The sequence below is a fragment of the Miniopterus natalensis genome, chromosome 3, assembly GCF_054644295.1.
Source record: "Miniopterus natalensis isolate mMinNat1 chromosome 3, mMinNat1.hap1, whole genome shotgun sequence".
Taxonomy (NCBI): Eukaryota; Metazoa; Chordata; class Mammalia; order Chiroptera; family Miniopteridae; genus Miniopterus; species Miniopterus natalensis.
The window spans coordinates 85,950,105-86,094,283 of NC_142083.1; the positions used below are offsets into that span (position 1 = coordinate 85,950,105).

The window sequence follows — 144,179 nt, forward strand, 5'->3', positions numbered from 1 at the left end:
CTTTTTAATCTTCTCACATTGAGGTCATTTAGATCCACTTCATTTTTTTTCTTGCAGCTCACTTTTCCCATATCCTTCCTCTTCACTTTTGTTTTCGATCTATAATATTTTTCTAGGGACTTTTGCCTTCCCAAATGGATTCTTTTAAAATATATATATATATATTTATTGATTTCTTTAGAGAGAGGAAGGGAGAGAAAGAGAGAGATAGAAACATCAATGATGCAAGTCATTGATCAGCCACCTCCTGCACGCCCGCCACCGGGCCCTGACCGAGAATCGAACCGTGACCTCCTGGTTCATAGGTTGACCTTCAACCACTGAGCCATGCCGGCCGGGCTTCCAAAATGGATTCTTAGTATGAATGGCATTTGTCTATAAAACTAACAGTTCCTCACTATTTTAACACTATTTTACATCACAGCCTTGAAAAATTTACTCAATTGCCTCATGACGCAAGAGTTTCTCAGAGCAGCTACTTTTTTAATTGTGGCAAAAAAGCACCTAACACAAATTTTACCATCAGAAGTGCTGCTTTTGTTTGTAAACCCATTGAACTTGGTTTAGCTTCCACTTCCTAGTAGGACAGTTTGCTCCCTGGCTGCTCACATCTTATTGTTTACTCTTCCTTCCTTGTCTTTGCATTTTGCTCCCTGGCCTTTCCTCTGATCTTATCAGTCTTCGCTTTGTTTCCTTGTGGGCTGATCACGTCTTTCCCACTGACATCTCAATCACCACAGATATACTGATATTCAATAATTGCTCTCTTTTCATAACTAAATATAAAATGTCACATGCATTCTCTTTGACTTGCGTATCTTCCAAGAGCCTTCATGCTACGCAGAAATCTTTCAGGATGGCCTTTTAAATTCCCTCTGGAATCTCTGTGTTGCAGACCAGTGGCCATGAAGGAGCACATATTCATAAACAACTTCTTCCCGTCCACCACCAGCCCTCTGGTCTGCTACACTTTGGATTAATTTCTCAGTCGTAAGCTCTATTTTTAGAGAGTATTTACTGTAGTGGAAAACTTTTCTCAGTAAATAGCTATACATCAATGAATACTAATGTAGTCAACAAAACATGTATTGAATAACTGTGTTCCATTCCCTTTGGAATACAATGTTGAGGAAAGAGAAATACAGCCTCTGTCTTTATGGAGCATACAGTCCAGTGAGAGAGACAACCTTGAATAGAAAAATATACAGACAATGCGACCTGGTACTTGGGTCCAGTTCTTAGAGGAGGTAAGCCATTGACTGAATGTCTCTACTGGGCAGACTTCACCTACTCAAGAAAAGTAGAGAAGGTTTCCCTAAGAAAGTGCCACATAGGGAAGGGCGAAGCCTTGAGTTCAATTCTTGACATGTTGTAATGGAAATGCTCCTGAGATATCAAAAAAGAGGTGCTAAGTAGGCAGTTGAACATACAGGTTTGGGGCTCAGAGGATTGATCTGGGCCAGAGACATACGTGTAAGAGCCATCAGTGGAAAAGTGACAGTGGAAGCCAGAAATGTCAATGAGGTTGAACAGGAGAGGACCTACAGCAGTCACCGTTTCGGACATATATGTGCCATTCACTTGTAATTTTCTTCAGGTACCAGCGCTTTTCCTTGGAAGAACCAGCCATAAATGAAGGACCTGCCTGGGAATGGAAAGCAGAGTTGACTGATGGAGGACAACTGGGTTGTAATGACATTGAGGCCAACTTTACCTGGATGATTAAGTTATATGAGCTCATAAATTTCTTTCTGTCTTAGCCTAGTTTAAATAAGGCTTGCCCGGCTGGCACGGCTCAGCGGTTAAGCATCAACCTAGGATCCAGGAGATCTCAGTTCCATTCCTGGTCAGGGCACATGCCTGGGTTTCGGCCTTGATCCCTAGCAGGGGGCATGCAGGAGGCAGCGGATCAATGACTCTCTCTCATCATTGATGTTTCTGTCTCTTTCCCTCTCTCTTCCTCTCTCTGAAATCAAGAAAATATTTAAAATAAATAAATAAATAAATAAATAAATAAATAAATAGGGCTCACTACTTAAAGATCACTTGCACCTAAAAAATTCTTGACATGCCTATTCTTGAACCCCATTTTTAAAAATACCAGTGGCCCTAGCTGGTTTGGCTCAGTGGCTAGAGCGTCAGCCTGCAGACCACGGTTGCAGGCTCGATGCCCAGCCCTGGTCAGGGCTTGTTTGGGGGGCAACCAATAGATGCGTCTCTCTCTCTTTCTTCCACTCTCTCTGAAAAGCAATGGAAAAAATATCCTCAGGTGTGGATTAAAAACAAATAAAATTTAAAAAACCAGTTACATGCTTCAATCACTAAGATACAGGTACTCTGAGTAGAGGGACTACATTGCTAGATTTTCATGTCCTCCTGTTAAAAAAAAAAAAAAAAGGTGCTAATCCACTGTAATGGATAAAATTTCCTGATCAAAGCTGAAGAAAAGTGATGTAGACTTCACTGATAGTATAGATGAGATGGAGAAAATTAACATTTATTTAATTTTTATCTAACTGCTTTTATTTTTATTTGTTTATTTATATTTTTCTTTCTTTTGAAAATTTATCTTTACTGTTGAAAGTACCACAGATGTCCCCTAAACACCAATCAGAAAAAATATATACACCCCAGTGTTCATAGCAGTGCTATTTACAATAGCTAAGATCTGGAAATAGCCCAAGTGCCCACCAGTAGATGAGTGGATAAAAAGCTGTGGGACATTTACACCATGGAACACTATGCAGCTGTGATAAAGAAGGATCTTTTACCTTTTGAGACAGCATGGAGGGACCTGGAGAGTATTATGCTAAGCGAAATAAGCCAGTCAGAGAAAGACAAGCATTGTATATTAACAGTTAAATTGAGAAGCATAGAAAGCTCTTACAAAGACAGAATGTCTAAAACCTAGTTAGATGTGTTTATTCTGGAAAAGAAACAGGAGATTTAAGTCTATTCTGTAATAAATTTATGCAAAATATATGAAAATTTTGATTGAATTTTTTTTCCTTCAAAGGATCACACACACACACACACACACACACACACACATTTGGTTCTCTCCACATATGCACCTGTAGCAGTGCATACTTCCAGAAACATCTCTTCTAATGAAGACACATGCCTTAAATATCAGGCTGGAAGGATTAAATGCTAAAAGTTAGGGAGCAGAGCTGGCTTAGGTTTTTACATTACTATTTAAATTTATAGTACAAGCACATTACCATGATTTAGATTTAGAATCTATTCACATTTATTCCTTTTTGCAAATGTCTTTAAAATATGTGGATTTAAAATTTTGCTATAAATAAGTCTAGAGAAGCAGACGTAGATTTGTGCTAAGTACATTTTATAACAAGTTCACAGAAGGGAAAATGGCTTTGGATATATTTTTGGAAATATACATGTGGTTGTTCAAGGGAGGACATGTGCATTTTTTATATTTATGGTTTCGGCAAATTTCCTAATAAGCCTTGGCACCCTGCCAAAGGATATAAAAGGCTGTAAAATTTATGATACTTCATCATGTGTTTTTTTAAAAAACACACACGTTAGCACTCAATTATCGATTCGTTGAATTAAAGGAAGTCTGACAGCAGTTTTCTTTAATTGAAGTATCTTTAAAACTGCAGTGTCAGAGATGAGTTTCATTCTGATTTCATGTTAATTCTCACTTACACATGTCCCAACAACTTCACGTTAAAAGAGAAAGATCTTGAACCTTCCATCCCAACAGGTCAAGCTCCCTTAATCTGTGTTTTTCCTTAATCACAGGCTCCTTTCTGTTCTATAGCCCGTTTTCCAAACTTCCATCTTGGGGGATCTTGAAACAGCACGTTTAATATTAAGTATCTTGAGTGTAGGAACCAGGACTGGTAGATTCTGGGATGCAGCAAACTGCCCTGAATATAGTTGGCACTCATATCTGTTGAACAGATGAATGGAGCTCCCCGACTTCCATCCACGATTCCGGAAAGACCAATTCCAGATGGCTTAAATTCCACAGGCTGGAGGCAGTAGGAATTATGTTCAGGATTAACTCCATAATGAGAGGGTAGGGAGGAAGGATCTGCTGGAAATAGGTTTGGAGTAGAAGACAGAACACATTCCCAACTTTAGGGCAGAAAGAAGTAGGTGAAAGAATTGGGCCTGGGTCTGGGAAGGAAGTGCTCCTGATTTCCCATGTCCCTTCATTTCCAGAAGCTACTTGACTTGGACTAATTCTTTTTCTGATTATTAAAGGTATCTTCCCAAATATAAGCAGGGAATGGCGGGACACATTGTGGCATTAAATTTTGTATTAAATCCAGGCTGAAAACCAAAGGACCTCACTTTAGAAGTAAAGATTTGCTTTCCTGCTAGTGTGCAGGGTATCCTTCAGGAGAGCTCCTAAGAATTACTGGGGGGAAATGCAGGCAAGTAAAATACAAAGTCTGCTTTATAATCTCCTGAATTATTTATGTATCCACTCCTTTTTTTTTTTTTTTTTCATCTTGGAAAATTAGGGCTCTCTTGCCTTATACAATATTTAGGAGCCAGCTTGCATGTAGCTACACATTTAAATTGCTGTCCAGGAAACAAGCCCATAGGTCAAGTTTTTAGCAAGCCATTTTCCAAAGCTCAAGAGCATACAATAAATACCAAGAGAGAGTGGAGAGGAGCCTACAAAGCCAAATAAAGGAATCCAGTCAATATTTTTAACCTATCTCATACTTCAGTGTTTCATCAAAGCATACTTTGGAAGAAGTATAGTCCAGGTCACTCGCAGTGTATTAATATTATTAGAAGAAATATATTAATATTAAACTTTTTCACGCTGCACATTTAGGTTCCAGCATAGGTTCCTGTGTGAGTACTGACAAAATTCAATGTATGTGGCTTATCAAAGTATTATGTGTTCATTTGGCCAACAGATAGCTGACATCTTTCACGTTCCAAGTGCTGTAAAATAGGTTTCCCTTTTCTTCTATAGGTATGTCATATTTGCAAACAGATCGTTTTTATTATTCTTTCTTATTTGAGGTTGCCCCTGTTGTCAAGCCATTTTTGTAGGCAACACTATGAGCCCCAAAATTGAGGGTTTCTCTCCTAGGCTCCATTTTTTAGGCCAGTGACTCTCAAGCATTTTTTCCACCTCAGTGCACCTAAGCAATCTGTCACCTTCTCACCATGCCCCTCAAGAACAGTTTCTCCAAGGGCCGTGATTCCCTGAGGGACTGGGAGCATGCCTCACAATCTCTGGGGGGGTGCAAGTGTAATTCCTCACTCCAAAGATTATGCTGGAAAGCTTAATCCATTCACTAGTCAAAATTCCTAGGGACAGGTTACAGCTAGTAATTGACCGGCCTCTCTGCCGGGTGCCTTACATGCAGGTTATTTACTCCTACACATGCCAGGAGAATCATCATTCATGTTTAGAGATGACCAACTCAAGACTCTGAGATATAAGAATTGGCCCAGGGCCATCCAGATGGGTAAGGAGTGAGCTGGGACTTGACCTGTGTTCTCCAGACTCCAAAGTCCCTCTCCTTCCACCACTGTGCTGTCTCTCCTACTAACTACTTATATCTTAGATGTTCACTGTCTTAGTCTGGTTGAGCTGCTTTAACAGAATACCACAGACTGCGTGGCATAAACAATAAACATTTATTTCTCACAGTTCTGGAGGCTGGGAAGTCCAAGATTAAGATCTAGTGTCTGGGGTGACCCTCTTCCTGGCTGGCAGATAACCATCTTCTTGCTGTGTCCTCACATGAGAAATCATCTCTCATGTGTCCCTTTTACAAGGGCACTAATCCCATTCAGTAGGGCTCCACCCCATCATCTAATCACCTGCCAAGGGCCGGCCTCCTAATGTCATCGCATTAGGGGTTAGGAACGAAAGATGTAAATTTGGGGGGGGGGGCACAAAAATTCAGTCCATAACATTTGTCTTATATTTATTTGGACGAGCTTGAGGGAGTGTGGTGTTTCTAACAATAAGGAACACCATTTTCCTTTGGAGGGAACTTGGATGCATATATTAAAAAAATACATGTTTGTCATGTTCCCATGCCGGTTTCTGCTGAGAATCTTGGAGAACTTTACACACAAAACAGAACTACCAATGCTTTTACTGCCTAGGTGTAGGATCTGCTGTCCAAATACCCCATGGCCCAAGGAGAAATCATCCCCAAAGTTCCAGATGAGTGCTAGGAGATGGGGTTCTTTCGCTAAGATACCTCATTTGGTGCCCAGATGAAAGGAAAACCAAGGCAACCAGAAGTCATTTTATTTAAAATACTGACTCAATAGACTAAAATCACAAACTAATATAACACGCCTTAGGAAAAACAAAACCTATAAAAAAAAAGAACAACCCTTGTTTGCTTTCTTTTCTGTAGAATACAAATGTTCTGGTCACACAAACTATACATAAAAACACATACATGGGGATGATCTGATCCGGATGGGATTGATGTAATCCCAAGGGTGCTTACAAGGGAAGGAATAAAGCAGGAGAGTCAGAGAAGAGGTGACAATGGAAGCAGAGCCAGAGTGATGCATCGTGAGAAAGGCTTGACTGACCATGGCCGGCTGTGATGACGGAGAAAGAGACCAGGAGCTAAGAAGGGTGGGCAGCCTCTGGAAGCTGGGAAAGGCAAGAGAACAGATTCTCTCCTAGGGCCTCCAGAAGGAACCAGCCCTGCCAACATCTTGGCTTTAGCCAGGTGAAACCCATTTCTGACAGCAAACCTCCAGAACTCGGAGATAAATATATGTGTTTTAAGCCACTAAGTTTGTGGCGATTTGTTACAGCAGGTGTAGGAAACTAACACAATCCCACTGATTTTTCTCTTGCACTGGCAGAATAATGTCCAACTCCCGGTGGCTTTTTATGCTCTTCAGGGCCTGCCCCTTGCTCACCTGGTCTCATCACCCTAAAACCTCTCCCAGCTCTCTGTGGTCCAGACTTCCTGGCCTTTCAGAATGTTCTGACTTGGGGTGATGAACACACAATACAATATACAGATGGTGTATTATAGAATCGTACACTCAAAGCCTATATACTTTATTAATCAATGTCACCCCAATAAATTCAATTTAAAAATTCCAAGATAAAAAAAGAAAAAATGTTCTGACTTAAATGTTTTCCACTCTTTCCATGCACCCCTGTAGCTAGTTACCTCTTTTTTTTTTTTTTAGCACTCACCTGAGGATATTTTTTCCATTGCTTTTCAGAGACAGTGGAAGGGGGGAGAGAGAGGGAAACAGCTCACGTTGATTGGTTGCATCCCACATGTGCCCCGACCAGGGCCAGGAGTCAAGCCTTCCAGACCCTTCAGTCTGCAGGGCCAATGCTCTAACCACTGAGCTAAAACTGCTAGGGTGCTAGCTACCTCTTGCTCATCCTGCAGATCTTAACTCCAAGGTTCCTGGGGACATCCTCTCAGAAGTGTTTAAGAAATCCTAGGCACTATTCTAGGGGTGGGGATACAGAACAAAACAAGAAGAGTGTTTGTTCTCCTATGGGTAGAGGCAGACCATCAATAAGTACCCAAATGATTAAACATGGTCATTCCAGATAGTGATGACTGCTTAACAGAAAACTAAATTGGGAACTGTGTTAACGAGCAATCTTAGATGGGCTGTCAGAGAAGGCCTCTCCAAGACAAGCCATTTGAGCTGAGACTTGAGTGATGAGCGGCCTCTGGTCAGAGGGGCCTTCCCTATCAGCTATCAGCTCTCCTTGAATGTTTGTCACAACCTCAGGGCCTTTGCACTTGCTCTTCCTTCTGCTGGGACACATTTCCCCATCTCAGCTCTGCTGTCACCTTCTGAGGTCTTCCCTGACTCATCTCCTTTCCTCTTTAGCCCTCCCATCACTGTCTCATCACCCTGCTTTAGTTGCTTTGGTTTTCACTGCCCCCAGTGGTCTCCTTTGCGTCCTTCTGGTCCCCATCCGGTCCCGGGGCGGGACTCTGCCTTGCCCACTGCTGAGTCCCAGAGCTCCGTGAGGGTCTTGCCCGCAGGGGCACCTGGCTGTTGAAAATACAGGTGGGAGAGGTGCCATTTGAGCTGCGACCTGGAGGGCAGGGAGCCCAGCTTTCCACGGGTGGGAGGCTGTCTCCCCCTCCCAGAGCGGCCACTGAGGTCCGTGCTCCCTCTCATCTGTAAGAACGGGGGCAAGAATGGTTGTTTTGAGGCTCCAAAGAGTTACCAGTCGCAGAATACTAGGCACTAAACAGCACTTGCTAAGCAGTCTCCCCGGGAAGGCTGCCTGATACCCAAACTAGGTCACTTCTCTGCTAGATGCGGTTCTAACCCGCACAAGTCGCACATGAATTTGAATTATACGTCCACCCCCGGCAGCGAGCAGCACTAGGGTGTCCCGGGCACGACCCGGCCCGTCACAGGCTCAGTCCCGCGGCCCAGCCCGGGGCTGACGGCGCGCTCTTGCCCGGGACCGGCCCGCGCCGTCGGGGCCGAGGGTCGCTGCCGCCTGCGCCAACCGCGGGCCCCCGTCCCCGCCCACCCGACGTGGCGCGGCGGCCAACCCCGGCGCGACGCTCGCCGCCTCAGCCAATAGCGGCGCCTCCCGGGCGGCGCGCGCGGCCTCCCGCCGCCAGAGGGCGCTGCTCGGGCGCCGAGGAGCTGCCGCCGCCGCCGCCGGTCTCAGAGGGAAGCTGCGAGCGAGCGCCGGGGCCGCCACCGCCGCCGCCGTCGCCCGCTTCCCTGCGCGCCGCTGCCGTCTCTCCCGCGCGCTGGCCGGCGCGGCCATCCCCACAGGTAGGTGGGCACCGCCGAGGCCCCGCACCCCCGCCGCCCGCCGGGCCGCGCGCCGCCCCTCCCCCGCGCGGTGCCCCCGCCCGGCGCGCGCCCGCCGCCGCCTCGTGCTCGCGCGCGGCCGGTAACGGACCCTGGGCGGGGGAGGGGCGGCGCGCACGGTCCCCCGAGGCGGCGCCGAGCGGCCCGGGGCGGGGGTCTCCGCCACAAAGGGCCCGCCGGGGGCGGAGGGGCAGGTCCGGGGGCGCGCCCCCGCTTGGGCCGCGGGTTGTCGGGCGGACGTGGGCGCGCGCGGGAGGCCCCGGGGTCCCCTCCCCTTCCCATCCTCTCCTCTCCGGGAGGCGGGGGGCTCAGCCGGGGGCGCGGCTCCGGGAAGCGGGGCGAGCCGGGCAGCTTCTCCCTTCAGCCCCATGCCTGCATGCGTTTCTGTTGGCCAGATAACCTCTTTTCTGGTTATTTAACGAAAAAAAACAACATTTCCCCCCCCCCATTATTTGTGTCTGTTCTGGTCATCGCGGGACCCCTGATTCAGTATCTTGGGTTCGGGGACGGGAAGGATGTACGCGGAGTGCGTGGCTCATTTATTTCGGATTAATTCCCCCCGCTCCGCCGCCGCCTTTTTTTTTGTTTTGCGCGGGATACACCTCGAGGGCGCCGGGCGAATGGTTTCTTGTCTTTATTGTGAATGCGGAGACGGCCAGGTTTAGGTGTCTTCAACCCACCCCTCAAGAATGAGGACCTGTCAGTTGCCATTAGCGTGAATTTCCTGTTGGGGATGGTCATCGCAGGGGTGTGGTCGAGCCGGGAAGCGCTGGCTGGCCCGGGAGGTTGCGCCTGCGCCCTGATTGGGTGAATTTATCAGTAGTTGGGTATTTTTCCCGCGCCCCCCCCCCATGATTAGGGATGAAAGAAGGTACCCCCTTTAGGTATTTAAAGAGCAAGGATCTGCTTGATCTAGACCTTTGCTTCCCAGGAAGGTGGCCACTGCCCCCTGGGGACTCTTGAGCACTTGGAATGTGGCTAGACCGAGTTCCCCCGAGTAAGACACACCTGGTTTTAAACACTCATCATGGGGGGAGAAAAGTAAAGCATCTCATTTATAATTTTTGATGCTTAAATAATACACGTTGAGATAATATTTTGAAAGTATTATGTTAACTAAAGTATATTAATAAAAATATCACTGGTTTACTTTTACTTTTGTTTATGTGGCCACTTGAAAATTTAAAATTAGATACGTGGCTCACATTGTATTTCTGTTGGACAGTGCTCAGATAGAGCCCAGGAATGGGGGCAGGGGTGGCTGGAAGCCTGTGCCATTTGCTTATCTTTTCCTGCTTCTCTGATGGCATGTGGCCTCCTGTTCTGTCCACTGCCTCTTCTCACCCTCAGCTGACCTGAACTGTTGAACTGATTGCATAACGAGTATCTTTTCCTAATATGCAGGATAATTCAAGTTAATGGACAGAATTTTCTTGATTCTCTTGCTGTATCTGCTGTGAAATAGTCGTGTAATGTTCAACTCAGAATCAAATCATGAGTTATCGAGGCTGAATATTTTCAGTATTTTCATGTGTGTGTGCTGCAGAGAGCATGTTACTTTTCAGGGCCTCTGCCACCTGAAGGAACTGGAGAGCCCATGCCTTCCTCCAACTTACTGTGACTTTTGCGTGGGGGGCTGGCTCACCTTGCCCTGACCTTCGCATTCCTCAGATACAGTCAGTTTTTGCCTGTGAAAATGGTGGTTGTCAACTCTGCTGTCCCACAGTTCTTAATTTTTGATTGATTTTAAAACCTGCCAGTTTGGGTAGGCTAAATTGATGCTGTGCTCCGGAGAGAATTAGAATAGAATCTTGACTCTAGGAATGGTTACAGTGACTATTGGAAAGTTTTGAGCTTTCCAATAAAGGCCTAGGTAGAAACAAAAGATGTATGTATCCTGTTGCCTCACTCTATAATGGGCTTTCTAGAATAAGTCCATTCTAGAATGAAACTTCTTTTCTAGATTATATCTTGAAGTGTTTTGTTTTAATGAAAATACTTTTTCTCCAGAATCTTAGGATTGGAAGTAAAATTTGTTTTCTCAGTGTGAGGGGTTTCTAAATCAAGAAAAACCTTTGGATAATATATATTATTTTATTTTATTTTTAATATTTTTTTTATTGATTTCAGAGAGAGGAAGAGAGAGAGAGAAACATCAATGATGATTCATTGATCAGCTGTCTCCTGCACGCCCCCTACAGGGAATTGAGCCCACAACCGGGGCATGTGCCCTGACCTGGACTCAAACCGTGATCTCCGGGTTCATGCGTTGACCCTTAACCACTGAGCCACACTGGCTGGGCTGGATAATATTTTTAGAAGGGAGAAATATTAAAATGTTAATCTAGAAGTTTAAAAATTAATGCTTGTGATAATACATGTTTTAATCCACACACACACAAAAGGAGAGAGAGACTAACTTATTAAGTGAGGTGATTTTCTTTGATGTAAAGAAAGAAGCCTTACCAGGTTTTGTCCCAACAAGAAATTTGCTGTTTTATTTTGTTATGAGTTTAGCAATATGTTGTTTAGTTAATTAATATTAATTAATGTCACATATCTTATAAAACCTCAGGAACCATGTACTGGAACCAGTAAGAGAGAGGCAGTAATTTTCTATTTGACAAATAAAACAAACAAACAAAAAACCCCAGAGCCTTTGTATTTTATGAGAATACCTGAATTTGGAGCAAGATATTAACGTGGCCCTTGAGAAGACCTCATCTACAGTCCTGGGTATGTTGCTGGTGGTATATGTGACTCTGGGCAAACTATTTGTATTGAAGACTTCACATCTTTTTTGTTGATTCCTCCCATACAGAGTTGGTATATGAGGTGAGATGAGCCCAGTGCCTTAGCAAGGCTGGGCACTATAGGAGGCAGTTGGCACATGTATCTGACAATGATTTCAAAATGAAAATCTAGGGGGGAGGTGGGCAAAAATATGAAATTACCTTTCCGATGTTGTTTAGCACAGCCTCCATCATCACCTTTTCATTTTCAGTAAAAGGGAAAAATTGTCTCATAAAGTGTCCAGTAGGAGAGGCACTGTTTCAAGAAGGTGGTAGAACATCTGTAATACTTCAACGTCTGGGTTTGTGGTCATGAGGGTTGTATTGTATCCACATGCTTTTGTAAGTGTTACCAGAGTGAGCTAATACATTATTGCAAGACAGGGTTGACAGTAATGCTGCTTTAGCTACTTTTTATTTGTTTGCCTGTTTGTTTAGCCATTACACAGAAGCTTGGGTCTGAAGCAGACTGGTAAATACAATTTTTCACTTGAAACAGGAATACCTTTTAAGGCAAAAATTACAACCAGGGTGCCCCGTTCCCTGGGGGCACTTTCTCTGGTCCTGCGTTAGTTAGAACACTTTGTAAATAAGGCCCTTTAATAAAGTGGTACCTCGGTTTCTGAACATCTCAGTTGATGAACATTTCGGTTTGCGAACCCCGTAAACCCAGAAGGAAATGCTTCGGTTTTCGAACAGGCCTTGAAAGTCAAACATGCCCCCAGCTTCCGCTGAGGGGAAGATCCCAAGGCCTAGCTGTCGGCTGTTGATCCCTCGGTTTTGGAACGTTTCAGAGCTTGAACAGTCTTCTGGAGGGGATTACATTCGGAAATCAAGGTACCACTGTATTTCTTCCTTGGATCTAAATACATTATGGAAAGAGTGGAGCAGATTTCCATGTAAAGATTTCCCTGGAGTGGTATCCTGACTCCTGTCCACTGCATTCCTGTGCAAACCCTCTGCTTTGTCTGAATTGCTTTCAATCATGTTCCTTGAACACCTGCGTCACTGTATTGTGCAGGGGTGTGCTTATTTCGTTCCTCTTGAGTGGCTCTCAAGTGCCCACCTGTCCTGTCAGAGCTGCATTCCTCCTTGAGAGCCCCGCCCAGGGCTAACTGAGCCGTGCTCCCCTCCTCCAGGCGGCACTAGCGCTTACAGTGCAAAAGAGTGTGGTGGATGAGTTCAGGCTTGGAGCCAGCCTGTCTGGCTTTGAAATCCGGCTCTGTCACTTGGTAGCTGTGTGATCCTGGACTGCTTGTGTCACTTCTCTGTGCTTCAATTTCCTCATAGGACCTATGTCTTAAGGTTATTATGAGGATTAAATGAATTAATACATGTAAAGCACTTAGAACAATGCCGGGCATGCAGTAAGCATGCTAAGTGTTAGCTCTTATTTCTCTCTGTGCCATTTGCTGCAATCACATTTCAGTTACCTTGGTGTCTTCTGTAAATGGGAGCTAGTTTCTAAAGTTATCGTGGAAGGCCAAAACGTCATGGGTATGAATACATCATCCAGTTACTAGCTCTGTACATTGTACTAGACTTTAGTATAATGAGTTTCACCTAACAGGCCCTGAATAAGTACTTAAAGGAATTAAGTGAAGATCCAGGGTACTTTTTGTTCTTAACATAAAACTTTAGAATGAGTAACAATTTTAAAATCAACTGGTTCCAGAAAGATGATGTTCCAGCTTGCAGGAGTTTAGTTGATTTAATGAAATTCATATCTAATTGAATTTCTTGTTTTACAATGTACTGCTGGAAAGTTTCTCCAGCCCCCCATTTCCTTTTAAGGAGAAGGGCGTGGATCTGACTTGCTGCCACTGCACTGCTTCAGGAGTCTAATGCTTCAGATTTTTCTCTGTGTCTGTCTCTAGTTGATTTACTCTCCAACTTGTTCCCCTGCAGAGTTGGGGGTAGAGTCCCCTACAGCCAGTTCTGCTTATGTCCAGTCATTTCCTCCTGGACTTTCCTTTCTCCTGCTTGCCTTTTTGTGAACTATTTTACCAGGTTTTAACTCTAGGGCCTCACAGCGTTGCATTCATTCATTCTTTCATTCAAGTATTTCTTGACCTGGTCCCAGCTGTTGTGATACAGTCGGGACTAAGAAAGACAAGTTATGTCTTGAAGTGTGTAATGGGCTGAGAGTAGGCTCTGGTGACAGTTTAGGGCGGGAAGGGGAGGCCCCTGACTGTGACATTTAAACCAAGACTCCAGGATGAAAAGGAGCCAGCTCTGCAGGTCTGGGAAGTGTGTTACGGGCAGAGGGAACAGCAGGCACAGTGGCCCAGAAGCACAGAGCCCTCGACTCATTTTAGGAACATACTGAAGGCCAGTCTGACAGGAGCTGAGGAAGTGAATCCGGGTGAGGGCAGGGTGAAGAGTCATAGTAAGTCAGTCTTCCCAGGTCTGGTAGGTTGGGGTAAAGAATCTAGGTTTTCTTCTAAATGTTTATGGAAGTCACTGAAGGATTTTAGGTAGGGCTGCAATAACCAATTTCTGTTTTTAAAAGAGCATTCCTTTTAGTTTAGTGTGGGAAATGAATGGGGGAGGGGCAGAGGTGAGGCCTGGAGCTGAGAACAGGCCGAGGGGAGGAGATTGTGTGACGCAAGCCAATGAGGCTTCGAGGGGTCTTATTTGGGATGCCCTGCACCTATTTTGATGGAATCGCTGACCGACCGGCTTTGTGAGTGGATTGATTGGATGTTAAATGTGAGAGAAAGAAGAGTGTAATTAACACCAGATTTCTGGTTTGAGCAACTGGCCAGAAGGTGGTTTCATTACTGAAAAGGTAAGATGGGCAAAGGGTGAGGGATTGGGAGGAGGGCAGAGGGGTAGGGCCATTCAAGTTAGAAATGCTGAATAAAAGTCACAGACCCAGGTCGCCTTGCACATGTCAGCGTAGACTAGAGGGCCTTTTCATAAATGAAGTTTGGACAACTGGGTAGCTTTTTGGGAGGGAAATATGCAGCATATCTCTACATCACTTCTTGCAGTAAACTGATGGATCCAATTAAAAAAATATACGTTTAATGAAAGAATATGAGTACTAGAAGAAAACATGGACAATTGTTTTATACTCTTAGAGTGGTGAAGGTGTTTCTGAGTATGTAAAAATCCAGAAGCCATGAAAGAAAATATTGATAAATTCAGCTAATTAAAAATACTACTTCAGCCCAGCCAGGCGTGGCTCAGTGGTTGAGCATTGACCTAGGATCCAGGCGATCAGGGTTCGATTCCTGGTCAGGGCACATGCCCAGGTTGCGGGCTGCATCCGATCAATGACTCTCTTATCATTGATGTTTCTATCTCTCTCTCTTTTTCTCTCCTTTCCTCTCTCTGAAATCAATAAAGATATATTAAAAAAAAAGTAACATCAGAAAGGACTATTTGCCTCAACATATAAAGAGCTTCCATAAATAAAAAAAGCTCAGCCTGAAGAAAGATGGGCAAAGGATTTGAACAAACAAAATTCACACAAAAGGAAGTGCTGATGGCTCTTAAATTTGAACATATGTTTGGCCTTACTGATGATAAAGAGACGAAAACAAAACCCACCACCTTGTCCTGCTGTTTCTCACCTCCCAGTTGACAAAGATGAAAACATTTGATAATTCCTGGTGAAGCACTGAAGTAGAGGCCTTTGAGCACTGTTTCTGGGTACGGTCAGGTGGTGTAACTTGGCAATAGCTGGCAAAATAAAGACGTACATGTGCTCTTTATCCTGTAGAAGTTCTTTAAAGATACACATGTGAAATATCCTGTGTATCTGGTGAATTTTATAAAGATTGGAGACAACCAAAATGTCCATCACTGGGGTCCTGGTGAAGTTGTGGTCCAGCTGGAACAGGCTACACGGCTGTTAAAGCAGCTTTCTGGGTACTGGCATGTAGTGACCTTCTAGGTTAGGCATTCCATGAAGACAGCAAAGTGCAGAACATGCTAGGAGCCCCAGGTGGTATAAAAAATAACACATGCATGGGCTGTCTTTAACTTTTTATGAAATACAGACTCCCAGGAAATTGCAGAAGTATGTAGAGTTCCATGAACTTCCCATCTGCTTCTCCCAGTGGTGCCATCTTCTAGAACTAGTGTGACACCAAAGCCAGGAAGTTGACGTTGGTGTAATACTGTTAACCAAGTGCAGACCTTACTCAGCTGTCACTAGGTTTTAGATGCACTCGTGTGTGTGTGTGTGTGTGTGTGTGTGTGTGTGTGTGTGTGTGCGCCCGCGCGCCTGTGTGCATACGGCCTCATGCCCAGATAGATTCATGGAACTGTCACCGCAGTCAGGTTTCAGTCTTGTTGCACAGACTTTGTCAGGACACAGAAGAGGATGGTAACAGTGATTGATTATCCTGAGGAAGGGCAAGAGTGACAGGGTTGGGAGGAAACATTTATTTTCATTGTCATAATATTAAAATACTACTTTTAAAACAGTTTGTGATGTCTGTGAGATATCCAGGGAGAACTATCACATGGGTAGAGTATCAGGCTCTGCCTGGGGATGGACTAGGGAGCGTCAGGGGCCTAGATGAGGGTTTTTAACATCTGGGCAGTGTGGGCATCCCTGTGGGGGGGAGTGTGGTTGCGGGGGAAGGGGGTCTGATGAGGCCCCAGGGCGCACAGTTAGGGGTCAGCTGTGGGTGGAGTCTCAGTTTCAGAGAGGAGGTGGACACCTGTCCTGTGAAAGTGGCTGTTGGATTAACTTGTTAAAATTCTTCCTTGCTTTAAAATTGAGGCAAGATGTTTAACTTGATCCAAAAATAAGGTGGTGTATAAAGCATAGATCTTTTTCTTTCTTTCAAAAACTGGAGGTGGGGGAGGCTTATTTTACAGGTTAAAAAAAAAACCCAAAACTAATCTATGGTGAAAAATAAATCAGAGCAGTGGTTTCCTGGGGCCGGCTGGGGAAGGGACTTGAGGAGTGACCATGACTTTGGTCTATTTCATGGTTGGGGTCTGGGTGACATGAGTGTATCATTTGTCAAAACTTGCCTTAAAATTTGTGCATTTTACATTAAGAAACCGAAAAAATTTTGAACTCTAGGTAACGATAGGTATGCTAAATGTTTAGAGGTGAATTATAATTGATGAATTAAATATAACTCACTTTGCAATTTATCAAAATGTGGGCTGATGGAAGGACAGAAGGATGGGCAGATGGCTAAAGATGGCCAGGTGTGATCAATATAGCAGAATATTAATTGTAGAATATAGGTACTGTGTAGGTATAGGGTGTGCATTGTGAAAAGATTTTACTGTGTGTAAAATTTTTCTTAATAAAATTTTTGGGGAAAATTACAGAACATGAAATGTTCTGCCATATGTTTAAGTATCACCTGATACTTTGCTCCCAAATCTTTAAACATGTGAAGGAGGCGTATATTTCATGCTATTAAGAGTCTGCATCTTATTTCCTCTTAATCGCTTATCTGAGTTGTCAGCTCTTTGCCGCCTGCCCTTTGTCCCTGAGAGGTCCAGGTTCAAGATTTTCCAGCACTATCTGGGGAAATGGCTCTAAGGCTATTAACTTGGTGGATTATCATTACCCAAGCATCCCTTCTTAGCCAACAGATTTACTTTTTGAGTGAACTGCAAACTAATTCCTCACCTGGGCTCGACAGAGGTGGAGAGAAGGGTCTGCCATTCACTGAGGGAGGAGAGGCAGCAGCACTTCCTACATTTGGCGTCTTTGCTTTTGTCCCAGGCCTCGTGCCCGGCTGCACTGGACCCCCCAGGTGCTGCTCTGGGTGCTTTTGATGTGAAGTCCTGACTCTGAAATAGAAAAAACCTTGGTGGGCCCTGAAGTCCTCTTTCCAAGGAAGGGCTCAGAGGCTACATAGACTTTTTAAAATACTTCAATTTTTTTTCCAGATATAATTCATTTACAGGGCTCAAAAGAAAAGTTTCAAAGCTATTCAGTAAAAAGACTCTACCTCACCTGTTTCTACTGCTGCTGTAGTTTTCTGAAACTGCATCTGGAGTTTTTTTGGTTTTTTTTACACAAACAAAACCTGGGGTCATGTTGTGGACAGTTGCTCCTTGCCTCTTTTTTTCCAGCACCATTTAGCCATTTCCTTTCTGACAGACACCAAGTTGAGTTGCAATCTTACCCTTACAGATGGTGCCTCCTTAGCTAGCTTTGTACGGATGAGTGTGAGTTACAAATATTTCTTTACCGTGGAAATGCCAGACCTGTTCCAGTTGACGGGCACGCTCCTCCCCGTGGCTCAGCGGGGGCCGGTCACCCAGATTTTTGGCACCTTTGTTTCATTTCTGCTCGTTCACCCCCCTTTAGGCTAGACTGTCTTAAAGTCAGATTCCCGAAATAATGCCATTTTACTGCAGTGTTGTGGGCTTTTAAAATTATTTTGGAAAAGTTCTAACTTAGGAAGTAGAGAGAGTATTAGAAAAAGCCTGTGCTTCCACCGGTTATCAGGGCTCTGCTGTTTCAACCTCCCCCAAGCCCCCTGTTGTTTGCTGGAGTATTTTAAAGTGAGTTCCAGATACCATATCCTTTTGCATGTAAACACTTCAGTAAAGTACTGACTTTTAAGTATGAGATTGAAATATTTAGAACTGTCAGTGTTTAAAAGACAAAAAGAATAGATACCAGTTGTCAACCTCCGGGCGTTCCATCCTGCGTCCTGCCCCCTAGACTTTGAAAAAGGTGGACCTAAAAGTAAAACTACGGTGGTAAGCAGTAATGAAAGTAAAACATTTCGGCTGTGTGTTTGCAACGTGGGTGCGATTTCCCTGTCACGTGGGTCCAAGTGCATGGTTTATGTGATGTCTTCTGAGGCTTAGATCTCCGTGGTTCTCATCCTGGGGTGATGTGCCCCACCCTACCCCTTCCTGGGGACCTTGAACAGTATCTGGAGACATTTTTGGTTGTCATGAGGGGTGGGGAAGGGAGTGCTACTGGCATCTCAGGGGTGAAGACCAGGGATGCTGCTAACACCCTTCAGTGCACAGGACGGCCCCCATCCTGCCCCAACTGCTGAGGTTGAGAAACCCTTGTTTAGGACATTGGGAGATGCTATTTAATCATAGGTCTCTTCCCTTTCTGGGAACTGCCTAATGAACACTGATGATTAGATACTAACAGCAATGATAGGCATTGGCATTTGCCAGTGTTACATGGAAGGTAAACCCTTAACCTTCCAGTAATGAAGTAAATCCATTTAGATCACTTATTTTATCAGTTGTATCAACAAGGATTATTTCAGAAGTTTGTGTAGCAAAGTAACTGTTAAGGTTTAGAGTGTGCTCACAAGGAAGTCACAGTCTCTCAGAGGCAAGCGGATGTGAAACCTTTTTACTTCTGGAGCGCTTCCAGAAGCAAAACAAGGCCCAGACTGTTAGTGGCAGCCGACGCGTGTGTGTGGGAAGGGAAGAAACAAACCCTGAAGCTGAAGGAGGGAAGAGGCGGGAGAGGAGAGACGTGACCTTTCATGGAGATTACTTTGGAGGAGCCTTCTACTTCTGTACGGCTGTTTAACATAAAGGAGTGTGAAAACCTTACGCTCTGTGAGCTAGACAACGGGGACCACACAGCAACTCAGACAGTTCTTGGCTTAGAGGACCCGGGTCAGCATAGATGGACGTGTCCACAACGAGTCTGTGACAAGACCTTAAATGATGGGTGTTGCACCTGGGGTCCAGGAGCCGTGCTGCCTGGTGTAATATGTGTGTTCTTTCTCTCCAGATTGCGCACTTAGAAAGTGGATGTGTGGGGTAACATGTCCAGTGTGTCCGAGGAGAGAAGAAAAAGGCAGCAGAACATTAAGGAAGGACTGCAGTTTATACAGTAAGAGCTGTGTTCTCCTCCCCTGCTGACTTTTTTGTAAGGCTCTATGTTTCGCAGAGATTAAGAAATCTTTAGTCATGTATCGTAAGTCCTATTAATTTGGGTTAGGAATCAGATATTTTGTTCCAGCAGTAGTTTTAGCTCTTGTACATTGGATTTCTTTGCGCTCTCAAGTGGATCTCATGTCACTGGTTTTTAGGGCCGAGATCCTTCAGTGTCCCTGAGAATGTTAGACTGAGGAATTTGAACCTAACCTCGTGAGAACAGTTCTGATGAATGAAAGTGAACATCTGTCAACACAGGGTTTTTGTGATCAAACATTTCCGAGAAGCCCAGTCTGTAACTGACCTTTGTAAGGCATGTCAGTGACGGGACAGCTGTGGCTTGGGTGGATGTGTCCAGGAAGACGCTGCTCTGTTCTTCCTGGGAGGCTGACTGTCCTCCCCTCACACCACAGTCAATTGGATCAAATAGTATAGTGGTTCTGAAATATTTTTAAAACTTTTTTGGCATGTGAGAAATTAGGCCTTTTTGTAGCAGTAGGTTTGAGACGAAAATGTACTTAGTCAAGAAGAGACAAAGGGATAATTTTAGATTTTTTTTCGTGACTACAGTTATATGTGAATAATGATAGGAAAGGGGAAGTAGGTCTTTAAATGTGCTTTGAACCAGCGGCAAGCCAGTAGACTCTCACCTTTAAGATGCCTTCTGGATGAACAAATCCTGATAAGATCTGGTAATTAAAATTAATTTGTTTCTTCTTCTTAGGTCACCGCTGTCGTACCCAGGAACACAGGAGCAATATGCGGTAATGACTCTGGGAAGGTTGGCTCGAAAGCTCTTCAGTAGCTTGTGACTATAAATATATAGCAAGGGTTGGCAAACTGTAGGTTTGTTGACCAAATCTGGCCCATTGTTTGTTTTTGTAAATAAAGTTTTATTGGGACACAGCCACACTCATTTGTTCATATATCATCTATGGCTGCTTTTACAAGATACAGTAGTTGGGGCAGAGACTGTATGGCCCACAAAGTCTAAAATATTTAGTATCTGGGCATTTACAGAAAAGGTATGCTGATGCTCGTATATAGGACAGTCTTGTTTTGTTTTTTTTTAAAAACATATGTTTATTGATTTCAGAGAGAAAGGGAGAGGGAGAGAGAGAGATAGAAACATCAATGATGAGAGAGTCATTGATCGGCTGCAGCCTGCCACCCGGGCATGTGCCCTGATTGGGAATCGAACCCTGATCTCCTGGATCCTAGGTCGACACTTAACCACTGAGCTGCGCCTGGCTGGGCAGTATTTTTTTTTTTTTTTTTACGTACCCGGACAGTTGTCCTATATTTTCTTTCCTCTATTAGTGTAGTTTTGAATTAATATATCTTTTGAGCCCCTTGAAAATTAGTTCTAGCCCACCTCTCATTTCATCAAAAATAAGTGGTACAGAATATGTTGAGAAGGACAGCTGAGCATCTTCTACTTTTATTTAGGAGAAGTTCTAACAGTAGTAAAGGGTGACTGACAACAGGAGAGCCAACGATGAATCTACGGTTAGAGCGAGAGCCCAGGTCACTGGGTCCAGGGCTACAGATCCTTGTCTTTACAGACTGTTAGTTCACCTGTGGTTTTGTGTCTCTGAGGATTTTGATGCTTCTATCACTTCTTTGTCTCTACCTGACCTTCTCTCTCCTTCATTTCAGCCTCTCTCTTCCCTCCTCCTTTCCTCCCTCTCTCTAGACAGATGTAGAATCATGAAGGATTATGGCTGCAAATCCCCTGGAATAATCCATTTTATAATTCATTTTACAATCTTTACATTTAAGTTGGAACTGGGGTCCAAAGAGATTTAGTGGCAGGTCACAAGTCACCTCAATTGTTAAAGGTTGATCTGTCCAGTTTTCTTTACCACTTTAGTTAGCTTAGACCTGAATTCATAAAATAGGACAGAAGACTTGAATATTTATTTGATCTTGTGATAAGAAAGGACTTCTATTATTTCTAAATAATATTCTAAAATATTAAAGCAGAAATCACAAAGGAATCTTAAAAACTTTTCAGCATAACAAAAGAATGTGCATACTTAACACAATAAGGAAAATGTCTCAGTCTGGCTGGTGTGGCTCACCGGTTGAGCATCGACCTAGGATCCAGGAGATCGCAGTTCGATTCCCGGTCAGGGCACATGCCCCAGTTGTGGGCCTGATCACTAGCTGGGGGCGTGCAGGAGGCAGCTGATCAACGATGACTGTCTCATCATTGATGTTTCTATCTCTTTCTCTGTCCCTCTCTCTTCCTGTCTCTCAAATCAATAAAGATATATTAAAAAAGAAAGAAAAAGGTTTCACATCCCTTTCCCTTTAAATCAGTAAATGGTCAGAGCAAATAGGTTATAAAAGAAGAGATACAAATTGGTCCATAAAAATGTGGGAAAGTTCAACCTTACTGGTAGTGAAAGACACAAATTTAGAAAGGAACCATTTTTCACCTAGAAATTGGTAGAGACTTTAGGTCCAGACACACAGGTGCACATGTGCCACTTACTGTTGGTGGGGGTTCTGTGAAGGAAACCACTGGAAGTAGTCGTTACTGCCTTTTTGGATGGCAATTTAGAAATACTAGTCAGAGGCCTTAAATTTCTCATTTGGTTTGATAGAGTTTCCACTGGTAGGAGTTTATCCCAGGCACAGAGTGAGAGACGTGGACAAGTATTTACAGGGGTGGTTGTGCAGACGTGGACAAGTATTTACAGGGTGGTTGTGCTGCCTTTTTTTAAATAATTAAAATTGAATTTTCTCTTGAAAAAGCAAGCAGGATGAAACGCGCTGAGACAGCGGTGACTTGGCCTGGGTTTCACAATTTCTTACAACAGTGCTTGTTGCTCTGTCAGATTATTTCCTCTGAAGTTTTAGGTGCAAAATTTGAAATGTACTTATACCCCAACTTGTTCCTTAAATGGTTTCATGTGATTATTTTTTTTTTTAGGTATATTTACGTGCTCTTGTGAGAAATCTTTTTAATGAAGGAAATGATGTTTATCGGGAAGGTGATTGGAATAACTCCATGAGCCAGTACACAGAAGCTTTGAATATAGCTGATTATGCAAAGTCTGAAGAAATTTTAATCCCTAAAGAAATCATTGAAAAACTATATATAAATCGTATTGCTTGCTATTCTAATATGGTGAGTTGTGGTTTTTAAAACAGTGTTTCAGCACTGTACGTAAGTAAGTGAATTTTCTAATTTCAGGTTTTTGTGTGTGTGTTTTTGTTGTTGTTAATCCTTACCAGAAAATATTTTTCCATTGATTTTTTTAGAGAGGGAGGGAGGGAGGGAAGGAGAGAAACTTTAATGTGAGAGAGAGACATCAATCGCACACACCCCTGTGGAGCCTGCAACCAAGTTATGTGGCCTTGACCAGGAATAGAACCTGGGACCCTTTGGTGCACGGGCCGACGCTCTAACTACTGAGCCAAACCTGCCAGGGCTCTAACTGCTTTTAGAGTTGGCTGAACCTTTCAAAAGTCAGCTCTGGGCAATGTTTAGGGATTTTTAAAGTAATTTATTTCTTAGTTACTGATCCTTGGAGATTCCCATTTGAATATGGCTTTGGGTAGGGTGTCACTTTAAAAAACAACAACAAAAAAACAGCCTAGGAAGATAAGATACAAGTGTTCAGAGATAAGTGTGTCTTTCTGGTACTGGTGTTGACAATACACTTCTTAGTCAAGATTCAGTCCTCTCAGGAGCTTTTTTAGCACAAAAAGTAGCCTTCAAAAGAATTAACACAAGCTTTCTTAAAAAGCAATCCTGCCCAGCCAGCCTGGCTCAGTGGTTAAGCATTGACCTATGATCCAGGAGATCACTGTTCTATTCCCAGTCAGGGCACATGCCTGGGTTGTGGACTCCATCCTCAGTAGAGGGCGTGCAAGAGGCAGCTGACCAATGACTCTCATCAGTGATGTCTCTCTCTCTCTCCCTCTTCCTCTCTCTGAAACCAATAAAGACATATTTTTTTTAAAAAAGCAGTCCTTTGTAATGTGCCTATAATTTTCACTCTAAACCTTCAGTAAAACTTAGTCATGAAAATAAGAAAGGTACCCATATTGTCACCGAGTTCTTTGTTAAAGAGCATTCATAGCTAATTTGTTTCATGTTCTATGTGTTCCTTTCTCATCATCTAACTGTTTGGGAGTTACATTTCCATTTGACTTTTTTTTAAAATTTATCTTTATTGTTGAAAGTATTATAGGTATCTCCCCTTTCCCCCCCATTGATCCCTCCATTCTACATCCGTCCCCCCGCGCAGGCCTTCACCACACTATTGTGTTCATGGGTTATGCATATATACATGTAAGTTCTTTGATTAATCTCTCCCCACCTGCTCCCCCACCCCGTCTTCCCATTGAGATTCATCAATCTGTTTCATGCTTCTGTGTCTCTGGATCTGTTTTGTTCCTCAGTCTGTTTTGTTTATTAGGTTCCACATATGAATGAAATCATGTAAAACTGAATCAGAAAGAATCAGAAAACCTGAACAGGCCAATAACAACTGATGAAATCAAAGCAGTAATAAAAAAATCTCTCAGCAAACAAAAGCCCTGGTCTGGATGGCTTCACAGGGGAGCTTTCTAATTCTTTAAGTTGTAGGGTTAGATAGTTCACTAAAAATTTTTCTTGCTTTTTGAGGGAGGCCTGCAGTGCTATGAACTTCCCTCTCAGGACTGCTTTCACTGTGTCCCATAGATTTTGGGTTGTTGTGTGTTCATTTTCATTTGTTTCCAGGGAGTTTTTGATTTCTTTCTTGATCTTATTGGTAAGCCATGCATTGTTTAATAACATGCTATCTAGCCTCCATGTGTTTGAATGTTTTTGAGTGTTTTTACTATAGTTGATTTCTGATTTCATGCCATTGTGATCTGAGATGCTAGATATGATTTCAGTCTTCTTGAACTTGCAGAGACTTGTTTTGTGTCCTAACATGTGGTCTATGTTTGAGAATTACCCATGTGCACTTGAGAGGAATGTATGTTCTGCAGCTTTGGGATGAAATATTCTGTAAATATCAATTAAATCCATCTGATCTAGTGTGCTATTTAGAGTCACTGTTTCTTTGTTGATTTTTTGTCTGGAAGATCTATCCAGTGAAATCAGTGGAGTGTTAAAGTCCACGACTGGCTTTATTGCTGTTGATCTCTCCCTTAAAGTCCCTAAGGTTATTATTGATAGGTCCTTATTTATTGCCATTTTAATTCTTAAAGCCTGTGTTTCGCTCTCTATATCCTCTTAATATTACAGCAGTCCCTTTAACATTTCTTTCAATGTTTCTATTTCTACTTCTAATTACAGCGTTCCCTTTAACATTTCCTGCAGTGCTGGTTTGGTAGTGATAAACTCCTTTAGCCTTTTTTTGTCTGGGAAACTCTTTATTTCACCATCTACTTTGAATGATAGCCTTGCTGGATAGAGTAGTCTTGGTTTCAGATCCTTGTTTTGCATTACCTTGAATACTTCATGCCATTCCCTTCTGGCCTGTAGAGTTTCTGATGAGAAGTCAGCTGACAGCCTTATGGGAGCTCCTTTGTGGGTAACAGATTGCTTTTCTCTTGCTGCCTTTAATATCCTCTCTTTTTCTTGAATTTTTGGCATTTTAATTATGATGTGTCTGGGCGTGGGCCTCTTAGGATTTTTCTTGCTTGGGATTCTGTGTGCTTCCTAAACTTGTTTGACTTTTTCCTTGACTAGGTTAGGGAAGTTTTCTGCCATTGTTTCTTCAAACAGGTTCTCTAACCCTTGCTTACTTTAACCTCTTCTGGCACTTCTATAATATGAATATTGTTACATTTCATGTAGTCTCACAGCTCCCTTAGACTGTCGTCCTGTTTTTTAATTGTTTTGTCTTTTTGGATCTCTGATTGATTTTTTTCTACCTGTCTTCTAATTCACTGATCTGATCCTCGGCTTACTCTAATCTGCTGTTTATTCCTTCCAATATATTCTTTATTTCTGCTATGTCATTCTTAATTCCTGCATAGTTTCCATATCTTTTTTTGTGCTGTTGAGCATCCTTACAATCAGTTTTCTGAACTCTATATCTTAGAGATTGCTTATCTCCATTTCGTTTAGCTCTTTTTCTAGAGACTTCTCTTGTTCTTTCATTTGGGGCTTGTTTTTTTGTCTCCCCGTTTTGCTTGCCTGTTTGGGTTTGTTTCTATGTATTAGGTAGATCTGCTAGGACTCTCAGTCTTTTTGGAGGGTCTCTGGTGCAGGCCAGTGTCAGACGCATTTTGTGACTGGCCCTGAGTACCCTGTTTGGAGCTATCAACAACCCACAGCTTGAGGTCCCCTCTGCTGGGGCTGGGTGTGGTTGGACACTACCGAGATGCACACCAAAGTCTGTTTATCCAAGGCTTGGGTCCAGAAGCAGATCAGGCAAAGAATCAAAGCACTTGAGGTCTGCCTCTGCCTGCAGGCTGATTAATCTGATTCTCTTAATGCGCCTCAGGCTGTAGAAACTTCTCGGGGTAGGGCGAGACATTTTCCACCAGGGTTGGGCAATTCCCCCCCCCCCCCCCGGAAAAGCAGCAAAGTTTCTGCCTGGAAAGATGTCCTCTGTAGTATGGGTGAATGACTCAGCACTGGGATCCAGAGGGGTGTCCTCTGAGCTCTATCTCCAGAGCCCACAACCTTAGATTCTCACACAGCTCCAGTCCACTCTGCCCTCCCTCTGCTGGAGCCCAAGGTGAGTGGCTGTACAGGAAACTTTGTGCATTGACTCTTTAAGAGGGTGCCTGCATTTCTAGCCGTCTCACCCTGGCAGACAGAAACCCAGCTGCTTTTCACAGCCACATGTTATGTGGGTACCTTTCTCGGCTCTGCTGCTCTTGGCTGGGAAGCCCAGCCTAGGGTTTAGGCCCCAGAGTCCTCAGTGGGAACCCCCACAGCTGAGATATCCCTCCTGACCTTCAGCTGTTGCCTGTGAGAGCCCAGCCAGCTCTCTCTCGCCTCCGCACTTCCTACCAGCCTCTCTGCGGTCTCCCCTTTCCCTCCTTGGTTATGAGGAGTGCTCTCCAGCTCGTCTTCAGTTGCAGTTGATTATTCAGAATGGTTTTTCTATATTTTAGTTGTAATTCTAGTTTGGTTCTGGAAGAGTGTCAGTGTGCTCAGTCTGCTGCCATCTTTAATCTCCTCCGTTTGACATTTTAATGGGATCTTCCAAGGGGTTACTATGGATGGGAGGAGAAAAGGACAGGAGATTGACACCTGCGGGCATCAGTCATGTCTAGAAAGTTTTCTTCCTTGAAGATCTTTATGGCCAGATGTTAACATTTGTCTGATCCAGATGGTGGGTACATGGGTGTACATGATATTCTTCCTCCTTTTGTGTATTTGAAATTTCATAATGAAAATAATTTTAATAAAGAAAAATAATACTGCTAACCTGGAGTTTAAAAGGAGAGCACTAGCTTGGGGTCTTAATTTGTTTGCATTTACAGGAAGACATCAGTGCAAGAAATGAATTGTTTGCTAACTTTACTTGGTCTTACACACCAGGGTTTCCTTGATAAAGTTGTAGAAGATTGTGATAAAGTCCTCGGTTTAAATGCCAATAACTGCAAAGCTCTGTATCGAAAATCTAAGGCACTAAGTGATTTGGGAAGATACAAAGAGGCTTATGATGCAGTAGCCAAGTGCTCCTTAGCGGTGCCTCAGGTATGGGATTTATATTTTCGTTCATTTGTTTGCATCGTGACCATCTTATTACTTCCTTGTGGATGTGTGTCATTTAAAGAGTTATATTCTCACTTTTTTCAGGATGAACATGTAATAAAACTAACTCAAGAGCTAGCTCAGAAATTGGGATTTAAAATAAGAAAAGCATATGTCAGAGCTGAGGTAAGCTGGAGTTCTCTCCATCGTGTGTTCTCATTTTGTTTTGTAACTTGGAGTCAGTTCTGATTTTAATCTCGCATCTTTGTTTTCTTTCAGCTGTCATTAAAATCAGCTCCTGGGGACAGGGCTACCAAGGTAAAGCTACTACTTTTGTAAGAATCATAATTTTAAAAAGAAGAAAAGATAGACACATTAGCATATTTGTTTTTAATATTTTTAGTTTTTGTCTTTTTATTTCTCAAACACATAATTGGTCAGAGCTTCCTGTCCTATAAAAAGAAAACAGACAATTTGAATAATATCTTTTACTCTTAACCAGCATTTCCTGAAACCTGATGGAGTATTTTACAGGGTAGTCATAGATGTTAGGTTTTGTTAGAAAAAGTGCTATAAGGCCAAATAAGTAATATTGGGAGTCATTGGGATAAACACAATTAACAAGTGTTCTTTCAGAAGTAAGTCTTCTTGGAGCTGTTACGGTGCTAGTGGTCACTGTGAGTTGGGGAGTGAGTGGCGGCCAGAGTGGTACCTCTGGCACTGGCATGCTCCTGACCCTTTCAGAAATAGTGGTCCACAGGAACAAGTGCTGCTGCTGACAGACTCACACTGTTTAACACCACACATTACAAAGATTCCCATATTTTGTTTATTTCCTGGATCCAAATTGGAAGGGAGTCTCTTAAAGTGAGTTTTACAGATTGCTTTATAGTTTAGAATCCTGAAAATACTGTGATTCATTATTTGATTTAATTTCTAGGCTTTGAACTGTTCTGTGGAAGATATTGAGCCAGGTATGTTTTCCATGTCATCTTAATCTGAAAAGTGCCTGTTTTAGACATTATATGTTTTATAGTTGTCAATAAGATTACTGTGTGGTTGTTAGTATGAAAACAAGAATAATTTGGGAAGCCACCTTTGTGCTTTGGATATGCCAGCATGTGACTGAGAATACTGATCTCAGTAAGCAGTCATTGAATGCCCAGTAAGGCCTTACCACCGTCTAACAGCTTTGCCCAAAGGGGGTCCAGGCATTTTGAGAAAGAAGGAAATGTTTTCTCAAATGAATATATCTATTCCTGGATAAAACAAATTATTTTTAGAATTACTTTTACTCTTTTACTTGAATTGCTTCTACTATCTATTTATTTGCTTTTATAATTGCTTTCATATCCTCATTTATTTTCTCTGTTATTGCTTATTAACAGTATTATGTACATACAATGAAAATGAGTATTTTTTTACCCATGTTCCAGACTTATTAACTCCAAGGCAAGAAGCAGTTCCTGTTGTTTCTATACCTGCATCCAGTTTTTCTCACCAAGTTGGAAGTGAGCTGGCCTCAATTTCAGTTATGCCCTTAACTTCTGTTTTGCCACTGCAAATGGAAGAGAGCTCTCTGCCATCAGCAGTGTTGGCAAATGGAGGAAAGATCCCCTTCACTGTGCCGGAAGCTTTTGTAGACGATGGGGATATGGTCCTTGGAGATGAAATAGATGACCTCCTTGATTCTGCACCTGAAGCTAATGAAGCTGTTATGGTAAGTTCACTGTTACTTCTTTCTTCTGAAGGCTGGCTTAATTTTTTTAAAAAATGGCAATATAACCTGTTAGACATTTTCAGTATTGCCTATAGGCTGAACTGTGGGTTTCTTATCTTGAAAGTTACTTTTGTCTTTGGTGGTAACTGGCTAATTTGGTCATTTTTGAAATAAAAAAGAAACACTATGTAGTAATTAGTCAGTGTTTTTTTTTCCCTTCAACTCCTATTGGAATCACATGTATGGAAAGGGTAAATTTAACATTCAGACAAAGAATAGGCATTTGACATTTAAGGAAAAATAAGTTTTATGGATGAGGACTTCTCATTCCTCAGTCCTTTTTAAAATGTGGGCTCGAAAAGAAATAAACTCTGTAGCTTAGAGTCCTCTACTGAGTCTTGAATTTGATTTCAACTTTGTTATGTAGCGTAATTACCCAGTGTAATGATTTGTTTTTATATGCCAATGTAAAAGCAGCTCAGCCAACTTGGAACTGAGTCCATGGAGTGTCATCAAATCTTTTATTTTTTTCCAGCCATCAGCTTTAGTGAGAGGCCCCCTTCCGACAGCCAGTGTCGCCCCTAGCATACCTTTTACGGCATCTCTGTTGGGCACCTTGCCCATTGGTGCGAGGTATGCCCCTCCACCCTCCTTCTCAGAATTGTATCCACCTTTGACTTCATCCTTAGAAGATTTCTGTTCTTCATTAAATTCATTTTCAATGAGTGAATCCAAACGAGGTAAGAGTCGAGCCATTTGTGTAAACAATTGCAGTTCATTTTCTAAAAATGACAATTTATGTTTGGCAGCTATTTAACCCTAGGTAGTTGGTACTTGAATTATTTTCATGGTAGCTGAAAATATAAAAACAAAACCTTCCATTTTAAATTAAATTCAACTTGACTTAAATGTGCTGTTCTGGAGATCAAGAAGCAAAGGAGAGCAGGAATGCACGTGGCACTGGGGGGTTTGGGACAGTTTGTTAAGCTGGGTGTCTGTTGTTTTGGGGGGTAAAATGACTTCTAATATTTTCTCCAAGAAAAGTGTACCCCATCTTAAAAGGTCTTAAAGACAGGTTATCCTTTTAAGTTCTGAACTGGGCAAATAATTATTAAAACTAATTTGGATCAGTATTCAGAATGATAACAGTTAGATCTGTTTCAGGCTGCATCCATTCAGCTCAGTAAACTATGCCTTAGTTTTACAGGAATTGCTGAGTTTTTGGTCTGACTCCTGTTTCTGTAATTCCGTTAATAAATACTTTCAGCAATAATGATAAAAATCTACATATTTCTGAGGTGTTGTTGCATGGTTAAAGGGGCAAAAATAAAAATAATTGATTTAAAGATTGACAATGGAAGAAACTAAAATTTGTGGAAGACAGAATGTCAGGGAGAAAATAATTGCATGTAGATTAAAGTAAAGAAAGTAATTGAACCTTACTAATTTTCTTTTTTAAAAAAATATATCTTTATTGATTTCAGAGAGAGGAAGGGAGAGGGAGAGAGAGAAACATCAGTGACGAGAGAGTCATTGATGGGCTGCAGCCCGCAGCCCGGGCCTGTGCCCTGACCCAGAATCGCACCCCGACCTCCAGGATCCTAGGTCTACACGCTCAACCACTGAGCCATGCCCGGCCAGGCATAATTTTCTTAATGTTTTGTTGAGTTCTTGCTTCATATTTTCAAAAGGAGAGGCTTTTTTCCCATTGAATATAAATTACTTTCTTAGTCTTAAAAAAAAATTTTGTTGTTAATCCTCACCCGAGGATATTTTTCCATTGATTTTTAGAGAGGGGGGAGGGGAGTGAGGGGGGAAGAGAGAGACACTGATGAGAGAGACACAGCTGTTGGCTGCCTCCTGCATGGGCCTCCAGCGGGGCCTGGGATCAACCCTGCAACCCAGGGGTGTGCCCTTGACCGGGAATCAAACCCGTGACCCTTAGGTGTTCAGGCCAGTGCTCTAACCACGGAGCCACAGCAGCCAGGGCAGTCTTAGTCTTTTTAAAATTGATTTTAGAGAGAGGAACAGGGGAGGGGGGAGAGAGGGAGAAACATCAATCAGTTCCCTCCTGTATGTGCCCTGACTGGCAACCAAACCCACCACCTTTCTGTGTATAGGATGATGTTCCAGCCAACTGAGCCACACAGGCCAGGGCTCTTAGTCTTTTTAAATTTTTTATTTATTATTTTTTTAACATATCTTTACTGATTTCAGAGAGGAAGGGAGAGGGAGAGAGAGATAGAAACATCAATGATGAGAGAGTCATTGATCGGCTGCCTCCTGCATGCCCCTCCCTGAGGATCGAGCCCGCAACCTGGGCATGTGCCCAGACCGGGAATCCAACTGCGATCTCCTGGATCCTAGGTCGATGTTCAACCCGAGCCACGCCAGCCAGGCTCTTAGTCTTTTTTTAAAAATAGTCTCGCTTGGTAGGCCTTGCCTGAGCTTCTCTTTCTGAAAATAGCTTTTCATTAAAATATATTTTTTTTGGTCTAAGGGTTTTTTTTATGTCCTTGGTTTCTAGAGGAAAGGAAAAACTCCATAGCCCTCTTTGAGTGTCAGTCATGAGCAAGAACACTCCTAGGATTGGGATGAAAAATAACATGGGAAGCCAGTCAGCTACTAGCCCTGATGTTTTTATTACCTGATTAGATTGAAAAGGTCTGTTGAAGTTTTTTTATTATTTTAGATCTGCCCACCTCAACTTCTAGAGAGGGAACATCGCTTAACAACAGTAATTCTTCCCTTTTACTTGTAAGTGCCAATTCCTCTTTTGTAAATACATCAGTTAAATTGAAAATAGGTCTTTTACTTAAGTACCTGAGTTATTTGAGTGAACGTGACATCTCCCTGAAATTTTGTGTGTGCTGTGGGAATTTGTGTTAGAATAAGACTCTTTTGGAACATCCAGTAATAAATGCTCTGTGTTATATTATAAGACTGAATCTGTCATAGCAAATTAACCTCTATTGCAGACATTGTAAGAGACTTTAGCATTGAGTAAACAAAACAAAGAAATACAGTTGACTCTTGAACCATACGGGTTTGAATTGTGAGGGTCCACTTACACCACGTAATTTTTCCAATGAGGTTGGGAGTCCGTCGACATGGAGGACTGACTGCATGCATTGATCTAAGGGGCTTGAACATCCTCAGATTTTGTTATCCTCAGGGTTCCTGGAACTACTCCCCTGAGGATACCGCTGCACAATTGAAGTCTTTGGAGAGTCAAAAGTTATATGTGGATCTTTTACTGCTTGGGGGTCAGCCCCCTTATCCCCATGTTGTTTAAGGGTCAACTGTATTAAGATCAGGGCATGTAAAATGTGTTTGCTATGAAACAGAACAATTACCTGTTACATTTAACAACTCATGGAGGGTCAGAAAAAGTTGGGGAGGGGCATAGAGACCCAAAGAGAGGAAAATGTACAAAGAAACAGTTTTTAAATAAAACCTCTTTAGAGACAGAATAGTACCGACTTCAGTCTGTGAAGAATGTCTGATTTTTAGAAGAACTTGTTTCCTGCTCTAGTGATAGTGCAATCAATATTTGTTGGCTGTTTTTTGTTTTTTTGTTTTTTTATTCTTCTTGCAGATGAATGGACCAGGAAGTTTGTTTGCTTCTGAGAGTTTCCTGGGAATTTCAAGTCACCCTAGAAATGACTTTGGAAACTTTTTTGGAAGTGCAGTTACGAAACCACCTCCATCAGTGACCCCAAGACATCCCCTTGAAGGAACCCATGAATTGAGACAAGCTTGCCAGATCTGTTTTGTAAAATCAGGTCAGGACCAAGCAAGCTGTGGACAGTATTGAACTAGCAACCTGAGAGTTCTTAGGAATTTGTAAATACGTGTGGCAAACACCAGCTATTGTCACTTTTCAGTCCCTATTTGAATTCTTTATAAAGAAGCCACAGTTACTGATTTGGGGCCTTTTGAGTCTAATAAGTTTCTGCCCTTATTTGATATAATTTTCTTTATTAAAGCATATGGAATAGAATATCTGAGTTTGAAAGCTTATTGAGATTTTTATGAAATTGTTTATGTTCTAAGTATATGTTTAAGAACATGGTCATTTTCAAGTAGAGCAAGAACAAAAAAATATTATAAGACCAGTATATGATATAATGTTTATAGAAATGCAAGTACTTTCTGTTGGCTTATTTCTTATCTTTACCCCTATATTAAGCAATTTAAATTCAATTTATTCTCAGTTGAAACACATTCTATTCCCCAATTCATTTTTTTCTCTTAGTTTTATATTTAATAATGTTCTTTATAAACCATCAGAGTTCCTCTTCTAGTAGTTTAAATAAGGGTATATGCTGGGAGGACTGGTATTGAATAGAACTTTGTGTTGTCTAACAAACAGGAAAAATTACTTTAGTAGCTTGTTTACATTTTGGTGTTATGAGAATGGGATTTTTGTGGGAATTTAGTAGTCAATGAATCTGCTCATATCTGTTTGTAAATGTGCCTGTAAAATGAAATTATACTTCTTGTGCATATGAGCAATCCTTTTTACATGTTTTTCAGGCCCTAAGTTAATGGATTTCACATACCTTGCTGATACTGATCATAAATGTAAGAAAGATATTTTAATTGGTAGGATAAAGAATGTCGAAGATAAATCATGGAAAAAAATACGCCCAAGACCAACAAAAACAAATTATGAAGGACCTTATTATATATGTAAAGGTATATACTATAATTACTTAGTGCACATTACATAAGTGATAAATGATGTGCTGCATTTATTATAATGGTTCCAGGATTACTGTTACTAAAAATGTTTAAATAGAGTTAATTGCTGGTTCCTTGGATTGAGACATTAGTATTTTTTATATTATTTTTACCTTGGTTTTAAACTTCTTTTGTGGTGTATATTTTGTAGCTATATATGGATCCAGGACTTTGACCAGGTTTTAAACAGAAACCGTTTCAAATTTTATGATTTGGCCTAAACAGAATCAGAACACTGAACTAAGGCTTTGAAAATATTGTTCTTTAAGCTGCTTTGGAGAGAGCTTGGTATTTTTATTTTGTTAAGCCATTTCATCTGAACAAACTTTGAATATTTCTAAATAATTTTTTAAACTTAGGTAGAGTATATGAGCATATCAAGGCTTTTTTTCCCTGTCCAGAAAAAATAATATGTATTTGTGGTGCTGGGTTTTTGTTTCAGAGTTAATACCATTTCTGGATAGGAACATGGGTATTCTTTGAACCTCTCCATGAATTGTTATAAAAATTCAAATGATGCCCTAAACGGATTTAATATTCATTGGCTTTGAAAAACCAGTGGTCCACATTATAAATGTCTTTTAATTCTCTGTCTTTCTAGATGTTGCTGCTGAGGAGGAATGTAGATATTCAGGCCACTGTACATTTGCTTATTGCCAAGAAGAGATAGACGTCTGGACACTGGAGCGGAAAGGGGCATTTAGTAGAGAGGCTTTCTTTGGTGGCAATGGAAAGGTCAACCTTACCGTATTCAAACTTCTGCAAGAGCATCTTGGGGAATTTATATTCCTTTGTGAGGTGCTGTCTCAAAACCTTATTTTCTGCTATAAAATTGGTGATAGTTTCTGACTTGAAAGCCCAGCAGTATAGGTCCTGCTCAAGCATTCACTTGGCAATGGTAGCTCCTATGATTATCCAAAAGATAGTAATGAACATTAGTCGGTATAAGTATATAATGTATAATAAGTGTATAATATTAAAACTTAAGAAATAGGGTACAAAAGTTATATTTGTGTTATGTTTTTGTGATAATTTTTCTTCTCTGTTTGTTCCAGAAATGTTTTGATCATAAGCCTAGAATGATCAGTAAAAGAAATAAAGATAATTCTACTTCTTGTTCTCACCCGGTTACAAAGCACGAGTTTCAAGACAATAAGTATGTTGCTAGTTTCTAATTTTTATTGTGACAAAATAGATTTTTTTCTTAGCTCCAAATAAAACCAGACTACTAGTATTCGCCCAGGCATTCCCCCCCTCCATTTGTTGTTTTGAAAAACAATGACTATTTAAAAATGTCTGTTAGTAGATTTTTCTGGGCTTTTTTTTTTTTAATGAATTATTAAATTAATTCTTTAATACAGAAAAGCATTATTGATTTTTAGCTGCTCATGACATGGATTTAGGTGTTATATGACTTAATGAATTAATTATCCTTCCCCCCAGTTAGTCCAGCAGTTGTGTACAATGATTTATTTTTTCCTGATAAAGATTTAAAATGTATTTTTAGTCTAAACTTGACATTACACACACACACATATATGTGTGTATATATATATATATTTCTTTTTAATTTATAGCAGGCAATATTAAAATGTCACTATTTTCATCTTAGGTGCCTTGTCCACATTTTGCGAGAGACAACAGTAAAATATTCCAAAATACGTTCTTTTCATGGTCAGTGTCAGCTTGATTTATGTCGACATGAGGTTCGATATGGCTGTTTAAGGGAAGATGAGTGCTTTTATGCTCACAGTCTTGTAGAATTGAAGGTCTGGATATTGCAGAGTGAAACAGGTTGGTGTGTGTGTCTGTGTGTGTGTGTGTGATTGAGATGTGTCTTGAGCAGTCTAGTTTTTTTTTAAAAGATTTTTATTGATTTTTAGAGAGAGAGGAAAGGAGAGGGAGAGAGAGAGAGAGAAACACTGATGTGAGAAACATTGATTGGCTACCTCCTGCACACCCCTCTACCAGGGATCGGGCAACCTTTCAGTGCACGGGATGACACCCGACCAACAGCCTCACCAGCCAGGGCAAGAGCGGTTAGGTTTGATGAAACAGTCTCGGAGGCCTTTCTCTATCACCCTGATGTGGCAACCCTGTTGATTTTGCCTTGAGCTTTAAACTGTGTGATTACCTTTCATTTTTAGAATGGCCTGCTTTTAGTATGATCTCATGTAATTAATTACTGGTACAAGTTCATGCATGTAGTATGGTTTTGTGAGGAAGATTCCTTGAAAAACACCAAGAGCTCTATTTGTAAATATCATGTGATGTTCATTCCTCCTTGGCGGTAGATTACACAGCGTGGAATAATTAGGAAATTGTGAGTCAGACTGTGATATCTGATTGGTGGACTGTTATTACATAAAGAACCTAAAAGAAGGCTTTTACATTTCCCAGGTATCTCACATGATGCTATTGCTCAAGAATCTAAACGATATTGGCAAAATTTGGAAGCAAACGTACCTGGAGCTCAGGTATTTTCTCTTGTGTACTTTTTGCATTTCGGATCTTTCTGGAATGGCCTAATGGATGTTAATTGTTGGCAGAGGCAGTTCATACTTGCAGTCATCCATTACTTTCTTAATATCTGTTGAGGAATTCTTAGTGTGAAAAAAATTTCTGAGTTTTAGTTGGTTATCATAAAAAATTGGGCATCCCATAATACAAGCCAAGAGTATAGGACACAATTTTCTTTTAATATGTTTTTATTGATTTTTTTTTAGAGAGAGAGGAAGGGAGAGGGGGAAAGAGAGAAAAACATCAATCAGCTCCCTCCTGCACGCCCCCTACTGGGGATCAACCCTGAAACTTGGGCATGTGCTCTCACTAGGAGTCAAACCAGTGACCTCTTGGTGTCTGGGACAATTCTCAATCAACTGAGCCACCCCATCCAGGACCAGTTCTGTTTTTCAACCTAACTGACAGAATGATTGAGATTTTAGGCTTTGGGGATTTTACTATTATCCAAAAAAAAATTTTTAAACTTCATAATTAATATTAATTGGTATAAGTATATGTGTATAAGTATGTGATCATACTGAAACTAAGAAATATTAGGGGTACAAAAGTTATATTTTGTATTATTTTAGGGAGGTGGATTGTGCTTGCAGTTTTGTTTTCCATCTGGCACAAGTACCTCCTCCTTCTCCCCCCCAAAAACTTCCAGTCATCAATTCCAAAGCTGACTTTTATAAATTGAGGTTTAGTGTCTCTAATCTGCCTTTTATTGTATTCTCTTGTATTTGGGTGGAGAATTGGAGATTTAGTTATCACATCGTATATCTAATGGTCAAATCATCAAACCAGAGAAAAGGAGATAATTTTATGTTATGAAAAATAAATGCATGGTGATTCAGTATTTTATTCTTACAAAACTAGTTTTCTGTTAAAATTAAAACTGATCTTTTAATTGTTTAAGGTACCTGGCAATCAAATAATGCCTGGATTTCTTAATATGAAGATAAAATTTGTGTGTGCTCAGTGTCTGAGAAATGGTCAAGTCATTGAACCAGATAAAAACAGAAAATATTGTAGTGCAAAAGCAAGGCATTCGTAAGTAGCGTGTGTGTGTGTGGAAACAATACCTATTTCATAATGCTCTGTTTCATAGGTGTAAAATCATACATGTGAGAATTTAGACTTTGAAGAGGGAAGAGGAAAGATAATTTAGGAGTAATTACAAAGAACAAGGAAAGATTTTTTTAGGCTTTAGCTAAGAATTCAACAAAATAGTGTTTTTCTTATATTTTATCAGTGTTTCATTAGGATTTGTAGGGAATGTTTGTGTATAAATATCAACAGGAAGTGAAATGACAGCATCATGAGGCATTTCTTTTAGAAGGGTTGAGAAGAAAAAAACAACCTCTGGTCCTTTAGGTACAAACTTTGTACCTGTCCCTTTATATTATGCCTTTTGCCAGTGTTTCTTTGTTTTTTCTGAACTCCATTTTTCTTAGGTGGACCAAAGATCGTCGTGCGATGAGAGTGATGTCTGTTGAACGTAAGAAGTGGATGAACATCCGTCCTCTCCCCACAAAGAAACAAATGCCTTTACAGTTTGATGTACATACGTAATTTTTAAGCCACTTTTTTTATTAGGCATTTCAAATTATTAGAAAGTAGTAGTAATTCAGATTGAAACTGGCTCCCTTTAAATAATGCTCATCGTAATAATTAAATTTAAATGGTTTTCTCTTTTTTCCCTCCTTTTAGTATGTGTGTGATTCTGGGACAGTTTTCAGATGGATTGGAATTTTAGGAGTTACTTGGAAAAAGTAAATAGAAAATCAAGAAAAAGAGACTTGTGGGCATGATTTAAGTTATTTTTCAGAGGAATTACTTTTGGGAGGGCATGGAAGAGAATTTCATTTAAATTTGATTCCTCAGCTTTCTTATCATACCCAAGGCCTTCTATATTGTTACGAATGCTGTGGATGAGTTGTTTTTATCATGCCTGTTTCTTTCACTGAAGCAGTGGATACTAACTAAAAGATACCCCACTTGATAGGACTTCTAAAAATAACCCAGAGGAAAAATCTTCAAAGTTAGAAGACATGTTCCTCAAAAACCCTTAGAATGAAAATGCCAGACCAACTTAATATTAGAATAGCGCTTCCTTCACGAGGTGGCATGTTTCAAACCTCGGTACCCTCTGGTGCCTTATATGACCTTGAAGATGATTGTCCAGGCAAACTCTGAGCTGGCTGTGGACTGTCCTCTTCACAAGGGAGTGGGTCTGGAGGGATTTCACCAAGTGAGTTAATGGACAGGGACACTGGAACATTGACAGGTTTTAAATTTTCTGCCCCAGTGGGGGAAATATGGAGAGAACCTTTTGCCCAGAGAAGCAGGTCAGATGGATTGCAGAGTCCCCTGGGTAAAGGAAGCCTCCCTCTTTGACTTGTCAGAAAGTGTTGAGGAAGAGACATTAATATCCCATCAACCAGAGTAAAACTTCTGTAAAAAAAGTTTTGTGAAACTTAGGTTACAAGGTCAGTCTTGGAAAGAGGTGGTATGTTTGTGTTTCATCCACAGTGGTTTCAGTCTCATAGATTTGGGTGATTTAATCAGTGGGGTATGTAGGAGGGAAAGAAGGCTGATTGGAACCATTGATATTTTGGGCTTTAAAAGATGGTTGGAGATTATGGGTAAATTCCTACTTTGTTAAAGCAGACGACTGAGAACAATTCTAGTTATGAGGCAGCTGCCTAGACTACTGGTTATACTAAAATCTCGGATGTGGTATAGTGCTGTACGATGTTACAGTAGCTTATTTTCTTTTTTCTCTCTACCATACTAGGCATTGCTTAGGGATCCTTTCTGTAAAAGAAGAAATAGAGAGAGAGAGAGAGTGTGTGTGTGTGTGTGTGTGTGTGTGTGTGTAGGCAGGCAGGCAGGCAGGCAGTGTGGTAAGGTGGAAAGAGAATGGGCTTCAGAGTGCCAGAAGGGCTCTGGTCAAGTTACTCAGCCTCAGTTTACTCATTTGTAAATGAGAATAATTATATAATAGGGAAGATTACATGAGATGGTATTATGTAAAAACCCAGCAAAGTGACTGGCTTTCTCCTTTGTCTTCTCTTCTTGCTCCTAATCATGGAGCTTTAAAGACTATGGTAGATGTTTCCCTAGTAAGTCACAGAATGTTTTATTGACTACTGACTTAATAAAGAAGATTCTAAGGGGAGGGGTCACTAACCTCGGTCCAAGAGAGAAAACATGTAGTGTTTAGGGCACTACTTTAGATTTTTAGCAAAAACTGATGCTAAGCAGCTAATATTGTGTAAGCTAATACATAAGGTCAGCTCCTGTTGAAATACAAATAAATAAACCAAGATAAGCTAATGAATAATTGTACTAGGATTTATGTTCTATAAAGACAAGTATATATATTTTTTAAAGGTTGCTTTTTATTTTGTTAATCCTCTCCTGAGGATATGTTTTTATTGACTTTCAGAGAGAGAGAAAGAAAGAAAAAGAAACATCGATTTGTTCCACTTTATTTATGCATTCATGGTTGATTCTCGTATGTGCCCTGACCGGGGATGGAACCTGCACCCTTGTTGTATCTGGACGACACTCTAACCAGCTGAGCTACCTAGCCAGAGCTGATGGAGGTTTTCTTAGTTCTTTATAGTCAAGGTTCCTAGGAAGTCTGCTGCGTTCTGCTTATCGCTTTATTGTCCCACCAATATAATTGAATTTACTTTGTAAAATAAAATGCATATAACCAGAAGAGGTATTATTTGAATGCTGTGTAACTGGATGGCCTGGTTAGTGCAATAATCGTCTTTAGAAAATGCATATCTAGTGACTGATGGCCAAGGTTCACTGCCAGTGTTGGTCATTAGTAAGATAAATGCCCAAGATTTTTATTATTTTTTGACACTGTTTAATACCTTTGGAGTAGCCTGCAGTTTCTTAACTGCTTCCCAAGTGCTGAAAAGGAGGCATCCTGGGTGGTAGGTCAGGGAGAATAGGAGCTATCAGAGTGAGGGACCAGAGATCTGCACTCAGAGATAAAAATGATGTATGTTAAAAGCAGTGAGTTTGTAGACATTTTCTTGTAAGAAAATGTTCCACATTCCAGTTCATACTTTTCTTTCTTTTGGAAATGTTTGAAGTGAAAAGCTTAATATCATCTCATGTATTTTGGGCTTGTAGTCAGTTTGAATAGAATCAAATCAGTCTTATTTTAAAATTGTATTACTCAGCATTAGCATGGATAATAATGCTTATTTTGCTTAAATGTAAAAATTACGCAGTTTTACCAAGTGTACTATGTTTTATATTCATATTTTTTATACAGCTGTGCAATCATATTGCTTCTGGGAAAAAATGTCAATATGTTGGAAACTGTTCTTTTGCTCACAGTCCTGAGGAACGAGAAGTGTGGACTTACATGAAGGAGAATGGGAGTAAGTTGATGTTTTAACTGTGGTCTTGACATCCGTGAAATCTAGCTCGCCTGAAAGTTTCTTTCCTCTCTGAAAATATGCCAGCTTGCCATGAACAGAGAAAGCAGTTTGCATCTGAAACAATTGTACCGTTTTATCAGTGGAGCAGAATCCGACATCTGATCTGTGCTTTGGTCAGATTTGGATACAGATATATAGGTTTGCATCCTTTGATGTCGTAGATCTGTTCCTGAGTAATGGTCTGGGGAAGTCAGTCCTCCCATGACTGCTTAAGTCAGAGCATCTGCTCCTATTGCGAATAGTCACCCCCTGAATTAGATTAGAACCGGAGGTTTCTTCAAGGAGGCCTTACTGGTAAAACACGCCCAGATTCAAAGGCCCAAGGAGAGAAAGTGTATCTTGGTCAAACTTCTAGTTTACTGTGGGAGTCTGAAAGCCTCAGGCAACTTTTCCCTTTTGACCAGAAAATATTTTATTACAAGGATCATTGTTCTTTAATCTTAACTGATGGAAAGTTACGGACTGCAATCTCTGGATTACAAGAACCAATTAGGTTTAAGCATGTCACCTGCTGTATTTCAACGTCAAAATTCAGTGACTTGTGTCCTCCTTGCTGTCTTGCTTGGACTAGGGACATACTGGCAACTGGGGATAGACTTGGCCACACATACCCCTCTCCCCCTGGGGACATTGGCAATATCTGGAGAAATTTTTATTTTGGGAATGTGCTGCTGGTATCTAGTGGGTCAAGTCCAGGGATGATGTTAAATGCACACAGGACAGCCCCCAACAGCAAAGACTTATCTGTCCCAGAATGTCAACAGTGCTGAGGTTGAGAAACCTGGTTTTAGCACTTGACAGTATGCAGAGTGCACCTGTTCTTACATAGGAAGCAGTTTGCAGCCACTTCCCAGGACCTGGTCACAGTTGTGTTGTAAATTGTACCCCAGCATGTCAGTCCTTTGGGACTGTGGCTTGACTGATGGACTCCCATCAGGGTCAGAATCTTGGTCCCAATAGTAGTATGTTTTCCTTTCTCAGTAAGCAGTGAGGAGCGTATCAGCTCCAGGCTCCCCCAAGCTGAGTAAGTAGCTTGTGTGGTTATGGCAATGATAACAAGTGTTTAATGTGGGCACCATGAAGCTGTGCAGAGGCTTTTTGTTTTTTTTAGTGGTACCCTTATAATGGTTTCTGAATTTTAAACACCCCCCACCAAAGTGTCTTGCAGATGCAGGGAGGAGTTAATTAATTTTGAAAACTAATGTTTGCGGTCTAACAGTCCTGAATTTGATTCTTGCCCATGAGAGTTCACCTGCTGCTTGGATGTGGACCGTCTCTCCCTGTCTAATATAATCAGTTTCCATTCAGCCTCTCGCTTTTCTTTTGAAAATGTATGCTGACTGATAGAAAAATGTGCATGATCTTGCATTTATTTAAATGGTATATTTAAATCTTTGTTGCTGAAAGTGATTCATTTTTTTTTAGTACAAGATATGGAGCAGTTTTATGAACTATGGCTAAAGAGTCAAAAAAATGAAAAAAGTGATGATGTAGCCAGTCAGTCCAACAAGGAAAATGGAAAACAAATTCATATGCCCACAGATTACGCTGAAGTTACTGTAAGTACCGTTGGTTGCCTCACCTCTCCTTTGCTTCCAAGCTGTGGGCGGAACCTTTCTTTTTTCCCCACCTCCTCTGAAACCTGGCTCCATCACTCGCTCCCTGCCCTTTTCTAGCATCTTCATTTCATCTTTCTCCAGTGGCCTGCTGCTGTGTCAGCTTAAGTCTCTTCATTCTGAAATCTTTTCCTTGATCTTTTTTCTGACTTTGGAGCCAGAGAATTTTAAGTCTAAGTCCTGGTTCCTTTCTTACTAGGCTGGGCAGATTATTAACGATCTCCGAGTGGGGTTGCTGTGGTGGGGAAGTAAAGTGTAATGAATCGGTACACTCATCCCAGTGCTAGGCCACAGAAGGTGCCCAGGACCTGTAGCCCCCCCAGGTCCTCTCCTTCCCCGCCTGCAGTCTGGCCTCTGCCTCCAGGGTTCTATAGAGACATTAAGTCACCTGTGGTCTTTTACTGTTGTGGTTTTCTTTAAAAATTTTCAGAAAACTAAGGAGGATAATATAATGAATATTTTGAGCCCACCATCCCAAGTGAAGTGATATTAATAGTTTGTTGTATTTGCTTCTGTAAGATAAATAAAATGGTACAGATAAAGTTAGAACCCCATTTGTCCCTCTTCCCAGAGGGCCCAGATCTGGTGTGTATTTTTCCAGGCCATGTGTACACATCTTTGACGTATTTACTCCTAATCTATAGTTCTGCCTGACATGTTTTTTAAATTGACATAGGCATATGTGTTATTCTGCTACTTGGTTCTTGTTTTGCTTTTTGGCCCCTCTACACATTGATTTAGTCAGATCCAGGTCACATCCGTGGCCTGGCCTTGCCCCATGCCTCTGCTTGTGTTACACCCTGTGAATCTGCCCTCTCTGTGAAGACTCAGCTCTGATTCCCTTGCTACCTTTTCTTAAGTCCCCCTTGGGTTCCCAGAGCAGGGCTACCCATGCTTCCTGGGTCATGAGATCTACCTGGGTGTTTAGTAAGATAGATTGTCATCTGTATCCCATGCATATCGAATCAGAATCTCATGAGAGGTCTCCAGAGTCTGTTCTTTATTCTTACCCAGTGTTGCAATGATCCTTACACAGGGCATTTGGGAAATACTACTTAGGCACTTAAAGCTTGCATCCCCCTGGGGGTTTACTTACTTTCTGCATTTCCTCGTGGTGCTACTCCTTCCCGGAATCCTTGAACCTGGCCCCTGTCGTACTGACAGACATCCTTGTGTGCACACTAGCTCCTGTCATCTCTTTGCTGGAGACTTCCTGGACACCTGGCTGAATCCATCACCCCTGTGCTCTTCTTCCTGTGCTATATGGCACGCTTCTCAGTGTTGGCATCCTTTCATTGGTCCTGCTTCTTACTTTGCATTTTATGTTCTTGCCCAACTTTCCCATTAGATGGTCTGGGTCTTAGTTTGGGCGGTTTTTAGTCTTCCTGGTGCCCTTACCTGACTGTGTGTGAGGGACACACAGACACCTGCTGATGGGATAAATGTCTTTTGTGCTCTTTAGGTGGACTTTCACTGCTGGATGTGTGGGAAGAACTGTAACAGTGAGAAGCAGTGGCAAGGCCACATCTCCTCAGAGAAGCACAAAGAGAAGGTTTTCCACACTGAAGATGACCAGTACTGCTGGCAGCACCGCTTTCCAACAGGATATTTTAGTATTTGTGATAGGTACGTAGGTTTCTTATTTCCCACATGAAAAGTGCTGGTCTCACATGACTTTGCCGGTCATTACATCAGTAGACAGAATATCTGGGTGATGTCTTCTAATCTTAGAGGCTTAGATTTGGGCTCAGAGCTTTAGTTGCTCTTTGAACATTTCTTCATTCTTCTGTGGTTACAGGAAAAGATTTTCTAGTCTGCTGATCCCAGTTTGAAATGTCTTAACATAACCGAATAGAGAAGTATGTTCATTCGAGTTTGCCCAATTTTTAAATTCTCAGCCGTGATTGTCTAGCCCTTCACCACAACCTTTCTTGTCATAGATGTTCATCAGTTTTGAAACCGCCTTTAAATATTTCAAGTGTAAATCTGAAACTAACTCGGGTGAAAGGAGAATGTATCACTCTTGTGTTTACATAGATTAATTTTTCAATGGCAAAGGAAATAACTTTGAGTTGCTTCTCATTTTGTTAAAATGCTGTTAATATTTAATTTCTAAATTTAGATCCACATGATACTTAAAACTGTCTAAGGCAGCTTTTACTTAGTGTCACTTCTGATTTCTCTATACAGCATCAAGAAGGATTATAGTTCTCCCCCTCTCTGCCCCCTGATTTAAAAGTATTTTCTCTCTCCTTTTTTTTAAATGAGTTTTTTTGCCAGATTACAAAATTGGGAAAAGTTCATTTTAATCAATTTATTTAAAGATTCATTTGTTTAGGAAAATGTTTGAATTGTAGCAATAAGACAGTATTTTTCATTAAATACATTTAAAAAGCTTAAAGTATATCTGTCTCAAGGCTGTAAGATAACCACTTTTCTAGACTTGATTTTCAACTAAAAGTTATATGCAAATCATAAAGCTAGTGAAGTGTACATTTTAAGATTTTCATAAACAACTTGTGGACGCTTATAAAGCTGACTTGTCCTGACAGGTATATGAGTGGTACCTGCACAGAAGGGAGCAGCTGTAAATTTGCACATGGAAATGCTGAACTTCACGAATGGGAAGAAAGAAGAGACGCCCTAAAGATGAAGCTCAACAAAGCAAGAAAAGATCACTTAATTGCCCCAAATGATAATGACTTTGGAAAATATAGTTTTTTGTTTAAAGATTTAAACTAATATGCTGGCTTTTATGTATGTTACCTAATCAGAGCATTGACCAGAAAAATTGAAAGTGTTCTAAGGAACGTACCAGAAGAGCTGCAGATTTTCTGCTTGTATTGGCGTCTATCCTCCCTCCTGAGCAGCAACCCACAGTAGGTAGGAAAAAGGGCTGTTTAACAGGTCTGCCATGCTCTCATGGCACCATTGGCATCAAATGGCCAAGTGATTGCTTCCGGTTGCCATCTGTTGAACAGACTTTTGGATGAAGTGTGTTGGGGAAGAGGGTAAGGTTATATCTAGGACAACCTCTTGAGATGGTCTTTCAGATAAGAACCATGATGATGAGAGATTAAATACTTGTACTAGGATCAGAACACATGATGGATGAAATTCTTTACACATTTTAAGCAGAATGAATTTGTTTAATATAATAAAGTTTGCTACTTATCTGTATGTAGGTTGCTAAAAAGAATTTTCTTAACTCAGATTTTAAGCCAAATAACCATTTAACACTACTATACGTTAAATGGGGTATTTTTCTGTATTTGAATGTTTCACTATATAAGGGAACTGAGGATAATAATGTGCATTGAGAATATTTTGAAAAATAATCAGCTGACTCAAATTTTATTTCTTGGTCTTTTGCTGTTTAAATGATGATTTTGAAAGATTAAACTTGTACTGTTGGTATTGTGTAGTGTATGGACCAATATTGCCTGTAATAAATATTTTATATGTAGATGTCTTTCAGTTTTTGGTGTGATTCTTTCCCCACAAAGAAATGTTGAAACTGGGTACTAAACTCACAAGGTTTGACTTTTTTAATAGCACTTTTATTTAAGCAGTTAGTAACAGAATGCAGAATGCAAAATAAAGGGATCAGGAAGCCACTTTCACTTTGTCCCACGCACTAGATTTTGGTTGAAAGTGTCTTTTGTTGACTGATGTAACTCTTCTAGGTGCTCTTCTGTGTTTCGTTCAGATGCATGATTAACAAGGAGACATGGTCAGCTAAGATGTAGGCTGTGGGATTCCACAGAGACAAGTGTCTAGCACAATACCCTCGATAGATGTGTTTGGTTGTTGACAGACCACTGAAGACATGGGCTGACAGACACAAAGAAAGGGATAAGCTGTCCTTTCTCAGACTAACCTGCTTCAGAGGCTGGAACCCAGTGACCTAGGGAGAAGAGTCATTGTCAGGGTGTGGGGGCAGCTATTCATGAGGGGTTAGGGAGAATGGCTGACAAACTTTGAAGACCAGGCTCTGCTAGGCAGTGATGTACCAATCCTTGAAACCCTCGGGCTAAGTCACTTCTCACTCACCTTGAGTGAGTGGAGTTTGGGGGAAAACAGAAAAGGGTCTTTGTTCTGCTTGTGACTCCAGCCAGGGTAGAGAGTAGGGCATAGCTCCAATTAATGAGATGAGACAAGTAGAGTGTTTAGCAGAATCAAGTGCTGCAGAGTGACAAGCAAGCCCCCATGACTCCTTGAAGATTGTAGGAAAGACTCTGGCTTCTCCTCGTGTGTGGGAAGGTAGTGGGGCCAGTTTTACTTGGCAGGTGCATTAGGAGTGCATCTTATTTACCAAATAAGCTATTAGGAGTGACATTTTCTGTAGAATAGGCTGGCAGTGTTCCTGCTCTGCTAGGTCTTCCTAGTCTGATGGTGTTCATTACATTTTTTTCCTTCGTGTTTTCTTCCCATCTACTTCTGTCGTCTTTTCCCAGGGATAACAGGAAATGTTAAAAAGCTGTCCCTCGTGCTGTGTTTCAGTTTACAGATTAAAAAGTTGGTTGTCTTAACCTTGGGAATGTAGACTCGAAACTTAAGAGCTGAAGATACTGTGAGTGGTCAAGGTGAGAATTTTGTGTTTTTTCACACTCCCCTGCATTTTCTGTATCTTGGCTTTCAACCTTCTTGTGACTCTCCACTATCTTTTCAGTAAATTCCATTTCCACCTAAATGAACCAATGTCTCACTCTGGTTTGCAGCTAAGAACCCCGCCTGCCACCACCTTGGTCTCAGCATTAGGAAGTCAATGTTAGTTATTCCAGGTGAAGTCACACCTCATCCTAGTAGAGAATGGGTATGTTTGGAGGAGCAGAAAGTGGTGTGATAGGGGTGGAGGGGTGGAGGGAGTATGAAAGAGCAAAAGTCCAATCGTAATAGCAGGGGAAACAGCAATCATTGGCATGTCTACTTGGACACGTTTATGTCCACAGGATGGATTTTTTTCAACATTTAAGACATTGAGATACAGTTCACATAACAAAAACAGTACCATTTTAAAGTACAATTCAGTGGTTTTCAGCATATTCCAAATGTGCCACAATGATTACAATGAGTTTTTAGAATATTTTCATTCCTTAAAAAAACAACCCACACCTCAATCTACCCACTTGCCCTGCTTCTCAAGCCATAGGCACCTACTGATCTGCTGTCTGTATGGATCTGCCTGTTCTGTACATTTCATATATAAGTGAAATCACAAAATGTGGCCTTTTGTGACTGGCTTTTACTGACCATGTTTTCAAGGTTCATCCGTGTTGTAGCAGGTATGAGTACTTCATTCCTTTTAATTGCTGAATACTACTTCATTTTACTGATAAACCAGTTTGTTTATCCAAAACTGGCGCCCCGTTTTTTTTTTTGGCTCTTACGATGGATATTCATGTGCAAATTTTGTTGGCTGCAATAAACTGCCCTAGGCGTGTGGGAGGTTGCAAGTGGTTCCTTGCTCTGGGGGACTCCTTCCTCTGCCCAGTCCTCCCACTGTGAGGGAGGCACCATGGGCAGGCAGGCTGGTGCTGGAGGTGCTTACCTTTCTCCATCACCCTCACCCTTCCCTGGGCTCCCTGGGCCCTCTGCTCTTTGATGACTGTTTGCATCGAGTCCTCGACATTTGCTTCCACTTAGTTCCAGGGACCTGCATCAATTGGGAAACTAAAGGAGAACACTTCCCCTGGCAGTGCAGGTTTCAAACACTTCAGTTGGCCTCTTGTATTTGCTGCAGGGATAAATGCCAATTTCTGGAAAGCTAATTTTTGGGTCTTGATACAAAGTCTCCAAGAAACATTGGAGAATACCACTGTCCAGAATACACAAGCTTAGGGAGTGGGGGCTTCCCTCTGCATTTACCTGCCAAATTGTACCTTGTTAGACACATCTCATTTGTTAAGTAAATAACCTGGAAGTTTTAAAAAAATAACATTTCTCTCTGGTTCTAAGGGATATATAAAGTGTTTGAACCCTGTACTAAGTGCCAGGGGAATGTGTTTTTCAGTTTCCCAATCGATGCAGCTCTCTGAAACTTTAGAACTAAGTGGAAACGAATGTCGAGGGCTCTATGCTAACAGTTGTCTATATATATATATGCACACACATGTACACACAAACACACAAATCTCCTTGCTCCCTACTGTAACTTCACCAACTTGATCAGGTTATAGAAAGTGGCTACAAAAGTTCATATTCTGGTTGATGTGGACAAGTCAGGGCTGACCTAGCCTTGACGAGCAGTACAGCCTGACCCTGACAGACTGCTGTACTCTGAAATGAATTTATCATTGTTTTCAGAACATTCTGGTGCCAGGGCAGCAGCCAGATGTCTAGAAGGAGAAGAGGGAAGGAACCACACCTGTATGAATCCAGGGTGGCTTCCTGGCCCGTAGGGTGCGGCTCTACATTGCCACAACGTATTGTGGGTCTCGTGAGATAACCCACAGGCAGCAAAAGCACTTTGAACCTTATAAAGGCCTGTGCAAAGAACAGGTGTCAAGGGAGTGTCGGGTGGATTGTTACAGCAACCAGCTGTGAATGGGAACTGGTGACTTCGGACCATCTTTGTTTTCATTAGTAATGTAACTCGAATCTACATAAAGAAATCAAGAGAACTAGGAATGGTAAAGAAGAAGGTTAACATAAATAAAAACCCCACAAATACATATTTTCTCTTCTTTAAACGAGATTATATAAAACAATATAACACTGAATTCTTGGGTTTGTAATATAACAGATTAAAAGAGTAATAGCACAAAAAAGAGGGAATGGAGCTACATAGGAGCAGCTTCTATCGCTGGAATTTAGCATAAATCTTTAGAAATTCTGAAAAGATGTATATTGTGATCCCTAGAGCAACCTTAGAACAAAAAAGTTAAAAATAATTAAAGAAATTAATGGTATACTAAGAAATATCCACTTAATACAAAAGGAAAAAGGAGGAACAAAAAAGATGTGAGATATAGAAAACAAATAGCAAAATGACGGTAGGTTGACAGGCACTTTCCATAAATTACCTCATTTAATCCTCAAAACAACCTGCGAGCGTTACTATTACCCCATTTTACAGGCGAGCCGACCGAGACCGAGGGGCTGCTGCCGCCTCACTCCTGGGTCCTAGGGCACTTCCCGCCTCTGGATGTGTTTTCCGGTCGTTCTGCGGAGACTGTAGTGAAACGAGCGGACACGAGTTCCGTCACCGTCACGGCTCTAAAGTCCCAGTCGGCCAGGCGGGGCCTCTCCCCGCGAAAAGCCTCCGCGGGAGGCGCGGGGCGGATCCCGGCGTGGGCGTGGCCAGAGGCCGCCCGGCACCTGCGCAGGCTCCGTAGACGGGGGCGGGGCCCGCGGGATGAAGGCGGGGCTGCAGAACGTGTGGGCGGACAGGGAAGTTCGCGCCGGCTCCGAGGGCCAGGGGGCAGGACCTCCCGGGGGCCGGCCTTCTGGGCGGCCTCAGCGTCTGCGCAGACTCCGTGGGCCGAGGGCAGGGCCGCCCGCTCGGGGGCGGGCTCCGCGGCGGCGGCAGGGCTGACGTGGAGGGTCACGGTTAGCGGGCACTACGAGTTGCGGGATTGGGGAGCGACGGGCCGGGCCGGGCCCTTGGGCCCTCGGCGGCGGCGGCGGCGGTATAAAGCTGGCGACGGGGAGCATGTAATGTCGGAATGCGGAGGCCGCGGCGGCAGCGGCGGCAGCAGCGGCAGCAGCAGCGACGACGCCGAGGAGGAGGGTGGCGGCGGCGCCGGCCCAGCGGGCTCCGGCTCCCTCAGCCCGGCCCCGGCTGGAGCCTCCTCGGCGGACCGGCTCTGTCGCGGACTGCGCGGCGCCTTCCTCATGGCGCGCCGGCGACCCGAGCTGCTCTGCGGGGCCGTGGCGCTCGGCTGCGCGCTGCTCCTCGCCCTCAAGTTCACCTGCAGGTGAGGCGGCCCGCACTCCCGGGTCACCGGCCCGGCGCCTTCGGCCTGGCGGCGCGTGGCCGGGTCATGGGTTGTAGCGGCTTCCGCGGGGTGAAGTCGGACCTGACTTTGCTGGGAGCGAGGGACTTAACCCTTCCTCCCCCAGCCTGCGGCTTTGCGGGCCACTTCCCCCTCTCCCTGGCCGGCCATCCTTCCATATGGCGAGGTTTTCGGGTGCTCCTCGGCGCCCCTTCGTCCTGTTTCATACCGACGGAGGCGGTCCAGGTTCTGAGCTGCTCAGTTGGGGTTTCTTGGGGGGTGCACCTGTCACTTCTGCCTAAGTCGTCGGACCCTCACTTACCGCCTATTTTGTGTCCCTTGTGCTTCGAGTGTAGTAATTTCACAACCATTAGAGTCCCCAGGCCCCTTGAGAATTCATGCGGTCATTGATCTAACGATGATTTTTCCGCGCTTGCTATGGGGAGCACTCATGCAGCTGAGCGGTGAAGGTAAAAGTTTCTACTCACCATTTTAGTGGGTGAGACTGGCAGTAAACAAGTAAACTGAATTTTGAAGGGTTTCTGCCAGTGCTGTACGGAGAATGGAAGTAGGGAGGGTGGGGCAGAGAGGCTTTCGTAAGGAAGCCCCGTCGGAAGCTTTACACAAGAAGGGGAAGGGGCCACCATTGGGAAGAGGTGGGGGGAAGAGTGTCCAAGGTAGAGGGAACCAGAAGCGCCAGTGTCCTGAAGCTGGACAAGCCTGGTGTTCTCCTGGAACTACGGGAGGCCTGAGTAGGCTGATGCTTAATGAGCAGGAAAGATGAAAGTTAATGTGCCTCTTCTTGAGAAAGTACACAAATGCAAGATTTACTTTAAATTTCAGGAGTCTGAAATCTTTGGCCTCCCAAATCCACAGTGTATCTCCTGGGACTCCCAATTTATGTCTGTGTTGCCACTGAGTGGCATATTGGGCAAGAGGAAGATTTCAACTTGGGAAATTGTTATTGAATATGTTAAGTGCAGGGCTGTCCTGTTCATTGTAGGGTGGTCAGCATCCCTGGCTTGTGCAGATGTGACAACCAGAAAAGTCTTCAGACATTGCCAAATGTCCCTTGGGGAACAAAATTGCCTGCTTGAGAACTACAGCTTACAAGGATTTATTTATTAATTTAATGCAGAATCTGAGAGCCTCGTGTGGATCATTTAAATTTCAGTTCCCAGTAAAGTCTGGATGTGCTCTTGACCTTCCAGTTTACAGATAAAAGACATGAGTTTTGGTCACGTCACAAAACTTGCCCTAGATCACATCCACCTATTAAGTGGCCGAGCTAGAATTTGAATCCTTTATTGTCAGGTACTAGGCTCTTTACCTTGCTCTTTATCATCTTCCTTCGTCAAGGAAAATGTACAAAATATTTTATAAGGTAGAATAATTGCAAGGTGGCATTTGGGTTCAAATTAGCAAGAGATGTGTTCCTCCCTCTAAGGGTGGGGATCTTACTGACATTAGCTTGTCTGTCTGTAAAAATAATGACTTACTAGATAGAAAAGTCCTTTCAAATTGCGGGAAGAAGGAAGAGTGTAAACCCAGTTACTAGAGCAAACAGAACAAGACCCCTGCCTGCTTCAGCTAGGAGAGAGAACCACAGCTTGCCTGTCCAGCTCCTTTCTGTGCCACTGGCAAATGTGACAGTCTTTTAATAGACTCACATTGATTTTTTTTAGAGTCCTATTTGATTGAATGGTGTCATGATACTATTTTTTCGCTGTACAACTGACTCAGACATTTCTGGCTCCCCTTTTCTATTTTACTTTTAAAACCTTTGTGTTAATGAGGACAGAGGCATATGTCTCTCTTACCTCGTTAATGTTTGCTTTTTGATGCGCCACGTATTTTATCTGGCATGTTTACTTTAGGGACTGCTCTGAACAGGCAAAACTGCAATACTAAGTTGATAATTATCCTTTGTTTGGCCATCACACACCTACATTTTCCCTCAGATTACGTTATTTAAAACTTAACATGCAACTGGAATACTAGAAAAATAATGTCTCCAAAGAGCAGAATTTTGGAATTCTTGAAAATGTGTCACTCTTGCGCCACAGGGCCTTCCTCACCCCTTTGCATGACTGTCTTCTTGTCATTCATATTTTGGCTTAAAAAGATAACCACTCTGACTAAGTTTTCCACATAGCAGTGATCATTTGTGTTTTTATTGTTTGTTGTTTACATGTTTGGTCGTTTGCCTGTCTTCCTCCCTGAGAAAAATTAAGCCCTTTGAGAACATACATACTCACTGCTATCACCTATGGTATCTAGTACAGTGCTTGCAGCACAATAAGGTTTGCTCAATGAACATTTTTTTGAATTAAAGTCAGTAAGTGACTGGCTTTTTCAGGTTGTGAAGATATTTTACATAAACAAAGCTCCCTGATTGTAGGGTTAAAATGTTAGTTTGAATGAATAAATAGATTTGCTCCAACTTTTAACACCTTTATGATGTTAATAATTTTTGGTTAAAGTAGTTAAGTGATATATTTAAAACTGACTTCTTAATTCAGGAAGCTAACACCTCCTAGATGCAGAGGAGAATGTGGGACTCTTTTCCTCATACTAAATGACCCAAGGCTCTTAGAGTAGCTTAGGTCTAGGTGTTTGGTGTTTATATATATGTTTTCTTCTTTACTGTCTGCGGCATATCTCAGAGTTGTCAGCACCTTTCTTCACATTCCTTCTTCCTACTACAGTCTTCCCTTGGTATCTGCAGGTGACTGATTCCAGGACCCCCTTTGGATACCAAAATCCTTGGCTGCTCAAGTCCTTTATATATAAAGTGGGGTAGTATTTGCATATAACCTACCCACATCTTTCCATATACTTTAAGTCATCTCTAAATTACTTATAATACCTAATACAATGTAAATGCTATGTAAATAGTTGTTATACTGTATTGTTTAGTGAATGTAGACAAGAGAAAAAGTCTGTACATGTCCAGTACAGATGCCACCATGATAGGCCTACTATGTAGTACACATCAGCAGCAGTGTAACATTTTTTTAAAGAATGTTTTTGATCCAAGGTTGATTAAATCCATGGATGTGGAACCTGGAGATATAGAGGACGGATTTGTACTTGACTTTTTTCTGAGAAGCCAGATTATCAAATTTATTTGCACACATGTAAAGTTAGAACGCAATTAGAGCTCCTTAGAATCATCCCTAGTAAAGCAAATGCGCCTTCTGATACTTTGATTCTTTCTGACTGTTCTTAATAATATATGTCTGTATGGATTTATATTTAATTTCCTTTCACATATGTTCAGGTGAGGTAAGTAGGGTAGGTTTGTTCTTCATTTCACAAGTTACTGAACTTCAGAGTAACTGGAGCTGCTGAACAATGAGGATCTAACAGTGCAAAAGACAGTGTCCTTGCCCTTATGGAGTTAACGATCTATCTCCAGAGTAGATAAATAATACAAGGGTAAAATAAGTAACAGAGTGTGGTGAGAGCTATGTAGGCAACCAGCAGGGAGCTGAGAGAAAATTTCCTCAGTACCCTTCTTCAGTTAGTCTCTCCCCTGCTCCCCATTCTAGATAATCACTGATGTTGATTTATTTCATTATAGATTAGCTTTCCCTGTTTGGGGATTTCATATAAATGAATTCATATTATACAGGGTGGGGCAAAAGCAGGCTTACAGTTTGTATGGAAAGTAATACAATAATTAATAAAAAGTAATATAAGAATAAACTTTTGATGTACTCACATCTGTAAACCTACTTTTGCCCCCTCCTGTATGTATTCTTTGGTGTCTGACTTCTTTCATTCAGTGTCATTATTTTGAGATTCATCCAGTTATATATAGTATCAGTTCTTTTTTTATTGCCAAGTAACATTTAATTGTAAGAATCTACCCCAGTTTATTTATCCTTTCACTCCAGCTTTCTTATGCTTACTGTTTAGATGGTCTTTTTCCCCCCTTCCTTATACTTTCATCCTGTTTATGTCTTGATGTTTAAAATGTTTCCCTTTTAGATAGCACGCGATTGGGTCTTGCTTCATTATCCAGTCTGTCAATTTTTTCCTCTTAATTGGATGGTTTGGTCCTTTTACGTGTCATGTAATTGTTGATGTGGTTGGGTTAAGTCTGCTTTCTGGCTATTCGTTTTCCATTTGTGCCCTCTGGTCTTTGTCCCTTTCTTGGTCCTTTTCTGCCTTCTTTTGGGTTAACTTAGTATTTTTTAGGGTTCCAGTTTTGTTTCCTCTACTGGTTTCTTAGTTAAACAGCTATGATGGTTTTATTCCTTTTTAGTGCAGTTATGTGGACAACTCAGGGTGTTTAGGCCCCTTTAACTTGGTGAGATAGATGCAGCCTCAGTGAAGACCTTTTTGTCTTAATGGGAAAAGTTGTGGCAGTTCTGTGACTTGTGACTACTTTGTTCATGCTTTTCTTTTTCCTTCTGACCTCTCCTTTCTGGGAACCTCAAGAACTCAAGAAGCCTGTTTTCTAGTTAAATGGCTGTTCCTTTGTTACTATCTTTATTAACCTTTGGATTATGATATGTATCTGGGGAAATCTGTATTATTATTTAATTATTACTTTTGCCTCCATGCCCTGCATACGTAGAGGCCAACTCCAGCTAATATGTTTTGTTTTCTCAAAGTTGAATTGATTGTAAACATTTCCTATAGAAAGCTTATTAACAGTAACCACAGGTGCTTCCTCTCCTTAATTCTGAGCAAGTTTACTCGTGGCTCTGAAGCCCTGGAGATCAGTGGCTCCTGTGGAGAACGAGACTGCAGAGAGATGAAGGTGAATCTTGGGTGTTGAGGCAAGAATGTAGATTGTTCAGACATTCTCTGTTCTCCACTGCCCTTCCACTCCACACCTGGGGAGACAATATTATAGAATAACTTTCCAGCATATTTTTCATGTCTTGCATTCTCTCAGCCACATATTGTCTTAGCACAGAACATTACTTTGAGTTTCATTCTCCTTCCACATGAAGCTGCTGTTAGAAGAAAATAAACTTGCCTGGCCAGGCATGAATCAGTGGTTGAGCATCGACCTAGGATCCAGGAGATCTTGGTTCAATTCTCAGTCAGGGCACATGCCTGGGTTGTGGGCTCTATCCCCAGTCAGGGGCTTGCAGGAAGCAGCCAATCAATGATGACTCTCTCATCATTGATGTTTCTATCTCTCTCTCCCTCTCCCTTCCTCTCTCTGAAGTCAATGAAAATATACTTTTTAAGAAAGAAGAAAATAAACTCAGCAATCTTGTTTGTGTTTACTCTTTTTTAGTCGAGCAAAAGATGTGATAATACCAGCAAAGCCACCTGTCAGTTTTTTCTCCTCGAGGTCTCCGGTTCTTGACCTCTTCCAGGGTCAGCTGGACTACGCAGAGCATGTTCGCCAGGACTCAGAGGTGGTGCTACTGTTCTTCTATGCCCCATGGTGTGGACAGTCCATCGCTGCCAGGACAGAAATTGAGCAAGCAGCAAGTCAGCTTTCAGACCAGGTAATGCTGACATTTCACTTAAGAATCAAATCACTGTCAATCCTGTTGCAGAGAAGGTTGTCCCCATAGAAACATCTTACTCAGCTGGCTGATTTTGCCAACGTGAAGACCAGGAGCACTTTATAAATTCTAAAGCTTTCTATAAAGAAACAAAAGGTTTCTGATTGTGATGATCCTAGCTGGTTAGTAGGAACGGGAACAGATTTTGCATCCCATGACTAGGCCAGTGCGCATTCCAGGGTGCTGTGCTGTTTGGTTTTTTCGTGCTGAAGCAGATGGGGGACTGAAAGTCCTTGTTGAATGTCTGTTTGATATATGCTAGTTAGGTATTTTATTTAGGAGAAATTTATGCATCATGACTACAGTGTAGCTGGCTGACCTTTTAATACCTATACTTGGACCAGAACTATATTTAACAAATAATGAATGAATGCAACCTTTGTGCTAGATAATAGGGATATATAGACAAATGAGTTATCTGTGTGACAGTGGTTTTCAACTCAGTGGATCCCAGTTGCTCTTTAAAAAACAAGTATTTTATATTTATTCCTTTTTATGCCCTGAAAAGGAATTCATAGATGAGGAAACCTCCCTACACGTATAATTTCAAAATAGTTAATTTAATGCACTAATTATAACTTAAAGGTGGAAGGGAGCAAAGTAATATATAATTAAATCATATGTGTTTCAGTTTGTAAATGCTTGGGCAAAATAGGTCCTTGTTCCTTTATGTAGAGCTACTGTGGATGGAACAGTTACAGCTGTGGATTGATAAAGGTATAATGTATTGGGCTCAGGTACTGTGGGGGCATTGCTCTCTGTGATTTGATTTTTCTAAACAATGGACAGCTCTTGGTAAAGTTCTGAACCAAACAAAGTACTTTCTGCTCTCAATTGGCACAGAAGTTGCCTTCCTGAGAAAATCAGTGAATACAAAAACCATGTTTTGGATTCACATATAAAATGGAATTAGGTCCTGGGCTCAAATAATAACAACAAATGGATTTTCCCCAATATCAGTGTTTGGCCGGGCATTTAAAACTGCTCTGGGATGAATCTTCCCTGTGCAGAGTAGTTTTGAGCATTGCAGGGTGTCTATCACAGCCCCTGCCCACCACATGCCCTGTAGCCTCCGTGCCCCCCTCCCTACTCCCTTGGCCCGCTTCCCCAGCCACAAAGAAGCATCCACAGGCTTCTAAGAGGCTGCTGCTGGGACCTACTGACCTGAGGTTACTTAAGCAAGGCAGCTGAGTTCCAGAAGTACATTTGGAACTCTCAGTTGGTTTTTCTTAGAAACACTGTTATAAATGGTGACTAGGCTTCCTACTCAGCCTAGTAAAGCATTGGAAACCATTATATATCCCTGAATGTGGTACCAAGTACTGTTTAAATATAGCTCTTCATTCCCTGTAACATTAATTCTTTGGGGTGGGGTATGATTTTGTGTTCCAACAGTGGGTCCATGGATTTGCTCTATTCCCCTGTCTCCCCTTCTACCCCCCTTTAAATGGCAAATAGTAACCAAATTGACAGATACTTCCAGGAAGGAAACAGGAACTCTAATGGAGCACTGGGAGGCAAGCAGTATGTTAGCATAAAGGAAATCAACACTTTGCCAGTCATTCCCCAAGTTTTCTGAATTTAGAGAACATGTGGAGAACAAGTGGAGAATTATATATTATGGTGTCAATCACTTACTCTTATTGTCAATTTAAGTAGTATTCCCTTCAGAGTGAGTCCATAGAAATAGTATTTGGGAGTGCCTGGTCCTGTGCTGTTCCTCACAACAGCTCTGCAAGCTCTGATGCTGGTGCTCCTGTTCTTCTGAGGCAGGACCTCAGGCTTAGAGGGCACAGCAGTTTGTTAAAGGTTACAGAACAAATGACTGAGGTCATAGTGCCATGAACAACTGACTGGCACTGTTTTATTTAAAAAATTTTCCCCAGCTTCTTTCCCAGTTCTCAGTAGGGAAAAGGAGCAGGTGTATTTTCAGAAACAAGCAAAAATCTTTTGAGCCACATTGCTTAGTAAAATGAGCAACCATGGTAGATTGTGCCTTATTTTTGAGTAAAAAATGAGATATCAACCTTAAGTAAAGATATTTTTGCTTTTCTTTCTCATAAATAGACTCTAAAAGGAGCTGTAAAGAGTTTCCACTAAGTTTGAGCAGTATTGCTATCTAGTAAGTATAAGGCATCCAAAAGTGACTTTTTGTAGTCTTCATATTTTTTTAATGTTAATTATAAAAATTTTTAAACATATGGCAGAGATGAAGGAATTTTCCATAGACATACCACTTAAATTCTGTTAACATTTTATTATATTTTTATTTATGTTGTTATTCCTCTAATCAGTGGCTCTCAACTAGTGCAGTTTTGTCCCCCAGGGGAACCTTTGGCAATGTCCAGAGAAGTTTTTATGGTACTCTAGAGGGGAATGCTATTGGCATCTAATGAATAAAAGACCAGGAATACTGCTAAACGCTCTACAGTAGGGGTGGGGAACCTTTTTTCTGCCAAGGGCCATTTGGATATTTATAACATCATTCAAGGGCCATATTTAAAAATTAGCTATGAAAAAAGTTCCTAGATGTATTGAATTTTGAGTCCTGCCTGCAGTTGCCTTGGCAGGGCCAGACCAAATGATTTTGGCCCATGGGCTGGACATTCCCCACTCCTGCCCTACATCATCCTTCATTCAGTGTGTACGACAGCCCCTCACAACAAAAACAAACATAACAACGAAAAAAAACTCACAACAGTTCAAACCCCAAATTTCAGTACTACCAAAGTTGAGAAACTTTGCTTCAATCTAACTATTAATCCATCTATTTTTGTAAGTTTCAAAGTAAATTGCAGACATAGGGACACTTCTTAAATACTTCAGCATCCACCTATAAATATGTACTTAATCCACATTATTGCTATTCATACTACATTTTAGAAAATAGCTTTAATCACCCATTATTTTTATTAGTTTTTAATATAGTCATTAAGATGGTCTTTTGAAATTCGTGATGTTTTATTTATAGATAACATATTTTCATTCTCAGATACTCAATTTGACTATCAAAAGACATATCCTTCAACTAAGTTTTCGTGTCAGTCATGCTTAGAAAAAGCTCTTTGGTGCTCATTCACTTTAGAATTCAAAGGAAATAATTTTTCTCTTGGGCCAGACTCCAGAATACTCAGTTCTAGTTAGACACTATTGATAAGAGTCTTTCTTTTTTTTTTGTAGCAGTCACTGATAACCTTCTTTGAACTCTTAAGACCATTTTTTTTACACTTTCTGTTTCAGAGAAGAATAGTTCCATATCTATAATTTTATCTTTTAAGTCTTTGCAGTTTTTCAGTTGTTATTCATAGTCATTTGAAACCTTTTTTGGCTCTGCAGGTGTTGTTTGTGGCAATTAACTGTTGGTGGAACCAGGGGAAATGCAGAAAACAGAAGCATTTCTTTTATTTTCCTGTAATATATCTGTATCATCGGAGGTAAGAAATATTAAGTAGTGTTTCTAATTCCAACTAAGTTTATCAATTTTGAAGTGATTTTGTTTTTCCCATTTAAAAATATTAGATTGAGAAAATACATATAAGCAAAAATAAATAAGAGGATCTGGATAATTTTATCAGCCATACATAATCACTATGTGTTTTGATTTATATTCTCTTGTCATACCCTCTCCTTTTAAAAAATAAAGACATTATCATGTAGTAATACTCTTTCCTAAACTGCTTTTTCTTTTCATGTCATTACATATTCTGCAGCATTGTTGTTGTTGTTTTTTGTTTGTTTGTTTTTAAATATATCTTTATTGATTTCAGAGAGAGGAAAGGAGAGGGAGAGAGAGAGATGGAAACATCAATGATGAGAAAGTCATTGATCGAGCCCACACCCGGGCATGTGCCCTGACCGGGAATCTTACCCCGGTCGCCTGGATCCTAGGTCGATGCTCAACCGCTGAGCCACGCTTGGCTGGGCTACAGCATTGTTTTTAATAGTAGCAGTTACTCCATTGTGTGGCTGTACATTTCAGATATCCTAAAAGTGTTTTATCTTATAAAAATACGTAAAAGTCTTTATCCAGTTACCTGGCAAGATAGCATAGGATAGCATAATCAAAAGGGTATCTTCCCATCTTTTCAGCTGGGAAGAGAATTACTACAAGGCCACAATCCGGTATCTGTAATTCTGAAATCCAAAGAGCTCTGAAAACCTGAAGGACTTTTCATAAATTTTGTCCCCATTCATCTGGCCTGAAGTAATAAGAGGCCGCCTGTAGACTTTATCCTACTTAAGGTGCTAGTTTATTCATTTTGCAGCAGAAATATTGGTGCTTGATTTTGGAGTAGTGCCTAGACCTTGCTGTGGGTATTGAGTAATGTCTAAAATTTGACTTAAAGGATTTGGGAGACAAGAGATGGGATTCTGGCGTAAAGTTTGTTAATGAAGGTAAAATGGGTAAAGAAGATGTGATTAGTAAGAGCTTTACTTTTTATTTTTTCTCTCTAAACTTCTTGGGCCTTAATCAATGACAATTTATAACAAACCATCAACAAATTATCATTTATGGATTATCTGTTACATTCCATCACACTTCGTGTCTCTAACATAAAATGTTGTGTGGCACATAGTTTTGTTTCTCAGGAGCTAGTAAATAGTATTTGGGCAAAAACATACTTTCCTGCCCCATATTCATCCTCAAAATTTCCTCTAGATATATGAATACTTTCTCAGAGGAACTTTCTCATGGTTACTTTTTTTTTAAAGGTAAATATAAAGTGCTGTACTTGAAGGTTCTAAAACTCTGTGCTCTTTTAATGGGATAATGAGCTTGTTTCATGACGGTCCCTGCATTTCTTTTCTTGGAAATAGGAGATATTTGGAAATAGGAAATACGACATAGTTGCCTAGCGGGCAGTATAGGACTAGCAACTATATGTAATCAAGCCAGCTGCCTAGAGGTGGACTTAACTTGATGTGACATTAAAATGAGAAGAATTCCCTTGAATCTAGTAAAAAATATCATTTTGGTTTATATGGGGTATGCAATGTTATCTTACACTGTTTATTTTCTTAGTTTTATAGAAAGATTGAAAAGACATGAAAGGAACTTTAAAAAGATCTAGTCCACCCCTCTCATTTTATAGATGAGGAATTTGAGGTTGTTACCTTGAAGAGCTTGCTCCTCATCTTTCCCTGTTAAATTTTTACTTATTTAAGTCAGTCCAGGTCTATTAAAACTCATTTCAACATGTGCCATTCCCAGTGTATCAAAAAGAGAAGAAAGTGCTAAGGCAGAGAAATATCCAAAAGGTAGCCTTTTCATATTCTATTTAAGAATCTTCAAGCCCTCTGTTTTACACATAACACATATGAATGAATGTATTCCTTCAGCTCAACTCTCTTGTGAGTATTTGGTAGTCTTGAGATTCTTTTGGATCATGTGCTTGCAAATGTGACCTTTGAGTCTCATCACTGGACATACCACTGCTGCTTTGTGTGTTGTTTCTGTTCATATACTGACTTACCTAGTTGTAGCTGCTTAAAGAAATTAATAGGCTTTTCTTTTTTGTGAAAGTAGATTCCACCTTTTTTTAGTATATGTACTACTGAAGCAAGCACAGATTCCACTTTTTTGGCTTGTATTAATGCCAGTTACAAAGACAGTTTATAAAAGGCTCTGAGGCAGGGAATCGTTTCTCAAAACACTCTGTATGAAGCTCAGCAGCCCTAGGTCCACTTGTCCTACGGTGATGGCTATAGCATGTTGCTAAAACATGTTCCCTATCCTGCACTCTGGGATCTTCTTATTACAAGTCACTGTGACTCTAACATCATGCCAGGAAAACTCAGCAGAGCCTGTTTGCTTGAGTAGATGAGGTTTCCAGATTGGCTGGCTTGTTTTTAGTGAATAAAAGAAATTATCAGATGATTTTTGATTTCTTCCTTTAAAAAATGTTGATAGTTGATAGGGTTGTTGGTGATTTTTAAACCAATTTTAAAAATTAATTGACAAATTAGTTGTAGTAAGTCTTGAGTTATAGACTTGTTAACTCTGTCTCCCAGTTATGCACGTAGAATGCTATTTTTACTTTTTTCATGCTAATATTTCTTTGCATCATATTCTACAGTGCACACTGAAGAATTGTGTTTATCTTATCACATTATATGTGTGTGTTAATTTCTGTAACCAAATATTATAGTATTATGACCATAGCATTTATATAATTCTTTATTGTGCTTTGTCTACTTTTGCTATTAACAGTAAGTTTAATATCAATTTCTGTTTAGAGAGAAGAATGGTTATAGAGTTGCTGACTTTCACCATACTCCCTACCCATTCCACATAGCATCCAGCTATATTTGAGCAATGTCTGTTGGTATTATACAAAATCAAAGAAAGCCGTATGATGATTCTGATTAGCTTATTAGGAGGATAACTGAATGTTAGTAGTATTGCTTAGCAATACTAAATCAAATTGCTGTGCATCCCTAATACAACTGGAGTGGAAAATAAGGAAAATCATTTATACAAGTCTCTGACTTGTCCCTTCACATAACTTGTGTTATTTGTTTTTTTGTTATTGCAATAAAGCTTTAAATAGGTTTAAGATTCGTTTGGTGATCCTTTGTGTAAATGCCTCTGGGAATATTTAATAACTACTTTTTAGTAGGTCAAGGTGCCAACTGCTCAAAGGAAAGCCTGCCCCTCTACATTGAATTGTATAGTTCAGATCCTGGAATCCTTTAGCATTTGGTCAGTTTCCAAGGTTGCCTTTTTATTTTGTTTTTTAAGGAAATATTGTGGGATTAATTCATTTTTCAGAGATTGCTTGAAATGGCTGCTTGTACCTTTCCTCACATAAATGCTTCTTAATTGGTCCTCCGGTCACCTCCTGAGACAAAGAAGGCTGCTTACCTATAAATCAGTCAGGATCCTAGAGCAGGACATTTTCATTTTGTGTTGTTGATTATTTCTGTTATACATTACAGGTTTAATGCATGGTATATTATTTTTATTTTTTATTTTTTTGGTACTAGTTTTGGACCAATCGAATACAGAGGCCCCATGAGTGCTGTTTACATTGAGAAGTTTGTCCGCCGGGTGATGAAACCACTTCTGTACATCTCATCTCAATCAGAATTATTAGATTTTCTCTCAAACTACGAGGTACCTGTCTTTCATATCTCCTTCCATTCCCAAGGCTTCACCGGTTTGTATTGGATTGCTTGTATTAGAAAAGTTTTTATACCTCCTGTTTTGCAGCAATTAAAAGATCACATTATAGATAAGCCCCAATTAAATGTTTTTTTAAAAAAACAACATATTTTTTATTGATTTCAGAGGGAGTAAGGGAGAGAGAAATATCCATCAACTGCCTCCTGCATGCCCCCTACTGGGGATCGAGCCCCAACCTGGGCATATGCCCTGACCAGGAATCAAATCACAACCTCCTGGTGCATGGGATGACGCTCAACCAACTGAGCCACGCTGGCTGAGCCCAATTAAATGCTTTTTGAGGTACTTGATTATAGGGATGTTTGGTCCAGTGAGTTTTAAGAAAATAGAATGCTTGCAAAAATCTTGTTTATTTTTTATTTGGGAATTTATAATAAACTTTCAGTTTGTCTCACAATTAATTTAGAGTATGTAAGAATTAACTTACAATTTATATGCAGCTGCAAATTTCTAAAAATTTTATTTGATGCTTTATGCCACCTTACTGATGAGATATCTGGTTTTTCTTGTCAGTTATAGTTTAGCCTTTAAAAGCAAAACAAAACTGAAAATATTTTCCTTTATATTTTATAAATTGCATAACTATTTTAAGGTCTTAACTGCTTTGCCATTGCCAACTTCAACTCCTGATAAATTATTTTTATAGGATGTTCAAAGCATGTGCAGGACAGTTTATTATTGAGATGCCAGTATAAAGCTTAAAATAATCTCAATAAAACGTAAAAATAGTTCCACAAAAATTTATTGGAGCAAGTGTAAAATCATACTTGGGTACAACAAGTGCAAGAGCTGAATCCACTAGACCACCAGGGAACCAGCAACAATTAAAAATGGTACTTAGATTCAATAAAATTAAGATTTTAAGTATGGGATAGAGATAAAAACCATATGAATCCAGACCTCATAATTTGAAATTTAGTAATAGTGATGGATTGAATTTTTGTGCTCTGTAGATTTTTTGATAGATTGGATATGAATTTCTTTCACTAGAACATCATTTACAGCTTTTTCAATCATGTTAGAAATACTATTTATATGTTAACTGAGCAGATTCACCAAATAGCAGTATTAATATCTAGTTCTTCTGCTTGTAGTTCTCAGATGTGCATCAGAGTAAATGCTTCTTTACTCTTAATGTGGATGAAGGATGGATGTCTGTGGTCGTGTCTCCCATTTTGCCTGGGTAGGCTGGTAGACACCTGGGCCTAGTGTCTTTGGCAGCACTAACTAGGTCTGTGGCTTGGGACAGGTCACTCACCTGCCAGGCATCAGGGGCCTGGAACAGGGTATTCTTGAGACTCCTTTTAACCCTTAGATGCAGTAATTGTGTGATAAGTGGGTTTTCATGTAGATTCACAGTAGATGCCAGGCAGAGTCACTAGAGGTGGGTGTAGCAGCATGGTGAAGAATCAGGATTCGGACAGGCCTGAGTGTATTCTCAGCTCTGTCACTTATTAGCTGTATGGCTTTGGACTAGTTACTAAACCTCTTTAAGTCTACATTTTCTCATCTGTAACACAGGGATTAAATGAGATAAAACATGCAAATGCCTAGGATGTAGTCCCAATAAACGAAAAATAGTGGAAAAATCTTGTACATTTATCACTGTTCAGAGATACTTAAAATGTGTATAATGCCTGCCAAATAAAGACACCTCTTATTTGTTTTATAATTAAGAGGATCAAAATGACCTGCAAAGGCCAAGCAGTCTTCCTTCAGTTGTGCTGTTGAGATTTTTGTAAAACACTGCACCCAGTTTTGATTGTTACCCTCTGTTTTTTCTTTTTTTTAATCTCCTCTAAAAAGTAAAGAGAAAATTGGGAGAGGAGCTGTGGGACATCAACAGATAGCACGCAGCATGTATTTATCCTTCCAAAAAAAAGACGTGGAAGAAATTGAGATCTTTGACCCTAGTAAGAACACTGAGATGCAGCTTTATTATTATTTCCAGCTCAATCAGGGATTTGTATCCAGAGAGATCTGAGCCCGGTCTTAGCAGAAGTCACATGATAAGGAGAAGGACTCAGCCTGGGTTTTAACTTTGACTATAACAAATCTCTGATTTCTGAGTTTAACAGATTTTTCATCTCTAAAATAAGAGAATTGGCTCAGATAATCCCCCTTGACTGTTTTGTCCTTGGTGAATTTTAGAGAGGTTGGAAAGAGGCAGACAGAGGAAGAAGGTTCATCAGTTTTTAGTTGGAAAGGTATTTTTGTGACAATGCCTTTGAAGATCTGTATTAGAGATCTTTTTAATCTTTTTTAAAATTTCTTTCCTCTAAGATGTTTGAAGTGTTCTCTCTAGTTGTGTCTGTAGGAGAGAGACAAATGCATGTTTATGACTGAGCAGCAAGGATGAGTTCTTAGCTTTATTTAGCCTCTGCATTCTCTGAACCTGCTTTTTACAGTGCTTTTAGAGATTATGCTCCCAGTTTAACATTGAGTTCACATCACACTCACTGATGTGCCAGTGACATTACTCAAGGTTGTTTTGGCAGCCCAGCCCACTAAATTAGAATGATATATAGCAGTGTTTAGACTGCCTTTGAACAGAACCAAAAGAGTGCTGCCAAAATGAGACCACTGTACAGCTTCTGTTGGCCTTTAAAGGAACTTCCTCCCCCAAACTGTAGATAGCTTTTATCCTGACTTTCATCTTTCGCTAGGCTTTTCATTGAGATGAAATCATCTGGTTGACAAGAGACAATATTTGATTAATTGTGACAGAACTTGAGAGTCAACCCCAAGATGACACTTGTGAAACTATCTTGTGAAACATACCAAATCCAGCCTAGAAAGAAGTGGTATCAATTGGATACACACATTGTATATGAGAACATAAAGACGGCATTCCAGAGCTAGAAATGAAACCACTGCCATGGTTTGACAGTTAAATAAATGGGAAAGTTAAAGGAGGTCCCACTCTAGAGCACATATACTTTTGGACATTCCTCTGAATTAAGATTTCTCAACCTCGGCATTATTAACATTTAGAATCAGATAATTTTTTGTGGTGGATGCTGTCCTGTGCTTTGCAGGATGTTTAGAAGCACCCTTGATCTTTACCTACTAGATACTAGTAACACCCTCTCCTCCCCTTAGTTGTGACAACCAAAAATATCCAGGCATTACCAAATGTTCCTTGGAATTGGGGGGGGGGGTGTTGCTCCAGTTGACAACCACCACTATAAATTACTGTTCCCCAAATAAGGCCTTAAGAGATGATGCCTTACAGGCGTTAGTATACGCACATCTTTTTTTCATGTACGCACAATTCCACAATTGTTGCAACTTTATGGGCTTATAACAGTGGCAGTAGAGAGAAGATGAAAACTAAGCAGTGACTTGATTAGCAAATAAATTCTGAAGTGTTATTTGTGGGGGACTAAGGGAGTTATATCAGTAGAGCCATCCCTGAGACTCAGCTTTGTATTCAAATCGTTAGTCCGTAACCACTCTCAAAATGCATGCATCCTGCTCTGGCTGGGTGGCACACTTGGTTAGAGCATTGTCCTGTACACCAAAAGGTTGCGGGTTCTATTGCTGTTCAGAGCACATACCTACATTTCAGGTTCGATCCCTGGTCGGGGCACCTTTGGGAGGCAACTGATTCATGTTTCTCTCTCACATCACTGTTTCTCTCTCTCTCCTTTCCTCTCTAAACATATCCTCGGGTGAGGATTTAAAAAAAAGTATGCATCCTAAGTATTTTGAGGACCTTGCTGATTTAAAGAAATCTTACTGAGAAAGATGCTTGTTATGATCACAATTCTTATCTCCTAATTTATATTTTTTATAAATAAGAGTTTCATTATAAAGTATGTTAAATTTAGGTATACCGAAATTAGGCCAGAATAATTATTTAACATTTTGTGGCACTTCTGAGGTTTGTTAGAATGGCATTATTTTTACGTATGTCTCTAGATGTGTTTGTGATGTCTTATAGTAGTGCATTTGATAATTTTCCCCTCATTAAAAAACATATTGATTAATTATTATAAATTGATTTGTCTCTAATCCAGATATTTGCAGTTTGGACCATCATAAAATTGAAGTGTTTATTACTTGAGAGATGTTGATCTCCTGAAATTAACAACTTTCTGTATTGACATAAACTTTTTTTTATCCTCACTTGAAGATATGTTTTTATTGATTTTAGAGAGAGAGACAGGAAGGGAGGGAGGGGGGGGAGAGAGCGCGAGAGAAACATTGATGTGAGAGAAAAACATCAACTGGTTGCCTCCTGTATGTGTCCAGACCAGTATGTGCCCTGATGAGAATCGAACCCACAAGCTTTTGGTATTCGGGAAGATGATCCAACTAACTGAGCCACCTGGCTAGGGCTGTTCACATAAACTTTTATTATGTGTACACTGATGTCTATTCATATATGCTTATATTGCTATATGGAGAAGAATGCTGTAATTATATCTTGATTTGAATTTGTGTAAGTCCTATAGATGAATCCTTTCAAAAGTCTGTTGAGCCTGGCCGGGCATGGCTCAGTGGTTTCACATTGACCTAGGATCCAGGAGATTGCTGTTCGATTCCCAGCCAGGGTACATGCCCGGGTTGTGGGCTTGTTCCCTGATTCCTAGTCTGGGGTGTGCAGGAGGAAGCCGATTAATGACAACTCTCTCATCATTGATGTTTCAACTCTCTCTCCCCCTCTCCCTTCCTCTCTCTGAAATCAATAAAGATATATATATATATTTAAAAGTCTATTCAGATTATTTGATATTGAATTGCCTAGAAAAGTAGAAGTTTGTAACCAATGGAAAATATTTTTTTATCCTCACCTGAGGATTTTTTTTCATTGCTTTTCAGAGAGAGTGGAAGGGAGGGAGAGAGGAGGAGAGGGGGAGAGGGAGGGAGGGAAAGAAACAAACATCAATGTGAGACACATCAATTGGTTGCCTCCCACACATGTACCAACCAGGGCTATGGATTGAGTCTGCAACCGAAGTACATGCCCTATTTGAGATACAGACAGGAAAATGTGATTTATTACTTGTGGACAATATAGGCAAACATCCCAGTGTCATTTTAATTTTGATGGAAATTAAGTTGATTGAAAAAGAGATAGGACCAAGTAATGGTAATGTCACTTTCAAAGTCACTAGTTTTATGGATCTTCTAATTTTGGTATTTTTTGGGCTTCATTTGGCAGGTATCAGTAGCTTCTACGTCAGTAATGATTTTTTATTTTTTTTATCAGAATCATCTGATTCGTACCTTTTATTCTACCCACTAAATGCCAATAGTATTATTTATAACTCTTATCTTACATAAGGTAGCCAAAATCTTTTCTAAATCTTTTCATGAGTTTCTAGAATTTATCTATTTAAGAGTAGTGATTTCACATACATCCATTGGTTTATTCTTACCTGTTATAGTAAACCAGGTTGTTTTATATTTAAGTGGGATGAGAAAAGGCTTGGGAATCTTTTGGAGGGGGAAACATGGTGTTGGGTAAATTGCCAGGTGATAGAAAACCTGAGCATTTTGGAGAAGCACCAAGTAGAATGTTTGGCACCTGTTGTTGTGCTGTTGTTTGTTAGTAAAAGACTACTCTGAATGCTGAGCAAATAAATAGATACTGTTTCTGTCAATTTACAGCCTTATAGCACTATGAACTAAATAGTTTTAAGTTTTCTAGGTGTGAGTTAATATTAGTGCAGAAATATTTCAATTACCATTGAGTAAAAACACCACTAGAGGGTGTGTACATCATTTGCTGAAATTTATTCCAAGCTGCAAATAGTATTCACTTAGGAAATAAATATTTAATGCTGATGAAGATTTGCTGCTCTCCTATAAAGTCTATTTTTAACCTCATTCTAGCAGGTACCAAATATACTGTACATTATGGAATGGAATTAAAAACACAAAGTGGGTCAAATTATAATCTGGCATTCACTATGTTATGTTTGCTCAGTTGTAAACTTGACAAAGGAGTGTTGTCTTATTCATCTTTTTATCCCCATTCATTCATTAACAAATGTTTATTTTGTGCCTGCTCTGTGCTGGAGGCATGGTGATGAACAAGAAAGAGCCTGTTTCATGGAGTTCTAACGTGGAGATAGGTAACAAAGGAAAACAGATAAACAAGGTGTAGAGGGTTGAGTAGTATCCTCCCAAAATTCATGTTCATGGTTGAGTTCCTATGACTGTTTAAGCATTTGGGAGTGGACTAATAGAAACACTGCAATTGGAACCTGGGATCAGATGATCTTTACACAATGTAAGTGGCAAAGTGAGGAGGGACAACTTACGTACCAGCAGGGCTTGCACCCTGACTGTAACCCAGTATCAGGCTGGCTTATGTGCTCAGTTGGCTCATCTGAAAGAGAGCCTCAGAAGTATATTAGGCAGGGTTAGAGTTGTGCTTTGAACCAGCCCCTGGCCTATTTGCAACTGAGCAAACAAGGGACCTAGGCCTAGAGAGGTTTGCGTATGTGAATATACATATGTTGTATTCCCCAAACTGCCCTTTTTTCAGATTTTAGAAAGAACTGTTGAAGGAACTCTGAAATATGTAATCACTTCTCAAATACACCTTCCGTTAGGGAGACACTGAAACTTTGGGGAAATGGTTGCAAAACTTGCTTGACCTAGAGCAAGACCAGTCAGATTAGTGACTTTTAAATGGTAATTTCTAATAGAAATAAATAGATAACTAGCACTTCACTCTATTTCCTCTTTTTATTACTTTAAGTTACATTCTCAAACAGAGCAATTTTCAAATTTAATGCAGATTGTCAGAGTATTGTGAATATTTGAAAAATAATACTTAAAATATATTTTGCCTGTTTTCTGTTTTCTTTTTAAATAGCTAGTATACAGCTTTAAATCATCTCATATAGGTGTTGAATCTTATGATCTCTGTTTCTTTGGCAATGAAAAGTGAAAATAATTTTGCGTATGAGATTATTTGTTTTATATTGTTTATGGAATTTCTTTGGTCAGACTACTTGAAAAGTTTAGTACCAGTTCTTCTGAAGATAGAGGCTCCTTCATCCAAGCTATGTAGCCCCTTGGGAAATTGCAGCAGTGATACAATTGACAAGAATAAACCCTTACACTGTAGAAATGTCCATAAGGACCCCTGCAAATGGTTCAAACTGTTCATTTTTATTTTTATTTATTTTTAAATATATCTTTATTGATTTCAGAGAGAGGAAAGGATAGAGAGAGAGAGAGACAGAAACATTAATGAGGAGAGAGTCATTGATCAAGCCTGCAACCGGGCATGTGCCCTGACCGGGAATCGAACCCTGATCCCCTGGATCCTAGGCTGACGCTTAACCGCTGAGCCACACCCGGCCAGGCCAAACTGTTCATTTTTAAAGGCTTAATTGGGGTTTCCCTTGAAGACTCAGTATTCAAATTTTTATTTTTATAAATGTTTTTATTGATTTCAGAGAGAGGAAGGAAGAGGGAGATAGAAACATCAGTGATGAGAGTCATTGATTGGCTGCCTCCTGCACACCCCCTACTGGGGATGGAGCCCGCAACCCAGGCATGTACCCTAACTGGGAATCAAACTGTGACCTCCTGGTTCATAGGTCGACGCTCAGTCACTGAGCCAGACTGGCCAGGCAGGATTCAAATTTTTTTACTTCCATTAATGTCCGTACATGGTGTGCATATGTATACATAGACACATGTGTAGTTGCATACATTCATGTAGATATAAATGTGTTTATGGGCCATATGTTCATTTTTGTGAAGCCACGAGATAACATGATGTGAGAAGAGAGCTGAAATTCATCTCATTTAATTTTTTTCAATGAAACATTTATTAATATTTCAATGAATTTATTCCATTTCGCTTTGGTTTGGGAGATTGGCCTGACTATAAAGAAACTTAAATGACTCAATTTTTCCAGTAGTTTCCATGTTTGTAATCTTGCATCCACCATTAACTAAGTGACTAGAATGTCTAAAGATTTTGTTTTTCTTTTGTTCTAGGTAGCCTGATTTGAAACCTTAAGAACCCAAACACTTTGCAGTTCTACTTTAAGCCAATTCTGGATTGGCTTGTTAAAAAGATTTTGTAGGAGTCCTGGCAGGGTGGCTCACATGGTTGGAGTGTCATCCATATACCAAAAGGTTGCAGGTTCTATTCCTGGTCAGAGCACATACCTAGGTTCTGGGTTTGCTCCCCGGTTGGGGCACTTTTGGGAGGCAACTGATCCATGTTTCTCTCTCACATCACTGTTTCTCTCTCTCCCTTCCTCTCTAAACATATCCTCCGGTGAAGATTAAAAAAAAGATTTTGAAGGAGTTTAGCAAAAGAAAATCCTGTTTTTAAAACTTTGATTTCCAATGTTCTCAGTTTTAGAAATTGATTATTTGTAGGATTTTTTAAGATAGTATTAAGATTCAACATTCTGACTATCTTAAAAACCAAGTGATTTATTTAAAATTTAATCTTTTGAGAATAAGCAAGTGATTTGGATTTGAAAGATAGTATGTTCCACTACAGATCAGAAATTTCCTTTTTTATACAACTTACTGATTTTAAATTTTCCCACCAAATTAAATTTATGCCTTATCTTTTGGGTCCGATTTTGTCTCAGTGATCAGATCAGCTCCTGCTTTAGGGCCAGAGAGGATTCTTTACATTTGCTTCGTGCTGTATAGTTCATCAAGCTCATTCTTCTCAGTAACCCTGTGATGGATTATCCCATTTGCCAGATAAGGAAACTGAGGCTTCTTTTTGAAGGGTTCACCCAAGCTCATTCAGCTATCGGACTTTAGCTTAAGTCTTCCGACTCCAAGCCTAGCACTCTTTCCTCAGGGATCTCAGTTTGGCTTTTAAGACAGATAAAATCATTACAGAACAAAACCGGAGAGAGTGAGTTCCACAGGGCCTTAAAAGATGGAAGAAATTATTCTGAACAGGAAGGCAGAATGTATCTGGAGGGGATAAGTTATTGGTTTGGCAGAATGGAGGGGCATTCTGTCCTAAGCTTAGTGAAATGGAATGAACAGATGGAAATAAGTTTGTGGGGGTAGAGGAGCAAGAGAATAAGAGATGGCCCTTTGCAGACTGACTTGACAGGAGGACAGTTGTCATTATGAAATGCTTGGTTCTGGGTGTGAGGGGAGGAAAGAGCTCCTCGAAGGATGACCTGGAACATAAATGAAGCCAGTCAGATTTAACCTGATTTCTAGTAAGTGTGAAGATGTATTTGGAGTGAGAGGAAGCAATAGAGGGAGAAATCTAAGGAAGATTACAAGGACATTTGACAACTTGTCTGGAGTGCCTAAACAAAAGTGAGTACTTGTACTTGATGGTGAGGTTTCAAACCAGGGACCTAGGAGAACTGTCAAGAGTGGAAAGACCTGTTTAGGGAGAGGGAAGGAAGTTTCAGCTCTGAATTAATTACCCCCGGTAAAAGCTGGTGCAATTGTATCCCGTAACCCTGTTGTCTAAATGGAAGGAAAGGTCCACCCTAAACCCCACCTTTTATCATGTGGTTAGGCTTTTTAAAAAAATGAAATGCAGCAAATTGCAATTGTCAAATTATAATAGCATGTCTTCTTTTGTTTTAAAATGTCACCCATTACACAGTGATTAGTGACACCTCAGTCACCTAATTTTGCTCTTGTTCCTGCAGCCTGGAGTACTTGGATACTTTGAGTTCAATGGCTCGCCCCAGCCTCCTGGTTATTTAACCTTCTTCACCTCAGCATTACATTCATTAAAGAAAGGTAAAAATCATTCATATTAAGACGTGAGAACTTTAACAAGAAATGTATGTATATTGATAGCTTCTTTTTTGCATGTGTTATCTTTATGATTATTTCAATTTTCTTGATTCCTTTTCTCTATATTCATATAAAGAATTGTATTGTTTTATGTTCTTTTGGCACATAAAATACTGTGTTCTTTCAGATGTAGTCTCTTAAGTGTTTAGCCTTTTAAAATGTAGCTTGATCATACTGTCTGCAGTTATATATTTTGCACTTTAAATTTTATTATGTCATTTCTTTTGTGTTCATAATTATAAGTTCTGGCCCAAGTTTTTAATGGTTATATTGTCGGGTGGACGTACCATAATTTAGGAATGCATTTCCTTTAAGAAGTATTTTTACAAGAATAAAAGTCATGTTACATTACACTATAAGCCTACTGCCAGTTTCACTATTCTCAAATGTTTGTTTTTTTTACTTTAGCTAAGTCATATATGAAGTCCTACTTTTTAAATTAAACGTTGTATCCTACCCATTTTTTCATGTTGTTCCATGTTCTTTCTTTATATCAGTTATAACATCATGTCCGTTCTCTGTGGGATACATTTTCATCTGCTCTTGTCTCCATCTCCTTTGTTAGCACTGTGGTCCAAGCCCCTTCCCCTTCCCTGGACTAGACCAGTGGACACTTAACTAGTATTCACTCTACCCCCCTTTTCCTCACACTTGGACCTTTGCATATGCTAGTCCTTTTGCCTTTAATGTGCCCTCTGTCTCCCCAGCCCCTAGGGCCCAGCTCCCCACATGTCAAACCCCTGTTCATCCCTCAGGATCCCCTCAAATAACACTTTTCTTTCTCTGGTGTCTGGTGCATAGCATGGCTCAATCATTATTTGCCAAGTGAATGATCAGATTAATAGCCATACTGTCTTTCCCTCAGTAGACCAACCAAAAATATGTTGATCTACTGGGTGTTAGATTGCTTTATACTATTAATACATCAAACAGTTACATGACTGGCCATTTTAATATATATATTATTTTAAGATTTTATGCATAGAGAATCTGCTGTATTCATGTTTTTGATCAGGGGCCACTGAGAGAGGAAATCAAGCTGTCATGTAGTATGTTATGTCTTCTGTCCACATTAAAGACTTTGAGGTGCACTGCTTCAGATGACTAAGAAGACTTAGTTTGAATTTTGAAAACAAAATATTACCAACTTAAGTAAGCTTAACAAGCAGACATTCAAAAATCATCTTAGAAAACTAAAGCCCTTCGAAGATCTCAGCTGAAGATTACATATAGAAAGGGAAACCTAGAGACATTCATTAAAGTGATGCTAGCATTCAAGTTCTTAGTTGAAGAGGATATTTCAAGATTGTGGAAACATGTTTGTTTAGTTACCTGATTAGCTTATGTTATGTGTTAATGATTCATCTTGTATTATTACTTTTTCATTCAGAGGTTTACCTTTTCAAGTATAAGAGAGTAGCCTTTCCCCGTTTTTTTTTTTTTCTGTTTTTAAGCAAAGGAAGGCAATAAATGGGTAAAAACTACTTGAAGATACAAAATGAAGCTCTTTGGTTAAATCACTAATTTTGGCAAATGATTACATGAAATTTCTTCTCAGAATAAATCTAGTCTGGTTTAACTTTACTACATTTCTTCCCTATCTTGTGATTCTAGCTCAGTCTTGTAAAATCCTGTTGCATATGAACTTTGCAAAAACTAAGATTCATTCTAATTAATCATTTCTTACCTCATTTTTGTAAATAAGCTCCCACTTTAATGAACCATTTTTAGAAGAAAAAGACAAATTTGGAATGATTTTCCATAATACCTGCACTATGAAGGACTACTTAAAATAAATCATGCTTTGGACGTCTGGGCTTTTTTCCTTTTTTCTTTCTCCTACCTTAAAGTTAAATGGTATTTTACTTATTATTAATAGCAGATGTTCAGTAAGAAACATACGCACACTTCTTTTTTAATGGTACAGTTTGAAGTGCAAATTCTGGGTCAGTGTTGTGTTTAGATTGTGTACACAAATTAAGGCCTGAGAAACATTCGACACACTTAACATTTGATTATAGAGAGCTTAACTGAAGAAAGAAGTGTTTAAACTGTTGTAGTAGAAAGCAGATGTTCTGGTTCAACAAGTCTCAAGCATTTACAAAATGCACATCTTTCCATTGCCTCAATGATTTTTTAAAATTGTCTTAGAAATAGCCAGGACACAAATGTGACGTTTGTTTCTTTTTCTTTTTTTCTTTTTTTTAAAAATATATCTTTATTGATTTCAGAGAGAGGAAAGGAGAGGGAGAGAGAGAGATAGACACATCAATGATGAGAGAGTCATTGATTGAGCCCGCAACCCAGGCATGTGCCCTGACCCGGAATCGAACCCCGATCACCTGGATCCTAGGTTGACGCTCAACCGCTGAGCCATGCCCGGCCGGGCACGTTTGTTTCTTGAAGCTAGCTGGCCATCAGTCTACAAATATTTTGAGCATGTACCATATATGAAGCATTATGCCTAGGTGCTGGTGGGGATATGCTAAGAGGGCAGTGCATTCCTGCCCTCAAGTATGTTGTAAGATCTGGTTCCGTGGTACTTTGCCATTGCCATTCTTTTAAGATTGTTTATATGTTTGATATTTTTGCACATTATAATAAGGAAATTAGGAAAATTTTACTTATCACCTCAGCACTTAATATTAACTACTTTCTCTTTTTGTTGTTTTAACTATTTCCTTTCATCTCAGTTACCCATGTCCTTTACCTGTTGATCTGTCTTGGCGTTAATTTGTCAGTTTATGTAGGCCCGCCTATTAGGAAGTTTGGGCAGTAACTCTTCGTTATATTTCTGTTGATTATTTTCTTAGCTGGTTTACTATCATCATTAATTTTTTATATAGCAATTCTATATTTTCATGTAATTAAATCTGTGATTCTTTTTCTCTTTAAAAACAATTTAAAAAAAATTGATTTTAGAGAAAAAGGAAGGGGGGATGAGAGAGAGAGGAGCATCGATGTGAGAGAAACATCAATAGGTTGCCTCCCATATATACCTGGACCAGGGACCAAATCCTTAACCTTGGCATGTGCCTTGACTGGGAATTGAACCTGTGACCCCCAGTCATGGCACATGCTGGGGTTGCGGGCTTGATCCCCAGTAGGGGGCGTGCAGGAAGCAGCCGATCAATGACTCATTGTTGATGTTTCTATTTCTCTCTCTGCCTCTCCCTCCCTCTCTCTGAAATCAATAAAGATATATTTTGAAAATAAATAAATAAAATTTACTTTGGCTGAAAGTATAGTGGGCATTTGATTCCCCCCCCTTCTTATTGGCTAATAAGTTAGCACCATTTACAAAATAATGCTTCCTTTTTTCCTCATCTTGATGATGCTCGCTTTATCACGAAATATTTTCTTGTGTGTAATTGGGTCTATTTCTATGTTTTCTCTTGGTTTAGATACCTCTTTTTACATGAGTAAATACAGTATCATTTCTTGATTTTAAGTAAAGTCTGGACTCTGCTTCCTCTAATTCTTGTATTTTATGGAATATTGTAGGTTTTATACATCCCTCACTAATGTTTAAGCATTTCAAAGTGTTGAATGATTTTGTGGGCTGGCAGTCTGTGTATGTTTTAAGATCCTGAGGGAAACCAGTCTCTCAGACTTCTCCACTTTTCCCAGACTGCAAAGCCTATTCCTCTTTTAACCTTTTCACACTTGATCTTGGCAAACAGACATCTTTCTTTTTTTGCTTAAGCAAAATTTGGGCCCTAGCTGATTCAACTCAGTGGTTAGAGTGTCAGCCCATGGACTGAAGGGTCCCAGGTTTGATTCCTGCCAAGGACATGTACCTCCGTTACAGGCTCGATCCCTGGCCCTGGTCGGGGCGCATGCAGGACGCAACCGTTCTTTGTCTCTCTCTCACATTGGTGTTTCTCTCTCCCTTCCACTCTCTCTGAAAAACAATGGAAGAAATATCCTCAGGTGAGGATTAAAAAAAAGAAAATTTGGTAGGGGTGGGGTCAATATTTTTAGGTTGCTTGATTTTTTTTCATCTTATTTCATTATTTGCTGTAAAATGTGTTCTAGTAAAATGTTAACATTTTCTGCTGTGGTTCAGTGACTTTTTTTAAGAGAGAAAATTTGCAATGAAGTGTGGTACTATTTTTTTAATTCTACCTACAAAAGGAATACAGTGCTGTTTAGGGGGGAAAGCAGTGGCTCAGGAGCTGGCAGTGTCTGTTCTTACCCTTTGTCTATCTGCCCTTGACAGGATCTGTAAACTCCAACAAAATATTTGACTTTTCTGTGTTTGAGATTGTCTGTCTGTAAATTTAGAGAGGGTGAACATAGGGTAAATGCTTGTTTTACCAGGTCACATCCTGTGTAAAATATATCAGGTATGAATAAAGTAATAGTCTTGAAGTCTATAGTAGCTTAATTAGAAAGCCACCTGGCCACTTAAAAGCACTTTAAGTATTGTGTCTGTTTTCTTAAAAGCATGTACACCAGATATTATGTAACTTGACCCACTAGTGGACACAGGTGTTCCTCCTCCCTTTTCCTGTAGCACTCCGTATCTGATTCTCTGTATTTCATGGTGACCTCACTGTAGAACTGACAGCATCTCTCCCACCAGAGTAGGAGCTGGTTTGTTCATTATCTGTTTATTGGGTGCCTTGAGGCCAAGGTTTTGCCGCCTTAGTCCTACAGCTCTTAACACTCTGCTTGATCAGTGTTGTAGCTAAAAGGTTGAATGAATGACTAATAAAGGGCACTTTACCTTGAAATTGCTTAAATGAGAAATATTTTAGCAGTGGGATATTAAGTCATTTTGTATCCCCTCCACCACCACCGCTATGCTTGTGCCTGGCCTTTCAGGTTCTATAGACCAATATGTAGGAATCACTTATAACAGGACTGTATGGGGGGCCCCTGCCTGGTCCGTTGTTCTTTTTCTTTCCACTAGCTTCTCACTGTCCCGACACTAAAATCCTACTTAATTGAATTGCAATTCACATGATACTTAAGTATCACTTTGAAAATAGACAAAAACTGAACTAACAAGAAAAATAGAGACAGACTCATAGATAGAGAGCAGGCAGACAGCTTGGGGAGGAGGGTGGAGGGATTGAACAAAAAAACAAAAAAAAGAGCGAACTCATGGACAAGGACAACAGTGTGGTGATTGCAGGGGGGGGGAAGGGAGTGGGTGGAGGTGGAAGAGGGTATGGGGGAAATAAATGGTGATGGAAAAAAAAGAAAATATAGTATTAACTAAAGATACCATTTTCACTCCTTTCTTTAACCTTTACAAATTTCTAAACTTAGTTGCCAAGGTAACCTTGTGGCATCAGTTTTTTAAAGTACACCCTTTGGGAAATACTGTTGCAATGAATTTTTTTAAGAGGAACTTAGAGGGGAAAATTTGTAATTCCAGTGTAGGGTCCCTCTGCTCCACCAGGTGGCATCTGATGGTGCTGTGTTTCGCTGGTAGAATTGAGTCAGTACATAGAAAAGTGCCCTCCTCCATACCCTTATTCATAAATAAAGCTTTTTTGGAGCACTTTTCTATTAAATTGTGAAATTTTATACATCATCAAGAGGTCTGAAGGGTAGGATTTTCTTACCCTCTAGGTGACATTCTTAAAGGTGTTGAAAAAACAAGGGACTGACATTTAAAAAATTTTTTTTTAATGTATCTTTATTGATTTCAGAGAGAGGAAAGGAGAGGGAGAGAGAGATAGAAACATCAATGATGAGAGAGTCATTGATCGAGCCCGCAACCCGGGCATGTGCCCTGACCGGGAACCGAATCCCAATCGCCTGGATCCTACGTCGACGCTCAGCCACTGAGCCATGCCCGGCCGGGCCGGGACTGACATCTTAGGCAAGGCTGATGCTGAAATTGCTTGATTTTCTTTGGTTCCTGAGTCTAATTGTTGGAATTTGGACCAGGCATTGGGTTTAATAATTGCCCATCAATGAAGCAAGCTCTAGAATTACTTGGTTTTCTCTGATAATCTCATTTGTTGTCACCATACTCACTTATAGAGGGAAATCTTTTTCTATCTACCTGTGTTCTGATGTTCTCTGGGTACTGATTAATACACATTAGAATAAACATATTAGGAATTTCATACTTTTTGTTTCCATACCTAAAACTGACTTTTTAATATGTTGCTGCTATTTTAGCAAGAATATCATCGTATTTCGTAGGAAGTGCTTTCATTCCCACTATGACCTGTCTCTCAAGTCTTGTAAATGCTGCTAAATAAGAACTAAGGCCACAAATGGATCTCTTCCCACTTTAAGTTAGATTCAGAAGCATGACTTACTAATTCAACAGACATTTGAGGATCCAGTATGTGCTACAGCTATAAAAATGAATAAAACTTGTTCCCCATCGTCAATAGTGCCACCAGCTAGTATGGCTAACAGGAAGGCTTACCTATAGCATGAGTGTGGTGATGGATCTATGACAGGCTTTCCTGGATCATGGAGGGTCGGATGCTTAATCGGATCAGGGAAGACGGCTCCTAGGAGATGGTACTAGGGGTGTGGAGGGTTTCCCAGGAGAATGAGGGGTCAGCCTTCAGGTAAGTGTGTAAAGAACTAGAAAGTGGAAGGTAGGAGGGGTTGAAGAAAGCAAAAGGTGTGTAGGAAACTCAGAACCAAATTTAGTGGTCTTTGCAGATATTTTGATTCCTTGAATCCATGTATCTAAAACATTGTACCATCTTTACGTTCTAATTGTTTTGTGATCATTTCTACCTCTTTAAGTTGTTCTGTTTGGGGGGGGGGGGGGGGTGTGTGTGTGTGTGTGTGTGTGTGTGTGTGTGTGTGTGTGTGTGTGTGTGTGTGTGTGTGTGTGTTTTGATTCTGTTTCTTCTAGGTTTTCTGTTTTGAAGCTGAGATAAGACTCCTAGACAACCAAAAATATTAAAATTTTTGAAAAACTCTCAGGGATCACTTTCTATAATAAGGTCACAAGCTTCTGTGAAACAATTCAGTGCGGACAAACCCACTTCTGATCTCTGTTTTACCACTTTTTATATAAAGTTGAACACGATAAGCTGATACTGGACTGTGCCCTTTCATGAGTCAAGCACTTTACCTGGATGATTCAGTCTTCACTGCCACTCTTTGCAGTAGGAACTATTAGCTCAGTGTTATTATCTCAGGTGAGGAAACTGAGGCTCTGAGGAGGTTGCTTATTGACTCAAGGTGACAGCAGTAGGCAGAATAATAGCTCCCCAAAGATGTCCACATTTTAATCATCAGAACCTGTAAATATGTTATGTTACATGGCAAGGGGAATTGAGGTTGCAAATGGAATTGGGTTGCTAGTCAGCTGCTGGAGAAAGGGAGCTTATCCTGGATTATCTGAGTGGGCCCAGTATAATCAGAAGGATGCTTAAAAGTGGAATCAAGAGGCAAAGCATAGTGTCAAAGTGGTATAATATGAGAAGGACTTGTCTGGCCATTACTGGCTTTGAAGATGGATTGGAGCCACAAGCCAGGAATTGCAGGTAAACTCTAGAAACTGGGAAAGGCAAGGAGATGGACTCTTCCTTAAAGTCCCCTGAAGGAACTTGACCAGCTGACACCTTGATTTTATTTCAGTGAGGCCCATTTTGGACTTTTGACCTCTAGAACTGTAAGATAAATGTATGGTGTTCTAAACTACTGAGTTTGTGGTAATTTGTTATAGCAGAAATAGCAAACTATTATGGTCAGATACCATAAATGAGGAGCTGAGATGAGCCCAGGACCAAGTTACTCCATTTACTGCAGTACTCTCTGGGATGAGGCAAGTGGCACAGTAAGCTGATTTCTACCTCCTGGCCTTTGCCCATGATACTGCTTTAAATATAGTGCCTTTCTCTAATATCTGCCTTTCTAATTTTCAAAGCCTACCTGAAGTCCTATGGGATTGATAAATATTGCCTAGTTAGGATGTTGTCTGGCACATTGTAAACATGAAATGGAGATTTTCACACCACTGGTCCCCTTCTTGGAACTTCTACTGCACTAGTTGGCTATGTCTCCCACTTAGCAATTAGCATTGTTTTCTTATGTTCTCTTGGACTTAAGTGGTATCTTCCTAACAGGAAATTCCCATAGACAATAACTGACTCTCCTAACAAGTCATTTTAGTGGCAGGTATCCTATGTGATCAGGGCCCACTCAGTCACCCTTTCTCACTGGTCTTCAGCTTCCCATCTGTAAGATAAGGAAGCCTTGCCCTAGTTGCCTCTAAAGGACACTTCAGCTTGAAAAATGCATTGGCTCTTGGCTTGTTTTTATTGGCCTGTGAGCTAAGAATTGTTTTTAATATTTGTAAAGGGTTGTTTGTGAGGGAGCTGGGAGGACATGTGACTCCATGCTGGACGCTAAAGAGCAGCCTAAGAGGGAGTGTAAGAGAGATTTCTAAGTAGATATGTTTCTTTTATAAAATCCTTCTTTCCCCAAGGGTGTTAAAGAAAGGAATTTAATTGAAATGCATACAAGGGAAGTATTTGACTTGATCGTTATAATATTGTGCTTTGGTTAAATGGGACTAGCTGGTGTGAGGGTGTTTAGTTTACTGTCATGTTAGTATATGTGCCAGTGCATATTTAGCTCTATAGTTTATGTTCTCCTAAGATAATGTATTTGGAACTAGATTTCTCTTCCCCTCCTCCCTAACTCACAAGAAATAAAAAAAATCATGGCTGAGGAGTTACATGTTTACTTAGGGTTTAGCAGTATTTTGGCAAGCACCAGAATATGCATATTGTATTTATGGTGCCCAAATGCCAGATTTTTTCTAGATAATTGCTCTGTGCTTTATATTAAGAATTTTGAAAATATACACATCTCAAAGTCACATTTCTAGGGGGGAGTGCAAGTTAATCGCTATAGTTTATACATTAAAAACAAACATTTCTGTAATCTATTAGATTTCTTTCAAGGCTTTTTAATTTTGGTAATGTATTTATCATTGGAAATGTGTGAGTCATTATCCAGTAAGGTATTGAGTCACTTTGTAAGTGCTAAGTAGCTTTGGAGAGGTGGTTGTTACCTGTTTTATATGATCTATCATTTTCTTTTTTCTTCCTTGTCCAAAGCCTTGGAAAGAAGAGTGGGAAAGCAGAAGTTAATAAAATGGGAGAGTATAGAGTAAAATGAGGACTCTTTCCAGGATGGAAGGTACCACATTACAAGTTTCCCTTTTTTAATGTCACTATTTCACCGAGTAAAGAAGTGAGAGAAATTCTCCCAGGGAATATATAACTTCCTAGCCATGCTGATTAAAAGCCATGTGACATAATCCAGTGGTATTTAGCTTTGAAGTATATCATGATTTATTTGCTAGCAGTTATCTTTATGAGGATTTTTCTTGACCTGTTACTGCATTTCATTTCGATGATCCTGGAGAGATTCACTCACACAGAAGTCTTCTGGAGAGCAGCAGATGGCCAGTCCTGATGTAAACATTTTTGTGGTGTTCACTTGGGCATTCTGTTCTTTCAGTGTGTCCTCAGGTACCTTACTTTGTGGTACAGCAGGTGCTGAGAGAGAATTTGTTTCAGAAGCTCAGCACTTTATACCTAGAGTCACCAGGTTTGGAGCCCCACCTTTTTCTTTTTGAAGGAGAAAGGGGGGGATATGTTCTTAAAAATAATCATTTTCTTCTGTTGGAGGGGTTTTCTGCCCCCAGATTTGAGAGAGATTGTCTTATGTATCCTTCTCAGATAATTGCCCATTATTCATACTTATTGGCTACTAGATTTATTATCGCAGTCTAATTTTCTTGCTGAGTTAAATGAATCTTGCTTTTTCATCATTACTACTCTGGCACAGTCAAATAGGAATATAGCATGAACCATGTAGGTATTTCAAAGTCTTCTGGTGGCTGCATTAAAATTTAAGGAGAAATAGATGAAACTAATTTAATAATATATTTTATTTAATCCAGTATGTCCAAATTATTATTTCAACATGTATTAGTATGAAAACTATTGAGTTATTTTATATTCTTTTTTTGACCAAGTCTTTTATACTTAACAGCACATCTCAATTTAGATGCTAAATTTTTATCGGAAATACTTGATCCTAGATTCCTAAAATTTACAGTTGAAAAAGTTATTTGCATACCCAAGTTGTTTTAAACATACATAAAAGTTTCCAGTGACAGTGTTGAGTATCACTTTAAAATTAAATTAATTAAAATGAGCCCTGGTTGGTGTGGCTCAGTTGGTTGGAGTGTCTTCCTGGACAGTGAAAGGTTTAGGGTTCGATTCCCAGTCAGGGCACCTGCCTGGATTGTGAGTTTGGTCTCCAGCCGGGACATGTATGGGGAGCAGCTGGTTGATGTTTCTCTCTCTCTCTCCCTTTCCCCATCTCTAAAATCAGTAACCATGTCCTCAGAATTAAAAAATAAATAAAACTAAAAATTTAGTCCTCAGTTGCTCGTATTTCAAGTGCTCACTAGCCACATTTAGTTCGTGGCTACCATATAGGACAGTGCAGCTGTGGACATAGGCCTCATTATCCAAGTGTCCAGGGAGAAGCAGTTGTTTCATAAGATACTGAGTTTCCTTCAGCACATTCTTGTGTTAGCATTTCAGAGTGTGCTCCTGGTAGTCTGTTACTTGGTGAGTGTGAGTTGTGTAACTTTGCTCCTGGTGGGACCTTTTATTGTTAATTTTAAAGCACAGTTAAAAATTTATTCTCTTTCCTAACAGAAGAAACTATTTTTATTCTTTCTGGAATGTTTAAAAATTTTGATATCTTTTCTCACCGAGGTAGTTCTTGCTTTACCCTAATACTAAACTGCAGTTTCAATATTAAAAATTGAATTTAAGGCAAATGGTTTTAAGCAAAATAAAGTAGTCTGATATTAATGTTACACAAATGGCCAAAAAACAAAAAACCTTGATGCAAACCAGAGAGGTCACAAGTGAGCCAGGTGAATCTGAGTGGAAGCCAGATGGAATTTCAGCTCAAGGTAAATGGTGACAGTGGAATATGGAAGGCACAAGAAAGTCATTGGAAGTTCTACCTAGGGGAATGTGGGAAGAGGGATGGAGGATTCTGTTAGTGGCAGAGAAGAACCCCAACCTATAAAAGACAGCAAGGGGTAAACCTGCATAAGTGCAAGGTAGAGAAGATTTAATGGATCAAAAGCAAGGCCATTTGTTATTCAAAGCACACATACAGTGAATTAGCATGGGTAGTGTTGGTTCCCCTCACCCTGTATCCCCGGGATGTGATGCAGTAGGCCTACATGGTGGCTATGTGAGAAGTGGGTTGCCTTGTAGTTGTGGGACATGGGGCTAAGGGCTCAGCACCTTTTGCAGCAAGCTGCAGGCAAGCCAGTCTTCATGCTGTGGTCACCTTGACCTACTTAGTTGCCTGTATGACCAGCTGAAGGTACTGCTCAATACCTACTACTTTTACCCAGATGGTCTTTCTGATACCTTTCACTGGATGTTTAATAGAGACTTTAAACTGGACAGTTACCTGGCTGAGTTTATTGAAATTTTTATTTTATTATTTTTGATTACTCTAATAGGGTTGTGCCACTGCTGGATGTTTTTTGGGGGGTGGAGTGGGAGAAATATTCTGAATTTATTTTATTTTATTATTTTTATTTCTTTTATCCCCACTGGAGGATATGTTTATTGAATTTAGAGAGAGAGAAAGGGAGAGAGAGAGAGAGAGAAACATCAATGTGAGAGAGACACATCAGTTGTCCCCTGTATGCTCCCCAACCAGGGATCGAACCCGCAACCTAGGTATATGCCCTGACTGGGAATCAAACCCACAACCTTGTTTGGTGTACTAGATAGCGCTCCAACCAACCGAGCCACGTGACCAGGGCTGAATTTATTTTTAATCAGCGAATTCAGAGTCCTTAACTAAACTATTGAAGCTTCATTACTCTTAGGATAAAATTATTCAGTGTTATAAATGACAAGGATCCCTATTGTAGAAAGTCATGGATCCTTGCCTAACAGAGAATGTTCTGGATATGGAGATGAGTGTTATTTTTTTGTGTCATTCACTAGGAACTTCCTCTGCTAATTCAGTTACTCCTTGTACACGTGAAATTTAAGCTGCTTTGCCATCAAAATTTCCACTGTATGCAGAGACTTAAATATATGTGTGATTTTAAAGAATTTCTCTATGTATATAAAATTAAGTTTTGGAATTGTAATATGTTTGGGCATGGTAGAATCTGTTCTGTACAGGCAAGCTCTCCATTCTTACTAATTAAATGGGTTTTTGAATGGCCCCTTTCAACTTTGGGTCAGGTTGTCACTTCTTATTCCTCTGATTCAATAAATCATGTTGGTGACTTTGGCAGACTATTCAGTGAATTTCTTTACTGGCTGCTTTTCCTTCTTTTCTTTTCTTTTTAGCTATGGCTGTCCACCAAGACTCAGTACTCTCCTGGGGAGAGGTATCTATTGGTTCTACCAATTCATATCCTCTCTTAAATCCTGCTCTTTCCTCTGACAGCTTTGGGATCTGAACTTTTATGTTATGCCATTTTTTTTTTTAACTTAAATTTATAACTAATTTTATACTTGCAGAAAAGTTGCCTAAATAGAACAGAGTTCCCTAATTCCCTACCTTCACCTAGCCTCCCCTAATGTTAACATGTTATATAACCATTTGTCAAAACCAGGAAATTAATATTGGTACAGTATTATTAACTAAACTGCAGATCTTATTTGAATTTTGCCAGTGTTTTCATTAATGTCTGTTTTCTGTTGCGGGATCCAATCTGGAATCCCACATCACATTTAATTATTTTTTCTCCCTAGTCTCCTCCAACCTGTGACAATTCCTTACTCTTTCCTTGTCTTTTATGACCTTTATAACTTTTGAAAAATAGTGGTGATTGCTTATTTTATTGTTCAGATTGTTTCAGCTTTGGCCTTTAGGAGCATCTTGGGTTAGTTCCCGTGTCCTTTGAACAAGTCCCCATCCTTTTATGAGCACTTCTGGCACCACAAGATGCTTTAGGCTCATCTTGTCCTTTCATTGCCCTAGCTCTGGAATCAGCCTCTTTTAAATTTTAAGGAGTGCTGGTTTCTTTTATTGGAGAATGGCATTTAGAATCCAAGATCTGGGTGCTATGTGTTGTCTTTGGTATCAAGTGTCTTTATTTCTAGGCCCTTTCAGCGGATCTTGCTAGGACATACATGTATTTATACCCATGCATATGTATATATCTGTAGAGAGTGTGTGTGTGTGTGTGTGTGTGTGTGTGTGTGTGTGTGTGTGTGTATTAAAAGCCATAAGTTTATACTGATTTCCTCTGGTTCCAATCTGCCACCACAGGGTTCATTTTAGGGGTCCCTTCTTAATATATAACTTCTTTCTCTCTGCCCTGAGAGTCTGGGCTCTTATTGTCTTTAGTTTACAGTATCTAGTTAAGATACTGTTTCCAGTTACTCCATTTTTTCATCTCCAAGTCTTCACCCCGTCATTGTGGTGTGGTACATTTGTGATACAGTTAGGGGTAATTTCTAGTGTTTGTATTCCTCATTAGGTTCCCCCACATCTGGGTTGGTTTAATGATTTGTTTAGTTTTTGAGCATGTGAAGGGTGTGAAACAAGAGTCGGATAAAAAGACTACTCTGCCCTAGCTGGTTTGGCTCAGTGGTTAGTGCATCTGCCCGGGGACTGAAAGGTCCCAGGTTCGATTCCGGCCAAGGACATGTACCTCAGTTGCAGACTCGACCCCCAGCCCGTCAGATGCATGCTGGAGGCAACCAGTCAATGTCTCTCACGCTGATGTTTCTCTCTCTCTCTCTGCCTCCTTTCCTCCTCCCCTCCCTCCCACTCTCCCTAAAAAGCAATGGAAAAAACACCCTCCGGTGAGGATTAGAAAAGCCTCTACTCAGAGGAGGGTCAGGCCACCTCATCCTTGTTCTCCAGTTTCCATCCCCCCCCCCCCCCCGCTTTGCCACTCATCCTGTAAGCAACCAATCTCTCTAGTTTCTGATCTGTTTTTCTTGTGTTTCTTTGGGTTCGTGCCATTTTTAATTCAACAGGTTTGTATTAAAGATTGTCCAGCATGACATTAGGGACATAGTCACTTCTGCTTCACACTCAGCAAGCACTCTTTCTCTGAAAAAAAGGACACCACTGCTGGGAGGTGAGGCTCATTTGGTTAAAGTAGAAACTTCCTGTGTTTAATACCTTAATGTTTTTATATTTTAGCTACTTGGATATAACTTGGTAACATTTAAAATTTAACCAGTATTTTATTTCACGTCTGCTAATAAAAGCAGAAAGTGGATAGGAAAAGAATGTGTCTTTTCCACCCTGGATGGTGTGGCTAAATGATTAGAGCATCGTCCCAGGCACCGAAGGGCCACAGGTTCAATTTCCAGTCAAGGGCACATATCTGGGTTGCAGGTTCGATTCCCAGCCCCAGTCCCAGCGCATGGGGGAAGCAACCAATCGTGTCTCTCTCATATCGATGTTTCTCTCTATCTCTCTCTTTCTCCTCTTCCCCTACCTCCCCCCCTTCCACTCTCTCTAAACAGCAATGGAAAAAATATATTCTTGGGTGAGGATTAACAACAACAAAATGTATCTTTTTCTGCACCATCTTATCTATCCTCCTTTAGCACTGAGTCTATTTCTAATCACACAAGTATTACATTACACATACTCCTTGGGGAAAGAAAGCAAGCTTCACACGTAAAGATAAAGTCCTTTTTGCTCTCCATCTCCCAACACAAAACAACTTTCATTATCCTTCGAGATACTTTATACATTTCTGAACATGTGTGCCAGTGGGAAAAGAAAATATTGTTTTATAAGTGTAGGAGTTTTTTGTTGTTTTTTCCTGTTTTGGGGTGCTTTTTTTACATAAAAGCTAAACTATCTTTCCTCAGCTTGCTTTTTCACTCGCGTCTTTAAAATCTATTCATGTTTTATAGATAGCCCTGCCCCAGTGTTTTTAATATCTGCAGAGTGTTTCTTTGTGACTTTCCTCACCTATGACTCTTAGTGCACGCATATAGATACTAAGAAGCAGAATTGTGAGGCTACAGGCTGTGTCCATGTGTCATTGTGCTCAGTCAGCATGTGTCACATTGCTTTCCGTAGTGGCTGCCATTTTACCTTTTCCATCAGCATTCTATCAGAGTACTCATTTCTCTATTGATCTTCAATACTTGATATTTTCTGTCTCAAGTTTTGGAAAATCTGAGGGTAAAAGTGATATTTTGTTTTAATTTGATTTCCTTTGAAATAGTGAGGTTGAATGTATTTTCATGTAATTATTAGCCTTTTAATGTTTTCTTTTTTGTGATTTGCCCATTTTTAACTGCTTTCTTTTTTTTATTAGTTTGTGTGAGTTCTTTGTATATGCTAGATTCATTCATTTATTGATTTCTTATAATATGCCCAAACACTGCTATAGGTGCTGGGGTAACAACAATAAACCAGGTTTCTAATTTCACAGAACTTAAGAGAAAGTTAGAGTTTAAAAAAATCTAAATAAGTCAATAAGATTATATAGATGTTAATAAGTGCTATTAAAAAATAGGGTAATGATAGAGTACCTGAGTGGGGAAGGAGCTCCAGTTTTCCCTTACAGACTTTATCCTCTGATTATTTGCCCTGAGGTGGGTGGTCCCAGAAGGCTTCTCAAAGATGGTAGGGTCAGAACTGAAACCTGAGTGATAACAAGGGACTAGCCATGGAAGTGTCCAGACAGAGAGAGAACAGCATATGCCTGGGCTCTAAGGTGGGGCTGGTGAGTGAGGGGTAGGGGTAGCAGGAAATGAAGTCAGTGCAGGTGTGTCAGAGACATTGCTGAGGAGTGGGTGTGAGGTCTGTGTCAGGAGGAGGTTTCTTAGCTCCTTTTCCTTTCCTGTCTAGGCTAGGTGACAGAAAAGAGCTTTGCTCGGGGGAATTTGTGCACCAAGACTTGATCGTTGGGTTTTGTGGTTGTTTTAAGGCATAGGCCTTTTCTTTAATAAAGGAACATTTTCTGTTTCAGATTACCTAGGAACAGTACGATTTGGGGTTATCACAAATAAACATCTTGCGAAACTGGTATCCTTAGTACACTCTGGAAGTGTGTATTTACATAGACATTTCAACACATCACTTGTAAGTATTTTGAAATCACGTTTATATTAGTGCAGGGGTTCTTAACCTTGTTTAGGCCACAGACTTCTTTGAGAATTGGATAAAATCTGTGGACACTCCCTAGGAAAGTGCACATGATTTTATATGCAAATTGATAGTTCTTACAATCCCACTCTAGGGCCCATGCCCTTGGTTAAGAACCCATGCATTAGAGGGCTCTTGAATTTAACATCTAGAAATTCTTTGTTTATATTCTTAGGTTTTTGGGACAGCCTCGTTAGTTTTCCTTCTTGGATGAAATTGCAGAACTATTCTGTTGGAGAATTGTTACTCTGGGCCTATGTTCTCAGAGGTTAAGCTTCGTTGGGTGATGTTCTTTGTTCATTGGTTCCACTTATCAAGAGTAGCAATATGACATGCTTTTATCCTTAGCTGATAAAATGGATTTTGAAGTTCTTGTCAAGTCACAGTGAGAAGTTGATGGCTTCTCCCCTCAGAGAGCCTTGGTTTTCCATTGTCGTCTTTGTTTCCTGATTTCATTTGCTTTTGGTGGACCAACCTCAGCTGAGCTATTTCTGACCTGTATCCTGCTAGTCCTATGTTTCTGCTCTATTTATTGCTACTTCCTTGGTCCCAATACTTAGAATTTATTTCTCTTAAGTATTTTCTATCTCTAACTTCATTGACAGTATCAGTGACTTTAAAGGTCAAGTGAAGACCAGTATTTCTGTACCCACTTTGGCTCAGCATACAAATCTTGTGCCTTGTAGGCACAGTTAGGTGCTCTGCAGAGGGCACCTCCTTGGTTGCCAGTCTTCGTATTTGTAGTAACCTAGATGTTGTGCTTTACTTCTTGCAGTTTATATTCCAAAAATCAAATGTATTTTTGTGTTTTCCAAATAGAAATGTTTATTACGATGTTTGAGTATGTTATTTTAAACTCCCATCATCCCACTTTGAGAATCACTGCTGTGATGTCTCTTTGCCACCCACCCAACTCTCCTTGTGCCCGTTTAAGCTTCTTTTAACTTCACATGCTTTTGCTGTCTGTCATTTTCCTTCATCTGTCTTTCATAACATGCTATGTAACCAACATATATTTATAGTAAACAGTACTGAGAAAGAAATTGAAATAGATGGAGAAAAGAAGATAGGACTATGAGAATACGCTGAAAAATATATTGGGTTTACAGCATCAGTCCCATAGTTATTAAGGTTGGTTGGTTGATTTAGCAGCAGAATTCCTTTTGTCAAATGAAATATTGGGATACTAGTATTAAAAAAAAATAAAAGCAGTGGACATCTTTGTTATGAGGCTATTTAAATCTGTTTTAGGGGCAGGGGTATAAAATATCTTATTGGGTGGAACCCTCCAGAGTACTTTGTGGGAGTTTTGTTTCAGACTCAGTGATTTGTATCATTGGAATTTCAAAAATAATTTTATATTGACACACTTTGGTTGTTATAGAAAAACAAAGCAAAAAATCTAAGCGTCTCTTTCCTTCATTCTGTACACATAGAGTGTGATTTGTGGCCTTGCACAAGTTCTAGGTCATTTATGGATTCATTCAAATATTTGTTGAATTTCAGCTCTTCTGAAAATTAGGTGTTCTTAGTCACTTTGGCTATAGATGAGTAAACAGATACAAATTTTGCCCTAATGGAAGGTCTACTCCTGCCTTTATGAGCCAGCTTTTGAGGGACCAAGGTAAAACTCTAAATAACCCATGACTCCATAATTTCTGTTCCCTTAGATATTCATTGATCCTTTTATAAAATAACCCAGTAACATCTAATAGTTCCCTTGGGATAGGGTGATAGAGGTTCCTGTTACCAGCAGCAAGCAGGGAGAATTATTTGTTGATCAGTGAATCTGTCTAATGGAAAAAAGATAAACCACATGATATGAAAGTCACCTCTTGCAACTGCTTTTGCTTTTTGCAGCCACTTGTGAGAAAATGCTCTGTCTGGAGATTTAGAACCAGGCTTTAGCTGCACAAGCAGAGGCAGGCCATGTCGCAGCTCTAAGCCTCACTTTCTTCACCTGTGAAGTGGTAGGGTTGAGAACAGTGCTGATGTGCTTTGATCCTGCCCTGCCTTTTATCTTCTGTGTGTTTGTCCTTCACAGGTCTTTCCCAGGGACGTCATCAACTACACAGCTGAGAACATCTATAAGTGGGCCTTAGAAAATCAAGAGACACTCCTTCGATGGCTGCGGCCACATGGTGGAAAGAGTCTCCTGCTGAATAATGAACTGAAGAAAGGACCAGCCCTTTTTTTATTTATACCTTTTAATCCCTTAGCTGAAAATCATCCTTTAATAGATGAGGTAAGAGTCCTAATGTTAAGAGGTATCTCATAAAGAGTAGGAAAACCTTGTTCACTTGGACTTCTCTCATTCCATGTTCAGAATAATTTCCACTAATAGCTAAGTGGTTGCCAGGGATGGCAGCTATGTTCCTGTGGCATTAATTCTTTCTCCTATAAAGGGGCAGGAGAGCCCATGCCTAGGATAGGATCCACCAAAGCCTCTCTGGCCACACTTACAGCTGCTCAGGTCTGGGTGAGCCAGAGCGGACAGGGAAACCAAACTATGCCTTTCCAGAGACGGACCAAATGTCCCTCTTCCTTTGATGACTAATGGCAGAGTAAAGTGGACAGCAACACAGGCAGAGTTTACTGTGGCCTAGGAGATGCTATTGTCATAGGGGTTTGGCCAGACTGCTGGCCCTGGGCCATCTTCAGCCCAAGAGCCAGGAGCAACAGTGCTGAGATTGGGATTCCTTATTTTTCTAAACCTTTCCTGTTGTGCAGGTAGGCAGAGTCTGCCCCACCTCCTGCCTTTTCTGCTTCATCTGGTATACTCTGCCTGGGTGTGAGTTTATTTTATATATATGGATCATTTGGAGCCACTTAGAGAGCAGTAACAATCAGCAGAGAGCACCTGGGATTGCTAAATTGGATTTACTGGGGGTTTTATGTTTTTCCTTCCCTCAAGGATCCCTTAATTTGTCCCAAACCAATTTTAGCCAGTTTACCACCAGCCAGGTTAACCAGACACTGCCTGTCCCCATCCTGTTTGTGTGAGCCTAATGATCTGCCTAAAGGGAATGGGGAGGCAGGGTTCTTGTCCAGCCAGACCCTTCACTTTGTTAAAGTTATTATCCCTGCTGGGGGGCATTCTGAATGTTTGCTGTTATCCTGGTTTAGAGGAAGAGAGGAGAAATGAAGTAGCTTTGTTTCTTCTTTGATTAGGGAGGGCTTGAAGTAATAAGACTTAATTTCTTTAGAAAATCTTCACTACACATTTTATGAACTAAGACACTCTTCTAAGTTAGGCCTTTGTTGTATCTAATAGTGACACACTGACCATAAGTCACTGGTGGGAGGGGTGGGAGGAATGAACACACTTCACAGGGTGAGCTCTAAAGTCATTCACTCCTCAAACACAAAGTAATTTAAGCCTTAATCCTTATTTTTCCATTACTACCTTGAGGCAGACAGCTGAGGAAGCTTACATTGTAAAGAGTGAGGTCATGGAATGAGAGTAGTAGAGTTGGGGGCTTGCCAAGCAAGGAAGTTTGAGCAGCTGTATTGGAGAATGTGATGGGGGTCAGTAAGGGACAGCCATGTGGTGGCCACACCGTGAAGCCCAGTCCAGGACCAGGCAGCAGCTCTTACACACATGCCCACTCTCCCCACAGGAGAGCACAGCCTGCACTGCACAGCATCAGGCCATGACCCCTGGTGTCTCTAGAGTTCTAGAGAGATCGTAAGACATCTCTGTGCTTATCAAAAGGAATGCTTCCCATAGCCAGCAGAGTCCGTGTGACTTGTTTGCAGCTTTTACAGCCCTGCTTTGAGGCATTCACAGTCTATGCGTCTGTGCATAACCAAGCAGAGGCCTGGTTATCCTGTGTAGACTTACAGATTTCTCTGATTAAAGAAATGAAATGAAGCAGTTACAGCGCAAACATTTAAACTTACTTGCCAAATTTTCCTTATTAGTTCACATGAAATTAAATGTGACATCAAGTGATTTACATACAGGATGTAACTTGAGCTGCATTTTCAAAACTGCCTGTTATATGAAAGGAATATAGCCCTGACTATTGTGGCTCAGTGGTTAGAGCAGCTGGGGCGCGCGCGCGCGTGTGTGTGTGTGTGTGTGTGTGTGTGTGTGAGAGAGAGAGAGAGAGAGAGAGAGAGACATTGATGTTTCTCTCTCCTCCCCTTCCCTCCCTTCCACTCTCTAAAAATCAATGGAAAAAATTTCCTCAGGTGAGGAGTAACAACAAAAAAGGAATATAAAAGTAAAACCCAGCTCACTATATAGGAGAAAAATAAAAATTCCTCATTCTTCAAGAGCATCACTCTATATAAAATATTTTCTTCAATTAAAAATATCCTTGGTATGGCTGCTTTTGTGAGAGAGAAGAATGAAAGAGATGAGGAAAGAAGACTTTTTAAGGAACTTTGCTGTTCTTAAGTATACTTTTTGTAAAAGACTGCAGTAAATACTTGAATTGGGGTGGGGGTGGGGGAGACATGGAGAGGGAGTGGTGATGTACTATTGTGCCTTGCCTTATCCAAAAAGGGCTAAGAGCTTTATGTGTGGGGAAGAAACAAAACACTGGTTTATCATCTAAAGTGACCTTTTTTGTGCCCAAGAACTATTCAAAACTATTTTTCTGTACAAATGTATATGTCTTGGATTAACTCTCTTTATAAATATCGTATGTTATAAAACTTGGAGGTTTTTTTGAAATTGGAAAAGCACTTACTAAATGGCTTTTACACACACACACACACACACACACACACACACACACACTTAATGAAACAATCCTGAGTGGCTTAACCTTTTAACTGACTGGCAAGATTTCATCCAAGTTAGCATACGATTTTATTTTAGAGAGTAAATACATTTTGGATTATGACTTGTTCGTCTTTCTCATGAAATGGGTGAGTGGTGGGAGGTGAAAGATACTCAGTTTGGAAATGGAAGAGTCTTGGAATGAAATGTAAATTTAAATGGCTAATACTGATCTGAGGGTAAGTGATTAATATTACTTGGAAATGGGAGCATGTATGTTACCCTGAGGTTCCACTTGTTCACCAGGTGTTCATTGAACATTTGTTTTGTGCCTGGCTCTGTACTAGGCTCCACAGATAGTAGGATAAATCAGATGTGGTCCTTGCCCATGTGGGGAAGAGGCGTGTCTCAGCAGACATTTATGAGATACTCTGGAAAGGGCTTCTGGGACCCTGAAGATGGAGAACCCAACTGCATGGGTAGGGGTGGGGATAGTTTTACTGAAGCAGCCACCCTGGTCTTGGATCTTGGGGACGGTATTGAGATTTGTCAGATGGAGGAGGTCCCGACCAGGCCTCTAAAGGCATGGCATTGTGAAGGATCCTGGCATGCTCTAAAGAGGGTGAGGTAACACTGGAAAGGCACAGGCAAATCAGATTGTGTTAGATTTTTGCTCAGGTAATAGGGAGCCATTGAATGCCATTTGCCAGAGGAGTCTCATGCTTAGAGTAGTATTTTTAAAAACAGGTGGTCAAAGTGTGGAGGCAAGAAAATGATAGTCTGTGACAGTTGAGAGCCTGGATTGATGCAGTGGCCATGGGGATGCAAACGAGGGGCCTGCTTTCTCAAGCTGAAGTCAGAGCTGGCTGGATTTGAGGCATGGGGTGATGGAGAGGAGAAAGTGAGGATCAGCTGATTTTTCCAGCTTGATGTTGCCCTTTTCCCGCGAAGTGGGTGGGTACAGGGGGAGGAAGAGGTTATGGGGAAGGCAAGATGGATGGGTGTGGTTTGAAACAGGTTGAATTTGCAGTCTGCATAAACTTATTTGGAAACACATAAGATGTGAAATACTTTGATTCACTCAGTTATTTGGAAAGTTTTTTACTGTTTAGATGAAGAAGGATATCATATGGAGGAGTTTTACATATGTAAAGGAAAATGCTCTCAACTGGGAGTTGAGATTTAAATTCTGTTCCTGGTTTTTCAACAACCTGGATGTAATTTGTGGCGTGAGCCACTTCACCTCTTCAGGCTTCATTCTTGTCATATGATAGGCTAAGACATCTATTCTAAGACCCCTTTGATCTCTAAACAGTTGGTTCACTATTTCTTAATATAATGACATATTCTGAAAAATAATCCCAGCCTCTTTATTAATAGATTTTGGTGTGACAGCTTCCAGTTTGATACAGTGATTCCAGACAGGGCTCCTACTTGTGAATCAAATTAGGATGATTTCTAGGCCTAACAGCTACAGGGTCTCTCCCTCCATCATCCCCATGCCTCTCATGCACTCCGCCCTGTGTTTCAGATCACCGAAGTGGCCTTGGAGTACAACAACTGTCATGGGGACCAGGTGGTGGAGCAGCTCCTTCAGCACCTGCGGCAAGTGGATGCCCCGGTGTTCAAGTCTCTGGCATCTGAACCCCCAGTCCAACTGCTGGACCCACCACTGATAACGGCATCCCCCTGCTGCAACACTGTGGTGCTGCCCCAGTGGCACTCCATCTCCAGGACCCACAATGTCTGTGAGCTATGTGTCAACCAGACAGCTGTGGGCATTAGGCCAAGCTCGGTCAGCATGCCACAGTGCAGCTTTCTCGAGATAGCAGCAGCTCTGGATTCATTCTACCTCAAGGAGCAGGCCTTTTATCATGTGGTGTCAGACAGCATGGAGTGTAGCAATTTTCTGAGTTCCTACAGTCCTTTCAGCTACTACACTGCATGTTGCAGGACCATGAACAGGGGTGTGATGGGCTTCATTGATTCTGAACAAGATGTCTTCAAATCCCCGAACGTTGCATTTTCTTCCCTGGAGAAGGAATGTGAGGTTGATACCCCAGGCTCCGTTCCTCACATTGAGGAGAACAGGCATGTCTTTCCTGAAGTGGACATGAACAGCACAAGCTTCACAGGCCTGAGCTGCAGAACCAACAAGACCCTGAACCTCTACCTGTTGGATTCAAATTTGTTTTGGTTGTATGCAGAAAGGCTAGGTGCTCCTAGCACCACTCCGGTGAAAGAATTTGCTGCAATTGTTGATGTGAAAGAAGAGTCTCACTATATCTTGGATCCAAAACAAGCTCTTATGAAGTTCACCCTAGGTACTGCAGGCACTTTACTTTCCCAATAGGTTTACAATAAGTAAATAATAAGTTTACATAACTTCATATAGGTAACTTTTACCTGGGATCTCATTACATTTGGTCATGGAGGTGATGTGAGCTCTTTAGCTCATTTGACATATTTAGGCTACAATTGGTCATAATTTATAAGAAGCTAATTTTGTCTATTAAATGGAACAAAAACTTTCTAACTTTAAATTTGGATAAGTTTGTTATTTAGCCTTTGGGTGATAAGAGTCCAGCGTTCCAGATTGGCAGTGCCTGTCACATTTCTAAGGGAGGGAGAGCTGCAGTTGGTGGAAACCTGGCCCCTGACGGAGGGGCTGACCAGTGAGTCCTAAAAGCTTCATTCTCAAGGAATTTAAACAGAAAGTGAAACAATAGAACTGCCTGTCCTCCCTTTTTATCCCAAAGATTTAAATGTATAAGTGTCAAGGCCTAATTTCTGCTGCTATTTTATAAGGCTTGGGAAATGCTATGACCTTGGGTGCCTAGATTATAACAATTTTCAGGTGCAATAAACAAGTGTCAGGTTGCAAACCACCAAAAACTACTTCTTTGGGGATAAGACCCCATTATGGGAGAGCTTGCACTTGGGGCTGCTTGGGGCTTGACAGCTGCGGTATCTAACCCACACTACCGTGTTCCCAGGACCGTTCTGGCATCCTTGATGTACACACAAGGAAGTGAGAACTCAAAAGACATGCTAGTTCAGCCTCGTTGGAAACATGGGGGAAAGTCAGTGTTTGCCAAATGGAGACAGGAGGAATTTGGTAGGGAAAGAAACCTTTTGTTTTCAAGTTTTAGAGTATTACAGGAGTAAAGTCAGAGCCCCTGAATAACAGTCCTTTTTTAGCTACCTTTTTTAAGTCCAGGTGAAGCTTGTTCCTTACATTAGACATGTTTCAAAAAGCTTATGTAAATATTGATTTTGTTCTATATAAAATTACATATTATAAACATGAAGGCTCCTGAGTATTTAAAGGACCCTGTGACTAGTCACTTTATGAAACGTGTACTCTTAGTAATTTTAGAAATTGCTCCTAATTCATGTTTTTAAAGTTACATTTTGGTGTACTGAGTTCTCTTTAAATGAAACAAGTCTGTATTTTTTAAGTAAGTATTTATTGGATTTTCCTGAATTCTGTTCAATTATAACCAAGTACTCAATGAGCTCATAATGTGTTTACTTTGAATTTAAGGGTAATCTGAAAGAAGCCTCCTTAAGATTTCTTTTCATCTTCTGTATCTATTCTGAAACATGAAACTCAGTTCTTTGTCCAGTAGTTGGTGGCGAAATGTATAATGGTCCTTATAAAAAAACATCCACTGGGTGTCATTGTCAGTTTGGAGAGTTGACTCTTAAGTTAGCTGTCTCTGGGGAAGTCTCAGAATTTAGGCTTCATAAAGATTAGGAAATCTTGGTTTTATGTTACAAAAGCATAGCCAAGTAAGTGTTATTCAGTGCTGGTAATCAATGCTCTTTAGCATTCACATGACATTCTTCACTTCCTCTCTCTGCAGAACATTGCATAGTTCAATGGAGAGTTAAAGGAAAGAGAAGGAAGTAAAACTCGAATTAGTGCTGCTTCAGATGATACAGTGGCCTTTGTGGGGAGGGTAAAACTGTTGGTTCAAGTTAGGTTTTTGGATTATTTGTGTGTGTGTGTGTTTTTGTTTGTTAATCCTCCCCGGAGGATATTTTTTCCATAGATTTTTAGAGAGAGTGGGGGCGGGGGGCGGGCATGGGGAGAGATGGATGTGAGAGAGACACATTGATTGGTTGCCTCCCACATGCACCCTGACCGGGGCTGGGGATCACATCTGCAACCCAGGTATGTGCCCTTCACAGGGAATCGAACCCTCGACCCTTTAGTCCACAGGCCAGTGCTCTAACCATTGAGTCATACAGGCTAGGGCTATTTATGTGTTTTTTTTAAATGTGCTTTTCTGCAAAGTATAATTGAGTTTATTTTTCTTAACCTTTTAAGAAAGAAATTTGAAGGACTTCATTAAAGGAAACAAAACCCATAGTTCCTTGTCCTCAAATGAATATTAAATACCTAATACATTACAGTAGACTGGTGCAATTACTGCATTTGTAGTTTTACTTAAAGGTCTTAGTATTATAGGTTGAAATCTCTTAAAGGATTGTGGCATGATGATGTTTTATGCAATCTCAGGTGTATATTTGTGGACCAGTCTTGTTGGGAAAAAACGGGATATTGGAGTATCTAACAAGGCATGGGGTTTTGTTATCTAAATTACTGTCTGCTGAGTTAATACCACCAAAGCTAAACCTATTGCCACCCTGGGCAGCTTTGTTCAGGGTGTTGCATGTAGGTGAAGTGTTAAAAATGTGAGTCTGTGACATCATCCCAATTTTTAAAATGTAGAGTTTAAAGTAGGCCAGCTACTCTCCTTGTACTTAGAGAAGAGTTGATCTCATTTTCTCTTTATTTTTAGAGTCTTTTATTCAAAACTTCAGCGTTCTCTACAGTCCCTTGAAAAGGCATCTAATTGGAAGTGACTCTGCCCAATTCCCTTCTCAGCATTTAATCACTGAAGTAACAACTGATACCTTCTGGGAAGTAGTACTTCAAAAGCAGGTACAAAATCACAAGAGAGGCAAAAATCAAGCCATCCTTATTAAAATTATTTCTAAAGCTGTAATTCTTGGGGTGAGCCGTTGTTTTTGATGTACAGAAGATTAACCACATGACAGTTTTATCATAGAATATGTGTGAATTACATGTGGTTTCCAATTGCAAAAGTCCTTAAGAAACCACATAATTGGAAAAATTGAAGATTAATTTTTTTCACTATAATTTATGCACAAGCAGCATTCATGGAATGCCTACTGGGTTCTAAGCAGAGTAAGGGCCTGAGGAGCCCGTTTCCTACGCACCAGTCACAGCCATCTCCCCTTTCCCACAGGATGTTTTGCTGCTTTATTATGCACAGTGGTGTGGCTTCTGTCCATCCCTCAATCACGTCTTCATCCAGCTAGCTCGCCTCCTGCCAGCAGATACATTCACTGTGGCAAGGTAAGGAAGCCTGTTCTGCAGCACCTTGGGCTGTGTTCCTGCCTTCATTCTTCCTTACAGCTTAGCCATATGGTTTCCAAGGGTCTGCTCATTTTCCATTAACTTTGGAGAAGACTTGGTTGAATTTAATTGTCAGCTTAAAGTCATGAGCAAAACCTCATTGAAACCAAAGATTTCCAGAAGAATTCTGAGTGTTTTTCCATGATGTTGAATGTGTTTAGCCCTGATTGAATTCATTGGAGGGTAAGTGCAGTTCTGTGGGAGCAGTGCTGACTTGGTTGCTAGGACAGCCCCCTGGAGAGGCCACCTTCCTGGAACACCAGAGGAAGGGTGCCCTGGAGTTGCATAGCACTAGGGCTTCGGGCCTCTGAAAGGCTAGTCCTTGATGAGTTGCCACCCAGCCCTGGGACCTTGTTTTTCTCCTCATTTGTAAAATTAAAAGGAAAAATTGGTTGATATCCAAGTTCTAGTTTTGTGATTCCGTGGATGCTGTATGTGGGTTCTTCTGTAAACAAAAAATTTTAAATCATTGTTTTGTAAAAATGAGGCTGAAATAAAGAGTTTTGGGATAAGGTAGTAAGCAGTTTTGGGGGGAAATTATTTATATATAAGATACATCTTCTCTCATTCCCCTCCAGATAGGTTAGAATTAAATATAAAATATCAAATCATAGAAGATATAGACTATTGGATTTGCTAGTTCCTTTGAGAGATGGAAACTTTCCAAAGTGAAGCAGTTTAAAAAATAATGAAAGAAAAATGAACAAATTCCACTAGAAAAATGTGCAATGAAAATAGGAAAACAGACTAAAAAAGGGATAATAACTATATTTATGGCATATATATTTCACCTATTATAAATGCTATAAGTGATCATTAGAGCCAAATTTGAGGAGTCACAGTACTGAGAGATTTTTATATGTACATTTTATGACTTAATCCCTAGAACATTCAGTACAGCAGGCATGAGTATCATTCTCTTTTTACTGAGGAGGAACCTAAGGCACAGAAAGATTAGGTAACTTGCTCAGAGTCACACAACCTATAAGTGAGGGACCAGGATTCAGAAACAGGTGTTCATACTCCAGACCCTGAAAAATTAAAATGGTTTAAGAAACTGCTGAGAGTGCCCGGCCGGGTGTGGCTCAGCGGTTGATCCAGGAGATTGCAGTTTGATTCCCGGTCAGCGCACATGCCCAGGTTGAGGGCTCGATCCCCCAGTTGGGGGCATGCAGGAGACAGCCGATCAATGATGATTCATTGTTAATGTTTCTGTCTTTCTCTCCCTCTCTTTCCTCTCTCTGAAATCAATAAAGAGATATTTAAAAATAAAAAATAAATAAACTGCTGAGAGGAAACTGGTCCATATAATGGAATATTATTCAGCCTTAAAATGGAAGGGAATCCTGACACACACTACAACATAAGTGAACCTCAAAGGCATTAATGCTAGGTAAAATAAGACACAAAAGGACAAATACTGTATGGTTCTCGAGGCACCTAGAGTAGTCCAATTCGTAGAGACAAAGTAGAAAGGTGGTTTTCAGAGGTTGAAGGGAGGGTGGAATGGGAAGTTGTTTAATGGGTACAGAGTTTGTTTTGCAAGATGATGGTTGCACAGCAATATGAGTGTACTTAATACCACTGAACTGTACAATTAGAAATGGATAAGATCATAAGTTTCATGTTACGTATATTTTATCATAATAAAACAAATGGTGAGGATGCATGGAGAAACAGCTAAGAGGGATTCTAGTGTGAAGAAAGGACACGAACAGGTTTTTCATGTAAGAGGAGAGAATAAATAAACAAGTGGGGAAATTATAATCTAATAAATGTAAATTAAAACAGTAAGTGTCATTATATATGCTTTTAAGTGACAGTCTTGCTTTGATAAAATAAAGTGAAATTAGCATAGTCAGAGATAGTTAACAGAATAAGTAAATTGGCATAACTCTTTTGAAAAGCATTTTAGCAACACTAAGAAATCAGAAAAATAGTTATACTGTACATTTTTGACCTAGTTAATTTCACTTTGGTGAATTAAGGAAATAAGACTTCCGTAGAAGCATGAGCTAGTCAAGATAACATTATTTATATCCAACAGTAGATTAATGGTTAAGTAAATTATGGTTGGGCATTTGATGGAATTTTTACCCACTCATTAGAACAATGCTTTGCATACAATTAATTGAAAAGAATAGAGTATGAAATATATGATTACTGCTCTTAACAATATATAGGCATCTACACTAAGCCTAAATGAGAGTCCCAGAAAGAAGGCCCTGATTAGCCCTATGGAATTTTGAGTGGATGTTTACAAATGTTTTTCTTTTAATTTTACAGTTTGTTCTTTCTTTGAAGCCAGAATCAGGAGGGGAAAAAGCATGTGATTATAGAATAAAGTATTCAACACCACTTGTTTAAAAAATGGAACGCGAATGTTTTAGGTAGGCAGGGGTGCTGTTTTATTAGTAATGCTGTTTAAAACCATTGTAATTTGGTTATGTCATTTTTTTTTTAACTGGATTTTATCCTTTTGGACAAATGCATGTCACTAATCCCGTCCCTCCAATACTTTCTGAAAATTTCCATCAAGTTAATGAGTCAGAACATTTTCATCTTTTGTATGCACCACTTTAGAGAATAGGGTTGAGTACCCAGCCTTCTGCTGGTTCCCTCCTAGAATGTTCTTTTCTTGCCATCTGAGCAGCCCCTGGGTTGGGGGGGCCTGGTATATGCCCTGCTTATAGACAGCTGCAGGGGCCACCACCTAGTTTAATAGTAATTAAACACAGGTAGGTTGGGTAGTTTAGCACAGATGTCATTTTCTATATTAGAAAGTTAATTTTAAATCTGCTAAGAAAATACACCTTTTGGGGCCTCTGTCCAGATTTGCAAAATACAAAATATAGTATTTCTTTTTTTTTAATCCTCACCTAAGGATACTTTTTCCATTGCTTTTCAGAGAGAGTAAAAGGGAGAGAGAGAGATAGAAACATCGATGTGAGAGAGACACATTGATTGGTTGCCTCCTGCATGTCCCAATCAGGGCTGGAATTGAGCCTGCAGCTTGTGCTCTTGGCCGGAATCGGACCCGGGACCCTTCAGTCCGCAGGCCGACACTCTAACCACTGAGCCAAACTGGCCAGGGCTAGGAGTCCTTTTTTTTGTTAATCCTCATCCCGAGGATATTTTCTCTCTTGATTTTCAGAGAGGGTGGAAGGAACGGAGGAGGAGGAGGAGGAGGGGGAGTAGAGAGAGAGAGAGAGAGAGAGAGAGAGAGAGAGAAAGAAACATTGATGTGAGACAGACGCATCGATTGGTTGCCTCCCACACGCTCCCTGACCAGGGCCAGCAGGGTGGAACCTGCAACCCAGTTACATGCCCTTGACCGGGAATCAAACTTTCGACCCTTTGTTGTACAGGCTGACGCTCTTAACCACTGAGCTACACCAGCCAGGGCAGAGTATAGTATTTCTTTTCAGTTTTCTTACATCTTCAGAGAGGCTTGATGTATTTTCCACAATGATTTCCTTTGTTTTTCCAGAACTAATTCAGGAATTAAAATACTTTCCCAGACCTTGTCAGGTAGGTGGGACTACTCCTGAGGTGTCAGTGAGGCATTTTTGGGGAAGTTAATTTTTACTTTCAGGACACTACATTTTCCACTTAGTAAGTGATGTGGAAAGATTCATGTCCTGGAATTATCAGTGCTTCTTGCATGAGCTGTGCCTAACTTAAACCTGATGGTACACTCACTGAGAAGAGGCTGGTCGCAGAAAATGCTCTAGGATCTTCAGTTATTTGAGAAGGTTCTTTCGGGTTGGAGTTTCTTGGCGAGTCTTTTACTTTTTCTGTTCTTTCCTTTTTCTAGGATTGATGTATCTCAGAATGATCTTCCTTGGGAATTTATGGTTGACCGTCTTCCTACTGTCTTATTTTTTCCCTGTAACAGGTAATGCAGAATTTTTTCAATATTTGGGCAGATGGGATTCTTTTGCTGAAAGTGAAATGGGTTTAAGATATTTCATGGAAGCAAAATGTAAATCATTAGTTATTACTAAACTGCTTTGAATAAAATGTGTTGTTCAAAAAATGTGCCATTAGGGATGAAAGGTGAAACAGTTTTGGTGTCACAGTATCAGCTGTGGTGTTTGGTTTTTTTTTTGAAAGAAGTTTGCCCCTCCCAGAGTGTGTGTTTTACATGAGCAATGATGTCACCATCAGAACTCATCCACTTTCTTGGCCTCATGAGCATACAGTGGATGCCAAGATTGACAGCAAAGAGCTCCTGTGGGGCAAAACAACAGGTATCTGTTGAGCCTTATGGGGTTTCTTGGCCCCGCCTGCCCAAGCTTTCATGTGTGTCATTTCTTGTTGAACCTTGCCCAAAACTAGCTATGCCTCTCGTATGCAAGGGGGAAATAGGGGTCAAGGAGCCTTCCCCCCAAATTTGCAGACTTCTGTGAACATCTGCGACAGGGTTGTCACCTGGATCTCCTCACATTTGTCTGAGTGGTACTCCAAGTTCAGTGATTACTGCAACTACCCTGAAAGACCAGCCAGCAGGGGTGGGACATTAGCATAAGGGATATGACTTGGCAGTTTGCAAATGTGGATTCCGATGTTTTGCTAGAAAAGGAAATTACCTCTTGGCCTTTCAAAGTCGATAAACCAGATGTTCTCTACCTTTTTACAGATTTCCCTTTTGTTTTTAAAAGGATGGGTCCTTGGGAACCCAGTCACATGACTTTGATAATATCTTTACTGGGGAAAAGCATTTGCTGGGCTATTTCAGTGAGGTACCTAACTCACATGTTACATTTACTGTTTTAATTTCCTGTGATCACTTTTACCATTTATTACTGCCATGCTTTTCGTGTTTCGTCAGGAGAGTGCTTCCTTCACACATTCTGAATCATTTCCTTGTTTTTTCCTCTTTATTTCAAAGAATTTTTTCTGGAATACTTCCTGTGGTAGTGGAGTCTTATCAAATCACACACTAAAAAGAGAGCGTGACTCACCCTGTTCTGCTGCTGATTGTGTTGCTGGTGACCTTTTTCTTTCTAAGAAGCTTTAAAGAGCCACACAGTCATGGAATCATGGACAGTAACACTAGCAATTTCATCTGTGTGGGACAGAGGTTGGGCATAAACTTTAATGAAGCATAATTTTGGAATTCCAAACACAGTTTAGAAAAGTATTAAAGTCATAACATCCAGCACTGGACTTTGCATAAAGAAGTTCTCAGCAACTAGAATCCGTGAATATGTATTAAGAAAGACAGGGAAAGACACACAGAGACTTGGTGGTGGGGAGTTGTGTGTTTGGGGGCCCAAGTCTGGCTTGAGTGCCTTTCATTCTAAAGTTGCCTGATATAGTCAACAGGGAGGTGTGATTGTTCTCTAGACCTGAGTTAGGGTTGCTGCAGCCCCTTACTATATTCCTTCAATTGAAAAGTCAAGAAGGTAAATATTGAACATGAAACTGTCCAGTTCTAGTTTAATGGAAAGAGCTTGCTTGATAAACCAAAGCATTACTGCTTTGGAATGGAATTGTTCTTATTTCCTCAAAATAAATGATAGTCAGAAGTGAAGTAAGCTCCTCATAAGCAGGTCCAAAGTGAGTGTTCAGTTTACTCAAAAGGTAAATAGGCAAAGGATATGAGCTGACAGCTCACAAAAGAGGAAATGAAAAATACTGATTGATAACATGGAGTAAGACCTTTCTCATGGTACACATGCTTATGTTATTTTTAATGAAAATATGAACGTGCATGTGTTTTGATAAAATATAAATTTGCACTGGTTAAAATGTGTACATAAGGGAAGAAAAGATGTCAAGTTGTTGACAATGATTATTTTGGAGGAGTGAGGATTACAAGTGATCTGGTGGTGCCTTTGTATGCTTTTTACATCCTTTGCAAATTGTCTACAGTAAGCACATTTTATAACAATAAAAGGAAAATCATATAAAAGAGCTTGTCCTCTGACAGTTTGCAACCTAGGCCACCTCCTGCTCCTGGCTGGTCCAGCCTTCCTGTTCAGGGACATCTTAGAGCCATTCTTCCGTCCACCACTCTGTGTGACATTTCAAAATATAGGTGCTTTATCCCAACCCTGGGTTAGATCAGAAGGGGGTGGAGGGTTTCACTCTAATGTGTCCCCTGGGGAAGGATTGTACTTCTTCAGAGGAACAGGCCTACCCTCCCTCAGTGTGATAGCCCCTTCTTTGGAGTAGATGCCTTATACCCCATTTGTCATTTTTATATTTGGCCTTTTATGTGCCAAAGGTGCATAAACATGCTCCTAGTGAATTTAGAGGAGAGTCAGATAAACAGTGAGACCTTTACCACAACACTTTCAAAGTTTGGAAGCAGTTTGTTGACAGTCTGTGTCCTTGCTACTTCTAAAAAGTTTGGAAGCATTTTAGCGTTATCAGGTAGATTCATGGAGATTGCTCCAGGAACTCTAAAATGACATGCTTAGATATATTGTTTTCTGTCCTGTAACTGTCTCCAGATACATACACAGGTCTCTCAGCAGCTCTTTCCCTAGGGATTAATTCACATTTACTCTCTGCCGTAGGCCAGGTTTGTGCTGCAGAACTTAGCAGCCCCTTCTGCTGCTTGTTCCTTGTCCACAGGGGCCAGGATGGTTTTAGTTGTCTATCGAATGGCTGGGAAGCCCCACGTGAAGAAAGCTTGCATGTTAAGAAAACTGCTTTAAAGGAGGGCATGGTTATATACTTATCCCCAAAATGTCTGAAATTATTCCATTTACCTGGAAGTTTCCATTAATGTTGTATAAAAATGGGGCATATCTGATTTTAATTTCCCTGTGATTTTGGTTTCCAGGTAAAGGACTACCTATTAGTAGAACACCTTTTGTCTTTTGTTAGGTATTTGGCCACTGGCTTTATGTGCAGAGAGGGTGTGCAAGCTTTTATTGAATGGTTTCTGGTTTTATTAAGGAACAATGCGATTTTTTTTTAAGCTAACATTCACTGAGCATTTGGGTAACTCATGTAATCCTTACAGCAGTTCTGTGAAGGAGATGATACTCTTATTACCCCTTTACAGATGAGGGACATAGAGAAGCCACTTGTCTGGGCGCTCCTGACAGTGAGCAGTAGCCCTTTCAGTCAGCCCTGGGCAGTCGACTTCCGGAGGCCCTGCTTTTAACCTCCATTTAATACTCAAAGGCGACGATAACTGTTGTTTGTCTACCTCATACATAAAGCTAGTGGTTGTGATGTATTGTGGCCAGGTTGTGATTACACAGGGAAATGTATCTATGGTAGAAATTTGCTCATCAGACAATTAAATGACAAGTTCTAAAAAGGAATTTTCTACAGACGGACTTGCAGTGAAGCTCTGGGGCAAACCCCCTTTATATGACACCCTCCCTCCTTATCCTGTACTCTCAGGGCCAGGTAGCTTCAGTTCCTCAGTCTCTGAGTTGGTCTGTTTGTCAAAGGTCAGGGCTCCAGTAACACCCTTCCCCATCATGGCAATCAAAATGTCTCCAGATGTTGCCAAATGTGCTTTGGTGGTACAGTCACCCCAAGTTAAGAACTCCTGCCTTAGATGGATAATATGGAATAAAGGCTTGCTGAAGAAACCGGGCTGTTTCAGGTTTTTCCTATTTTACCAAGCACTGTTGATGGCCACAGGAATGATGTGGGTGATAGCCCTGCCCCAGAACATCCTTCCTGACATGCCTCTGGGCCTCTCAGAGCATACAGAGGCCACTCTGCCCATACAGCCCCAGTGTTCTACATCACTGGCTTTAGACTTGGGCCTGGGAGCTCTCGTCTTTCTTGGAAGGTTGTAAATAGAAACTGATCTCTTTGTCACAGACATGTTTGAGATAAGCCACCTTAATTACTGAATGAGCATGTGGCATATCCTCAACTTTGTAGGAAATTTTTTGCCCAGATAACTTTTCCTTGCTAATGTCAGTTAAGTCCAATTCTCAGAATGTCTTCTGTAGGAAATAAATGGTCTGACCTTCAGTAGCAGTCTGGTTTTCGACTAAACATGTTGGTGTGACTCTCATCTTTGACTCCTTTCCCTTTCTCTTCAGAAAGGACCTAAGTGTGAAATACCCTGAAGACCTTCCCATCACCCTTCCAAACCTGCTGAGGTTCATTTTGCATCACTCAGACCCTGCTTCTGTCCCCCAGAACTTGGCTAACCCTCCGACCAAAGAGTGTCTTCAGAGTGAGGCAGTCTTACAGCAGGGGCACATCTCCCATTTGGAGAGAGAGATCCAGAAGCTGAGGGCCGAAATCAGCACCCTGCAGCAAGCACAAATGCAGGTGGAGGCCCAGCTGTCCAGTGCACGCAGGGATGAGCACCGGCTGCTGCAGCAGCAGCAGACCCTAGAGCAGCAGCACAGCTTGCTCCAGCTGCACAGTGAGCAGCTGCAGGCCCTGTATGAGCAGAAGACCAGGGAGCTGGAGGAGGTGGCCCAAAAGCTCCAGGAGCTGGCTGATGCCTCAGAAAACCTGCTCACCGAGAACACGTGGCTCAAGATCCTGGTGGCGACCATGGAGCGGAAACTGGAGGGCAGGGACAGAGATGAAGATCTCACTCCCCCGGAGGAGGTGCACTCTGACTACCCTGAGCCCTCAGGGGCTCCCCAGTTACCTGGCAGCACCCCCCCACCTGCCAATAACAGCTCCCCGCTGGCGGCTGAAAAAAGCAATGAGAATAGGACAGACTAACTTTTTAAATGACATGAAGAAATCAGAGGTGAAAACTGTACATTGGGAATATATTTATGCAAATTTTATTGAAATTTATTGTAAATAAAGATTTTCTCAGTGGTCTAGAAAATCAATGTGAACGTCATTCAACTTTTATTGAACAGGGATGACATCCCTTCCACTTATTGCACAAACTTGGTAACTTTGAGACAAAAACAGTAGCACAGTCCATTTGAAGGTTTATCTGAAAAATCAGTCCATATTTTAGTGGCTCAGTGTCAGAGTTCCCTCCCCATTCTCCTACTGTTGCTTCTGTGATGACATACAGGATGAAATGTTAATTTCTTGACTGACTAGTCAGGAAACTTGAATACAACAGTGGGCTATTCAGAAAGAATTCAATGAGAGGTCATAACTTACTAAGCCAGTTGAGTGTGTGGCTCTGGTGTCTACACTAAAAAAAAGTAGCTATTGATAAATAAGAACAGTGAGAGCTATTATGTGGTGGTTCATCAGTTCTACAGGCACTTTCACTTTCCTCTCAAAGACCCCCAAGAGTGCCCCACCATGCCTGTGACCTTCACCTGGCACTGCCATCTTGCTGATGAGCCAGATTCAAGCTGCAAAGATGTCATCCCTGGCAACCAAGGAGTGGAATAAAGAACTTCCAAAAGTGGAACTAAGGAGAAAGTGACATTTCAGCATTTCAAAACCCAAACTTCACTGGTGCACAGTAAAAACCTCAGGGCAAGTCTGACAGTCACGTGATGGTCTTTTTCAGGGTCAGGATCAGTGACTGAAAATGCAAGTCCCAGGTGCTCCTGGGTTACTAGGGTGAAAGACAGCCTAGGTGTATGCTGCTACTGCAGAAAGTAGAGGTAGAAAGCTTGGAAGTTCTGGAATGCAAGAGGAATGGATCAAACACCTTCCATTTTTTTCATGAGCATCCTTCATTAGAAAGCAAACCTTCTCCCTGATTTTCAAGTTGGCACCTTTGGAACTTGTCTCCTCCTCCCAGCCTGTAGGGCCTCTGCTGGTCTCCAGCCTAATTCTCATGCTTGAGCATCTGGAGCTAGGGCCAAAGACATTTGTTCTTGTCTTTGGCTCAAACTGCCTAACTAGCTACCCTGCTCCCTCCCCCCAAGCTATTACTTAATGTTTGACCCCAATTTAGGCATATACTGCTAAAATAAATGTTCCTTAAGCGCCCTTCTTGGGGTTCTAGAAAGTAGATTAGTTTAACATGCTTTTTAGAGACTTGAATGAGGCCATAGGTAATCCGCCTTCAGCCTGACCCCGAGGCCAGGGCTCTGATGGTGGTGGGAGCTGGTGAGCAAGGCTGAGAGCCCCTGGGAGCTCCATGCCCATGCTGCTAGGCCATTCAAGTGCTAAGGGCCAGTTCACCGAGATTAAGCCAGGGCTGGCCTACAGTTTATTACCCAGAATGCCGATACAAGTCATGGTTTAAGCATGATAGTAAGAATGTGTTTATAGGGGTGGGATTAAAAATCTAAGCAAGTTCACACAAGGGACACCTTAGAGATGGCAGGCTGTGGAGGCGCTGGCCTGATCCAGGAGCCACTAACTCCTTATCTTTTTGAAAACTTAAGTTCAGAACCTGAAACTCCCTCTCCCCCACCCAGTCCCCCCAGGTTCTCACTAAGCACAGGCAGTCAGGGAACATCTGGGGCTCCTGTGTACACATGCACATAAGAAATGTCCTTCTACCGCACTTGGTGTTCTAGTGGAGTCAGGGGACTCTCCTAGGTGATCCACTGAGGAGAGTAAAATCTAGTACCTAGCAGGTGAGTGGTAATTTAAGAAAGGAAACTGATTTGTGAAAAGGGAGGGAGTGGAGGAAAACTCAGTCCCTTCCCCCTCCCCTCCAGTGCAGAAAATATTAAATACAACAACAAATAAAAACCACAATTTTTTTCTCCTGGGCCAATGGGTTTCAGATAAAAGTAGCCACTGCCTGCTCTGGGAAGCCTGCACTCACTAATGCGGGGGGAGGGGGGGGTGTAACTGGACATGGATGGGGACAGGGAGTGCTCGGCATGCTCAAGACCATAGGGGCAAGAAACTGCTCTGCCACTAGGATGCCTGGTAGCCCTCAGGACATGTGCCCTGACTTGTCCTTCACTGGCTCCCAAGCAGCTGCAGTAGCTTCCTTGCAATATCAACAGGAACTGGTATTTAACAGCCGGTCCTACCTAGAGAAAGAGCCGGTGGTATGGTTCTTCCATCCATTGCTAACCAAGCAGAAATCACCACAACACCCCAACCTGTCAGCTCCGAAACTTAAAACTGACATGTCACATCCTCTACATACACACACACATATATATATTAGAGGCCCCTGCCAAGTGCAACTTGGGCCTTACATGTCTAAGACCCTCCCCCACAGCCTTGATTTAGCTTATCATTAGTAGGGTCAGTCCCATGTAAGCTATCTGATATTTTTAAAAATCAGCAAAAAAGGTTTAAACACGTGCTTCTGGGGCCTATTTACAGTTCACAGGTTTATGAGTTCACGCGTTACAGTAGTAGCTCCATCAAAAACAGGCTCAGCTAAACATTCAAGTAACAAAAGCGCTATGGGGCCTTGAACCCCAGCAAGGTTAGGTCTGCCCACTGCCTGCAATGGGCAGCCCCACCAGGAGGCAGAGGGGATGCCCAGGGCCACCAAGTCCTGGCTTGGGACAGCTGGGACCCCAGGAGTCAGTGCATGCGATAAAAGCCTGGCAAGGCCATGCCAGCAAGTGTCAACCCCTCCTCTCAGTGGCAGCATGTCTGTGGTTTCCCTCTCACGTGCCTCTCAGCTGCCTGCAAATAGGCTCAGGAGCCTCTGCGTCCCAGCTCAGCCGTGTACTTCTGGGCCGTTGGGGGTCAGCTTGGCCTTCCTCTCCACACACGGTCCCTTGGCTGAGTACTGCACCAGCAGAAAGGGCTCCTTGGTCTCGCCATCCCCCACGATGCTCTCCTCGTCCTCTGACTGGCTGATGCGCTGCAGCCGCAGGTAGCACCAGCAGCCTAGGATCAAGGCCCCCAGGGCAGCGATGGCAATGAGGATGACAATGACTGTGACCACACCAGTGGTGGGGCTGTGGTCCATAATAGACATGGTCAGTGCTGGGGAAGGCTTCCTCAGCGGGAAGGTCTTGGGGGTGACCGGCTCAGTGAGGCTGGAACTCAGGCTGGACACAAGAGCCCTGAAAGACAGAGAGACATGAGGCTACACTGGGGACTCTGCAAGGCACTCCAACAGCTGATGAGCTCACCTTGGCTCTTCCATAGGGTCTAACTGTAATCAGTTCTGAAGCCTGACCATCCCGCCCTCATCCTAATGAAAACATGCTGGTTGGCTTTTACTGTTTCTTTGTGATATTACCAGCCTTCTCCTCACTCACCCTGGCCAACTTCCATTCACTATCTTCAGTGCTTCTGCTACCAGACAGGCAGCCACCCTGGCCCAGCCACAGAGCCTGAGGTGTGGGGGAGAAGGGAATCTACAACCTGTGAACTGCACTGCAGCCCAGGCTCAAAAGATGGTCTAAGATGAATGTTCTAGAAGCCCAGCACCACTGGGTGTTCATAACAATTCAGGGACTGAAAGCCAGTGCTTCATCATGGCCAGAGATGAGGGACTTGACAGCAGGGAAGTGAACAGCCCCTCATGAACAGGTGACCAAGTCTTCTGAACACCTGTGAAAGTGTGCAGGAGATGACAGCCTTTGCCCATAGGGGAACTGCAGCCTCCTGGTAAGAGTTCTGGTCCACCACGCCATCTGAGAGGGAAGTGAGGGAGCAAAGTCCTGGAAGATGGAGGCACTCAAGACAGACCACCCTGCCCTACCCAAGCTCAGCGTCTGGTGCAGGAGCGAGACTGCAAACAGGTCAATACACCAAACACATGTCACTACAAATGCGGAAATACCATGCCAAGATGATAGGGGACCAGGTCCCACGATGCTAGACTGGGTGGGGCAGGACATACTTAGGGAGGCAACGCTGATGCTAAGATGTACAGGAAAAGCCAGCCCTTGGAGAACAGGATCTGCTAAGGCTCTGAAGTCAAGAAAGGGCCTGCAGGCAAGTGCAAGGAGCTGAGGGCGCTGGTCACTGAAGCTGGAGCATCAGCTGGTGTGGGTGAAGGTGGAAGGGGATGTTATTATTGCTGGACCACGATTTCCTGGCCTCCAAACCTCAGACAACTCCACCTCATTGAGGCCCGTAAATGGGGCTGGTGAGGGACAAAGGAGAGCGCAGCTGTGGGAAGTGCAGAAGACTCACTGTACGTGAGGCCAGCAACAGCCCACTAAGACTGGGAGTGCTAAAGCTAGCAGGCTCCCCTGGGTCCCAAGACCCTGTACTTTATTTCTCACATCTCACCATAAGCAGAGCAAATAACAGTAACTAACACCAGGTGGTGTGGTTATGAGGATGTGGAAAAGCACCAAGTCGGCACTCAGTGAGAGCAAGCTGTTCCAATTCGTTTTTTTGAGAAGACTGACAGTGTTGGAAGGGAAAGTTTTTCCCGCCCAATAGGATGGAACCTGCCATCCTTGAGCAATAACAGCCTTAATTAGAAATAATTTTTATCCACACTAGGAAGTCCCTCCCTCACCCAAGGCCAGGTCTACCTGAAGGTCAACACTTTGGAGTCTGTCTGGGGACCAGGCCCTGGGAAAACTCTACAAACCCCTGAGTTCCACCTGCCACAATGCCCACATTTGCAGAAGGATCCTGGGCAATAGGCGGGTGATATCCCTGGAGTCTGCCCCCTTCTTACCACCTCCAGGGTTAAGCCACTGTTACCACTCAACAGGCTCCCGGCTCCCTGATCTACCATGTGGGCCCACTGCAGCCAGTGCCCTTGTCACCCAGAGGAAAAGCCCACAAGTCCTTACAGTGACCTACAGAACCTGGCATGATGCATCCACAAGCCTTGCTGCCCAGGCCAGTACCTGTGCCCAAATGCTCTGCTCTCCTTGCCCTTGTTCAGTGGTTCTCAGCGGGGCATTGTGTCCCCCAGGAGACATTTGGCAATATCTGGAGATATTTTTGGTTGGCAAAACTGGTGTGTGTGGGGGGATACTGGTACTGAGTGGATAGAAAGCAGGGATGCTGCTCAAGATCCCATAGAGCATGGGACAGTCCCCCCACCCCAACAAAGATCAACAGTGTGGAGGTTGAAACACCCTGAAAAAGTTAACTCCAGCTCAGGCAGGGAAGCCTCCTGACCCCCCAGTCTAGGAGGGTCTCTTGGTTCTGCAACTATACTCATTTCCTCCCTCCAGGGCACTAGCCTCAGCTTGCAACCCTGCTTTTGTAATATAGCCATCTGGTTAGCGCCCACCTCCCCTATCAGGCTGTGTGCTCCATGAGTGGTCCTGCACATCCCCATGCCCCAGTGCACAAGTCATCCTGGCTCTCCCCTCCACGATCAGGGCTGCTGTATCCTCCCACAAACCTGTTCAGCCTGTCTTCTCAGCCCTCTAGATGGGACAGGTGACTCCTGTCCCTGCCCAAGCCTGACTTCCATTTTCTCTTCCTGCTGAGAAGACCACCTACCTGCCTTGTCCCTCCCCACCTCCCTCTCTCCAGTGGACCTTTCCGGTGCAGTGCTTGCTGAGGTGCCTGCCCTCCCACTGTGCTCATGGACAGCAAGGGAATTCAGTATCAATTCAGAAGGGGAAGTCTGTGTGTGTTTGGGGAGTGGGGGTGGTTTGGGAAATCAAACAATGACAGCAAGATCTGGAGATGGGGGACCCCAGGGGCCAAACCCACTGAAGCCAGTGGTCCCAAACTAATGAGGAAACCGAGGCAGAGGCAGCCCTCCAACTCAGAGGGACTCTCTGAGCGGTGTGGAAACCTCAAAAGACACTACCAAGTGTCTGCTGCCCCTGACCAGGCAAGGAGTGGGCACAGCCCAGTCTGGGCCCCTCACCCCCATGAGCACAGAACCAGGTGACCAGGCCATAGTCACGCCTGGCCTATGCTCCCTTGGCCCTCCCCTGAGTGCATTTGTTTGTTCCTTCATTCACTCAGCAAGTATTTCCTTGAGAACTCCTTTTAAAAAATCTAATTATGTCATCCCCTGCTCAGAACCCTCTCCAGTATCAGCAGAGAATCTAAACTCCTTGCCTCCCCAAGCTGCTGCATACCCTCCACCCTCCCACCTCAAGGCCTCTGCACTTTCTGTTGCTTCTGCCTGGAATGTTCCTCCCTGACTGTCCCATGTCTGGTTCCTTCCAATATGGGGGGACTTTCTTAGAAGGTACCTCTTGGGGGATGCCGTCCCAGAACACCCTGGCTCCAGATGCTTTACCCCACACTTACCATCACTTTGCACTACATTTTATTTCCTAGCACTCTCTGCTATCTGACATCCTCTTGGGTCAGGGAACACGTTTCCCTGGCTGCTGTCTTCTTCCTGCAGTGGACTCTGAGCCAGAAAGAGGAGAACATTGACCATCTTGCCCACTGCGGGATCCCTAGCCCCATTATTGGCACACAACAGGTGCTCAATAGATGTCTGCGGAGTGCTCCAAGCCCAGGGATCTAGTGATGAGTCAGAGGAGACCCTGTTCTCATGGGGATCACAGTTAGCAGTTACCCATCCATTAGCCAGCTCCCTCACTCCTAAGCTACTCCCAGGACCCTGGACATGGGTCCCCATGTCTGTCGGAACAGACTCAAGGCAGCCAGTAGCCTGCAGGGGAGAACAGGCTAGGGGTGGGAGCAAAGTGTGCAGATGGATCCTAGGCCCTGGGCCCATGGAGGGGCAGCTGTCACTGTGAGTGAGTGCTGAGCGGCGGGGAGGGGAGGAGGCCTCCAAGAAGCAGAGCCTAGAGGAAACCTGAAGCATGAGGGAGGCTGGCTGGCCTGGGTTGCTTTGCCTCTCCTGGGGCTTCCTCTACCCCCCACCCCTGTGGCCCTCTGAGCCAAGGTGTCTTCTGCAAATTAGCTGCCCCTTCACCTTAATCCAGGAAAGCCCCTAGGTGAGACAGGAAGGGCCACAGCTTGGGCTGAATAGATACCCAGGATGGCACCTAGGAAACCTGACCCCCTCAGAACAATCATCAGAGTAGTTAACATTTATTCCATACAATCATTTAACCCTCCCAACACCCCTGCGGCTAACGCTGCTCACCATTGTCACCCCCATTTTATAGATGAGGAAACTGAGGCACAGAGCATTTGAGTGGATAGCTAGAAAGCAGGATGTGACCCCAGAAGGGGAGCCCCAAGTGCAGAGGGTTGGGCCAGCTTGGATACCAAAGCACAGCTAGGGGCCTGTGGTCTCCGGTCGCTCTGAGGCTAGGTGATGAACCAGATTCCCCCACCTCAACCTATGTAGCATCTCCTTGCCAGCTCCCTCAGTCAGGACAAAAGTTGGCATTGGAAGCCCAAGGTGATTTGGATCCCCCCCAAACATACAGGGCCAATCTCTACTCTCCCTCCACCTTCCCACTCCATGGGCCCTTGGTCCTGCCTCCCTTGGCCAAGGGTGGTCTGAACCTGACCTCAATCTCACCCACTGCTCCTGGAAAAACAAGCCCTAAAGCCCAGCCTCTCCAGTCTGCAGAGTCCACTCCTCTGAACTCCCTACCCCTGGTCCCTTCTGCCCACCAATGGGTTCAAAAAGATAGTCCTCCCCATAGCCAACACCTCCCACTGTCCTGCTGGCCCTAAGAGGCCCACAGCTTAAGTGTTCCCCAATATAAGGTGGGTTTCCAGTTATCCCTGACTCTTCACAGCACCCCCAAACTAAGCCCTAAGCCCATTCCATGGGTCACTGCACACTCAAGGCACAGGGGGGCCACAGCCAGCAAAAGGCAGATTTGAGACCCCTTGTTCACCCCACCCCACCTCTTTCTTGACTTGCTATTGTGAGCTGTTTTGACCTAGCCAAGCAAGCTGCTCCTAATGGCCTGTTTCTCAGTGTGCAAAATGGGAATGAGGCCCAGACCTTACCCACCAAAGTTGTAGGGAGTATGAGAAGTGATGAATGTGAAAACAGGAGGGCCATGGGGCTATAAGGTTTGCCTGACACCAGGTACCATGCCTTCCTGGGTGCCATAGAGAGGACAGTGAGCTCTTAGTATCCCTTTTCCCCAAGGACCTGACTCCCAGGAGGGTACAGAGCCCGGTCCAGGACCAATGCCACAAATAGTCCCCTCCTCAGGGACACTCTGCTACCGCCTTCTCACTTAACTGAGCATATCACAAGTGTCACCCAGCCCAGCTGGACACTAGCTCACCATTCCTACCTTCTGGGGCTGCCCCATTTAAAGGGGGCTGATCACCCAGACCCCAGGGGCTTCCAGCACTGCCCCTAGGGGTTAAGCCATGACCCCCTTTCCTAACAAAGCCACCAGCTTGTTGTGCCAACAAACCCAGCTCTGCCCCTTCATGAGACTCCAGTTTATAAATCAGAAACATTTCCTGTCCAGTTTCTGATTAGGAACGTAAAATAGTAGAGAGGACGGGGCACTACTGGGCACAGTCAGGGCGCAGGTGGAACGTCTGCTCTGTGACAGGCCCCAGCTGTCCTTGGGACACAAGGCCCCTGTCCTCTAAATGCCAGGACCAAGAGCAGAGGGGATGCTCATGGGAGACTAGCCATTACAGGGCTGTGCCCAGCTCCTCGGCCAGTGTTATCTCATCTGCTACCCCACCCTCCAGAAGAGGAAACTCACACCAGAACCTCCTAGGTTCCCCTCTTCAGAAGAGGAAGCTGGCTGGGGCAGAGCCTGGGTTCTGTCCCAAGGTCAGACTGGGTCTCCTGCAGCCCAAGGGCTGAGGCTTATGCCCCCACCCTGTGAATCAGCTACTGGTAATTCTCACAGGCTGCCTTAGGGTCAGCCCACTTGGCTAAACAAGCTTGGTAATAACAGATGCCTGACAAAAGTTGGCGAAGATTACTATGTGCCGAACACTAAGCTAAACACTTCACAGGATCATCTCCTTTCAGCCTCAAAACAACCCACTTTGCAGATAAAGAATCTGTGGCTCAGAGAAGTTAAATCAATTGCCCAAGGTCACACAGCTCAAAATTAGCGGCACAGGGATTTCAAATCCAGCTAGCCTGCATACAGAGTCCCGGATTTCAACCTTGACTCTAAAGTGTGATGTTTATTTTATTTTATTTTATTTTGATATTCTTGACCCACACCTCCCCTGACCCGTGCTTGAAGGGCCAGGGGACAGGTGAACTCAGTCAGCCTCCCCTCCCCCGCACCCAGCAGGAGTAGGCTGGGTGACCCGGGCAGAGGGCTCTATGCGGGGTACACAGGGATGACAAGCGCCCCAGCAACTCCCTCGTGCTGAGCACGGGCTACGTGCAGGCGCGGTGCCAGGCGCGCTCCACGCATCCTCTCATTTAACCCTCCCAGCGATGCCGTCGTCTCTCCCATTCTGAGGAGCTATGCGAGGCTGGAGGAAGGGGCTTGGCCCAGGGGGCGACAGCTGGAAGGGGTAGGACAGCTGGAAAGATAACTCCAGTCTGCCTGACCTGGGAGGGGGAGGAGGGGAGGGAGAACCAGCGTCCGCGACACCCAGTCATGCCCACACGGCGCAGTCACCGCCGACGGAACCGAGCACCAAACGCTGCGGCCCGTTGTCAGTTTCTCCACCTGCCAAATGGGTGCCAGACCTCGCCAGGACCCCACCCCTGCCACCCGGTGCGCTCCTGACCACCCGGGGGCTGCGAGGACCCGCGCTGCCTCCGTGTTTTTTTTTTAACACCCCCAAAGTCGTGAGAAGCCCGGCGGCCGGCCGGGGGCGCGAAACTGCGGGCCGCAATAGGGGGCATGCACCGGGTAGGGGGAACACCAGCCCCCCGCAAAGCGGCCGCCGCCCCCCGCCGCCTCCTTTGTCCCGATCTCTCCGCAGCGCAGCGGACAAAGAACCCCCGCCCGCGGGCGCGGCCCCCCGGAACAGACCCTCCCCCCGAAGCCGCGTCCCCGCCCGGGCTGCCCCTCCCCCGCCGCAGGGACACCCCCAACCCCCCCCAACCCCGGCGTGGGGCCAAGCCACCCAGCGCGTGCCCCCACCCCATCCCAGGCCGCCTCTTCCCCTCCCGCAAGCCCCAGCCCGGCCGGATCGCCCAGCCCGGCCCGACCCTCTCACCATGTCGCCGCCCGCAGCTTGGCCTGAACGCCCCGCAGCAACCCTGCGGACCGCCTCCGCCCGCCAGCCAGCCCGGTCCGGCCCCAGCGCTCCGCTGGGACGCAGGAGCCCCAGCTCGGCGGCGGGCAGGCGGGGCCCCTCAGGCTCCACCCCCGGACGGGGGCGGAACCGCCCGGCAAGGCCAATGGGAGCGCGCGCTGGGACGGCGGGGCGGGGTCACGTGCCCCGGGGCCGGGGCGGCTAAGGCGGGGCGGGGGCTGCGCGCATCTGGCTGCAAGGGGGCGGGGGGCGCATTTAGCCTCCGCGCGCGAGGATTGGGCGCCCCCGGCTGCGGGCCCCGGGCCAGGAATCCTTCCGACCGCAGAGGCTGGCCTTATACACCCGGAGTTTGCAGAGGGGGAAACTGAGGCTCACAGCAGATAAAAGTGTTGCTCGGAAGCGGGAGCGGCGGGTTCCCGGGCCAGGGCTGGAGAGCAGCAGGATCCCTGCGCTGAACGGCCTTGCTTGGGGCGGGGAGCTGGTTATTCACTCGTTCGTTAGTTCATATGTTTATTTTCATTCATTCATTCATTCATTCATTCATTCATTCATTCATTCATTCATTCATTCAACCAACATTTACGGAGCACCGACCCCTGTGCCTGGTGCACCAGTCGCCTCGAGACCCGCCGACAAGGACACAAGGTCTCCACCACCTCACGGAGCTCTCATTCTGCTGAGGGCTGAGGCTGCCCGGAGTTTGCACTCCCTTGGCTGCTTATAATCTTGGTTATTTAACGTAATAACCCTGATTAGGCCTCCGCCAAGTGCCCCGCCCTGTACTAACCACTCAACACGTTTTATCAAGACACTCGGAAAGGAAGAACTATCCCATTTTGCAGATGAGGAACCTGGGGCTCCGCGGAACAAAAGTAGCACAACTAGCTTGTGATGAAGGCAGGATTTGAGGCCAGGCCTGGGATTTCCCCTTGTCCACCCAAGTAGGGAATCCAGTGAAAGGACACCCAGCCTTGTGGCCAGCTAGGGCCCCCAAGAGGGTGAGGGTGGGTCCTCCAAGACCTCTGTGGCCCAAGTCCCCCCAGGTCACTGCCTCTGGCTTGGAAGATAGGAGGGGGCAGGTGAAGCCCCTCATCCTGGGAGCTGGGGGGCTTGTCAGCTGGAAACGTCTCTCCTGGCCTAAAGTAGACCCTTTGGGAGAAGATGGAGGACTCAACTCACAATGCCATGATAGCCAGGCTCTTCTTACTCCGTCCAGGGCATCCTGGCTGATTGGTCTCTTTCCTGCTTCAGATGCACCAAGCTGTTTCCCATCTCTGGGCCTTTGCCCATGCTGTGTCCTCTAGCTGCAACATTCTTCCACTTCATCTTTCAGATCTCAGCTTAAATGTTCTTCCTCAAGAGGTCCCTGCCTGATCTCCACCCGAGAATGGTTCCCTTTGTTATTGTCCCCCCATGCATTGTGAACTTGTGCATTTTTCAGGATGTGTGATTCGGTTTGGTCTGTCTCTTCCCCAGGAGTAGGTCAGGTTCATTCATTGCTGTGTCTGCAAAACAGTACCTGGCATACAGTAGGTGCTGAATACATGTATGTTGAATGAATGAATGAATGAATAAATGAATGAATGAATGAATGAATGAATGATTAGACTGCAGAGCTCCAGGCCTGGCCCAGCTGCATCCTTTCCAAGAGGCCAGGCCCAGATGGTGAGTGGGCAGTTGAACAGAAATAGGGGAGAGAGACGCAGAGGGAGGCCTGGCTCCAGGCCAGCTGCCCCAGAGGCCAGAGCCAAGTATCCCAAACAACTCCTGCTCCCCAGTCTGTCCAGTACTGCTCTCAAAGGCTCCTGTCCCATCAGCCACACCTGGGAGCCCAGGGCAGAAGGAAACAGGTTCTTCCCGCCGACCCAGTTCCATTGGTCTCTCTGGTCACAGCCTGAAGTTGGCAAAGACCTTATTAGTGGTGAGGAAGTGGGAGGGGCAAGTTTGGAGCCTCAGGGCTAGGGCTGGCGAAGTGATGACAGAGGAGGCAGGGACACTTTTGGGGAAAAGATTCCGGGAGAAAAAAATGGTGAGGTGGAATATAACATGGCACAGAAGTTGAGAGTCAGACTGCCCAGGTCCAAATCCAGCCTTTCCTTCTGGGTAGCTTTGGAAAAGCAGCCTAACCTCTCTGTGCCTCAGTTTCCTCATCTGAAAAATGGGGATGACAGTAAGGTTGACTTCACAGGGTGGTTGTGAGCACCTCAAGTGCTTGGTGAGGAGGCAGCAATCCCACCCATTTAGTGTTAACATTAATAAAAGGGCCTGACAGGTGTGGGGGTGAACTTGGGCTTCCCCATTTGGAATCTGGACAAGTTACTGCACTTCTCTAAGCCTCAAGCTCCTCATCTTCATGTGGGTCCCATGTAAGTCAACTCTGGGGTGCTGAGAGGTGGGGGCCTGGGAGTAGCTCATTTGGGCCCAGCCATCATCTTGCCCAAATTGAGTTGCTTCAATAATAACAGTAACGATAACAATAAATAATAATAGCAGCAAACACTGTTCAAAGCACTACATGTGCATAAACTCATTTTAACCCCCATTTAACAGATGGGGTCACTGAGGCAAAGGGTGGCATATATGCACAGAAATTATCTGGGGGGTCTTGTTAAAATACAGATTCTGGCCCAGAAGGTCTAGGTGTGAGATCTGCATTTCTCAGAAGCTCCCAGGTGGTGCTGATATTTGGGGTACCACACTCTGAGTGGTGAGGGGCTAAGGCCCTTGTTTAAGGCCACATAAGGGGCAAGCACTAAGCCTGGACTAAAGCTCACACAGGAGGTTTCAGAGTCCTGCACCTAACCGCCGCCCTAACTGCCTGGCCCAGCCTCAGCTTTTTGCCTTACAAAGAAGAAGCAGGAAGTAGAGCTCGCCTCCCCGAGCTCATATCCTCTCCTGGGGCCTCTACCATCTCCCTCCACGGTAACATTTGGCCCATAGAACCTCCCTGCCCCCAGTGTCCCAGGGGTCCTCCCTGGCGATTGCAGGAAGGTTCTCAGATTCTCATTAGCCAGGAAGATAACTAAGGGTGTGGGATGAACTCATCTTGGCTCCCTGGGGATTGCCGTGGCCCAGCTGAGCCTGCCCTGTACCAGCCTGGCCCTGTGCCTGCTTCTCTTTGCCTGAAAGGCTGGGACAAAGTAGGGACTTGCTAGGGAAGAGAGAGACCTCAGCCAGCCTCATGAGAAACTCCCTCCAGCTGGGGCTTTCTGCCTAGCCCACAGCCACCAGGCTGCGCTGGCCTCTGCTTTCAGGGCATCCCCATAAGGGTTCCAGGCCTAAAAATGAAATGAAAACTGCTTGGCCAGAGGGGAGTTTCCCAAAGGGTGAGAGGTGACCCACTGGTGAGTTCTTCAGGATTAGGTTAGGTGGGACACAGAGAGGGCATTACCTAGCAATGAATCACAACATTCTCATTCAAGGGGAGAAAGCCTCACTTGCTTTAATATCTCTCCACACCACCTTTCCTCATAACCAGGAGGTTGCAGACCTCAGGCTCAGAGTTTGGGCAATCCAGTCTTAAGCTAGAGTTTAACAATGTGTTGTTTTCTGCGCATTTCTGTTTACAGTTACCTTCTATTTGGGGCACAGGTATTGCTTTTCCATTTGTGATAGTGACATACCTACCTCTTTTAAAATCCACCCATTTAGGCCTGGCAGGCATGGTTCAGTTGGGTGAACATTGGCCTATGAACCAGGAGGTCACTGGTTCGAGTCTCAGTCGGGGCACATACCTGGGTTGCCTCCTTGATCTCCAGTTGGGGTTATGCGGGAGGCAGCCAATCAATGACTCTCTCATCATTGATGTTTCTATCTCTCTCTCCCTTCCTCTCTGAATTCAATAAAAAACATATTTAAAAAAAAAATCCATCCATTTAGGGGAAAAAGTGAATTAACTTAAAGCAAAGTATTAACAGGAGCAACTAGTGGTGGTAAAGGGAGATGAAAACAGCAGGAACAGTGGCAAATGGATGGCTCAAGTGGGGAACCTGCTGGAGGTGAGCCAGAGGGGTGCTCACAGCCCATGCACCCCACGGTCTTCTTACTACAGGGCCCAGCAGACCACCAGCCCAGAGACAGAGGCATCCCATAGGCTCTGTGTTGTCCTGGCTTGAGTGGGGCCTGGGTCAGCTCTGGTCTTTATTCCTGGGGTCCATGGTCAGTGCCAGTGTGATGAAGAGCAGACTAAGGGGGGGAGGTCTGCATGCCCAGCCTGAGAGACTCCCCACCCCCAGCCTGCCCTGCTTTTCCATCTGTAGCACCAACACTGCAAATCACATACACTTGTGTGCACGTGCGTGCGCGTGTGCACACACACACGCACATGCGCGCACGCACTGGAGTCTGTTAATCATCCATGCATTCAATGATTCATTCAACCAACCTTTTTTGACACCTACTCTGTGCCAAACTCTGTACTAGGTGCTGGGGAGATAGCCGTGAGCCAGTTAGGCAAATCTTAGCCCTCATGAGGTTTACATTCTCCTGGGGGAAGACAGATGATAAACACAGAAGCAAGTATAATACATGGCATGTCAGACAGTGTATGTGCTATGGAAAAAGAGAGGAAGATAAGAGGTGTGAGGGCATGGAGTGCAGAGGTGAGGAAGGCCTCTCTGAGAAGGTGTGCCAGTCCCTGGGACAGATGCAGCCTTGTCCTGGCACCAGAGGAACTCATGGATGTGGAAGCAGGCAAGGATTTCTATTTTTATTTTTAAGTAATTTTTTAGTGAACTTCAGGTACACAGAACGACGGGCAAATCATACTCAGATCATGATGTATTCTCTTCTTTGGTCATTATATGACCTGCTTTTATTTAAAATTTCATCATTATTTTATTATTATTTTCTTAACCTGGTGATTCTTAGTATTTTTTAAAAAAATGATTTAGGGGGAGAGAAAGTTGAAGAGAGAGAGAGAAACATTGATGTGAGAGAGAAACATTGGTTGCCTCTCGTACTCACCCCCACCAGTGATCAGACCCACAGCCTGGCGATGTGCCCTGCCTGGGAATGGGACCCAAGACCTCCCAGAGCATGGGATGATACTCCAAGTGACAGAGCCACACTGGTGAGGGCTCATAGTTATTTCAGTCATATAGTACACACCAGGTAGCACATCAATTAAAACAAAAGCTAGGACCCTAACGATGGCCAACAAGGAGTCCTAAGCCCCCCCCCCCCACTCATTCCCTGCCTGGGGTCCCCATCACTTTGAATCCTGTCTTCGTAGCTCCCTGATTTCCTGTACAGTTTTATTATACCTATATCCTAACTTCCTAACTTTATTAAAAGGGTATGCCTATTAGTTTCATAGGGCTGCTGGGACAGATTACTATAAACTGGATGGATTTAAACAGTTGAAATTTATTCTCTCACTGTTCTGGAGGCTAGAAGTCCAAAATCAAGGTGTCAGCAGGACCATGCTCCCTCTGAAGGCTCTAGAGAAAGATCTGTTCCCTGCCTGCCCTGGTTTCTGGCGGTTGCCAGCAATCCTTAACCATGCTTGGTTTATAGATGCATCCCTCCAGTCTCTGCCTGTGTCTTCACAAGCATGCTCCTCCGTGTATCAGTGCCCTTTTTATTTCTCTCCCAACATTATCCAGGAGTAACTGACATATGTCACTGTATATATTTAAAGTGTACAATGTGGTGATTTGATATACATACACATTATTACCCAGATCAAGAAAATTAACACATCTGCCACTTCACATAGTTTCCTCATGTGCGTGTGTGGTGAGAATGCTTAAGATCCACTCGCAGCAACTTGCAAGGATGCAATACCAAGTTATTAACTGTGGTCACCATGCTGTACATTAGATCTTCAGAACTTGCTCTTCTAACTGAAAGTTTGTACCCGTTGACCTACATCTCCTCATGTCCCCTTCTTCCCAGCCCCTGGCAACCACCGTTCTATTTTCTGTTTCTTCAAAATCAGCTTTCTTTTCTTTTGTCTTTTCTTTCTTTCTTATTCCACATATAAGTGATAACCACACAATATTTGTCTTTCTCTGTCTGGCTTATTTTGCTTAACATAATGCCCTCCATGTTTATCCATTGTTGTTGCAAGTGGCAGGATTTTCTTTCTTATGGCTGAATAATATTCCATTGTGTGTGTACATATGTCTGTGCATGTGTATTCCATTACACACACACACACACACACACTCACAATACAGATATATTCATCTGTTGAAAGACATTTCGGTTGTTTCCATATCTTGGCTATTGTGAATAATGCTGCAATGAAATGAGAGAGTAGATATCTCTTCAAGATTTTTTTCTTCAAGATTTTATTTCCTTTACATATATACCCAGGAGTGAGATTGCGGAATCATATGGTAATTATATTTTTAATTCTTTGAGGAACCTCCATACTGTTTTCCACAATGGCTGTACCAAGTTACAGTCCCACCAACAATGCACAAGTGTTCCCCTTTCTTCACAACCTCACCAACACTTGCTATCTCTTGTCTTTTTTTTTTTTTTTTTAATATGCCTTTATTGATTTCAGAGAGAGGAAGGGAGAGGGGGAGAGAGAGAGAGAAACATCAATGATGAGAGAGTCATTGATTGGCTGCCTCCTGCATGCCCCCTACTAGGGGTCTAGCCCACAACCTGGGCATGTGCCCCAACCAGGAGTCAAACTGCGATCTCCAGGATCATAGGTCGATGCTCAACTGCTGAGCCACGCCGGCTGGGCTAGCTCTTGTCTTTTTTATAATAGTCATTCTAACAAATGTGAGGTGACATCTCACTGGTTTTGGTTTGCATTTCCCTGGTGATTAGTGATGCTGAGCACCTTTTCAAGTGCCTATTGGCCATTTGAATGTTTTCTTTGGGAAAATGTCTGTTGAGGTCTATTTTTAAATTAGGTTATTTGCTTTTATTGCTATTTAGTTCTATAAATTCTTTATATATTTTGGATATTAACCCTTTATCAGATATATGATTTGCAAATATTTTCTCATATTCTGTAGGTTGCATTGTCAATTTATTGTTTCATTTGTTGTGCAGCTCTTTAGTTTGATGTAGTCCCACTCATTTTAGCTTTTGTTGCCTGAGCTTTCGGTGTCTTATCCAAGAAATCATTGCCAAGACCAATGTCAAGGATCTTTCTCCATAAATTTTCTTCTAGTAGTTTTATGGTCTCGGGTCTTACATTTAAATCTTTGATCCATTTGAGTTAATATTGTGAGTGGTCCAAGACAGGGGTCCAGTTTCATTTTTTTGCATGTGGATATTCAGTTTTCCCAGCACTATTTATTAAAGAGACTATTCTTCTCCATTGTATGTTCTTGTCACCCTTGTCAAAAATTAGTTGACCATATATGCATGGATGTATGTCTGAGCTCTTTATTTTGTTCCACTGGTCTATGTGTCTGTTTTTATGCCAGTACCATACTGTTTTGATTACTATAGCTTTGTAATATAGCTTGAAATCAGGAAGTGTGATGCCTCCAGCTTTGTTCTTCTTTCTCAAGATTGCCTTGGCTATTTGGAGCCTTTTGTGGTTCCATACATATTTTAGGATAGTTTGTTTTCTATTTCTGTAAAAATCACCTCTGGAATTTTGATAGGAATTGCATTGAATCTGTAGATCACTTTGGGTAGTGTGGACATTTTCACAATATTAATTTTTCCAATCCAAGAACAGGGTATAGCTTTCCATTTATTTATGTCTTCTTTAATTTCTTTCATCAATGTCTTATAATTTTCAGTGTACAGGTCTTTCACTTCCCTGGTTAAATTTATTCTTAAGCCCTGGCCCATGTGGCTTGATGGTTAGAACATTGGTTCAATTCCCGGTCAAGGACACATACCTGGGTTGCAGGTTCAATCCCTGCCCCGGTCAGGGTTCGTGTGGGAGACAACCAATCAATGTGTCTCTCTCACATTGTTTCCCTCCCTCCCTCCCTCCCTCCCTCCCTCCCTCCCTCCCTCCCTCCCTCCCTCCCTCCCTCCCTCCCTCCCTCTCTCTCTCTCCCCCCTCTCCCCCTCACTCTCCTTTTCACTCTCTCTGAAAAGCAATGAAAAAAAAATCCTTGGGTGAGGCTTAACGAAATACAAAACAAAACAAATTTATTCTTAAGTATTTTATTGGTTTTGATGCTATTATAAATGGGATTGTTTTATTAATTTTTCTTTCAGATAGTTTCTTGTTAGTGTATAGAAACACAAATGATTTTTGTATGTTGATTCTGTATCCTGCAACTTTACTGAGTTTATTTATTCGTTCTAACAGCTTTTGGGTGGAGTTGGGTTTTCTATATATAAGACCATGCCATCTGGAAACAGAGATAATTTTACTTCTTCCTTTCTAATTTGGATGCCTTTTATTTCTTTTTCTTCCCTACTTACTATGGCAAGGGCTTCCTCCTCTTCTTATAAGGACACTGGTCATTGGATTTAGGGCCCATCCTAACCCAGTATGACTTCATCTAAACTTAACTAATCATATCTGCAAAGACCCTATTTCCAAATAAGATCACATTTACAGTTACTGGGGATTAGGACTTCAGCATATTTCTTTGGGGACACAATTCAATCTACAACAAAGGGAATCCAGACAACTCAAAAAGAGTATAAGCTGTGTGAATCTTCTGGGGCTTAATTTCTTCATGTAATAGTATAGAGCTAAGATCCATACTGTGCTTCAGTTGTCTGAACTGTTGTGTCATATTCCACCAGGTCAATATACTACATTAGATCCATCTGCTCTCCTATAGATGGCCTATTGGGTGGTGTCCAGGAGTCTGCTAATTTGAACATTCTGGTAAGTGGCTCTTGCTGCATGTATGCAAGGGTTTCTCTAGAGTGTTTACCTAGACGTGGAATCACTAGGACTCAGAATATCTGAATGTTCACCTTTAGGAGACAGACAAGCAAGCTGCTTTCCAAAGTGGTTGTACAAATTGCACTCCCACCAGCAACGTGTAAGATGCACATCCTCTCCTTACTTGGTATCATTAGATTTTAAAATGTTTGCCAGTTGAGTGTAAAATTGTTGCCGGTAGAGATCTTAATTTGTGTTTACTTGATCAGTAATGATGCTGAACAACTTTTTCAACCCTAAGGTCTAAAATGTATTCACCTAGCTTGGCTGGTGTTGCTCAGTGGTTGAGCATTGACCCATGGACCAAGAGGTCGCTGGTCCGATTCCCCGTCAGGGCACATGCCTGGGTTGCAAGCTCAATCCCCAGTAGGGGGCATGCAGGAGGCAGTCAATCAGTGATGTTTCTCTCTCAGTGGTGTTTCTATTTATCTATCCCTCTCCCTTTCTCTCTGAAAATCAATAAAAACATGTTTAAAAAATAAAAATAAAATGTATTCACCTGAAGCTTTGTTTTTGACATTTAAATTCATAATCTGTAATCTTTCCCAATGTTGAGGTCTAAAAGATATTTACCTATAATTTCTACTAAAGATTTTAAAGTGTTTTTTTAATTTGTTTGTTTTGGCATTTAAGTTCTTAATCTGGAGTTGATTTTTGTGCAAGGAGGGATTGGGTGTATAATCTCAGGAGCTTTTATAGGATGACAGGTATATTTTGGGGATGGTGGGACAGGATATTGGACTAGGATTCTTGAGTGTACTGAAAATTGCTCACTGGATTTCAGTTCAAATTCTCCTCAATGGACTGTCTGAGATCTTATACTTCATCTCTGAGAGCCTCAGTTTTGTCATCTGTAAAATGGGAATTATACTAGATACTGCCCTGGGTTGCCATGAGGATTACATGAGATGAGTTATGCAGAATGCTTCCTGCATCACCGGGTGCACAGCATAAGAACACTAACTAGCATTTATTGAGCACTTACTATGTGCCGGGTGATGTGCTAAGCACTCTACATGTGTTATTACGTGTCAGAGGACTTGAACCCTGGCGGTCTGGCTGCAGAGCCCTCATCCATCACCACCACACATCAAAGCCATTTCCCTTTCCTTCCTCTGTCCTCCAGAATCCAGTCCCTGGGCTGGAGGGGGAGATGGCTGCCTCTCCAGGAGGAATGGTTTAGAGGTTGAAATGGGGGAGTAGTAGGCCGTGGGGTTGATCCTCAATTCCCTTGTGGTCCCTGCCTTTGACTCCGAGGCTGGGGTGAGGCTGGGGAGGGAAGGGGGTGGTTGGTCTCTTGGTGGGAGAGGTCCGTCCAACCTCTCCCTCCACAGGCAGTTGGCCAGGCACTGTGGAGATGAATCACTGGCCACAATGGTTCCCTCCTCCAGCCCCCTGGTGTCATCCATTATTCACAGCTGCCATCCTGGGCCTGAGGTTGCTTTGGGGTCAAGCAGGAATTACCCCCTAGGCCCAGCTCTCAGGGGCTTTTATCCACAGCTGAGCCTCAACACAAGCAACTGTCCTCTCTAGATCTGAGGGCTAGGGGCTTCCCACTGAGGGGACTCAGACAAAGGGCTTTGAGCTGCATTTGAGCCCAGCTCTGCCACTTCCCAGTTCCCTTCTCTGAGCCTCAATATCCAAATCTATAAAACGAGAATAATGGCCCCAGCCAGCTTTCTCAGTGGTTAGAGCATGAGCTCGGGGACTGAAGGGTCCTGGGTTTGATTCCGGCCAAGGGCACGTACCTCGGTTGCAGGCTCGATCCCCGGCCCGTCAGGGAGTGTGCGGGAGGCAACCAATCAACATGTGTCCCTCTCTCCCCTCCACTGTCTCTGAAAAGCAATAGAAAAATATCCTCAGGTGAGGATTAAAAAATAAAATAAAATGGGAATAACTGGCCTTGCCTTGCTAAAAGATTTAGAAATAATCCACATAAGAGGCATGAGTAGCCCATAGCAGGCCTTGATCATGGAGTCGCTGTTACTATATTCGCTCTTTCAATGACTGTCTCCCAGGCCCAGTGGGGATATGGAGATCCGTGACTCTTTAGTGAATTTGCAGCCTCTTGGGAGAGACAGAGCCATTGTATTACCTGTGAAAAGGGACTTTAATAAGCCAAAATATCCCCCCATAAAAGCTGGTTAAAGGTGATTCTTCATGGAACAGCTATTTATTGAATACCTCCTCTGTGTCCAGCAACTTGCAGTGGTGATCAAGTCAGTCTGGCATCCATAACACCTACAGTCTCAGGTCCCAGGAAAAGCAGAGACCTCACAGGATCAGGCTGGGGCACAGGCAGGGGGCAGAGGACTCCCCAGGCCTGTCCATGGGTGGGGTGGAGGCTCATGCACACATGACTGAAACTGAACAAAGCTCATATCTCTTCTTTGCTGGTTAGAAGGCCCTGACGGAGGGTCAGGAATCAGAGTGGAGCCCCTGGAATCACAGGCCTGAGTTTGAATTATGGGCTGTATTAGTTATCTGTTGCTGTGTAACAAATTACCCCAACACTTAGCAAACACTGATTTTCTTATAGATTCTGTGGGTCAGGAATTCAGAAGCAGCTCAGCTGAGTGGCTCTGGCTCAGGGTCTCTCATGCAATTGCATTCAAGATGCCAACCAGAACTGCAGTCACATGAAGGCTTGACAGGCTGGAGGATCCGCTCCCACATGGCCTTCTTACATGGCTATAGGCAGCAGGCCTCAGTCCTTCACTATGAGGGCCTCTCCAAGTGTCACAACATGGTGGCTGGCTTCCTCTAGTCTGAGTGATTTGAGATAGAGAGTAAGAAGAATGCTTTTTATGACCTAGTCACAGAAGTCATCGTCTATCACTCATACTATATTCTACTCATTAGAAGGGAAGGGGGTCACCAAGTCCAGTCCACATTCAAGGTGAGGCTCCACTTTTTGAAGGGAACAGTGTCAAAGAATTTGTGGATCTATTTGAAAATCACCACACTGGGTGAACTTGGGCAAGTCCCTTCTGTCCAAGCCTTAGTTTTCTCACCCGAGAGTTGGGAGTAATAAGTCATAGCACCATTATGAAGATGAGACAAGAAGAAACAGTGGAGTGTTTAGTGCAGGGCCTGTTAATTACATGCCTAGTAAATGCTATTTATTATCACAGTGATTATTTAAAAGGACTTACTCAGGGTGAATCCCAGGTTCTTCTAGCCCAGTGGTTCTCAACCCTGGCTGCACATGAGAGAAGAACTTTAAAAAAGTACCTCCAGAACCCCCCACTCCATTTTCTGATTCAGGAGGTTTTGAATGGAGCCTTTAGGCATATTGTTTTTAAAGCTGGCCAAGTAATTCTTATTTGCACCCAGTGTTGAAATCAGTCTTCACCTGGGAATTCTTAAGAGTGACCCATCAACAGATAAAATGCAATGAAGAAATAAAAAGGAGGGAGAGGGTCCCTATAATTCACTAGTTCTCCAAATGTGGGCCCCAGCATCACTTGGGAACTGGTTAGAAATGCACTCTCCTGGGCCCAACTCAAACCTGCTGAATCTGGAGCTTTTGGGGCAGAGCCCAGAGAGTTCCCACAGCACCAGAGTGAGTCCGGTGCACACTCAAGTGTGAGACCCACTGCTCACTCTATTTCTCTCACTTTGATGAAACAAGTTGCCATGGCAGAGAGACGGCATGGCAAGAAGCTGAATGCTGCCAACATCTACTGAGCAAGCTTGGAAGCAGGTCCTTTCCCAGTTACCCTGTAGGTGAGGCCACTGCCCTGCCAACACCTAGATTGTAGCTGGTGAGGGACCCTGAGCTGGAGGAAGTCACACCCAGATTCCTACCTCGCAAAAACTGTGAGATAATAAGTATTTGTTGTTTTAAGTCACTAAGTTTTATGGTAATTTGTTATGCAGCAAATATATAACTAATACAATGGACATTGGCAGGAGGGGGAAAGGCAGTTTGGGGTGGGTAGAGGGACCTACTAGGAGTAATCTAGAGTCTACGTTGAAAGAGATTTAAGAAACACATAAACCGATTTCAATGTGTAGACCTTGTTTGGATCCTGATTTGAAAATGTTTACTGTTTTTTTAATAAAGTTGATATTTGGGAAATGTAAATCCCAAGGGGATCCTGGATGCTATTAAGCTGTTATTGTTAACTTTTATTTGGTGTGATAATGGTATTGTGGTTATGTTTTAATAAAGAGGCTTTATCTTTTAGAGAAACATATTGAACTACTTACAGATGCAGCGAAGTGCTGTTGGGGATTTGCTTTAAAGGCATCAGAGTGGGGAGGGGTACACATGGGACAGAGTGACTGGCCATGAGTTGATGGTTGTTGAGTGGAGGGGCAGTGTGTCGAAGGCTCCCTTTACTATTCTGTGTGCTTTTGTATATGTTTGAAATTTTCCATAGTAGGAAGTTAAAAACAAATGGAGTGAGCCCAATGGGCCTATTTTGCAAATGGACAAAGCTAACCCTGCGGCAGGCAGGAGGATTGGAAGGAGCAGGGGCCTTAGCTCATTGACACTGATGACCTGGACCCAGCCCTGTGTTTTGTTCATACTGGGAGAGGAGCATGCATGGGAGACTCTGGGACCTGCTTCCCTGCCTGACCTGGGGTGTGGGGAGAAATATCTCTGTCATCCGAGATTCACACCTTTGGGGCTGTTCCTGGCTGATAGTCATCCATCTGAGGGCACTTGGTGGCTATTATGTCCATACATGTGAGAAGCATATTTTAAGTATATGAGTGTGACTGTCATTTTGTCTTAATATATTGTCATTGCAATGGGATGTGTTTTATTGTATTTTATTTTAGACCTCTTATTTTTAAAGATACTCATTCATGGTACATCAAAGGGAATATAGTGAAAAACCAATCTCCTTCCCTCCTGTTCTCCAGCCACTTCCCAAAGACAATAATTTGATTTATTTATTTGATATTTGTTGAGAATCTACTGTGTGCCAGACACCATACTAGGCTTGATGTCCAATAGAAATACGACATAAGCCTGGCTGGCGTGGCTCAGTGGTGGAGCATCTACCTACGATCCAGGAGATCAAGGTTCGATTCCCGGTCAGGACACATGCCTGGGTTGTGGGCTTGATCCCCAGTTGGGGGCATGCAGGAGGCAGCCGATCAATGACAGCTCTCTCATCATTGATGTTTCTATCTCTCCCTCTCCCTTCCTCTCCTCTCTCTGAAATCAATTAAAACTTATATATAAAAGAAATATGACAGGAGCCACACATGAAATTTAAAATTTTCTGAGAGCCTTATTGAAAAAGTAGAAAGAAACAGGGAAATTAATTTTAATAATATATTTCTTCAACCCAGTATATACAAACCCAGTATATGGAATCAATATAAAAATTATTACTGAGATACTAATGATTTTTTCCTTTTGAACTTTTTTTCCGTTTAGTCCCCCATTCCACGTCCCGCCCCTTTGCCCCCATCCACGCAGCCCCTGCCGTGATTTTTTTGATAAGGTATTAGTTTGCTGGGGCTGCCATAACAAAATACCACAGACTCGGTGGCTTAAACAACAGAAATTAATTTTCTCACAGTTCTAGAGGTCACAAGTCCAAGATCAAGGTGCCGGCAGTGTTGGTTTCTCCTGAGGCCTCTCTCCTTGGTTTACAGACGGCTGCCTTCTTGCTCTGTCCTCAGGTGGTCTTTTCTCTGTGTGTGCCCCCTGGTTTCTTTCCCTGTGTCCTAATCTTTTCTTATAAGGACACTAGTGAGATTGGGTTAGGGCCCATGCTAAAGGCCTCATTTTACCTTGCTCACCTCTTTAAAGGCCCTGTCTTCAAATATAGTCATATATTGAGGAACTAGGGGTTAGAACTTCAACATGTGAATTTTGAGAGGAACACAATTCAGTCTAGAGCACACATTAAGTCTTCAAAACCCAATGTACGTTTGATTCCCACGCCACATCTCAGTTCCAACCAGGCCCATTTCAAGTGCTCGGGCACCATACATGGCTGGTGACTACAACGTCGCAGCGCTGGGTATGGGAGTCACAGTGTTAAACACAAACATCCCTGCCCTCATGGGGCTTCCATTCTATTGGAGGAGGTGGACAATAAATAAAGACATAAAATGAATAGTATGCCATATACATTCTAGGGAGTAAAACAAAGGAGAGGGAAGCGTGAGGGGGTGTGAGGTGATATCTCATTGTGGTTTTGATTTGCATTTCTCTGATGATTAGTGATGTTGAGCATCTTTTCATGTAACCTATTGACCATCTGTATGCAGCTATTGGCCAATGTCTATTCAGATCCTCTGTCTATTTTAAAATCAGATTTTTTTTGCTGTTGAGTTTTTTGCTATTGAGTGCTATATACCCATTTTAAAAAAACCACAGACGGTAATATTCCATACATGCCATTCTGTTCTTTGCTTACTCACTTGAAAATATATCTTGAAATTCACCCCCATCATCACACATAGACATGCTTTATTCTTTTTGATTTCTTGTTTTAAATAATTTAAAACACATAAGGACAGGGTGCTGCTGAGCTAGAATAACAGAACCTGGAGTTAGTTGAGAGCTGACTGTCCTGAGCGCTGTCACCTCCTCTCACTCCCCCCACACCCCATAAGGTGGGCGCTGTTCCCAAAAAACAATCCAAGTTCATGGTCAGCTTTTACAAACAGGTGGAAAATAAAAACTAACTTCAGAGAAATGTCAAGCCCTGGATTGCAGTGCTGCCAAGCAGTAGGGTCTGAGAGACCTTCCTGTCAAGGTTAACAGGATAATAAGATGCTGATGAATAGTAGTATTATATTACATTAATATGCAGCAATATTATAACATATGGAAATACAGTGACATCATGTATGAACATAATTTATTGTATTAATATATGACAAGTAGACATATAATTTATTATAAATATATTTAATACAGGGTATGGCAAAAGTAGGTTTATGATTTTGAGTACATGAAACAAAGTTTATTCTTATATTCTTATTTATTAATTATTGTATTATTTTCCATACAAACAACTGTAAACCTACTTTTGCCCCACCTTGTATATTAAAAATATATAAAGATAATAACATATATAAAATAATAATAAGATACTAATGGATAGTAGTATTATATTACATTAATATGCAGCAATATTATAATATATGGAAATATAGTAACATCATGTATTAACATAACTTACTGTATTAATATATGACAAGTAGACATATATAATTTATTATAAATATATTTAATATATATTAAATATGTATGGCTCAGCAGTTGAGCATCGACCTATGACCCAGGAGATCGCGGTTCAATTCCCCATCAGGGCACATGCCTGGGTTGTGGGCTTGATCCCCAGTGGGAGCCGTGCGGGAGGCAGCCGATCAATGACTCTCATCGTTGATGTTTCTATCTCTCTCTCCCTCTCCCTTCCTCTCTCTGAAATCAATAAAGATGTATTAAAAAATAATAATAATAAATAAATAAATAAATAAATAAATAAATCATGTGATCTTTAAAAAACAAAAACAATAGTAAAAATAAATAAATAATTGAGACAAAATCCTGGGAGAAGAACAAACCCTGGAAGAGCTGAGAGGTCACTCACGCAGGAATTGAGACAGGCCCTGTGCAGCTCAAGGCTGGCTCTGGGGTCCAGGGGTCCATCTCTCCCCTCCAATCTCACTCCAGGCAGGGAGAAGCTTCTAGAAGGGATAACATCACTAGGAATCAAGATGGAACCCATCTCGTCGTAGGTTCACGTGTGAGATAAGAGGTGAGTAGAGGTTCCATTCCTAGACTAGAGCCTGCCCTCCGGTGTGCCCTCTCTGTGCCCGCCAGCTGCTCCCTCCTGTTCATGGGGACCCTGAGCCAGTGAGCTCTTTCAGGGCCTCCACAGCGCCTCCAGGTAAATTCTGGGATTCCAGGCGATGTGCCCACCCTGTTGAGAACCCCCATGAGCCTGGAATGGGCTGACGGGGTGGCATAGTGCCTACCTGTGAGGCTGTGGTGAGACAGAATCATTCGTATGCGCAGAGTACTCCGAACAGGGCCTGGAAGCACCTTACTTGGGTAGCTGCTGTTGCTGAGATAGTCCTGAGCCCTGACAGGCCCCATGCAGCTCAGGGAGGGGCCTTTGCCCCACCTGGAATGGGCTCCGCGGGAATTGAGACGGGGACCATTTTTCTGGGCTCTGAGCCATACAAGCTGTGGGTCCAAGCCTGGCTCTGCCCCATCCCAGCTCTCAGACCTCACTTCTCCAAGCCTCAGTTTCTCCATCTGTGGCATGGGCTTGGTACAGGGGCAGCCGGAACACTTGTTCAGAACTCTGGGGAGGGTGTACAAGAAAATGAGACTCATTTCTTAGCAGAGCTGCTGCCTCCCTGGGCTCCCTGATTCGGATGCACTGAGGGAAAACCACCCACACTGCCCTGGGCCCCTGCCAAGCCCTTTCACTGCTGCTCTGGCCCTAAGGGAAAGGGTTGGAGCTGGTGAGTTGTCTCTGGCAGGCTCTGACCTGTCCTGGCTGGGAGGCTGGAGGGGAGTAAGAGGCTGAGGCAGGAAGGCGGCTCAGGTCCTGAGTTCCTACTCAGACTCTTGGGGCCTCAGCATCTCCATCTGTCCTTAGTTGTCTGCCCGCTTCCTCCCTCCCTAATTTGCATCCACAGGGAACAGTCCTTTGCACAGGCTGTTCGCATGGCCTGGGGGTCCCTTCTTCCCCTTTGAAGACTTCTACCCACTGTTTAAGACTCTGCCCCAGGATGCCCTCCCTGAGATCCTGCTCTGTGGCCCCAGCCCAGCCCAGCCCAGGTCTCACTGTAGCTTCTGTGGTCCCCAACAGGCTGGAACCCTTGACGGTCTAGATCAGATCTGTGCCAACTTTGTAGCCCAGTGACAGTGGATTCTCAGTAGTAAATGCTTATTGAGAGCAAATGAATAAATGCATGAAGGAAGGGATATGTCTCCCCTTCCCCCAAACGTCCATGTGCCTGCTGCAGTGCTAGGAGAGGCCTGGAAGAGAGGATCCCTGCCCCCCAGGGCATTTTCAGTCTAAGGGTAGGCTGATGTGAAATAAGTAATTATATAATTACTTTATACGGTACCTGAAGGCAAATACAGGCTGTGGGAGTCTGTGCAGGGGGAAAGTGACCTGAGCAGGGGTCTGAGAAGGTTTTCTGGAAGAAGCGATGTTTCAGGCCTGAAAAGCTGAGAAAGAACAACTGGGCAGAGAGAGGCAGAAAGATCTTTCCAGGCAGAGGAAACTGCACATGCAAAGGCCCAGGGGTCAGAGAACCCACAGAGCAGAGCCTGGGAGAGACCCCATAGGCCAGAGGTCAGGGTGGCAGGGTTGGGGCAGCGGGGAGGGTGGCTGAAATTCTCCTCAGAGCAATTTGAGAACATTGAAGGGTTTTCACATCCCTGGGAAGATGGGACCCAAATTAGATTTTAAAAAGCTGGCTGTGTCTGCCTTGTGGAAAACAATTCAGAGGGACGGGAAGAGCAGCCCCTGAGGGACTTGAACACAGAGAGGGATGGAGAGAGGCACCATGTTCCGAGGACTTTTAGCAAAGAGCCAATGACAGGCCCAGCCGTGGACTGGGTCTGTGGATAGAGGAAAGGAAGGATCCAGGTTGAAACCTGGTGTCCTCCCTAAGCTGGGCCAGGCCAACAGGGAGCAGCTTATTCTCAGGAGCAAGGTGGGACAAGCCTCCAAGTCCCTGGCCACCCACTGGCCACCAATCAGTCAAGAACCAGAGCCACGGGCCTGGGGACAGGAGGTATTCGGACCCTGCCCCCACTGAAAACAGGGGAATCAGACCCTGCCCCCTCTGGACACAGGCATCCTAGGGAGGAGGAGTTTGAGACCATCTCTGGGAGCCTCCCCTACCTTCCAGGCTGAGAGCCCGAGGGCCTCCTCAGGCTTCCTTGGGGACCCAGGGCTCCTGGAGGCCTCTTCCCAGGAAGCCCCTGCCTCCCAGGATGTGCATGGTGAGTCCTGGGGATGGAACGTGGCCTGGCCGGTGCGACTCAGTGGTGTCGTCCTGTGAACCAGGTCGTGGTTTGATTCCCAGTCAGGGCACATGCCCAGGTTGTGGGCTTGATCCCCAGTGGGGGCGTGCAGGAGGCAGCTGATCGATGACTCTCGTCATTGATGTTTCTCCCTCTCTCTCTCTCCCCCTCTCCCTTCCTCTCTCTGAAATCGATAAAAACATATTTCTAAAAAACTGATTGTGTAATATAATTTTAGAGAGGGGTGAATGCTCTCATGAGTGATGTGATGGAGACTAAGAGGGAGCTTGGGGTGGGGGCTGCATCATAGAGGGGGTCAGGGTAGGACCCTCTGAAGATGCAAAGAAACCATCTTGGAAAGGGCATTGCAGGTGGGGGAACAGCCAGGGCAAAGGCTCGAGGTGGGAGCAAAGCCAGGCCTGGGAGGGGAGGACGTGGTGAGAGGAGCAGAGACGGGCGGACCAGGCCCGAGGCAGGGTTGGGGGAGGGGGAGTGAGCATCCCACTGGAGACATGGTGGGATTCAGACAGGGGTGATGTGTTCCCTTCCCTCACCCTCTGTAATCTCCCTTCTCCTTCGGCCTAGAAACCCCCTCACTGTAGTTCCCCGTTTCAGCCCTTTTCCCAGGGTATTTCCAGGGTCTTTCTAGCGTCTCTGTCTCCCTCACACCCATGACAGGTACTCCCTGGGCTGGAATTTCCCCGGGATCTGTAGCCAGAGAGGGAACTAGCACTCCTCTCTGTAAAGCACTGCGTGTGGACCTCCTGCTGTGTGCCAGCCACAGGCCCCCGCGACCCTCCTGCAGACCCTTCAGGGTGTGCAGCCCCCAGTTCACAGACTGAGTGAGGGTGACTCACCCAAGGCTGTGGGCTCACAAAGCGGGGGCCTGAGTTTGAACCCAGTTCAGTCTCACCCTGAGGTTTCGTCAAATCTGTTCGAACCTCATGACAGTTTTGTGAAAGTGGGAGCTACAGGATCCCTGCCCCTTTCCTTCCTGCCCCTCTTCACTTCCCTCATTTTGGTAAATGTCACCACCAGCTCCCCAGCTGCTGAGCTGCACACCCCACAGCCGTTCTCCATCTTTCTTCCCTGCCCCCTCTCCAGGAGCTGGTCATTAAGGCCCCTTGATGGGCCTTGTAGCAGCTTTAACACCCTCCATGTCGGTAGTGGTGATGTCTCCTTCCCTCTTGAGAAAAAAGGAGGAAATTAAGTTGTGGAGGTTATCTTGGACCTAGAGGAGCTGTACTGAGGTCTGTGGGTGCCCCTCTCTAAAGATATACTGTACTTCCCACGATTGTAGGAGATGCACTGGGTCTGGAAGCCCGGCCAGGCGGCAGTTGCCTGGTGTCCCTAAAGAACATCACAGGACCTGCCATTAGCCCCACCGGAGAGAAGCCCCAGGGAGGTGGTGGCCCCCACCCCCCCTTCTGTCCTAAGAGAAGTCATAAGAGGGCTCAGTCACTCCCCCACCTTCCTTGAAGCAGTGAGTGCCCTGTTTCAGGGTAATTGTCCTAAAGCCAATCGGGTGATGGATGCATAACTCCATGAAGACAATAAAAACCACAGAACTGTACACTTTAAATGGGTGAATTCTGTGGTAAGTGAATTTTATCTCAATAAATCTGTTTTTTAAAAAATACCTCAGGTGTTCCGTGGCCTCCTCCACAAGGGTAGGGATCCAGGTCTGCTCAGACAAATGAAAATTTTTAAAAAAAATTATGAGAAGACTCAAATATTACCTAATAGCAATAAGCAGAACTAACTCTCCTTAGTGCTGGTGACGTGCTAGACCACATTCTAAGTGTCCACTCCTGTGGCTCTCATGGCAGCCCCATCAGGCAGACATAATTATCCCCCATTTGGCAGATGGGAAAACGGAGGCACACAGCAGGGATGTGACTTGCCAAGGTCACAAGCAAAGAAGCGTCCAAGGCAGAATCTGAACCATGCCGTCTAGCTCCCAAACCCTCACTCCTCCCACCCCAATATCCACAAAAATAAAGAGGGTGATTGCGTAATAGTCAAGCGCCAGCACCCCACAGTGGCCCAGACGGGTGACCTCGAGTTCTTATCAGCACCAATGAACTGCAGGCTGGCCCAGTTTCCAGACACACTGCTTTTACTGCAATCATGTGAAGTCTATCCTTTGAGAAAGGTGCAACTTTCTCTAGATGAGCTTGTTTCAGCTCTCCCCGCCCCTGCCCGCTGCAGGGTTATTATATTGCAAATCCTATCATCATATTACTTCATTCATAAATTCTTCAGAATGTATCTCTGAATGATAAGAACTCTTTTAAAAATAACTGCATTTTTATTTAATTACCATTTTCACACCTACAAGAGATTCAAGATTCTGTAATATCCCCTCAAATCCCATTTCCTCGCAGTTTCCTAAATGTATTTTTATGAGTAGTAGTTTAAATCAAGCAACAGAGTTCATACATTGGACTTGGCTGGTATATCTCTTAAATTCCTTTTAAGCTATAATGATTCTCTCTTTTTTAATTTCCTTGTTTTTTAGTCATTGCAGAAAGTGCACAATCCTTGCGTGTAATCATGGATTTGCAGCCTCTTAAAGGGCCTGCAGCAGAAACTGGAGTGGTGGGGGGAGGGGCTCAGGGGCTCCACCCAGCCTCCAGGCCTTGTGGAGAGCCTGGTATTTCCACCTTACTGGTTATCTGAAAAGAAATAAAATTAGGCCTAGGGAGGCACAGTGATGTTGGCAGCAGCTAAATATATTCATTTGTCCATTTCGTCCAAGTGTGTTAGCCCCACCTTCAAAGCATGTGTGGAATCTGTCGGATTCTTTTTGATAGAAAGCCTGTTGCGGGAGGTGAGGAAGGAAGCAGGGGAGACTGATGGAGGCTCCCACAGTCCAGGTGAGAGCTGACAGTGGCCTGGGCCAGGGTGCCGGCTTTGATGAAGAGGGAACAGGTTCCAGAATATTCTGGAAATAGAACTGGTCAGGCCCAGTGGCTGTTTGGACGCGGAGGGCAAGAGATGCCCAGGGTGCTTTGGATGGCAGGCTTCTTTCTCTCTGGGAAAGCAGCTTTCTTGCCTCAAGTTCTTTTCCTAGCTCCCAGCTGCTGCTGGGGAGATGACACACAAAATGAGGGTGATTCACTCCTCAGCATGGGCCACCAGCACCCCACGCTCAGCCTTCCAAAGAGGATGAGCCAACAAGAGGAAAGAGAGGGGGTGGGACAAGGGCACGGATGCCAGAAGCAGCCGCTCCCCAGCTGCATAAGCTCAGACAGCTCAATAACTCTCTGAGCCTCAGTTTTCCCATCTGGGCAGTGGGAATGCCCACCCCACCTGGTCGGGTGTTGTGAGTTCAGTAGTGATTCCTGCTCTTCTGCGATGGTCTTGAGGAAGAGAGCATAGGTGGCCTCAAGTGGGTCGGGAAAATGTGAGGAGTGACCAGCAGGGAGGCTGGGCATGGTGGGAGCTTGGTCTGCAGCTGACCAAGACATGGAGTAGAGCCCATGCCGACTGGCCCTCGGTCCCCTCTCAGGTCAGCCTCTGAGCACCCTGGTTATAGGCACAACTGGACGAAAAGATGAAAGAAGTGATTGGGGTGCTGTCCCTGATTGTAAACACTCCCCAGACTGCCCTCTGCAGAGCCTCAGCCTGATTTCTTTATTTCCATTTCTACTTTGATGCTGACCACCTTGCACCAAGGAAGAGGCAGCTTAGACGATGGCTACGGGCATGGATTTAAATGCTCACTGGGCCACCTACCCACTGCATGATCTTGGGCAAGTCACTTCATCTCCTCAGGACTCCGTTTCCTCACCTATAAAATGAGTATACTCATTCATGGGGCCCTCCCCATAGGCCTGTTGTGAGAGTTAAACGAAGTGAAGTAATTTTCCTAAGGATTAGCTCATACTTGTAAAGTGCTTGGAGCCACGCCCAGCACAAGTAAATTGGGAGCCCCTTCATGCTGCATCCTGCATCCTTTCGACATGACCTCAGGAGTCTTTGACTCCTGGATCACAACAGGTCCCAGGTTCATCTTATGCATTTTCTACCTGGAATCTGCCATTTCTCAGAGGAGCCCTGCTCCTTTTGGCGATAAATGGGAGTTAGGGACCACAGTCAAGACGTGAGGGATACTCCTTGCTGCTGGGTTATCATTGTGTCTAGTGGAAGACTGGAAAAACTGACCATTCTCATCCACATTTAAGATGACAAGGTTTTCACTTAACTTCTTTAATTTGTTTTTTCTCTTTTTTCTCACACAGAAAATCTTGGTTCCTAACAACAGTAACACAGTTTCTCATCTCTTTGTCCTATGTTACAAAGCTAATAGTTTCAACATAACAATACCAGTCTAATTACTACCTATAAGATGACTGAGTGCAGTAGAAGATTTCCTTGTGGTTCCGTTTCTTTGTGGTTCTGTGGTCTTTAGGATAAAGCCCATTAGGGATGTGCAATCAAAATGCTATTTCAAAGTCAATCCCAATAATCTTTTTTAGTGTGGTTGCCAAGTTGACAGTCAGGTTTATTCTTTTTGACTTTTTTTTTTTAATTTTTAAGGGATTGCCTTGTCTTTGCTTTATAATTTTGTAACCAATTTGCATTTACAAAACAAAAGCCCTAAAACAAGATACACTCAAGGGAAGCCTAGCTCCCATCCCTGTCCCCTTCACTTGTTGCGTCCGTTCCCCATAGGTAACCATTTTTATTCATTTGTGCTTTACCCTTCTGTTGTTTCTCTTTGAAAATATAAGCAAGTGTGTACACACCCCACACAGATTCAGAAGACAGCACACTTTGCATACACAATTCTGCTTCTTGGATTTTGCTTTCGTTTTTTTCACTTAGCGGTATTTCCTGGGGATCTCTCCAGAGCAGTGATGGGAGCGCTTCCTCATTCCTGTTCACAGCTGCGTCACATTTTCCCCTGTGGCCCTCCGCTGGGTATTCAGCCAGTTCCCTCTCGGTGGGTGTTAGAGCTGTTTCCAGTCTTTGTTACGGCCAAGATGACGAGACCTCGGCTCTTGTCTTTTTGAACGAAAGATTTCAGTCAAGAGACAAAGTGCAGCAAAGCAGCAATTTATTGGCTGCTGCAAAAACACACTTAGGACAGTGAAACAAGGAAGGACCTAGAAGAAGGAACAGGAGGGCCCAGGCGGAGCTGCTTTGGCTCACTGGGAAGTCAGAGAAAAGGGGGAAAGGGAGCCTGGAGACAGGTTCAGGGGGTTAAACCAGGGCGAACTGCTGCTGCCCACTGCTTTCCCGGTTGCAAGTGTCATGGGTTTTTTCAGAGTTTAGGGGATATGTGCCTGTGGGGGAGGGAGAGGGGGAAAGGGAATGGCAGGGGTGTGCTCCCCTTGGGGAGAGCTCTCACTGGGTCCTTTGTGTTGAGAGTATTTATCTCTCTCTGGCAGGTGGGAATCTCAGGGGAGGGTCTCAATAGAATATTCATCAGCTCTCCAGGTGGCTCTTTCAGGGTCCTGGTCCCCACTGGTTGGCCGGCACCAGGGCAGGGGGTCATTAGTCAATGCAGCCGATCCTAAGGCAGCCACAGCATCTCTTGTCTGGTTTTGCTGCTTTTCTGGGCCTGGAGCTGAAACACAACTGAGGCCTAGATGTTATCTTTAGGGAGGAAAAGGTCAGGGGTCCAAACCACATGCCCAGCAGTAAGCTGGGGGAGGAAAGGTTACCCCGGGGGCGAGGTTTTTATTTTATGTTGCTGGCACCCAGGGTTTTTCACCCTGGTGACCTTCTGTACCTGGCCCATCTTCCTTGCTCTGCTTATGTCTGTCTAATTGCCTATAACACTAGCAACAACAACAACAACAACAAACCCTGTATGCACATGATTTTGTATTTTGGGCAGTGTATTTTTGGAGTAGATTCCAAGATGCCTTAATGGGATTTTTTGAAACTTTCTCTTAAGATTTTATTAAGTTTTAGGTTTACAGAAAAATTGAGAGGACCTTATGGTGTTTAAAATGATAACGGTGATACATATTACGCAGGAGTTCGTGGTGCATAACAAGGGGCTCTGCCCTAGTCAGAGCAGTCACTGAGGGCTTTTTGGAGGAAGTGGTGGGCTTGCTGAGATCTGAAGGAAAGACGGGAGGTGAGTAGGTGAAGAGAAGAGGGAAAAGTATTTCAGGCAGCAGCATATATTAAGGCCCTGTGGCAGGTGTGAGCATGATACATTCAAGTAACTGACAGAAAGTGAAGGGAGGGATGGGGGACCATGCCTTCATCTGGGGTGAGATTGGTGGAGATCGAAAGAAGTAAATGAATTTGGGTGATAATTAGGAGGTAAAATGCGCAGAACCCAGTGACTCTATTAGTTGTGATATAGATTTGGCTGCTACTTCAGAAACCCAAAGTAACTGGTTTAAACAACAACGGACTGTATTTTCGCTTTTCCACACTGTTCTAGTGTAAGTGTTCTGGTTCTGGTTTAACTGCTCCGAGGCATTAGGGGCCCAGGCTTCTGCTGCTTTGTTCCTCTGCCATTCCTAAGCTATTGACTCTGTTTTTAGGCTTGAATAGATTATCACCAGGTCCTGCACTAGGACTAGTAGGAAGGGGGAAGAAGAAGGGAAGGAGAGACACTCACCCTTTCCCTTAAAGGCACAACCGGGAAGTTGTACACACCACTTCTGCTCATATCCTATTTACCCGAATTTAATTACCTGGCCACATCTGGCTGTAAGGGAGGCTGGGAAATGCCTGCAAAAGGGCCCTAGCTGGCCTGGCTGGGCGTGGCTCAGCAGTTGAGCATCGACGTAGGATCCAGGAGATCAGGGTTCGATTCCCGGTCAGGGCACATGCCCAGGTGGTTGCTGCCTCGATCAATGACTTTCTCATCATTGATGTTTCTATTTCTCCCTCTCCTTTCCTCTCTCTGAAATCAATAAAGATATATTTAAAAAACACACACAACAAACAACGAAAGGGCCCTAGCTGCAATGTCAGTGGGGGGAGGGGTTGCGCACTAACAGCTGGGGGTGCTTCTTGGTGACCTGCCCAGCTGCTGTGGGGAGGGGCTGGGTTCAGAGCTGGTATTAAGTGGAGAGGCATCCAGGAACTCCAGCAGCAGGAGGGCACCTGGAGCAGGGCTGCAGCTGGGCTGAAGTCCTAGCGGCTGTGATGATGAGTGTGTGTGGGGGGGCAGGAAGTGGCTACTCTGGATGACAGCTGGCCAGACACTGATGGATGGGGCGTGGGGGGGGGGGGGCTGGGGAGCAGGAATGCAGGAAGGACCAGAGAAAGAGCCCAGATCCTGGAAAAACCTGCCTAAAGCTCAGCTAGAGGAGCAGCCTAGTGGCTTGTGTTTGGCACAGAGGGCACTGGGGCAGGGGGTGGGGCACTGGAAACCTTGGGGACTCCCTCCACATCCCATCATGAAAGCAACTCTTAAATAGCCCATGAGCTTTGACATCAGGCACTCAAGGTCCAGGCTGTGTGACCTTGGGCTAGAAATACCCGAGGGTTGATCCTACTCAATCCTTACAACCACCTAGGAAATGGATTACTATTTTCCCAAGTTTGCATATGGAGAAGCTCAGGCTTAGGTGGGGTGAAAGGAGCCAAGACCTGTGT

General features: G+C 42.7%; 3 protein-coding genes across 3 annotated transcripts; 2 read left to right on the forward strand and 1 right to left on the reverse strand.

The window, feature by feature from the left end:
• Positions 1–8,718: 8,718 nt before the first annotated feature.
• Positions 8,719–45,654, forward strand: ZC3H7A (zinc finger CCCH-type containing 7A). Its single transcript, XM_087815650.1, has 23 exons — positions 8,719–8,769; positions 19,312–19,413; positions 20,182–20,221; positions 22,399–22,596; positions 26,968–27,126; positions 27,229–27,309; positions 27,403–27,441; positions 28,064–28,097; positions 28,560–28,843; positions 29,379–29,583; positions 31,536–31,600; positions 32,442–32,628; positions 33,383–33,544; positions 34,191–34,387; positions 34,645–34,745; positions 35,202–35,383; positions 35,990–36,066; positions 37,011–37,144; positions 37,549–37,654; positions 40,398–40,506; positions 41,992–42,125; positions 43,645–43,808; positions 44,735–45,654. Exons 2-23 carry the CDS (start codon positions 19,346–19,348, stop codon positions 44,922–44,924), a joined length of 2,916 nt encoding a protein of 971 aa, XP_087671776.1. The 5' UTR covers positions 8,719–8,769; positions 19,312–19,345; the 3' UTR covers positions 44,925–45,654.
• Positions 45,655–49,814: 4,160 nt separating this feature from the next.
• TXNDC11 (thioredoxin domain containing 11) lies at positions 49,815–107,950 on the forward strand. The gene is made up of 12 exons (XM_016197599.2): positions 49,815–50,101; positions 55,383–55,599; positions 58,996–59,093; positions 62,647–62,776; positions 72,475–72,568; positions 88,596–88,708; positions 90,816–91,016; positions 95,035–95,827; positions 98,315–98,457; positions 98,786–98,895; positions 102,773–102,853; positions 106,986–107,950. Exons 1-12 carry the CDS (start codon positions 49,842–49,844, stop codon positions 107,626–107,628), a joined length of 2,883 nt encoding a protein of 960 aa, XP_016053085.2. The 5' UTR covers positions 49,815–49,841; the 3' UTR covers positions 107,629–107,950.
• Positions 107,671–112,942, reverse strand: SNN (stannin). Its single transcript, XM_016197601.2, has one exon. It carries the CDS (start codon positions 110,732–110,734, stop codon positions 110,471–110,473), a length of 264 nt encoding a protein of 87 aa, XP_016053087.1. The 5' UTR covers positions 110,735–112,942; the 3' UTR covers positions 107,671–110,470.
• Between the last annotated feature and the right edge of the window lie 31,237 nt (positions 112,943–144,179).

Excerpts from the sequence above, each read along its gene's own strand:
- ZC3H7A (XM_087815650.1), top strand. The coding sequence starts at position 19,346 with ATGTCCAGTGTGTCCGAGGAGAGAAGAAAAAGGCAGCAGAACATTAAG. Across the intron at positions 28,844-29,378 it reads AAGCTAATGAAGCTGTTATG|CCATCAGCTTTAGTGAGAGG; the intron begins GTAAGTTCACTG and ends ATTTTTTTCCAG. Across the intron at positions 35,384-35,989 it reads GATATTGCAGAGTGAAACAG|GTATCTCACATGATGCTATT; the intron begins GTTGGTGTGTGT and ends TACATTTCCCAG.
- TXNDC11 (XM_016197599.2), top strand. The coding sequence starts at position 49,842 with ATGTCGGAATGCGGAGGCCGCGGCGGCAGCGGCGGCAGCAGCGGCAGC. Across the intron at positions 91,017-95,034 it reads ATCATCCTTTAATAGATGAG|ATCACCGAAGTGGCCTTGGA; the intron begins GTAAGAGTCCTA and ends CCTGTGTTTCAG. Across the intron at positions 98,458-98,785 it reads AAGTAGTACTTCAAAAGCAG|GATGTTTTGCTGCTTTATTA; the intron begins GTACAAAATCAC and ends CCTTTCCCACAG.
- SNN (XM_016197601.2), bottom strand. The coding sequence starts at position 110,734 with ATGTCTATTATGGACCACAGCCCCACCACTGGTGTGGTCACAGTCATT.